The sequence below is a fragment of the Coffea eugenioides genome, chromosome 9 (assembly GCF_003713205.1).
Source record: "Coffea eugenioides isolate CCC68of chromosome 9, Ceug_1.0, whole genome shotgun sequence".
NCBI lineage: Eukaryota > Viridiplantae > Streptophyta > Magnoliopsida > Gentianales > Rubiaceae > Coffea > Coffea eugenioides.
Genome location: NC_040043.1, coordinates 5,993,121 through 6,109,518, shown reverse-complemented (window position 1 = coordinate 6,109,518; position 116,398 = coordinate 5,993,121). Strand labels below are relative to the sequence as shown.

Below are 116,398 nucleotides of genomic sequence, written 5' to 3'. Positions count from 1 at the left end.
GAAATCTTTCGGGTTCTAATCCTATGGGTCGACTGGAACTAATATGAGTAGTTAGACACGTCATAAGACTCGGCCCATTTAGAGAGCGAGCCACTAGTGACGAAGATACAAAACAACGTGGAAGTAAGGTGCAAACGAATCAAAGTTAACCAAGCACGTTACGAACTTGTATCGTCAAAACTCAAGTTCAATCACGTAAACTGAGTTTGAGCTCGAGGTCGAGCTTAATATTTGAAGTTTAAATGTTCGTTAAACTCAATCGAGGTTCACATATATATGTTTTTTAAATTTTTTTGTTCTTTAGTATAAAATGTCTATTTTGTCCTTTATTTAAAATTATATAAAATATAAATTTATATTTCTTCAATTCGATTAGACTCGATTAAGGTGATTGAACTCGAATTAAGTTCAATTGAATTCAATGAGTATGAGCTCGAGGTTGAACTTGAGTAATGCAAAACAAAATGTAACTCGAGTTCGGCAAGTTTGAATTTGAGATTTTTTTAAAATTCAAGTAGTGCACTATTCAACTCGATTGCACCCTTAGGTGAAACTATCCCCAACATTAGTCAAGTAACTTTGAGGCTCTTGATTTGACTTAGGCACTGTTTAATAATTCCATTCGACATTTAAATTTAATATATTCAAATTTTAATATGTTCAGATGCATTTGATAATTAAAAATTAAACATTTGGATTAATTAAATAGCATTGAATTTTCTACACGAAATTTGCTTTAAAAAATAAGTGATAAGTTATTCACTTATCACATAATGTGATATACAATCAAATAACTATTATTGAATACCAATGAGCCTAAATAAGTCGAACTAATAAACAGTTCGATTCATTTAACAGCTCTAAACTAAACAATATAAGGAATGGTAGGTAAGGTTAAATAAAAAAAGTTATATAAATGCAATGGGGATAATTATTATAGTATGTGTATATACATGATAAGTTAGATGAATTTTAAATATCGAGTGCCAGTGGGCACCAATTAGAAAAATCATATATATATATTAATGATTTTGTCTAACGAGTACTTAATATTTTGGAAATATAATTAAATAGAGAAACTTTATAAATGCAATATAAGATGATAGTTGTTAATGCATATATTTATACGGTGAGTTAAGAGTGATTTAGATACTTTGACAAGTGCTCGTTATGTACCATTAGAAGAATCCATTTTTTATTTTGAGATGGATCGAATACATTTTATTTTATAGAATCTCAGGCACTCCTTATAAATGTTTACTCTTATACTCACGTTTTCATTTTTGCTAATAATTTTAGATGGGTTGAATACATTTTCAATCGCTTCATTCCCTAACTTCTATTTTCCTAATAATTAAATGTTAATTTTCTTTTGATTAGGTTTGTTTGGTTAATGTATTACCAAAAATTTGTTTACTTACATTAGCAACATATTTTTCAACCATATTTTTACTTAATAGATATCACATTAAAAAAAGTGTTATAGTATTTTTTTCAAAAAAAACATCCCAAATAATCTACCATCCAAACACACATTTATGTTTTACATTAATGATAGATTCTTTGTTTACAAAATAGAGGAAAGGTAAAACCTTTACACCAAATTTAAAATTTTCCACTTGGAGAAAAGCCATTCTTGATAATTGTTTCAGAAACAAACAAGGGATAATTTCAGAAACCTCCTATAAGGCTTCTGATAATTTCACTAGCCTTTCCTAAGTTAGCAAAATTATACAAACCTCCAATGAGTTTAAGTTTTGATAACAAAATTAGTCCAATTAAAAAATAATATTAAAAAAAGTACTTTAATGAGAGAGATAAAACTGTTGTTCCATAAATACCTCTTATGCATGAATATAAGTTATATTAGTAGAAGAACGAAAATAATTAAAAATTATAAACAATTAATACACACATTTTACCATTTTAAAAGTTAACATTCAATAAATTAGACAACACAAATAAGCAACAAAACTACACTAATGATCACAGGATTCAGTAAAATAGAATTGTCATCTCATTTGACATGATATTTGCTACAATTTTTGTGATTTTGGGAAAAAATTTTCAAACTTTTGTCTTTCTTTTTCCTAATTTATCCTTTATTAATATCTAATGATTAAGTAATTAGAGTACTAATTAACTATCAATCACTAATTAATGGAAATAATAGTTGAAATTTTTTTTAATGATGAACGATGACTTGTAATTACAAAATACACCAATTGATAAATCTAATGACGTTATTTTGTGATTAATAGAATTTGACAATGACCAAAAATCAGTTGTACAGATTGTGAGAAAGAAGAACTTTGATAAAAGATAAAATACAGGCCAAAAAAAGATTGTTCATAAGGTGTTTATTTTAACTCTTAAAGTTGTGACAGTTATAAAGTAATTTCATAGAAGTAAAAGAGAAACGAGGGAAAAGAAAGGCAAAATTCAAAAGTTTTTCTATTTAAAATCACAAGAATCATACACAAACATCATGTTAAAAGAGATGACTAGTATGTTTTGCTGAATCTTATGATCATTATTGTAGTTTTGCTGTTTATTTGTGTTACCTAATTTATTAAATTTGAATTTTTTGAGCGGTGAAATGCATGTATTAATTATTTATATTTTTTTATATTTTTTATTCTTTTATTAATACAACACACACACACATATATATATATATATATATATATATATGCCTAAGGGGTATTTATCGAATAAAAATTTTATCTTTTTTTTTAAAAATACTTTTTCAATATTAGTTTTTCTATTTGGATTGATTTTGTTATCAAAACCTTAACTTTATGGGAGATTTGCACAATTTTGCAAACTTCAAGAAATACTAGTGAAATTGTCAAAAACTTACGTGAGGTTTCTGAAATTATCCCAACTGACAAATGTGTAACTCTCGTGCTTAGGTTCCGTTTGATAAAACTGAATATGAATTCTGAAGTCTGAATACTGAAACAATTAATTTACTGAATTTTAAACACTGAAAAGAAATATATGAATGTCTGAATTTTAATGCTGAACCTATTTATATTGTTTGATAAACATTTATACTGAATGCTTAATAAGTTAAATTTAACAATTTTGCCCTTATATCTTTTCATCCAAAAAAGAAATAGAACCTATGATTTAATTAGTTTAAAATTTTTAGGCATGAAAATGATAATATTTGTTTTTAAATCAAATTAATATAAAAGATGAAATATATTATATGATGAGTATGGAGAAGATGTGAAAGTCATTAGAAAGGCAGAAAAGATAAATAGAAAACCATTAGATAGAGAATATTAAGTTGTTTAATTAGATAAAAATTTTGAATATAATTAATAAACAAGGGTAGATTTGGTAGATAAGATAAGGTAGTTGAAGTAATTTTATTAATTCTTATCAGAATTAAGCATTCAGTTAGGATTCTTGTGCTAAAAAAAATACACACAAGTTCAGCACTACTTAACAAATTCAGCAAATGTATTTTCATTTATTAAACACTCAAAACATCTGAATGTCTGAAAAAGTTCAGATTCAGCACTTTTTTATGTTATCAAACAGACCCATAGTCTAATTAAGTGTGTGTGTGTGTTTATTTCAGTATCTGACAAAAGACAAATGTGTAACAAAAAAAAGGAAAGAAATAAATAAAAAATACGTGTCGTTTGGGCAGTCGTCAATAGTCAACACCCACAGTAACTGCAGTGTTTTGACGAGGACAGGCTGCAGTACACTTCAAAACAGTACCCAACCAGACGACGAGGATTTCGTCACTAGATCTCCACCGTTCAAATTCCCAACCACTAAATCTCATCACAGCTGCAATAAATCCGACGGTGACGTCCAATTTCGAACGCGCACGTGCCGCACACTGAACCTTTCCCCGGTTCGAAAATCCTCAAAATTCGAAAACGAAGGCGCTTCTGATTCGCACCAGCAATATAATCCCCAAAAAACTCAGATGGAAAAAGAAAAGAAAAAATAAAAATAAATCTAGGCGTATCGGAGGTACCAGCTTCTCATTTCAATCACTCGGATCGAATTGCACACACTACACGCACTACTTCCGCCTTCTTTCACGACTTTTCTCTCTACCTATATATACAGATCAGTTGTATGTATGTATTTGTACTATACTGTTCTTTTCTACTTAAGTATCGAAGTTCGATCTTAGTTTTCGAAGATAATTGTTCGAGTAGAAGCTTGTAGCTGCTTAATTTGAAGTCAAGTTTGGATCTTTACTCGTAATTTTTGTGAAAGCAGCTGAATTGGAGATTTTTACGACTTGAGAAGAAACCCTAGCTTAAGGGTTTTGCTTTCCTAGGTGTTCAAGCTATAGCTAATTTGGGTTCTTTTTTTTTTTGGTCGTCCTTAAATTCTAGGGTTTTGGTGGGAATATGGGCTTTGAGGTGTTTTTGGAAGTGATTTTAGATGTGGCCGGTCCTGATTGAAGTTTGTGTAATTAGGGTTTTTAAGTTAAGGGTTTTTGGGGATTTTTTCATTTCTCGGGTTTATGAGGTAACAGTGTTGTAAATTATGGTTGTTGTGGTGTGTTTGTAGATGTGTAGAGGGTAGTTGGAGAATTACTAGAAGCTGTTGTTGTTTTGTTGTAGAGAAGTGTGAATTTTAATTTTCTGAGGTGAAAAGTTTGGATTTTTGTGGAGTAATAAGGGAAGAGTGGGTCAGAAAAGATGTTTTATTCGCAGTTTATATTGGCAAAAAAGGGGCCTTTAGGAACTATATGGATTGCAGCACATTTGGAACGGAAGCTTCGAAAAAATCAGGTGGCTGATACCGATATTGGTGACTCTGTAGGTAAGTAAATTTCCTTACGGGTTTCTGATTTGTGTTAAGCTTCTATTATACATTTTTTTGAATGTAGCTTGAATTGATTCTATATGAATTAGCTGTCTGAATATCTCTTAGGAAAATGTTCTTTTGTAAGGCGGGGGGGGGGGGGGGGGGAATTGTTTAAAGATGTTGTATGTGAGTAAATGTGGAAGTTGAAATGGTTAATCACCAGGATGAAGAAAGGATAGCAATCGTTATGAAGTTTGGTAAATCTTGCAATGTTTGTGTGTTTACACATTATATTTTAAGTTTGGTAAATCTTGCAATGTTTGTGTGTTTACACATTATATTTTACTCACCTTTTGCCAAATAGTAGTTAGAGTTACATGTTTAATCTCGATGGAAATGATGCCAGAAACTTATCCTTGGATTGCGTATGTAATGGATAAATGAGGTCTTGGTGCTCCTAGTTGGATAAAGACTGCTTCCACGTAAGGACAAGACGTTTATTGCCTGGATTATTTCTGTTTTTATACGATCCACATCATTTTTTGCTTTCGTAAGCAATTTGGTAAAGGTAGAATAAGCTTCAGCAACATATCTATGTTCAATGACGTCATGTTCCTCATTCTCGATGTGCTTTGCCGTGTTGGCCCTAAAATAAAGGTAGAGAGTTTATTAAAAGAATGATTTGTCCGGTGGCTAGTACTTTCTGGACGGGTTCAAACAAAGTTGAACTTCTTTGAATCAGTTGTTTGGGGGGAGGTAGTTTGCCTGTATGGTGGGCCCTCCATGCATACATACTTACATACTAACATTCAGGTTCCGGGTCTATGCTCACTTGTTTGAAGTACAAGGCTGACTGAATTTCATGTCATTACCTTTTAGGAGGCAAAAAAAAATTTTCATTCGTTGGAAGTGTTGTGTTTGTGGCATAATAAATTCTTTTGGTCTTCCTTATTTTAAAATTTTTTTTTTATTGTGCTGCTCTATTTCCTGAGAATATTTTTATGTTTTCTTTTCCTCGACAATATTTGAAATCTCCCTGTTGAAAATGGTGCTCAAATATGCCGCATCTGTTTCCAATAGAAATTTGTCACCGTTATATGTGTCTTGATGTTATTAAGTGAGGAGTGTGAGCTTAGTTTTGAAAATATTCTATAGCTTCACCTTGTTGAAGCTTTCCGATTGGTTTCATTTTGTTTCTATTAGCTAGATCATGTCCTATTATGCCAATTTGTTGATTAGCTATATGGACGGTAACTAGCGTCGATTAAGTTTTTGGTGAATGAGATTGAAGCATAAGTACCAAACGTGTAATTCTAAATTAAAGATACCATTATGCGTTTGGCGAATGAGATTGAAGCATAAGTACCAAACGTGTAATTCTAAATTAAGGATACCATTTTGCGTTTGGCATGCGACAAAGTTGTGACGACGAGAACTTTTAGTTCCTTAAGTACCAATATTGAAATCTTAATTTGAGAGTGTTATTCTGTGTTTCATTCTGATGGAAAGCATTGGAATAATATATTTAATTTGTTAGTTTGTCACCTTTTTACATGTTATGGATTTGTACTTTTCAATCAATTGTTGGCGTCATTAGTTAGGAGGTAGAATGCTATTAGCAGATTGGTAAATGTTGAATATGTACCATTGGAGATGTACAAACAAGTTGGGAAACTATTTTCATTTGCAGAGCAAATTAAGTAAAAGTTTCTAGATTGATTTAAAAGTTTCCAGATTGATCAAGTAAAAGTTTCTAGATTGATTAAACCATACTATGGACCAGATTTGAGAATTTGGCTTTATTTGGTATGCTCAAGTCACATAAAAAGAAAAAGGAGGTTCTTTTGGAATGACCTGTCCTCCTCATTTTCTTGTTTATGCACACATGTTGAATGACCCGAGTGTGAATGACCAAATAGTAGAATCTAAAACTTGTTATCACGTCAATTGTAATTGGTTAATGGTGTCCTCTCTCTCACAATAATCAGATTAGAACAAGGCCTTCAGTATGGGTTACAGAAATTTCGCAATAATTGACTTTTGTGGAGTTCAAAATGGGTTTAAGTGTTTTGTAATGATTATGGGAAAGTAAATCGGAATTGAATAACATATGTAAAAGCAGTAAAGTCATTTTTATGTACAAATTAAAGTAGGTCTTCTGTTATAGCTAAGACATTTGAAATTTCATTAGTATTACATGTGTTCTGCACGCTTTGGATACAATTCTTTAACGTGCTATTTTGCTAAACCGAAGGCGTGCAATCTCTGCTTTTCTCTTGATGTTTGTTCATTTAAAACAAAGTATTTCCTACCTTTGTCTTGTAGCCAACATTTTGCTGACTGCTACATTTTAAAACCTCGATGAACTTTATCTTCAATTCAAGCTTAAAACTTTACTGCATTCAAGGCGTACAAAAGTAATGATTAATCAAAGTTTCACTGACAGCTACAATTTAAATCCTCCACAGCCCTATGTTTGGTTCAGATTGAAACTTCAGTGCATCCAATAGTCATTGAAATAATTATAGTATCACCCAATTCTAGTTGAATTCTATGAAGATGCAGTGATCAGTTTTAGAAGTTTTGCCAAATTGCTGCTTAGCTACTCAAAAACTGTTATCCAAACTATGATCGAAACAGAAAAAGCAAAAAGGTTCTTGATATTGTCCTTGATAATTTTATGTATACAATTGTAACTCTATCAAATTATGTTGTGCGGTTGTTTATATTATATTTGTCTATGGAGTAGTCCTGCAGCATGCAGCAATTACTACTCTTTGAGGTTCTGAATTCTATTTGACTGGTGGCCATCTAGAAATTCTGTACTGCATTCAATAGATTATGATGATTTTCTTGCATACCATTTCCAATTATATCTGCTGTTCTTGTATGTGCATTTTTTGTCTCTTTTGTTGTGCTTTCTAGGGCTATCCTGCTTTGTTAAAATGCAAAGTTTTCACCAGTGCCTTGGGTTTGAACTTAAGCTGAAACAAGTGTGAATCTAAGCACCTATTTAGCTTGACATAACTGCTGTAGATGTCTCATTTTTGGTGCAATTCTTCTCTAGTCATTGAGTATCAAAGTGTCTCCTGCATATGGAGTTGCAAGTTATTAAAGCTCATATTGTCCTTTTTTTTTCAAATGAATGTTGCTGGCTGCAAAATATTAGAAATTTTTGCCATGTATTTTAGTATGCAAGTGTGTTACATTTGCATTATTCTTCTCTGAAAAGTCAATTATTAATTGGCTTGCTCATATTTACCAATTTTAATTTCCTTTTTTCCTTTGTATACTTGTGATTTTCTGTGTAAGACTCGTTTATTCTTATGGAGCTTCTGATTCATATCTACAACAGATTCAATTCTTTGCCCTGATGTTCCCATTGCATTGCGGTTGTCAAGCCATCTTCTACTTGGCGTAGTGAGGATATACTCTAGGAAGGTCAATTACCTTTTTGATGATTGCAGTGAGGCTTTGCTTAAGATCAAGCAAGCTTTTCGCTCCACTGCTGTAGATTTACCTCCTGAAGAATCTAAGGCACCTTATAACTCAATCACTTTGCCAGAGACTTTCGATCTTGATGATTTTGAGCTGCCAGATAATGACATCTTTCAGGGGTTGGTTCTTACATGTTTTGTGTTCTTTCCATCATGAAGTTATGCCTCGACAAGTGTACCATTTTTCCATATAGAACATCACCTCATTTTTCAGGTCAAATGTGAACTGTAGACTTCTTTGAGGTTGAAGATTAACTGCATATGCATGATAAATGTCATATATTTTTTATGCTTGTGATTTATAATTATGGTGTATTTAGTTGGTTTTTTTTTTTTTGAAGCCAAAGTGTTTCATCAAGAGTACTGTATGTTACCAGTGAGATGCAATATTGATTCATTGATGACAATTTATGCAGTAATTTTGTGGATCATCACATTAGTTCGAGGGAACAGATCACCCTTCAAGATAACATGGAGGGTGTGGTTTATTCGACGTCTCAGTTTGGACTGGATGGTTAGTGTCATTACTTTGTACTAATTGGCTTGGTGGGCTGTGGCCAAAAAAAGATCTAGTTGTTCTTAGTTTGCTCGATATTCTTTCTTGTGATATCTTTTGCTATTGATTTTCATACATTAATAGCTGATTTTGGTGCTGCTTCATTTGTATATTTTCAGAGAGGTTTGGTGATGGGGATACTTCAGGCCTAGATCTCGACGAGGTAGCATTTCTTGTGCTATGTTGCTTTTGAATTATTGCTCTATCGAGGAAGATTAGTACAAATAAAAACTACTAATAAATCTTTTATAGTATTACATTTTAATTTTTTTTATCTAGAGGTCTGCGCATTTAGAACTAAACTACTATTTATCTAAACATATACAACACGATGTGTTGGACATTGTCCATCTACCATGGTTGGAGAGTTTTGTCATTTTTGGACTCCGAGTTAGATGCAGTTCTTTGTGATGTATTTTCATATTGGATCTGGGAAAGTGAGGACATTCTGTAAGCATGCAGCTTAGGCTAGAACACAGCTGAACACAACTTATACGTGCCCCAAAGTTAGAAGTTCATTCATAAAAGCAGAAGCAGACTGTAGTTCTAAGCCTGAAAAGGAATGGTTAGACATTTTCAGGAATTACATTTAATGGCAGCTGTGAAATCGGACTTGCAATTTTCCTTTCAATTTTTCTCTCATGAAGTTATCAGTAAGTCAAGATAAAAGCTAATTACAGTTGAAGTTTTTGTGTTGTATCATTAATTCTTATCTTTTTGTGGTGGAATTGTGGTAAATTGGACTTAAGTTTTTAATTATTATCTGAATTAATTGCTACTCTTGGTAATGGTCATGGTACCCTTGTGTTAAATGTGAGATTTTCTATTGCTTCTTAGAAACTGAGAACAGAGAAAGGTGTTAAAATTAATTGAAGAGTGAATGGCCAAAATGGTCACTCAACTGTTAACAATGGCATCGCTTAATCGCCTAACTTTTTTTGTGGCCAAAAAGGTTGCTAAACTGGAAAATACGCGCCGTCCAAGTCATTTTGTCAATTTTTACCGGTGAATCATCTGGTTACATGGGTATTTTAATTGAAGGAATATTTGTGCGGGGGCAAAAATGTCCAAAAAATATGGCCAACCTGCTTTCCCCTCGCAAGCCATGCCTTAGATCTAAAAGTAGATTGATTCCTTTTCTTCTTCTTCTTCTTCTTTCTGCTTCTTCACCACTCACCTCCACTATTGCCAAAAAAAAAAAAAATCACCAACAGCATCCTCCTCTTCTTCTTTCTACTTCTTCACAACCCCCCTCCACTATTGCACAATTCCATCACCTTTCTCTCTTCTTCCCTTCCCCTCCCCTCCCCTCCTTTCCGCCATTCCTCTTCCTTCCTTCCCACTCTACCAGATCTGGGGCTTTGTCATTGAATTTAGGCTGTAGCTGTTGCTAAGTCTGCAAAGGAAGCAACTTTAGGTTGTTGTTGAAAATTTAGGTTGTCATGGAATTCAGTGACCTTTTTAGCTACAAAAATTGAGTGACCAAATGATGCCATTTTGACTAGTTTAGTGACCGTTTTGGCCATTCACTCTTAATTGAATAACATATGAAATTATCTGTGAGAAAAAGAGATGGAAGCGGGTGTGGGTAATGGGAGTATTGTATGGATAGTCATTAGTGACTAGAAATATACAGAGTTGTTCTTTGTTTTTAGTACTCTTCAAATTCTGTATCTCCTGTACACCTGTAATTGTAAATTCCTCCATCCTTATGAAAGTCAGTCAGAGTTTTGAAGCTTAATTTTATATTTCAATACTTTCAAGTATACTGCCTGGTGAAGTTTATACTGCATTGCAGGCTAGAAATGCATGGCTCTAGGGGTGAGAAAAAAAATTGTTTTTCTACCTAATCAGTATACTACTTGTCTCCCTATGTGAATAGGTTCTGTTCCCAACAAAGGGTGAAAACTTGAGCACCAATGATGTTTTAATTTTGTAACTAAGTTTTATCTGAGATTTTCGATCAATTGGATTCCAAGATTCTATATACTTGGTTGATTATGATTTTACAGCCTTTAGTATCAATGGTGGGCCTACATCTATATAATTATATCTTAGACGCTTAAAATGATTTCATAGACAATACTGACTGGCAGAACATCTGTCCAGTATAATATGAACGATATTAATACTAAGTGTGTTTGGATAGTGGGTTATTTCCCCAAATATATTTGCTTACATCACCATTACAATTTTCAATACAGCTTTTTATCTTCCCAATTACCTTTTTATCTCACATACATCACATCACAAAAAGTGCTACAGTAAAAATATCTCAAATAACCCACTATCCAAACACACTAAGTTAATTGCAACTCTTATCCTCACTAAACTTCACTTTCCATGATCACAGGAATTATTAATGGGCAAGATTGATGTTGCAGGCCATTCTGGTTTGAGGTAGACTGTTATTCTCTGTGTGTGTGTGTGTTTGGATTACTATCTGAATCTGATACCCTATTATTTCTTGTTTGCCGTCCTTCCCTCTCTTTTGGTTAGGCTTGTTTAGGACTGTCTCTTTGGGACAACAAGAAGAAAAAAATGAGGGAAGTATGAAGTTTTTATCTTTCCTTGTTTCGCTTTAAGTGAGATGAGAAAAGATGATGTTGCCAATGAAACTGATTTTCTTTTGGAGCTACCACTAAGGGAATTTACTTGCTTCAGCTTTCCTAAAGTTGATTATAAGAGAGTTAATATTGAAGAAATGGCTAAAATGAAAGTTGTGCTTTTGATCTAAAAATTGATTTCAATAGCACTTCTAGGCTACTTTTTGCAATCAGATTTTTTCAGCCTAAAATCAGCTATAAGCAGAAGTGAAAAGCAGACAATAATTCCTCATATCTACATTTAGCAAAGGAAACCTATAATTTGCTGATTTAGAATGACTGAAACCATGCCCTATCTGATGGATTTGAGGAAGAGTTGAATTTTTTTAACCTGTATTCCGCTATGTTCCTTCATCAAATGATGGGGAAAATGTGAACTCTTTTAATTTTCTGGTTCTCTAATATTTTCACAGGATATAATAAAAAACACATGATTTGAGAAGTGAAGTGCGAGTATGGCTTTTTACATTTGAATAACAAAAGTATCAAATTCATAAGAATGCACGTTTTTGTGTTTGTTTTCTCTTTATTCTTAATGTGGTATAAAATACATTAATCTTATCTTGCACCTTACTTTGCTCAGTTATGATACTAGCAAGCGACATTCTTAGAGTAAGAAGGTTGATTTTTCTACAACCACCCACGGGGCTCTGGCCTATTTAAGTTTTTTTTCCCCTAATCATTTTCATCTTTTATACTCTCTGTTCTCCTTCCTGTTACTCGACCATTTTCCTTTACAAGTATGCTTTGTTTGATTTATATTTTGTCACTATTGGACTCCTCCATGCTAATATGCATAGCTTTGTGCTTATAGTTTCTCATGATATATGTAATTGCACATGATATAAGAGAGTAGAATTTTTGGGGCATGAAAACTTTAGACTATTACCTTTAATGAGCCTTCTTGCCATAAAAAGGGGTAGTCTCTTGTTGGATTATTTTCTCAAAATTTTTTAAAAATTTGGGAAAGATTTTGCCGTCTAATTATAGGTTTCATTTAATGAGGTGTAAGTTTCACTTTAGCATCATAAAGTCCTTAACTGCTATGTGTTTGCCCTTTCGCTGTCTTCACTCTGCACAATAGATCAGTATGAAGGTCATTTTTGTTTTTGGTAGAATATTTTACAAGTTTATTATGTGTGAACGCATTTTCTAGAATTTACTCATTGGAGCTATAGTCATATTTTGAGAAAGATACAATGTACACTCTGAAACCTTGGGGAAATGGAGCTTGGGTCTTTTTTCATTTTCCAATAATCTTCCTTTGTACTTGTATTGTACTTGGTGTTCTTTTGTTATCTGTGAGTTTTATGGTGTCATTTTCAAGCATAATGCATCTTATATTCAAGCAATTATATAATGTCTGCATGAAGCTCATAAATTTATGTTTAGTGGATTTTATATATTTTTTCAAGTGTTTCTTGGGAATCATATGACAAATGTCTTCACACTTCAGGATAGACACAGGTATAACTCCAGACTATTGCTGATCTGGTTACCTCTGTAAACATAAAATTACTGCTGATTTGGCGTTGGAGAAATTTGATATGAGGATGGTGGTAGTTGGTTGCTTCGTTTCTTATTCAAATATTGTCTTGATTTGTAATGTGCTTTTGGAAATTGATATATTTTATAGTTCAGTCAATCTTTTATGCTGTGTTCTGTAGTTGTAATGTCATGGTTACACAAGTATGCCGTCATCCTCTATTACATGTACATTCGTGTGTTTGCGTTTCTGATTTTAAAACCACAGAGTAGTGGCTTAGCTCAGTCTTGCTGATACGACTTAGTCTTCCTTTTTTTTACTGGTACATGTAGATTTAACTCCAGTTTAATGATCTGGTGAATAAGATCTTCAATCCTCTTATCATACTCTGTGAGGTTTATCTTTATATTTAAATGATACATCGTTTCTGATATATATATATTTTTCCTTCTGATTTCAGTGCTGATCCCCAGGCATCTGTCCATTCAATGACACCTCTGAAGCTAGATGAAGATCATCAAGGGATGCCTGCGAACCCTGAAACAGTGGTAAGTTTGAACATGAGGGCAATGTTGTGCTTTGAATTAGTTTTTATCTCCCTACCTTAAATGACCCTTTATGTTGAATGGAGTCCTTTGTACTAAGATGGATGGTAATTTTTTTTTTATGCATTCTCAATATTAATACTTGGCATAATTTGATCTTTAGTGGATTAGTTCCTTGGTCTTAGTGACTATGATTTTGTTCAAGCAGATTGAAGATGTTAATGAAGATGCAGATCTGATGGACTACGCTCAGGCTCCTCGTACTCCTGGACTTGTTGAAGAGCCTAACTTATCTAATGTACAAGAGACGTCGGCATGTGATGATCATATTGAATCTGAAGATAACCATTTGATGGAATCTGCAGTGAAGGAGAACTTGGAGAACACTTTCAGCAGATCAAATCTTCACCAAGGGAATGAGCATATGGTTGGTTGGTCAATGCCTATTGACACTAATACTGATGTGGCTCCTTTTGTGCCTTGTGAGGAGAATGGGTTTCATTCAAGTGATTTGGGGATTAAACCAGGCGTGTCTCCTAGTGAAGTTAACACTGAGGACATGTCATCAAATGATCATGCTGTAGCTGGAGTTGGAGTCGTCTGTCAGGGACCAAAATTGGCAGATGATGCAATTGCAATTTCTGATAGTTTGAACAGGGAAAAAGAATTACGTTGTGGAAATGTCAAAATTGTGGATGATGTTCCATCCTTTCGTCTGTCCCATGATGACCATGGAGAAATCACTGGAGTTATCTCTGAAGGGTTTGACGAGGGTGTTTTAGGTTCGGCTAGTTCATGCTTGCAAGTAACCGAAGGTGGAGAAAAATCTAATAATATGAATAATAATGCAATTTCGGAAAGACCATCCTCTCCTAGAGATGGATTGGAGTTTGGAGCTGAATTACTGGGTACATCTGGCCTTGAGAGGCCTGAAAGTATAGCATGTGTTGAGCCTAAAAATTCTCAAAATTCAAACCTGGTTCTTGAGAATGGAGTTCCCTGTGATCAAATTCATGTTCTTAGGTCGTGTAATGCGGAATTAGGTGAGCTTGATTCTTCGCATGCTGTAGCTGAACATAGTGTTGATCTTGAACCATCCGATAGAGCTGCTCTACCTCTGGAAACTTCTAAAACAGTGGAGATATTGCAGGCTTCTGGGGATTCTACTGTGGTGCAAGGTTGGTGTTATAATATAATCATGAATTTTGAATGATTTTTTTTTTAGTTTGATATTAAACATGTCTAGGATTTCCCAGGTGAAATATGTAACTCAGTTGATGATTCAGGACAAAGTTTAAAGGAAAACCATACGACAGTACCTGCTTCACTTGAAGACATTCATGCAGGTTCTGGTAATTTAAAAAGTTCCGGGGATATTGATTTGCCTGCACCTGAGAAATTGTTATCAGTACCTGAAGGGTTTGGTGATCGACCAAGGAGCATGTTGATGGAGGTTACACCAGGAGATGTGGGAGGCGTGGATGAAAGTGATGCTGGGAGCAGAATTGTTTCTGGAAAGAAGCGTAGTTACACTGAAAGTACGCTTACTGAGCAGAGTCTAAATTCAGTGGAGTCCTCTAGGGCAGTGCGCACCAAAAAAACGGTAGAGGCTGTTCCTGATGACGATGATTTGCTGTCTTCCATTTTAGGTAGAGTGGAAATCTTCCTTTTTTTCTTGCCTAAGTTGGCTTAAGAATAAGATTGGCTTCTTTTTCTGGTTTTGACCATGCTTCTAATTGCCTTTGAATCTAATCAAAATTTTGTTACTTCAGTTGGAAGGAAATCTTCTGTTTTGAAAATGAAGCCAACACCGCCTCCTTCTGAGATAACCTCTCTGAAGCGCCATCGATCAGCTCCACGGACCAGTACCTCAAAAAGGAAGGTTCTCATGGATGATACCATGGTTTTGCATGGCGAGTATGTTGTTTTTCTCTATTATATGCCTGTTGATTTTCCAGACATGATAGCTGTTTGATAGTCCAATTCTTTGGAATCAAATTCTGGGTGATGATTGTTTCAGCACATAGGAATTTAATTGAGGAGGAAAGAGAGATTTTAGGTCTTCTGCTTATTCAAAAGGAAAGGAAATTGCTTATTGTGTATATTGTTTACTTCATCTGGTGTTAGAAGCAAAATTGCGGACTTCTGGCTCTTACATTTGCTTGCTTTGTTGGTGACTTATTAGTTAAACAATTTAGTTTGTTACTTTTTGTTTCTCTTGCTGCCTCTACCAGTTTATATAAATGGTCTATTCTGTGCAATATGTAAATTTTGGTGTCTATATATGATTTTGAAAGCCATGTCCCTGATGGTCTATCCTCTGTATTTTCTTGGAAAAGTATCTAGTGACTTTCATGCCACTCATTGATTTCTAATGGCACAAGAAAACTTTTCCTATCTCAAATTATTATAACTGACAGAATTTCTTCTGCTTTGTGAAAGTACAATTCGCCAACAGTTGATGAATACTGAGGACATACGCCGCTTAAGAAAGAAAGCTCCCTGCACACGCCCTGAAATTGCAATGATCCAAAAGCAGTTCTTGGAAGATGAAATTTTTGGGGATTCAATATTTTCGGGTTAGTTAGATTGCTAATTGAACACTCACTGTTTCTTAATCTTGCAATGACATAGGGTTGGTCATCCATACCATGTAAGTGGTTGGCTTTTTTAGAACTTCTATAAGATATCTTGATCTTTACCAACTACTTCCCATCTGATTCATATTTGGAACATTGGTGCTTTTTGTACCTATATTATTGCTAAAGAAGTCTCATTTTAGCATGGGTACCACCTGGTAGCTTATGTGATGGTCAATGCAATCGCAAAATGGTCATTCCTGTATCACAAGTTTCTTTTCCCCATTTTGTGTTTGTATTTTTTGAGATTGAGCATATTTGAGATTCTTGGTGCCAATTTTTGCCTGTGGAGATGTACATCTGAATGATGTTTTTACAACTCAATGCTGAAAATATATTTATCAGCTGTCTGCTTCAACTGCATTGACCTTTTCTTTTTGTTGGCTCCAGGAGTGTCAATATGCTTGGCCTGTCTTCATAATCAAAGATATGATATAAGTGGAATCACAATCTGTAAGAATGAAGAAAATGATGCTACTCTGACATCAGCGACAGACCTGAAACTAACTTCAGTAAATGAAGAGAATGCTGAAAACCTTTGTATTGAAAATACTATGGACTCCAGTGGACAGCAAGCTGTGGCAAGTGAGATCGATGGTGGTGGTGTACTTGCAACAGCTAGAGATAATGGTGAAATGCAACCAGCTCAGACTTGTGAACTAAATGATAATAAGGTTGGTGAAGATTGTGACCCAAATATGGATGATAACAGCAAGGAAGTGCAAATGAAGACTGGTGAAGATTTAGTACTAGCTGAGCCTGAGTATTTTCAGAATTTAGCTGAAACTGAAATTGATGGTAGAAGTTCAATTGCTGGAGCAGTAAATCCTGCTTCTCTGCTTGAGTTTGAGAAAAATAATCTTGTCTCAGGTGATATTGGTGACATGGACAGAGTCCAGACTTCTTCACTTGATAAAAGGAGTGAGATGGATGATCTGTTGCGGATGGATGAACTGCTTCTTTCATCTGATGAGAAGCGACAATCAGAATGTGTTGGGGTGGACAATTCAGCAGCGGATGGAGTTATTGGAAAAGTAAATGATGATAATGATGACACATATAAAGCTGATGCTTTTGTTGTTTCACTCGAAACTGAAGCTAGTGTAGGAGATGGATTTTCACTGGACGCCATCCAAGGTGGTGCAACAGCAGAAACTGAAAGAGATACCAATTGTCTAGTGTTGGAAAATAATGCTTTTGGTTCTTCAATCGAAATGGCAAGAGATATGGATGGAAGAGTGGAAACTAATGACCAGATCTGTGATGGTATAGTCGGTGAACGACCAATTATCAGCACATCTAGTGCTCCAGAAAATGTTAGTTGGCAAGCTGCTACTTTTCATGAAGTGCAACATCCAATGCAGCATGGTTCTTATGGTGACAGCACGGTTGATCCAGAAATTTCTCTCATCGATGCACATGATCATGAGGTAAGTCTTCTATGACTGACCTTTTTAGTTCTGTACTTGTACGTTTGAGTTTATGAGGAAGCATGTCCTATGTTCTTGAATTATGTTTCTTGTGGTTTGTATGCTGCTGTACATTCTTCTTTACAACTTGGTTGCTGTTTCCACGGTAAGTGTTCTTGAGGGATAACTTTTAGCACGTTCATTGGTCTTGCATTTGACTTGATATTGAATAACACATAGAATAGTTTTCTTTTGAACTTGTTTTCTGATTTTTACAATTTCTTGGTGTTCTTTATACATTTAATAAGTGGCAATTAATTGCATCAGATTGAATTTATAGGGAGCATGTCCTAGTTTATTAGTGCTTGTTGCAGAATGTGTATCACCCTTTTAGAGTGATGTAAAGTTCCTGGCAAATAGCAGTTGTTTAGTGAAATTTTTATGTCGCGTAAAGGAAATGACTTTGGAGTTTGTACTGTCAGGAAAATAAAGAGAAGTACCTTTTAAGACGATGACCCTGAAAGAAGATGAATATCTCTAATCACAGGATTTACGCATACTTTGACAACATTTTTCATTTTCAAATGGACAATTTTTAAGGTTCTTTACTGTTTTTTTAGGTTAGGATAGAAGATCAGAAATTTTCCTGCTTATAATTGCTAAACCTGTTTTTTGGGAATGGTTTGGGACTTTTGATAATGCAGTGTGAAAGTTCACTCTGCTGTTGATTATGCAACTAAATTTCATTTTGAAAACTGGGGGAGAATGTGTCTTTCAGTACATGAGATGAAGTCAAAGGACATTCTTGTCACTCAATAACCATTTTCTCCTTGTCTTCTATGGCTTTCATTTTTGGGGGCAGTGGGACAATATAAAGGTTAGGCTGCTGGGTAAGCATGTATAAAAACGGGAAATTGTTGTAGGTAGCAAATAAGCATACATCAGTATTTCTACCTCTTTTCAGTTTTTATGACTCTTTTCTTTCTGGACTTGATCAATGCTGAAACATGTTAATTTGTGAAATTTTTCGTCCATTGCTTTGATCTCAGGTAGAGAGATAAAAGGGAAAGGAATTCATTTTAACCCCTTGTATAGATTGTATCTTCTTTAGATGCACCAAGTATATGTCACTTCATTGCATATTTACTTATTGCAGTTTACCTACCTCAATTTGTGGTTTCCTTACAATATTTTTTTGGGAGAAAAGGAATGCTTTGATTCTGATAGTTGTTTTATGTTCAGAGAAATTAAGCTGAAACCTTCCATCAATTTTGAAGGCGATTTTACGGTTTCTTTCTCTCCACTTTGAGCCTGTTTATAATACCTTTTATTGATGCAGGACTTAAATTATTCGGCTGCTGCTAATGACACAGGTTTCCTTCTTTCTTTTTGCTCTGCTGCTAATATTAGTATTTCTGCCCAAGCCACACTTATAAAGTAAGTGTATTGCAAAACAGCTTGAGGAGAAGGCTTAGGAGATGGAAAAAGCCTCACAAGGCTTGGCTTAGAAAACTTTGATGCATGTGATGTATGCTTAAAAGTTTAATAGGTCAAAAGGATTTTTCAAAATAGCAATTCTTATTCAAGTATACAACAAAAGTGCTTTACGTGTGTCAACAACCATCTGACAACTTGAATTGTCTAGGAACAGCTTGGCTCTTATTTGATAGGAAACCTGTGTGAACTTTTATCTATAATTGTATATATCCTTGGCTTGATGCATTGTTGCCGTTGTTGTTCAGAGTTTCTTAATTTTGATGATGACGAAGTAGCTGAAGTAACTGATGACTATACACCGAATGCTGAAGAAATTCGTTTTATCGAGAACAGTGGGTGGTCTACCCGTACGAGGTAGTTATTTTACTGTGTTAAAACTTCTCTCTGGATGCTGTGTTAAAATTTATCTATTTTTACCTTCTGGTGCAAATTTCTAGGTGTATGACTGAAAAGGAACTCTCTCTTTATTGCTTGAACAACTTGGCAAGAGGTTGCTGCTTTCTTGCAGGGCTTCATTACAATGGCGAATGGGTTCTCTTGTATGGGTCATGTGCATTGCATGATGATCATTGCTTGAGAGTTGATTTCTTTTTATATGTCTCTGTATCTTCATATCCTAGTTATCCCAAATGCTCACCTTTTGAAGGTGTTTTGTCGTTACTGTTGATTATGTGGAACTGCTTTTGTCATTGCACATTTGTTATATGTAGATAGCTGGGTGGTTAATGTGATAATTTCACCAGTTTTGAGCTTACTATTAAATTGGCATGTTGGATGTTGATTTCTATGTCAAATGAGGTGATTTTCGTTTAAAGACGTCATGCCATTTCATCTAGTTGGTCCATTTTGATGTTAGTTATGGAATTACCTAACTGTTATGCTTGAGAAGTGGATGGAATTACCTAACATTTTATGATGAACTTTCAATTTCTTAGGGACTATCTTGTCCATTTAATGTTCTTTTTTTATTCTTCTGTGTGTCTTTCATTTGTTTGCATTTGAGGGGAAAGGGGTTGGTGATGATGAAGCTGCCTGTTTGTTTGTACATTGGGATGCTTGGACAGGTGTTACATGCTAAGTCATGCATCTTTGGCTTGGCTGTGATAATGCCATGTTGTGAACTAGGATGTTGGTTTCTTCTTCATGATCTGTTCTGGATTTCGTTGCTATTTTAGGCTTTTAGCATCACAATCTTGACTATTAGAAACACCAAATAAGTGTGACCGTTCAGCTTAATAGTTTTTCTGATTTCTTGTTTATAGAGCTGTTGCCAAGTATCTCCAAACAGTGTTTGTAAAAGAGGCGGAATGCGGTAAGAAGGCTTTTCCCATGGACAATCTGTTGATTGGTAAAACCCGCAAGGAGGCGTCAAGGATGTTTTTTGAGACTTTGGTATGTTAGTTGTTTGTTTGATGCTTAGTTTAAAATATTTTATTGCATTCAAACATCACTACTTTATTATACCCTTTTTTTTTTCAATTTTGTTTTATTGACACAGAATTATGGGAACAATTGAATCGGCTTTAGTCTATTATTCAAGTATTCAGTTAGACATATGTTGTTCTTTGAGCTTTACTCAGCCTGACTCGATTCTCCTGCAAATGATGCATGTCATTTATCCAAATTCACAACATAAATAACCACAACTAAAACTAAATAAAAAAAATCTTTTGTTGTTGGCTGCATCTACAGAGGTTTATGTGTATACATGTATTTGCTATTTGATACATGGTGCTGTCTTTGTGCATGACGTTGTTTCTTCTATGCCAGCCTTCTTAGGACTTTCTTTCCAATCCACCGACCTTATAACTAAACAGCAATTTTCTTGCTTCTCTCGTACTGCATTTAAAGCTTAATAGCTTTTCTTTTGTTCTGATTTTGCTATGTTTTCTAACATGTTCATCGTCTGAACATTTATTCTTTTTTTTTTTTTTTGGGTTACTCTAAAATCCTTGCAGGTTCTTAAAACGAGAGATTACATCCATGTAGAACAGGAGCGACCCTTTGGTAACGTTACCTTAAAGCCTCGGACAAAGCTTTTTAAATCAGACTACTGAGATCCGAAATTCTAGATATCGGAGACTGGAATAATAGATGAAAAGGAGGATATATGTACTTTCGTAGGCAGGGGGCAGCTTAATTTGATTTGGTGGGGGTTTATTCTTACTTCATTCTTTTCATGTTTAAAAAGATGTAGTAGTTTATAGCTTAGGTAGTCCTAACAGTTGGGGCTTGTAGAACATCAGTGTAACAGGGACAACAGCAATTAGGTGTATATATCATCATGTAAAATTAGTCTTCCTGCTAATTATATATGTTATGCCAATGGAAATTCCGTTTTTGCTCTTCCTGTCTTCTGTGCCTGGAAATTGTGTTTAGCATTCAAATCACATCATATTCATGGCTTCTGCTATTTCGCTGTCTTCTGTTTTGATTGATCACTTGCTTGAGGCTGGGTTGTGGTAAGAGGGTTCCACAGTTGATTGCTAGATATGGCGGAATCAAGACCTTACGGTGAGGGGGTAAACATATCTCCTCTTTTCTAAGTTTAATAAGCTTTCGAGTACATATTATACTTGAATTTAGAAGTGAAAAATCATCTATTGTGGATGGTTTCCATCCCCTGGACTCTATAGAAGACATCGTTGTCTTCACTGTTGGTCTCTGCATCAACGATAAACCTTGTGGTATAATGGTTTAAACCAACAAAGTCCAGTGAATTTCTAAGCAGCTCTTTATCCTTCCGAGAAAAGTCTGGAAGCTTTTCTCCAAGTCTTTCTCGCATTGTTTCTGGATAATCTCCATAAAATATAGGATCCAACTACCTAACAAAGATGTTTAGAAATAATCGAAATTGACTATTAATCTCATCCAGTTTGCATTTTGCAAAGCAAGTTTGCTGGCAGGATCGTATACTTTGTTAGCTGTGAAAAGCTAATACAGACCGAAATACTGACCAACGTTCAACATCTGTTTAACTTTTTAGGAATATCTGAAGGGTAGAGACAGGTGATTGAGGTAAAACTCTTCATGTCCTAGCAAGCATTATCTTCAGTAGAGTTGATGAAGCATGGAAGAGGAACCAATCTAGAGTTTGGAAAGGACAATGGTGAAACCTAACATCTTCTCAAAAGGATACAAGTTGGAAGCAAAAGAGATAGATGGTCAGCATTCATGACCTTATAATCTACTATGCTTCAGTGTATCTTACATAATATGCCAAGAGTAAGTGAATGTGGAAGACTGATAGTGGTAGGTGATGTAGAATATTCCTTCAGTTATTTTTGTTTTTTGATGAATTGATCTTTTCATTGTCTAATTATCCTTTCCAACTAACACAGAAAATCACATATCCTTGGTGTTATATAGTATAAAGAAAGCATCAAGAAGAACATAGAGCAGCACCCTGGTCATTCCAGAATCAACAAGCATTTATGCATAATGAAACCTACTCTAGCCCCTGCAGTGGTTGAGATTTACCAGGAAAGATTCTTGTCCATGATATGGAAAAGCGATATGCCTTAAAACCCAGCTTGGCTATGAGTTCAATATCTTCCTGATATCAGACAAATTAATCAAATTTCATGACTAAAAGCTGTGCACTTTGGCATCCATGCTTCATTAGACACTAAAAAAAAAGTTCGAAAGCAATAAAAGGGAAATAAAAAAAAAAAAAAAACAGATGCCTTGTAACGGTGGTATTGGTCGGCAGCAACATCTCCATTGCTTCCATCACAAATATTGCCTAAGCAGCAGGATAAACTGAAGAGGTGAATTTCATTTTTCCTTCCAGTTACAATAATAACAATAACAAGGGATCATAGTAATAATTAAAAAACCTGGTGTATGGGAAAAATCATCCCAGATGCTAGGACCCCTACCTCCCTCATTGCTCCCTCCTTCCACCTATTCATCAATCAAAATAAAAATAATAATAAAAAAAAACTTTCTTTTCAGTAACCTTCTTTCTTGTAAGTCAATACTACTGCTTACAGAAAACCAACATGCATGAGAAAATGCCGGTGAAATTCTTTTCTCTGCTGGTCTGAGATGAACTCGAGACAATTTTTGTACAAGTTACTTAAAGCCCAGTTGCAGAAAACCTCAAGAATTCAGTGAATAGAACAAGAAATCTAATAAGAGTTGGGACAGGGCTACGTTAAGGAGGGTGACCTGGTAAGCGGAAGTTGCAATGCCGAAGACGAAGACTGGAGGGAAATCAGAAGAAGAGAGGAAAGGCTGTTTGGACTGGTAAATAGTCTTCCGTTCGTCTTCTATCGCTCTTTTCTTCTCTAATCCAACACCTCTGATTAAACTAGTAATTGCAATAGCAGCAGGAGTGATTTCTTTTGTTTGGTTTGCTGCTGCATGTGCATTTTCATTGTTCTCCATTTTCCACTTCCACAGTATGGTTAGTCATTTCGTCCGAGTCATAATCGGAACGGAGGGATTGGTAGATACTAATCTCCAAATCGTGGATAATTTCATATTCGTGGCGACTCGCTCTTATTCATTTTATTTGAATCCGTGATGCATGAAATTTGTTAAAATATCCGAGTCTACCTAAAGTAATATTATTTTAAATTGTGTCTTTTATAGTATTTTTTATTTTTAGTAATTTTTAATATTTTTAAAAAATTTTTGTGTACTTTAACGTCATCTAATATCTAATCAATGTGCCACGACGGATGTGAAATAATTGCAATTGCGATGTGATCTCGACTCACGATGACGAACCATGTTTCACACATAGTTACATAATAGACTCTCTACGTTGCAGAAGAGAGTAGAGAGACGGGAAGAAGGAGTGGAGGGCTGGGGTCAATCAATACTCCATAGTCCAAAATATATTCCTCACTCAGGTGCTATTTATCATTTGGGCGCACCTCCTATGTTAGACGACCCAATCCAATCTATATCGGACCTTCTCCTCCGTGCTTGAAAAGCAGAAAGGTGCTATTGATTTAAGATGGGCTGCATAAGAATCTTGAAAGCCCACTCAATTCACAGCTGACTTCTCTGTTGGACTAGGTTGATTAGATGCTCCAGTCCAAATTGAGGCTTTGTGCGGGGTAAGATGGGCTTTTAGTGAAGTTAGTGTGGGTTGTTGTATTTATTTCATTTAGTATATGTTCACAGACATAATTATACTTATATACTGAGTTAGTGTATATAAACAAAATTCACTCTTACAATAAGTAATATTAGTGTATGTCGTCCGAAATAGGTTGGTTGGCCTTGAAGCTTAATTGGGTCAAGGTTTGAGTAGTACATGGATCACAGGATCAGAGTGGTTTGAATCTAAATTTGATAAATTCCACACTCTCCGCACTCTTAATTATAGGTTTTGAATCTAAATTCGACAGTGACACTGCAGAAAGAATTCTAAAAAAATCATGAATCACAGTTTTTAGTTAAAAATACGGTTGACTTTTTAACTTAAACTTGTGTCATTTTATTTTAATGTGGGTACACTCCACTGCCACCAAAAAAATCAATAGGTTTCATGTTAGAACTCAAAAGTCCAATTAAGCGTGTAAAAAAAAAAATGCAGTGCTATCCATTTTTGCTTTCTTAGCCTTTTTTTTTTCTTGTGAAAATATTACTTTTGACAGGGTTTACCATATTCCTCAAGTCAGACCATTTTGTTTCATCTAAATTTGACCCTTGAGTTGTAACAATCTTATTGTTAAGCTTTATGATTAGCTCAACATTCTACTCATAATAGTTTCTTAAGATGATCAGTTCATATATTCTCAAAAATCCGTATTCATGTGTGGCATCCATCATCTGAAATTGTATCTCCTCAAAAGGAATCAAACCAGCTTTTGAAACTTGCATGCTTTAGATCCTTAAGTAATAAACCCTCTTCTCCTTAGAATGGTGAAGTGATGCATTCAAAATAGTAATTCTCCTGTTCTTGACAATATTATGCTGGATTGGTCCTCAGTGTCGGCTATATCCTAGTTTCTGTAAGTGTACAGAAGCATGTTTAAATGCCAATCAGTACCCTTACTTTCCTTTTTGCGATGGCTAAATCCAGGTTTCATGGTACAAAAATTGAGCAAGATGTTCAACTAACTGACTTTATGTTTCTTTTCGTGCATTGCTAAATCTAATTTGTCTCTAGCAAAGTCTTGGACCGATTGCTCAGACATCTCATGCTAAGAGTTGCAGGTTAGTTTCTGTGTTGATATAGTTACAGGTTGCTGGACAGCAACACCCCGCTGGAGAAAACATTTTCATTTACCCAACGGGACATAGCTTCTTTCTTGACTTCATCTCTTCTCAACTTTCCTGTTGTTGTCATTGGAAATGGAGTCCTCCACAAAATGAAATTTCTGGGAATTTTAAATCTGCGGAAGGAGATAACAAAAATGGTGTTAAAGGGCTGACGTTTTGCCTTAGTACATATGAACGATGCAATTAGAGGGGGAGAAAACGCATTAAGCAACAGCAATTACCCTGTCAAGTTCTTATCTTTACAAAACTGCTGTAGGATTTCTTTGGATAAGCAGTGATCTTTGTCATTGCAGGGATTGAATTCGTCCCATTGCCAGTTATCTTTTAGTCGAATACATGCAACTACCATCTCCGTCAAGCGAGAGTCCGGGAGCCCAACAACAATGACTGTGGAAATACCAGGATGTTGCAATATAACAGCTTCAACCTGTGTCCTTAAACTCATCAATAGTAAGCAACAAATGAAAATGTGATTCCTAAGTGTGCATATCATGTATATATCCTTCAATCTGTTTGTTTGATGCTCCATTGTTCATGTACCTACCTTATATTTGTAGAATTCAGGACATAAAAGAAGTAAATGTTTGTGTAAGTTGCTCCTTGCATTTGTTACTTAAACGACGAATACGCACGACAAAATCCGGGATTTCATTTTATGAAAATTGAATAGGAAAGAACAGAAGATAGAACTGGTTAGTGATGGTTACCTCTTCAGGATAGATATTCTCTCCCCCGCTCTTGATTCTACTGCCGTTGCGACCTATAAGCCAAAGGTTACCACAATCATCTGTCTGTCCTATATCACCGGTGTCAAACCAACCTTCATCAGCTGGGGAGGAAGACTTGCTTGGAATTTGACCCCAGTATCCAAGCATTACATGGGGGCCCCTAGTTAATATCTTCCCCACTTGAGAAGAACCATTGGAACTGATTCTTAGTTCTACATGTGGTGCAGGCTTTCCAACACAAACTCCAGCAAATTGCTGAACTGAATCGGAAGTTTTACTATCTATCATTTGACGGTGCTGATTATAGCTCCCAATGGTTGGATCATAAAGGGTCATGAAGGTTAAAGAAGAACATGCCTCTGTCATCCCTTTAGAAGCACAATTACCAGACAATCAGGGGTCATGACTAGTTCAAGAGAAAGTTGTTACATGGCAATTTAAAAGGTGACAGAAAGCAAAACTGATGCAACCGACCAAGGACAGATGGACCAAATATTATTTGAAGATAAATTAAGCTGAGTGGAAGCAAAGTCATACATTAATATACCTCAAACTTCAATAAATAGGATTATAGCAGACCTACAATGTTCAGTTTCAAATGCTTTTTCGTATTGGAGCTGTTTTCCAATTTGAGAATACATAACTAGGAAGGACATATTGTGATTGTGAGACTCACCATAAGCTGAAATTAGTTTAGCTCTTGGGAAAACTTTGACGGCACCTTCAAGAAGTCCTGGTAAAAGACCTCCAGCTCCATTTAATATTTTGTCGACTGTCTCAAAATTCTTGGTAGTTTGAGTTGTCCTGAAGAAAGCTTTAAAGTGAACTTAGTGAGAAATGAAATAGATGAGATTAGGCTGATTATGTAGGGAGAGAAAAACAGTTGTACATAAATAAGCAGCTATGTAAAGATCTAACAAACTTATGTAGCAAGACACATCCAGCATTTGACACAATCATTTTACTGAGGGGAAAATTGTGTGGTTCTACTAAGTGCAGCATACTCAACACCTAGAAAAGTTACAATACATCACTATCTATCTTTGTGTAAAAACAAACCAGAACAATTTTTTCTCCTCTACCCTCTATCAGCATTGAACAGGCAATTCCTAGGAATCCATGCATTTTCTGTTACTCTGACGGAAGATTCCAAACAGATGGGTGCTTAATAGCAACTTCACAATTTAGGGGAAGTAGTTCACCTAGCTGAAGAGATTAAATCAGCCATCATAGCTGGTACCGTGATAAATGAGGTAACGTGGTGTTGTTCTATGACTCTAATTGCCGACTTGACTTCGAATTTGGGTATAAAAACATGGCAACCTCCAACCATCAGCATTGCCAGAGCTGAAGATATCCCTCCGATGTGGCACAAAGGCGATGTATGCAGATAAATCTGTAAAATACAACGTAAAAAGAAGCCAATAATCAAGAAGTGAAATGATTAAAAGAGCCCTTTGTTTCTGCTCCTGTATCTCTTCTATTGCTTATGATTGTAGTTGTGTGCAAGAAATGAAGAAAACAAGAGCAAGAGATGATCAAAAGAAAGGCGTACATCATCCTCACTATAACCAACAAGTGCTAATTTAGCCAGGGATTGTACAATCAAAGCTGAATGGCTTAGCATAACGCCCTTTGGCCTTCCAGATGTCCCTATTTCAGTCCAAAAGGGAACGGGTGAAAGGGAAAGCGTGAAACACATTAGTAGATGAATCTGACCCAGAAAATAACTCCATACACGTACAGGTAATGCTCAAAATATAATTTTTATCATCCTTAGCAGCAAAATTCTTGCCTCTGTTTCTAGTTCAATATTTTCAAGATCAATATAAGAATGTGCAGACATTCACTATTTCACTCATCTGTTTAACGACCATAAGATTGTTGTTGAATTTCATTGTATACACACGAGTACAAGAACTCATGTATGCTTCCTGAAGGCCAAAACATACCTGAGGTAAAGCATAGCAGAGCTGCATTATTAGGTGCGCATAAAAGCCTGGCCGAGTTCAGAGAACTGGACTTCAACAATTCTGTTGTCAAAACTGCTGCAAAAATGTTTTCCAGGATAAGGTTTCAGATGCTGAGGATTAAAGAATAAACATGGGAGGCCTTGCATTTATTTGTAAGTATTTTTAGATACAAACAAGTGTCATACCATCACCGTGGCTGCTGAAGTTAGGAGCGGTCATAGAAACATGCCACCTTAAGTCAGTCTGCAATTTGAAGTGCCAGTAATCATGGGTTTTATCAGTCACCAACATGATAGGCTTCACTTCATTCATTGCCAATCTTGCCTCCTGTAAGCTCTGCTTGAAGCAAAAGGCATAACTTGTAGTAGTCCAGTAAAATCTACCAGAAAAGTTCAAAGTCTCGGAAGAGATCGAGACGAATCGGCCGAGTCGTCACCAGAACGAACCCTTCGATATGATACCAGGACGAGATGACTCCAAGATACTTGACTCTTCGAGAACTCAGCCGAGTCACTGAGAATTCGGCTGAGAAGTCTCCGATATGCATAGTCTCAGCCTAGTCGGCCCAAGTCATCCCGAGTTAACTCGCAAATTTACATTTTACAGATTTTCCTTTGTTAATTTTTTTATTATTATTGTTTAGCATATTTTTGAATATTATTCACAATATTTAGAATATTAAATGCTTCATAATTTGCGTTTCACTGAGACCGTGACCAATATGTCGAGATCGACGTGGAACGATCCAAATCGCGACCGCGACTTTGAACCATGGACTTACAGCTCACAACTTAAAAGAACCAATCAAGTTTGTACAACTTATAGTCATCTATGCTGGTGAGTGGAGAATGTAAACTTCAGAATGGTTCGATTATCCCCTTTCTAGATTAAGTGAATTCTTCTCTCAATAGTCAAATAGTTAAGAGCAACTAAATTATAATCATTGCCTTCTCCATTAAACTTTCTTGGATTCTTCTGTCAATCATTTTCAAAGTGAACGAGGTAATGGAGTTAGAAAGAAAGTAAACAGTGACTAAAGATCACCAGGAAACTGACCCAGCGGTAGTTGAAAGGAGCTGCTATCCCTCCTGCATATGTAACCGCCAGTAACCACTCCAAATATGAATCACTGAAAGGTAAAGATTGATTCATAAGTAGACATATGATGCATTTCATTCTGAGTCCTAGCTGATCATATGAGAAGTTAGCTAGCATTCATGATTTATGAACAACAATTTTCCCAAATTCTATGTGTGATTTTGTATGAGCCCTCTTGATTTTAGTCAGGTGTTCTTGTTAAATGCAAAATGCTGATTAAAAGAACAATAATTTCACATCAGGATCCTCCAACTGCTGACTAATGATACTTTTTACACGGTTTAATTCCTTTTCCAAGTCCAACGATACTTATAATTTGACACTTAATTTGGATAGCAAGAAACATGATTACAGACTTTATACAAATTTAACAAAAAAAAAAAAAGAATGTGAATCTTGTTTAACAATTTTTGTTCTGTAAGTTTCTTGGATTTGGGGCTATAACCTTTGGAATAAACCAGCATCTATTTGACAAAATAATAAAAGCTAATGTTGTCTTTACTCATTGCGCTTAAAAACATTCATATTCGACATTAGGAAAAAAAAAAATCAAAAGTATTAGGGAGCGAATTGATACAATCGAAAGTCGTAGAGGCAAATTAGGAATGGATAATGAGTGGAAGATGGAATGTACGAGACCAATCTGATCGTGGTACATGACTCTCCTAGGATTCACGGCAGCCGGGTGTGTTTGGATAGGAATTATTAGTCAAAATATTGCCTGCGTCACAAACACATTTTTTAATATAATTTTTTTTATTTCAATCACTTGCTTATTTCGCAAAATTATATATCAGATTAGCTTAGTAAATTTTTTTTCTAGAACTAATTAGTTGTTACTACGTCTATCATTTCTTTTACATAATTTAGAAGCAAATTATTTGGATAGCCACTAAATTTTTTGAATAGTAGAGGTTTGACCATTCAACTTCTAAGAGTACGTAATTACCAATGAATTGTCAAAAGTGTAAATTTTAGGCCATTTTACATATTTCCATGGTTAAATTTGCCAAATTTGGTTATATCTTGTGACTCGTGTATATAATTACCCACTAAATTGTTAAAAGTGTAAATTTTAGGTCATTTTTATCTATTTTCACTGTTAAATTTGCCAAATTTGGTTATATCTCGTAACTCGTACGATCCTTAAATCTAGTAAATTTAATGATGAAAATAGACGAAATGACCCAAAATTTATATTTCTGGTGGTTTAGTAGATAAATATATACTCTTAAAAATTGAGTAGTCAAAACTCTATAATTTAAAAAGTTCAGTGACTTTTCGGATAATTTGCTCTGAATATAGAGAAGAAGAAATTTGGTGTACCACTTTGTCGGGCTCCGAATCCAATGTCACCGGACACATATATCAAACTTCCAATTCGCAGTCAAGATTAACTACTCAATCTTGTTGACGTACATGGTATTGAATTTTTGATGTTTACATATAAGCACAAACTTATGAGAAGAAGATAAGTGGCATATATGGGTAGGAGCATCCAGACCACAAATTCAGATTCCTAAGATAAAACTTGTGTTACCAGCGTGGTACGGCTAAACCCACGTCCGATGAGAACTGATCATGCAACTATGCAAGAAACGAGCAGACGAAGAGCAGAGAAGAGGAGAAGAGAACCTGTTGAGAGCAGCAATGGCGACGACGTGGCCGGGCTTGAGGCCCAGTTGGAGAAGCCCGTCGGCCAATCTAAGCACTCCCTCCGCGAACTGCATGCCGGTTTTCCTGCAGTCACCTTCTTCTGCGGCGGCGACGTTAATCATGACTGTTGAGTTTCGCCTGAGAGTCATCAGACGGCTCAGGCACTGGCAAATGTGGGCATCTGAGTAATTACCCATCTTTTGGAAGATGGTACTAACTAATGTATATGGAACTAAAAAGGAAGTTTGAAGTTTGCTGGGAATTGGAATGGTTTCCTTTCCTCCGCTTCTGCTGAGCTTACATATTTATGGGAAGAACAGAAGAGATGTAGAATGTTTAAGATTCTATTCAAAATTTTACAATTTGGTCAACAAAAAAATAATGATAATGGTAGTAATAAACTGAAGATGAACTGATATATTGATTTGCAGCTTTCTTTCAATTGCATCATAGCTCATGCCATATGCCATGCCTATATTGACTAGCAAGAGATGCAACCTGTTTTGATGCTTGACTTTGAAAATCTTAATGCTCACTTATTAACAAAAGAAAATAGTTTAGAAGTTAACCAAGTACAGATTGCGTTGCTGTAGAGGCCTTTTTTTCTTGGATAGAAAATACCATGTTGATGACTTCAATGTATAGCCATAAAGATGTAATTTAGAAAAGGAAAACCAAGAGAAGGTGCTGCATGTGATATCTGTACTGTGCTGCTTGACATTGCCTTAAGCGGCGTGTTGTATTAACACCAATCACGGATTACCAAGTAATTGTGGTGAATTATACCTAATCTAGTAAATATTGAACGAGTAGTAGCCACAACTTAGAAGGTAACTTTGTTAAGTAGAAAAAGGTAAATCTCGTTACAGAGCTGAGAAGCAACTAATCAATTGGATGACAAGTGTTTCTAATCAATAGAAAATCAACAGGATTTATAGTTGGATCCTTTAGCAGAAACTATGTTTACAAAATCCCATAACATGCAGACAACGTAAACTCTTGAAAAGAATATATGCTCGAGTGGAAATGATTCCATAGATGGTTCGGATGAATCTTGAGAAACTCGTATGCTGTGCAACTTTAGATGTATGTCACCAGAGTAACAAGAATATGGTATGAATCTCAGTACGTGGTGCAAAAATCTCAAGATCCCAAAATGGAGAAAATTTAGCATAGTAAAGGTAGAAGATTGACATATCACATGCTACATCATGCTAAGATTAAATTGACCAAGTCTTTTATGATATACTAGTACAACCACATCCTAAAGATGACTAATTTACTTATTAAAAACTGATTTGTCCAAAGAGGCATCTACTTCTCTCATTTTCTTCCACTACTTCAATGCGTTGCTCTTTTCTTTTTGTTTTAAATCTCATTCTAATCCAGAGATTTGACCTTGAATTTGGTGCCAATATCATCTTAGAGGCTTTTCTTGTGTTTATTATTCGTGAAGGCTTTACTCAGCCCGCAAGTATTTGTTGAATTCAATGTTAAAAATCAGGAGCATAGGGGAATAGTAGTACAGCGCAGTCGCCACCATTGGCTGCTGAGCCTCAAGTCAACTGACACATTTGCAGCTTCATGTTCAAAAACATCACAATTCACCAGCTAGCCTTATTATATTCAATGCATATTCAAGATAAACTGCTTGAGGCAGGATTGGCATCCATAACTTTCTGGTTCATTGCATGAGTCATGATGCAGGCATCAATATATATACAAAATAGATGATGGCAACATTCTCAAATCTCTAGCATCACCATGCATGATCCATGCTACTCGCTGTCAACCCTCTGGAATTTTGGTAATTGCTGTAATAATTAACCAACCTGTTGCACAATCTGCTGCATTCTATGGAGCACAATGACTATGGTGCCATTGCAATCAAGCAAACATGCAGGGAGAATTCTTCCTTCTCTTCCCAGTTCCATTTTTTCCCATCAAATAATTCTGAGAACAGGCAACCTGAACAGCAGTTACATCACAGTTGTACGAATAATTGGGCTCATTGAGCTCTAATTTTCAGAAACAGCAGCCATGATGATTGACATCAACCTAATTGGCAATGTAAAGAAAATGGTTACAATGACACAATGAATGCGGCGTTCATGCTACTCTGACATTAGCATACTGAGAGTTGAAACATTTATGGCAGTATTTTGTACAATTTAGACCAAGACAGGAACAAAATATTCAAACAGTCAAACCTAATTTTAATAATGAAATGCAAATTCCTAACTCGTTTGTAGTATGCTACCAAAACTTCTGACTGGTGAATTTAGAGTAGCATCATTCTTTAATGGGTTTCTGCAATGCCGTCTTTATGCTCCAAGGTAGACTTGATCACACATAACAACAGATTGAGATGTCAGTTTGACTTTTGACCTTCCCAAAGAAACACTACACCGAAGATCTATAAGCCACATTAAATTGTAAAGTACACTGTTCATCCACATCTTGACACTATTGTTCCTCAAAAGCTGAAGGCAAACCACAAGTGGATTATAGCAAGTATGACTCCACAACGGTTCGACCAAACTTCTCTTGGACATCTTTTGGAGTTTCAATCTGGGAAAAAAGAATGGAGACAGAAAACAGAATGCAAGTCAAGGATATATGTCAACATATCGAACTGATAAGAATGAACAAGTATACATGAAAAGAAAAGTAACAGATTCTACTTACTGCATTAAGAGCCTTGAAAAGTGCTTTTACTGTGTTATGAGGATTTCTTGAGCCAACCACCTACAAGAGGATTGAAATCAAAATTCCAGCCTATTAAGTTAAAACAGCATCCCAATGAAGATACAAATAGCCTGGTGATACCTTTGACTTCACATTCTTGAAACCAGCCAAGTTCAAAATTGTCTGAACAGTTCTGCCAGCTTTCATTCCTGTTCTTGTGGAGGCAGGCCAAAGATACACCTGAGAAAAATCACTCTAATTAGTCAAGCAATACACATATGACTAAGGACAAATGAAGGAAAGAAGATGATATACATTCTTCACGTCAATTATGACACCTCAAAAAATAAAAGAAATCAACAGTCATTGGTACCTTGGTCTTTTTATATGATGTTTGAACAGCATGTGCAATTGTGTGCTCCTCATGTCGTTCTACATAGTGGAGATTCTGGAAGCACTTCTCATACGCCTGTTGGACAAAAGAATCAGAAAGAACAAGAGACCTGAAGTGTTTTATGCATCAAAATCATTCACTTCTGTAATTCATCAAGAACAGATTCATTCAATGACAGCATTAGATAACAAAGAAACAAGATCCGGGCAAAGGCAACATCTCCTGTTTTACAGTTTTAGTTGGGACTAAATATTTGAAATCGTATCCTTGTCTTTATCTCTTTTTCCAATCTTTTTTACCTTTTCGATACCAATTAAGGAACCCACATAAAGAAACCTCCTCCTTCTTACAACGCTAGCAAGAAGCAAAGGAGGTTAAACGAGGATAAGATAGCATTGTTAATAGGAGATCCAAACATGACAGCACTTAGCACATTAAATGGCCATTTATTAAACCTAAAATAAGAAAATGTCATTGGTAACATAATCCTTAACCAAGCATGCTTCCCTAAACTGAGATAATAATCAAACAGCTCCACAGTAAAATCCAAAGTTTTTTTTTTTTTTGGGAGTGTTTTTGAGCCAGGGGGGGGGGGGGGAATGGATTAAAATCCAACGGTGAAACTGCGATCTAGAAAATTCTACAAGTGATATGTTATCTGGGTGGTTATTAAATATCAATGACTTGCAAGAAACCAGAAAAAGGAAAGCCAACTGCAGTGTAAACCTCCTTGCAAGTTTAGATTGGATCATAAAAACAACTCAATTAAGTTCCTCCCAGTTCAACCTATAAGATTAGACCAATTCACATTTTACACTTGTCTTGCTTTCAGGACTAGCTGTGTCTTCCAATCTCATTAGCATTTTGGATCATCTTTTTCTAGACAATCACCTTTCAATCAGTGATGGAAGTTCAGAAAGAAACTACACTGTTCAATCTCCATTTTGTGTTATCTTGCAGACCCCCATCTGGTTTTTTTCTATACTCCATGTTAACTAAACTTTTTTCACATAAGAAGCATCAATTCCTGAAACGACAAATTAAGGTAGGTTAAGACGCTATCACATGTCAGTACCTTTTGAAGGGCAATGGGAATTGCTGGACCTTTTGCTTTGGCAAAACCAACAACCCCATGATAGTTCCCACAAGCTAGCATGGCAGTGTACTTGGCAACTTGTCCCCCCTGAATCATACAAAGTTGAGATCATTTCAAAGTCTTTTGCAAGAAAAAAAAATAGCAAAACAAAAAACAGTAGGCAGGCTCTCTTACCTTAGTAACTTTGCAGGTTCTGTTCACATCAATAAGTCTAACATCAAAACCCTGCAATTGTTATTTGTCAAGTTAAAACGAAAATTCAACAGAATAAACTTGTAGCGGCAACTAAACATCCAAATTTTTATTTTCAAACAGAGTTATATGAGTGAGTGTCAAACAAAAACAGAAACTTGCACAAGGATCAAAAATTAAGTTGAAATAAAAGAAAATTTAGCAAAGCATTGTTCATTAATGGAGGAAAAGTGAATGATGAAATTCAAACACCATGGCACAGGAAGTATCTACTCCAGTTTTAGCTGTGTGGCTTGAGCAGACCTTCGGTCAGTTAGGTAGAGAGGTTACAAAAAAATTTAGCCTTCTTATATATCATTTGCTGAGTAATGAATATATATATATATATATATATATATATATGTCAGAAACAGTTAAAGAAAACAGAACCGCCATTATCCAGGCCTAGATTCCTTGCTAAGGATTAAATCTAATCCGTGCAGCCACAACCAAATCAATCAGTATAGGTATGTGATATGGTACATAAAGCCCTGCTCAACAAGTTATACAAAAAAGCACGAAATTTCCTACATTAAGGGCTCAAGGCTAGGTAAAAGGGAGAAGACCATTCGGAATGATTACCTAAAATTTGATGTCACATATAAGATAATAGCAAGAAGTTTACTGATGCATAGCTACAGAGCAGGGGAAACTTCCAAAGCACAAGATATTATCTAATCATTCTCTAAATTTCAGATATAAGCTCTCAAAGTCTGTCCTGCTACAGTTAATCAATCATTTTTTACAAGAAACAGAGATTGTGAGGATGGCTAACACTTTTCAGTATCCAGACTAACATCACAACTAGGCATAATATGGGGAAAGGGACAAAAGTGCTCTGATGACAAAAACAAAAACAATATATGCAAGCAGCTTGAGATAGTCAATGTAGTTGCACAAAGTTTGAAAAGCAAAGTAGATCATCAACTGTTGACATCAAAAATCCAAGAATTACAAAGACCATGAAAATATAGAAGTGGATCAAGTTGGTGTCAAAAAACAATTCTAGCTACTGCAGTGAAATAGAAATGAAAAGACACAGTGAACAATACGGCTACTCCTTAGCCCTATTCAAGTATAACATCAAAGCTCAGCTGGATTAGAAAGAGAGTGAATTTACAAAGCAATAAACCCAAAAAAAGGAAAAAAAAAAAAAAGAAGAAGAAAACAGTGCACATGCATTAAACAGGATTACTCTCATAATAATCTAGAACAAGCAGCATAATACACCCTCTACCCTCTAACTGACCTTCCTGTAAAGAGGTATTCTCTTTTTCTCCGTCCATGAATTCCTCTCCTCAGCAAGATCTCTGATTTCTTCCTCCAAAAGCTTCCCTTTTCTCCCAAAAGTATGGTCCAACACTGCAAGCTTCTGTTCAAGCTTCTTGTCAATTGCCGTAAGCTTCTCCAACAACACATCATCCCTCTCTTTCATATCATCAAACTCTAAGTTGTCATCATCTTTCTCTCCTTCAATCGTCTCGTCTTCTCTCTCAAAAGCTGCCTGTTCTGAATGTTCGTCAGAGGGCCCTGTTTCCTCCCGTTCAATGACGCCATAATTTGCCGGATTATTAGGATCATAAGCTTCTTTCCACTGCATAAACCTCATGGCCCTATTTAGCTTCTGTTGTAGAAGGAATTTTTCCTTGCCTTCAGCAACTTTCAGCCGATTCATCAGCTCACCTATCACACGATACTCGGGCCTCAACATAAAGTGCTTATCCTCAAACTTGTCAATTCTCCTCATCCATTTAAAGGCATCATCAAGCGTCTCTGCTCAAAGGCATAAAAACCATAATATCAACCTTTCTATACTAGATAATTTCCATTCCACAATTTACAATATTAGCCTGTCAATCTAAAGTTTTATCCAACATGCTTCAGCATGGGATGATAAAAACTTTTTACATTTCACTCTAAAATGAACTACTAGAAGCACAGATCACCAGGTTTTACATGATTAATGCATGCATATAAAGGAATAAGTGCTTTAACAAAGATCAAATTTTTACGATATGCCTTCACCAAACCAAGTAAATTTGCACTCAAATTCATAATTCCATTCCAAAATATCCGAAATTTGAAATAAGCCAAAAATAATAAAAACCATAGTCAACAAAACTTTCGGAAAAAATGAAGAAAATCAAAATGTCGCAATAGAATAAGCAAATTACGGGCATCGGTGAAGCCCTTGAGAAGCTGTTCATGTCTCTCAAACTTCTCCTCAAAATCATAACACTGCTCCTCCACCTCTTCCATCGACCACCTGTCATCGTCGTCGTCGTCGGAGTCTGACTCAGTCATCTCCTCGTACATCTCCGCCTCTCCTCTCAGATTCTCCTTCTCAAGCTTCTCGATCAAGGGCCCGACGCCCATGAAATCCTCCTCGTCCTCCGCGTCAATGTCGGCCGTGTCCAGCCCCTTTCGCTTCCTCTCGTCCCTCTCCCTCTGCTTGTCCCTCTCCACCTCGAACAGTATCCCTTGGATCGCCTTCCGCGTCTCCTCCAGCTCCGACGCGGTCGAAAAGAGCCGGATGATGGTTGGAGAGGAAGGTCGGGCTGGGAGGAGACGAGGGCCCGGCCCGGTTATGTGCCGGAGATGGTTGAGGATAAGACGAGACCATTTGCTCATTTTTTTGCTTTCTTTTTTTCTGGGTTCATTTCTTAGAGGGGTTTAGGGTTCTAGAGAAGGATGGACAGGAGGGTATAAATTGCAGAAGGGCCCCTGAACTTTGGCTGTTTCCATCCATCCCCAACTAAATAAAGGAAGTATTTTTAGAATGAATTTTTATAGATTTTCCAATAAATAACTGTTCTCGTAAATTATTACTCAACTAAAGGCTGTTGTTAGAGAATTTGTAATAGGAAATGGATATGGTAATCTAGATAGTTTGTTCGATTTACACGTTAAAAATAGTTAATTTGACTTTTGAAAAATCAGAAACTCTCTCCGTAAAATAAAATACTTATTAAGAATTGTTGCCAATCAACATATAGGGACTCATGCGAAACCCTTGATAGAATATTTGAACTTCTTTCTTTCTTTTCTTGAAAAGAAACCAAAAAAAAAATCCATTTCCACTCAGAAATATTTAGATTCACTAGTTTTTCAAAAGCTAGTTTTTTAAATATTATTAAAATTTTTAAAAAGTACTCTAAAAAGTAGTTTAAAATTTTTTTAATATTTAAAAAAATTTCAAAATATATTCTAAAAACTCTTCTACTTTTAAATATCCAAAAATATACTATAAAAACTCTGCTACAGTAAAATTTTTCAAAAACATTCCCAAAAACAACTAATCCAAACGGACCTTGGTGTTGTTGCAACTGCAATAGTGATGGTGGCAATGATATACGTGCTGGCATGCAAAATTTGGTGTATGCATGTTATTGGAGCTAAGCCTAAGATGCACAACACTGAGACAAAAGAAAGTGGTGTAAAGAAAAGACTTGGACCATGGTCTGGTCTGAATAGAGAGTGGCGTATGCATGCTGTTAGGGAGTTGAACATGCTGGAATTCTTACCATTTTTGCATCTCTGAACATGGTTAAGCTTAGAATTTCAATTTACTGGTAACTTTACATCCAAAACTCAATGATTTAAAAGAGTGAAAACTTGGTCTACCGGTAACTTTCCTTTCAAAAATCCAAAAAAAAAAAAAAGTGAAAAACTTTTTTCCATTCATTAGCTTATAAGAACACTAGAATGATTTAGAAGAGAATCTCCATTAGATTTTGTTCTTCACACAATAGCAGATTTTGAGAAAGGATCTTGGCAATATCTTGAGGTGGGAAAAACGCAGAAGATATTCTCTGAGGATCTCAGAAATGAATTCAAAGAGGTGTGCTGGTTGTAAGTATTTAAGAAGAAGATGCCCTTCTAATTGTATACTCTCTCCTCATTTTCCTCCCAATGATCCTCAAAGATTCGCTTGTGTTCACAAAATTTATGGTGCTAGCAATGTTGCAAAGATGCTTCAGGTAACATGTCAATCACATCTTTAGGCAACCAATGTGAAGTTAATCTGACATTTGCTGTCTTGCAAGTTTCGACAACTGCATGCAAAATCATGTGTTAATGTCTGGTTTTAGCAGAACTTTCTTGTGTATGAGAAAAGACTAATCTTGATGTGTTTCCCTTGATGATTTTGATAATTAAACAGCAAGTTCCAGTGCAACAACGAGCTGAAGCAGCAAATGCCATGTACTATGAAGCATATTGCCGAATCAAAGATCCTGTGTACGGTTGTGTTGGGACGATTGCATTACTGCAGCAACAAATTTTCGATGCTGAATGCCAACTAGCAAAAATTCAAGCAGAGATTGCTGTCCTTAATGGTCATCATGAAGCAACACACCAAAATCAGCAAGTTAATGTTGCAACAAGCTCTGCAAACTTCACCTTGGAAAGTGGAGGAGAGGGCACTTTCTCATCAACATATGACCCTTCAATCTGTCAATTTTATTAGAACTTTGGGTTATCAAACAAAAGTAGATTTCATCTTCTTTTTTTTGGGATACTATTTTCTTGGTTGTGAATGTGATTAAAAGAGGAAAAAAGATTTTCTTTTATGATTAAGCTTGGAAAGAGTTACCCATTCCTAGTCTTGAATGGGATTTCCATGTTTATCCCAGCTTACAGCACTGCATATATTGCAGAATTAGCTTGAACAATTAGTTTTAGCAGCAATGGCCAAATTCTCTTAAAAAAACCTTTTCTTCCTTCAAGACATAAGGCAATTTAGAATTATAAGCTTTGTTATCATTCTTTTATTTTTTTAAATCTAGATTTTTAGCTTAAGCTTTTCATGTCCTGGCTGAAATGGGAAGCCATGGCAGTAATAGAATTTTAATGCTGAAGAAACAAAACAAAGTTAATCGTGCATTTGGTTAATTATGGAAGGGTAATAGATCGAGCCACAGCAACAAAGCTAATTATGGAAGAATTACCTTCTGCAAACCAAATATTTTGAGCCAGTTGATCAGAATTCCTCTCCTGCATTTGGTTCTTCATCGCACTTTGATTATGCATGAGAAAGTTCTCAAGATATGTCCAGGTCTATACGAGCAGTTTTATGTGTGTGCGTGTGCATTTTGGGTTAAGAACTTAGTTCTTTAACCTTCTTTTTATACCAAGATTAAACATCTTCTTCATTAATCTGCATTTTGGAGATAGTAAAATGCATCAAGACTAGTAGATCATGCATATGCTTGTTTGCACTTGTAGAAATAAAAATATGCTAGAATGAACATTCAAGACATGAATTGAACCCGAACCTGAATTTAACTATCACTGATACAAGAAAATTGCCAAGTTGGGATCCCAAATTAAATGGTTGTATACTATTACATCAATCAAGAACCTATAACTCTAGCAACCTAATGAGACTGATTAGCTCTGATTTTTGGAATTCTCAGCCAGGCATTTTGATTTTCATTCTTTCCAGGAAAGCTTCAACCTTGTTCATAATTTTGCCTCCTCAATCCCTTTATCTTCTTGTTCAAACAAAGGGAAGTGTGCTGATTGCACGGTTGTTCACTCAGGCCCTTCAGTTCCTCACCAAGGAAATAACAAACACTTACCCTGTTGCCAAATCTTTCAAAAACTGAGGACTCAAAGAGTCAATCAGAACTGCACCATAAATCAATGCAGTTAACTAATCCCTTTACCAGTTTTGGCACAAAGTCAAGACTGCATTGCCACTTCCGAACTATATCTGCTCCAGATCAATCAAGGCAGTCAGGTATCAGCCATTTCGGTGTGATATCCAACCCTGATGGACCTTGATGAGATTTCAAGTCTTGTCTCATAAAGCACGCATGACTATGCAGCAATTCGAATACCTGCAACCACTTTTCATGAAGCTGTTGCAGCCAATTTAGGGGAAAGCTGGACACATTTTCATGCTTTGGTACCTTGCTTTTACCATTTGTAGGAACTGTCAATTCAACATTTAATCCCAATCAGGCCTCTAGTTTCAGAACCTTCCAAGTCAATCTGCGATTTTTCCTTTATCTTCACAGGCTTCCCAAGCATCGACTTATCTTCCATTCTGGCAATTTCAAGTGCCTTTGCACAAACAGGGAAACCCTGATCGTCCCATGACTCCAAAATTACACCAGAACCAATGCAGAACCTTCCATCGTAGAAAGCGGAATACTGCCCTGCCGCCAGACCCTGATCATCTTCAGATAATCTGACCACTGCTACTATGTCACCACGTTCATCAGCTTCCATTTTCAGGCTGCAATCATAGATAGAAGGGCCATGTCGAACCTAAGAAAAGTTCAGAACCCATTACAAATGAGTATGTGAAGGATTTCTGCTTCCAAAAGCACCATAATGTACACTCATCCAATTTGAGCACTACATACGCAATTAAGGCACACAAATCACACTAATCACTACCACATTGCAGTATTGCAATCATTGGCATTATCTTCCAGGCAAAAGAAAAATAGTATTACATAGGTTTTAAATTCTTCAAGGCATGCTGTCAGAGGAGATCTCAACAAACCTCAAGTTGGATGTTGGGGAAGATGCTGAAAAAATGCAGTCAGGAAGAATTGACTACTTGGAGCATTCTTTTGAGGGTCAAAAACACCTCAGAAATGATAATTTATACCAAGATATTCAATAACAAACAATCATGAAGCTACTTTTAAAGGTCTATGGCTCCAAGGTCCTCTCAAAATAATTTTGAGTTTTGCAGTTATCTGGTCATACTTTTTTCCCTATCCAGGTAATTAGTCAGTCAATCAGGGATTAACAATCATCCAGAAATGCATTGGTCATTGTACCTTGCATTTGAGCTGGTTGACCTGGCTGGGTGGTGAGCCACTAAGCCATTTCAAAGACCCAACACGGAATAAGCGCCTTTTCTTATCGACTGAGAAGTAGTTTCTCGAGACAAAGACAACGTTATTTGTAACATCTTTCTCAACAACATACCTATGCAAGAACAAGATGCATTAGAAAGTTGCTAAGTAGAATATCACCACTCAGGTAAGGACACTAAGATTAACAAAGGCCAGGTGCAATATCAAAGTAATTATCTCCAGTAATCTGCACCTTTGTTATCTCCAGTAATCAGTAACAATTACTAATGCACAACTGTAGTGACCAGCATGAAGTGATGTTTAAAAAGCCATACCAGGGTCCTCCAGGAAGACGTAGACCTTGCCGTTGGCCAATTGTATAGAACCAAAATCCACGATGTTTTCCAAGGTAATCCCCTGTTTCAGCCTCCAATATTATACCTTCCTCCTCACCAATTTGTTTTGCAACGAATTCACTAAACTTTATCTGCACCATGTAGAGTAAAATTGACATAAAAGAAGGATTACATAGGTAACCGTACAAGAAAATAATATTAGCTGGCCTGATGAGAAATATTATTCAAAAATTTCAGCCTGAAAGTGTACACCATGCTCTGAACTTAGAAATAATCCAGATGAAGTGGCAAAGATTGCTATACATCAGAAAATGGTCACTGGAAAGGTACCTTGCCCAGAAAGCATATTCCTTGAGAATCTTTTCTATCCTGATTGGGTAAACAAAAAGCCTTGGCAAGTTTGCGAACTTCATCCTGCAAACTATTCAGAATAAGAATGAAAACTTTCATCGAAGTCTGCCAGACAAGTTAGAGTTGTTCAGAAAGTGACCAGAAGTATACAGCAATAACAAAGAGATGGTTGATGTCATACTAGGCTTAGCCTACCCACAAAAGAAATATCATACAAAACACATAAAATATCCATAGAAAAGGCACCAAACCTTTGGGATACATCCAAGAGGAAAAACTAGCCGTCTTAGCTGAGATTGTGAGAGATGTGATAGGAAGTAGGTTTGATCCTTAACCTGAAAGACAAAAAACCACAGATTCAAAAACATGTATACTTACAATATAAGTACATGAAATCTGTAGTGAAGTGTAGACCATCTTAAAATGATGTAGAAGAACGTTATGCCCAACTCTTCTGTCTAAATGGATGTAACTTTTTCGAATGTCACATGAAACACTAACTTTTTCATGGGGGGTGACCAAAAACCTGCGATGTTGTTCCACTAATCTACAATGTAGCATGTGTGGCAGTAGTTTCACTGTTAAATGTGCACAAACAAGTACTTTGAAAGACATAGCAAAAGAATTACAGGAGACACTTAAGCAGGCATATAATCATGTAATGGGAAAAAAATGATCACTTCACAACGGCAAAGACAGAATTCAATTTACGGAAAATCTGAGCATCAGTTCACCATTTTATTGTCTGCTTTTAGTAGGCAAAGCACATATTAGGAGGGAGTTAACTGAGACTAAAGCATAACTAAGATGCAGTACATGCCAAAGCAAAGTGCTTGTACAGCAGGTTGCCTATTTTGACAATTTTTTGATAACATTATCTTAATGCCACCAAAGAGAATACAGTTTGTATCACCCACATACCATATCTTTTGACAATTCCAAAACAGAAAACTCATCTGTTTGATCAGCAGATATGTGAACAACTTTTGCATAATGACCGGAAGCAACAAAGTCAAAATTCATGCCACTGATGGCATCAAGGAATGCACCTGATGATAAACGTACATCCTTTAGATAAACCATAACTACTTAGAAAATCAAACAATGAGTATAACTAGGAACTCGGTAAATCACTGACCAAATTTTATTCGAGTATTGCAAAGAATATCTGGATTTGGAGTGCGCCCACATCGGTACTCCTCAATAATATAAGAGACCTAAACATGAAACGAACACAGAAAAAGTCACAATAAAGGAGCAACCAACAGAAATCTATTGTTTAACTAGGTTAAAAATCCTATAGGAGTAAAAAATTCTAGTTTTGAGAAAAATTTAAATCATACAAGAATAAAATAAGTAGCCAATAAAAAATAAACACATAATGGCAAGCAATTCAATTAGCACACAAACTGCACATACCACATTATTCCAGTATTCATCTGTCAAATGGACAACTTCCAGAGGAACATCAACCTGTAGATCAAATTTAGGTGCAGTTTTTTCAGGAATGATAGGATATTAAGAACTAGATGCCTACAAAAAACTAATAAGTATAATGTGCCCATGAAAGATGGAACATAATGACACATATTTCAGTTAGGACTTGGTTATGCAATAGCAAAAGTACAAAACAAAGACGAAAACCTGCAGTAAACTATTTTTTGTTGATATTAAATTCTTAGGACATTTACTCATTTGTAAAATGTACTAAGAACTAAAATGATGGAAAAGAAGGAAGTATTACCTGAGCACAGACAGCTTTAGCATACTTCAAATCATCTTCCCAAGGACATTCAGACCAAAAGTTTTCGAATTCTTCCTAAAAGGAAATGGAATCAAGTCAGATGGCAGCTTAGTGTGCGCAAACCCAATTTGCTACATAAAGAGTAGGGAACTGCAATTGGGTAGTGAAAGTGTAAAATATTATGGTATGGTAGGGAACTTTTAACAGGAAATTTGTTCATAAGCATTACATGACTCTTATGTATGAATGACTATAGCAGATCTTCTTCACTTGAAGCATTGCAAGATAATGAATCTCTTAACTAAAGTTTAACCCGAAATGTCATACTAGTAGCTCACTCAAGAATTTGACGAAATGCATAACAACTTTCTTCTCCACAGAATTAATACATCCCAAATTCTACAGAGAATGTTCAAATGATAATCAGTTCTCTAGACTGTTGAGAATTTCACGCAAAACTCATTACACACAACACGGAAAAGCTTTTTTTAAAAAAAAAACCTGAATTCGCAGCAAAAGGGAATCATCAATATATTAGTAATAAATAAAAAAAAAACAGAGAGAGAGTAGTATAAAAAAGAAAAAAAATGCCTAACGTGAAACCAAATTTTGAGGTAGAAAGCAGTGCAAGAATGGCCAGCGAGATGGAGGAGGCGGAGGGCAACGCTGCTGTCGACTCCACCACTGAGGAGAACGGCGATTTTGAGAGGCTTTTTGTCCGGCATAGAGCAAGAAAGATAACATTTGGGGTCGATGAAGATGCTTTTGTAGGGGGTGTTAATCTCCTTCTGAACGATATTAACATCACTGCTATTAGCAACGGTGCAAAGGGGTGCTAGAAGGGAAGAAGGAGATGGTTTGGTGGTGGTTGATAGCAAATGACGAAAAGGGAATTTGGGCATGGGGTATGAGAAAGTGAAGAAGAGGCTTTTGGAGAGAGTTCTTTGGATTGAGGATTGGAGAGTGAAGAAGATTGCAGAACCCATTGAGGCTGCAGTAACTTTTAACATTATTGTTTATTGCATATAGTGAATACTGATCCTGGAGATGGATGGATGGAGCGTCGAACTAAGCACTAGCTTTTGCGGGGTGGAGCCGGGAAGAGAGTCAGGGAAGGATAATCGCCCGACCGAACACATACATATGTACAACTAGCTGTACGGCGGCACTCGCATCAAGACTGAATGCTGAACTAAACTAAAACTATTTCATACTTAAATTGATTTGATTTGATAAGAGTTTGTTCAAATTAATTTAATTCAAATTAATTAATCATATTTTTTTGATGTTTGATAATTTTTAAATTCAATAAAAAATTTCTTCAACTTCGATTCAACAAAAAAAAAGGTCAAACAAAATTTTAAATTGATTAAAATAATTAAATAAATTTGAGCACTAAAATATTCAATTCAATTAGCCTCATTCATACATCTACTCTCAACTATTATTACTTATTATAGACTAGTTGCTTATGCCCTTTCCATGAACCCGAAAAAAAAATAATGAAGCAAAAGAAATGTTTGCATTAAGGTTTTAGGTTAAATTTATTTTTTACATTTTCTATGAGCACATTTATCAGTCAAATTTTTAGCTCATATATATTAAATCATTGTGATACATTTTTCTATAAAAAAAATTCCAAAAAAATAACAATCTAATAAGGGAGTTTTGGCTTTTGGAAACAATTTTTGAAAAGACTATTGAAAAAAATAACATTTTTTTATTTTTCCAGAAAAGCGCAAATCAAAAGGGACCTCTCTTTGGACCAAAATGAAATTTATGAAGAATATATATATATATATATGAAAGTAATTATTTTAATCAGAATTATTTTTTACTCCTACGTGACATGCCTAATTAAAGAGAATTAATGAATTATGAGTCACTTAGATTTTACCTATATTGAATCCTATCTAGATTATATTATATCCATAAAAATTCTCTCTAATTTTAAAATAAGTTAAAAAAAATAACTAATCTTATCTTAATAATTTCTACTTTCTATCCTGTTATTATATAAAACTATAGTAAAACCATTTTCAAATCACAATTATTGAAATATTATATATCCCATAAATTACTTCTTTTAATTACCATATCCTTGATTAGTATTCAAATTGTTCATCATCTCTTCTATTAATTTTGAATCACCTTAGTGTAAAAAAGAGAATTAATTGTTACACAGACAGATTTACCAATATTGTTGAAAACTGAATATTTATTAATGAAGAAAAATGAATTGCAGATCTTTTCTACTTAATTAAATATATAGTTCTAGATTTATGGCCATTATAAAAATTTAAAATAATATTTATAAAAAAGAATATCTACTAAGTTTTTACTAAGTTTTTAATATGAGGTATATTATTTGGTGTATACTATCATATTATAGTGAGAGTATACAAACAAAATTTTAAAAATTAGTAAATAATTAAAGAGTAAATCTTTCCTACATGAATGAATATGTAGCATTGTTAAATAATTATTTAGAATATATTAAAATTTTAAAATTAATATGAATGAATATGTAGCATTGTTATTAATTTTTGTATTTAAATTATTCATATTTATGGGAAAAATTTCTTGTATATAATGATGACAAATGAACAGTTGGGCCCATAATGCCACGCTCTGACGGATATACATGCATACTTCTTGATGCTTCGTGCCGGGGCACTTAATTGACACCCGACCCGCATAAGACCCGTTTCAAGAACTGAGCTATCAGGCCACCGCCGTTTGTGTAGTCCTATGAATTGAGCAGGAAAGACTACGGTAGATTGCAGAAAGGAAAACATTTTCGCCCGTTGAGGTAAAAGGAAGAGAACCCACAGGCCCTATGGATTCATCGCGTCCAGGTTCCAAACTCTCTTCTGTCTTTTGCTTTTTAGAACTATGGCTCTGTATGGATTTGGAATTTTTTTTCAAAAACTGTTTCTGAGCGTTCAATTTCATTGATATCTAGCCCTGTTGTGGTTTCAACTCTTTAGTGTGTTCAAACTCTTAGGTCTTTAGGTTGTTTTCCTGGTTTTTGTGTCTGAAATACATAAGCATGCGTGCATTATTTAACATTTGATGATTTTGTATATTGTCTATAGATAGTATCTGATGAAGAAATGTGGTATTAGTATTCATCTTTTGTAGAATCCCTTTTATATGCTGGAAGTTTTGTTGCTGAGTAACGAGTTGGTTCAATTGGGTCAATTCCAGATGGAGAAAACAATGGCCTCACCAGCCTCGCAACCTCTGCTACTGATGTGGCTTGGTTTGTTCTTGGCCCCGACCAACAACCCATAGGCCCTTATAGTTCTTCTGAATTGCGAGGTGAGTCTTCTTTTTTAGGGATGCATTTTGTTTTTTTCTTTAATTGGGTATTCGTTCGTTCTCAGCTCAGCTGCCCTTTTGTTTCCATCTTATTTTATTGAATTTCAGTTGTACGTACAAGTAATCAATAGGCTTGGTATTGGAGCAAATTGGTTCATCTGTATGATATTGAACCAATTACTTAAGCTTGTTTAATGTCGCCTGGACAGAGCATTACTCCAGCGGGTATCTTTCAGACGCTACGCTTGTGTGGTTCCAAGGGGCAACAAACTGGCAGCCAGTGTCCTCCGTCCCTGGATTGTTGACTGATCTACCTGTGCAAAATGCTCAAATTCAGTTGGCTGGTAAATGAAACATTATAACAGGGTTTAGGGATTAGATGTCTCGTGTTTGATTTTAATTCGTGAGTTTGTATATTTGCAGTACCCAAGACATCCAATGAGGAGGATGAGTTTGAAAAATGGCAAAGGGAGGTGCGAGAGGCTGAAGCAGAAGCAGAGAAAGCAGTAACTATCGAGCCTGAAAAGCCTTCAACACCACCAGAGGGTGAGGAGGAATTTACTGATGATGATGGCACTTTGTACAAGTGGGATAGGACGCTTAGAGCTTGGGTCCCTCAGGTAGGTTGATCTTATTTGCAATCATATATTGCTTATTCCTCTTATTGCAAGTTGTTAATTTTTGGATGGCATTCTTCCCCCATATCACTATCTTATTAGGGTCATGAATCATTTTCTTGGTCAAGTCCCTGTTTTTTAGCTTCGCATTTGAGTCTGTTCATTGGTTATTAGCACAAATTGGCACTTTATCTTTGCATTTTTTTTATGCCATTTTATTTTAATTTTTTTTATCTTTGTTACAGGAAGACAATTCTGAAAATACTGCCAATTATGGTGTAGATGATATGATTTTTGTTAAAGAAGAGGAAGTTTTCCCAACTATTAAAGCTGATGATTTCCCTGTAGAGGAAGAAATCGAGGGTACCAGTGATACTGTGGAAGCAAACCCTAATGGCAAGAGAAAGTTGCCTGAGAAAACCGCTGAGAAAAAGGTTTTTCTCCTTTATCTGTCTCTCTCTCTCTCTAGGTTCCTTTAGATTTGGTATTGGCTTCTACCTGGCAACTTTAAAGTTAAACATTTAGGGGGTGGTTTATAATTTTCTACCATTTTGTTGACATAACTACTTCAGATGTTACTTGTTAGTGATGCTAGTGTGATATCTATAATGAATACGTCTCATTTGGCATTTTATTTGATTATTATGCTGTGATATTGAAGATGCACTTTTCTGTGGCAACATATTAAATTTAGTATATGCATTTGCAGGAAGCAAATAAGCCTCCTGACAGTTGGTTTGAGTTGAAAGTTAATACACATGTTTACGTAACTGGGTTGCCAGATGATGTTACTGTTGATGAGGTTAGTGAGTAATGTTGTTTCTTTTGGTTTCTCGCATTTCTAGTGAATTGATAAAAAGAACATTCAGCATTTCAATATGCCTTTTATTGGTTTGGAACCTTTCAATGTTTTAGCAGCTTATATTTCCTCTGTGGATGTGGCCAACATGAAATCTTGTGCAGGTTGTAGAAGTATTCTCGAAATGTGGAATCATAAAGGAGGTGAGACCTCTCTGCATTGTCTTAATCATCCTCAGATGCAGTAAAATACATCTTTTTACTTTCAACCTTGTGCCTTAACCTGCATCTGTGTGAGTTTTTAAAGCAATGGCTACTAAGCTATCCAGCTATTTATAGGATAATTATTAAATTTTGTTGCTTTGTATAGATATCTATTAAGTTGCTTATGATACTTTGTCATAGCTATCTTGTCTTGTGGTGCTTAGATACTTGAGATGCTTCATGTAACTTTTCTTTGACAAGTTCCTATGGTTCTGACGTATAGGATCCTGAAATGAAGAAGCCTCGTGTAAAGATCTATGTTGACAAAGAAAGTGGTAGGCAAAAGGGGGATGCACTCGTGACCTTTTTAAAGGTACTATTTGGAATTTGTATCACTGAATTCTGCATCCTTTTAGCTGTGGATCTTACGTTCTTTTTGCTGTGCATTCAGGAGCCTTCGGTAGATCTGGCAATCCAAATTTTGGATGGTACACCTTTCCGGGCTGGTGGCAAAATTCCTATGTCTGTTACAAAAGCTAAGTTCGAGCAGAAAGGTAATACATAATATATCTGGATGACAAGTTTCCTCCTGACAACAGTTCTTCATACATAGGATTTACATTCATCGTACTGTTCAATTAGCATATATACATCAAACAATAAACTTTATTGCTTAATGGTGGATGCTGGATTGTGCTAGATTTACGTGTCTTATCATGTTGATTTGACAACCCTTTGTTGATTTTACAGGGGAGACATTCTTACCGAAGAAAGCGGATAAGAGAAAGAAGAAAAAGCTACAGCACCTTGAACAGAAAATGCTTGGCTGGGGTAGAGTTTTTCTTTCACATTTTTACTTTCTTATGGACATATTTGGGAAACAGAAAATTATAACTTGGTGCTCTTTCTCCAAATAATTTTTCCTTTTAGTTTTGGGGGTTCTTTTTTTTTTCCCTTTTTCTTTTGCACCAGGGAGGGGGGAAGGGGGGGAGGATAAGTTTGCTATTGCATTCTTTAGGCTCTTTCACTTATCACTTGCTTTAAGCTCGCAATCAGAATTTGTAAAGACCCTGAATATAGGATTTGTAATCAAAGTGAATTGTGTTACCCAAGGAACTAACAAAAAGGAAAAGTAAAGAATATTGAATTTATATGTAGCACTTCGAGTCAATTCTAACATGACTGCGCCAAATATTATGGACATTGCTGTTACATTATTTCTGCACGTTAACTTTATGTAACATGCTTCTCTTTTTCGCCTGCTGCATCATTGATTATCTTGATGCCACTTTTATGTTCTTGGATTTGTTTTTTATTTGTTTTTGTTGCTAGGTGGTCTAGATGATGCCAAGTTGTTGATTCCAGCTACAGTAATTCTGCGGTATATGTTCACCCCCGATGAAATCAGGGTACTGCTAAAAGCATATCTTCTCCTCATCGTTTTATTATATACTATTGCTGAATACTTCAATTGGCAGTCATTATTTGATAATTGTTGGATATTACCTAATTTATATTTATAGGGAGAACTAAAATGTTTGCTCAGAATCATGGACATTTCCAATTAGGTTAATTATTATACCAAAAAAAGGAGACATTTTACTGTTTAAAGCTTTTCTGGGCTATTTATAACGTTTTAATATTTGGATGAGAATTTAACCTTGCCCTCGTTGTTGGGTCTAATCACATTTGAAGCTGCTTCATTTGTGCTTCTCTGATTGCATTTTTTATCAGTTGCTATGTTAAATTATCTTTTGGGTCTGTAATCTGCTTTAAGTTGCAAATTCCTGTTTTTGATAGGCTGATGAGAACTTACGTTCTGAATTGGAGGAAGATGTTAGAGATGAGTGTACAAAGCTTGGTCCGTTGGAGTCAGTAAAGGTATCTGTTATGGTTCCGGCCAAGTGTCAATGACCTGCTTGATTATGTTCTTGTCAGCCTACAAGTTGTGCATTTGTTTTCCTCGGTGTGTGTATTTTGATGATGCAGTATGTTATGTACTTTCTGCCTTGCTAAAGTTTTACTGAACTTGTAATCTTAACTTTTAGTAGATTAACATTATCACTCTAAACATCTTTAGTAATGGTACTTTTTCTTCTTTCTATGCTTTTTAAGGCTAGAAAAATATCTTTAGGGATTATTATATACGAGTTAAATTCACCTGTTGCTCCTATCTTGTATTAAACTCTTTAATACATTGCATGATGTTGTGGATTGTTGTACGCATGGATCTAAGGAAATGAGTTTTCGTTTGAGGCCTAGTGTTTACTCTTATATCCAGTCATGAATGGCTGATATTTGTTATCTTGATAAAACAAGTTGTTTGTAAGATGATAAATGTACTGTTTGGTTCTTTTGCCCATTGATGAGGTGCATGATTATGGGCTGAGTTCATTTTTCCATCACTTTAGAGACGCTAGTGAATAGTGATATGCAAACAGGGTCAGAAGTATCCTAGTGTTGAACGAGTTTCTCATTTGAGTTGCTTTAATTGAATGAATGAATGGTGTGACAAATTGGGTGATCATATTTCCATCTGTGAGAAATGTTGATTTTCAGGAGGTTTTGAAAGCAAAATGATACATTTTGAAGTCATTAAAGACTTATAATGGGGGTCCAATAAGACTATCTTTGCATATATTTGGCAAAAATATTCAACTTCCTGCTAGTGTCAACCATTGGTTTCAGCAGCAACATGCCAATAACATGGTACATGGATGTCATTCTAGAGGACGACTCCACTTCTGTAAGTAATGTCATTTTGGTGTTGGATGCTCCAACAGCATACTTCTCCCAAAATGAAGAGCACTTGGAGCACTTTTTGTGTGTTGGTATAAAGGAACCTTCACCTCTGTTTTATTGAGACAGGGAAAAACCAGGCTCAATCAGGATAAACAGACAATTTGAGGTTGTATGTGTTCAAAGTGAAATGTCATGGTCATGGACAGCTCCAAAGATTAGGGATTATATTTGTGATTTCCCTTTTTGTTTTCTCTTGGTTTGCTAATTGTATGTGGTCAGTAATCTTGTCTTTTCCTATCTCTTATTTTTGCCAGAAAAGTTTGTTTCTTTAGAACTTCTGCTTTGATTCTCTGAGACTGCTATTCGATGTGCGGATAGACATTGCTCATGTTTTTTCGTTTTCTGTTTGTAGGTGTGTGAGAATCACCCTCAGGGTGTTATTTTAGTCAAATTTAAGGACAGAAAGGATGCTCTGAAGTGCATTGAGTTGATGAATGGACGATGGTAATGTTTCTGTGCTTGAAAATTTTCAAGTTATTTTTTGATCATTAAGTTTGCTGTTATAATAAACCTAATTATAGTAGTAAAAGGTTATAACAGCCGAAGTAATGCATAGTAAGCATGTGTAATCTTTAGATCTGGGAGCTGATGCTACAGTATTCATTCAATCAAGAACATTAACCTCTAAGTTGCATGTTTTTGATTTTCTTGAAAAGAACAGAGCACATGTAAGATATTTTGTTCGTACGCAAGACCTGATAACTTATGATAGCATTTCTAAGTCATCTTCATTGCTTTTTTTTTTTCACCACCCTGTGAATCAAGTTTTTCCTTATTTCTACTTTCCTTTGTTCTGTGTCTTCTGGTCTCCTTCTGCTTAAGATTCTATGTTAAATACCTTATTCACATTTTTACACCAAAGAAAAGGAAAAGGAAAAGGAAGTCCACTATTGCTGCAGTATAGTTTTTGAGTTGTCGAAGGTTAATTTTAAGCAAAAAGTACCTGCATTTTTAGATATTCCTTTTTGTGATAAATGAAATGTCCGTATTGGTGATATTGAACATAAAGACTATGTGACCATGAGCCCTGAGGTTAACATTCCGTTGAGAATAGCTGCCATGTGGTGATGTGGGTAACAAAAGTTGTAGCAGCTTTCCCGAACAAGATTTAGGAAGGGGTGCAGGAAAAACCCTTTGTTTGGTGCAATAAGTTCCCTGCTTGAGCTAAGTACAGTTCTGTAGTCAAGACGGAAAATGGTGGTGAATTAAGCATTTAGGGGGTTTGCAAAAGATACAGGGGAAGGGACTTTGATTTTGTTTATTTACTGCTAATCTGATTTTTTTGTGAACCGTAATACGTTGCTTACACACAGTAGACGCTTTCTGTGCTTGGATTCTTGTATGGGTTTTTGGCTTGATTCACCTGGAAAATGGAGTGAACTTCTAGAGCACTTTTACTTGCATAGCTACTCTGTTTTGCAATGCAAGATCGAACAACTTGGAAATATGTTGGTTATGGTAGAATGTCCATTCTTGGGGAGAAGGAAATTTTTTTTTGTTTTCAGTCTGTTATTCTGATGGTGGGTTTCCTTTCAGGTTTGGTAAGAGACAGATACATGCTAGTGAGGATGATGGATCTGTTAACCATGCTTTGGTACGGGATTTGGAAGCAGAAGCTGATAGGTTGGAGCAGTTTGGAGCTGAACTAGAAACTGATTGAGGTGTCTTTTATTCTCGTGTACTGCCTCAACGCAACAGTGATTAACCTCTTTGTAGAATCCAGAAAAAGGAGCTTGTACATGATCATGACGAACTTCTTCTAGTGCAAACAAGTAGAAACTAATGCTGGTTTTTATCCTTGTATCAATGCTACAGAGTGGTTTTGCAGGCAGTGACTGTCTTGCACATTCATTACGGTTTCTTTGTATGTTGAGAAAAGGTTTTCTGATATTTGTCGAGAAACTGGGAATCTGATGTCCTGTTTTCCACTCGGACTACAAGGATAGTTACTGTTGATATTGAGAGATATATTTATGGCTTATTCTCTTGACTCTGCCCTAGCTGTCTAGTTTTGGACCCTTACAGTGATTTTTCTTCTAGTTTTTTCTACTTGCAGTTTTGAAATAATAATGAATTTTATGAGGGTAAATTACTAATAGCCTCCGTATGGTTTTGTCTATTATCACATAACCTTTCTAATGTTTTCAAATATCTACTTCACCCTCCTATAGCGGATAGGTTATGTAACGTCGTTAGTTGAAATATCAGTAGTGTCGTTAGTTAAATGTTAAATCAAACGATGATTTAATCACCTTGTACAAAATCATAAGGGGGTTGCATGGATAAATGAAAAAATTACGAGAGGATAAAGTGGATGTTTATGTAAATTATAAGGGGGTTAAGTGGACATTATAATTTCAGTACAAGCATTTTTAAAGTTTATTTGGTTTATGACATAGTTGATTATGTATTCAGTATATTTTTCACTTTACATAAAATCAAGAGTTATGTGATTATTTTGAAACGTTAAAAGGGTCATCAGATATCATGTAAAATTATGGAGGGTCATATGTAATTTATCACATGGAAGAAGTGTAATTGCAATAGATAGCAAAATAGACATGGAATCACCATATTTGAAACTAATTGTGAGCAATTAATCACTTTCTTTTGCTTAATAAGTAGGGAGATTCTACAGTCCTTTTGAATATCATATCTACAAGTGAAATTCATCGTTGAATAGTAAAAGAAGTGTTATTGACCCCTAGATTAAACATTGTTAAAGCATTTAAAATTTAAACTATTATCTTTAGTGAGAGATAAAAATTAATGAAATGGTATTCAAAAAAGACCATAGAATTTTCCCAATAAGTAAGTCTATAATGTAGAAAAAAAATGTATTTAGCACATATTGATAGGTCAAATTCTGAATGAAATTGTTGACGTAATATATCCCATATAATAATAAAACTCTTGCTCCCCAAAACTTTATACTTGGATATACATCATCTTTTAGATGTCTAAATGTATAATTTGCTTTTGATGAAGGGCAAATAACAAATATAACCAAACACTGAAAAGAGTATCAAAGGAAAAAGGGGAAAAGAAAGAAAAGAGAGAGAGTAAGAAACGAAACTAGGAAAGACGGAAGAGGACATAGTAACACGGCAACGGTAACAAATGAACCGTTCCATCTATTCTTTTTTATACTTCTCACAATTCGCAACGGTCATATTTGAAAACATAGCCGTTGCAGCCTTTTCTCTCACTATATCTACTTCATATTCTTCAGCTCCACCCTCTCCAGAACAGACTTCATTTGCATTGAATCCAACATCATTTGCCTAACTTCCAAAATCCCATATCCCTGAGTCTCGCGAATCTCATAAGAAGAAGACGACCAATTGCAGAAAAATATACAAATGGGCTTTTCAATCAGCAACAGTTCATCCAATGAGTCCCATTCCCAACACCATACTCTCAAAGTTTTCCTTTTCTGCAACTACATCTTAATAGGTGCAGCCTCCAGTTGCACTTTCCTAACTCTCTCTCTTAGACTAATCCCATCTCTCTGCGGATTCTTCTTGATTCTCCTCCACATCTTGACTATAGCAGGGGCGATTTCCGGCTGTGCAGCGGCTTCCTCTGGTGCAGGAAAATGGTATGGAACTCACATGGTTTCTACAGTTTTAACCGCAATCTTCCAAGGCTCTGTTTCAGTTCTTATCTTCACGAGAACCAGCGATTTTCTTGGAAATTTGAAGTCCTATGTGAGGGAAGATGATGCTGCCTTGATACTTAAACTGAGTGGGGGATTGTGCGTTGCAATTTTCTGCCTAGAGTGGGTGGTTCTAACGCTTGCATTTTTCTTGAAGTATTTCGTTTATGCAGATGGTGATAGTAGTAATGGTGGTGCTAGTGGAACAAATGGGATGAGGAGAAGTGCTAAGGTTCAAGATCAGGAGGATTTGAAGGATTGGCCATGGCCATTCCAGGTCTAACTAGTTGGAAAATCATATGTTGGAGATATGTTAAACTTTGTTGCTTGATGCAGTTAATGAATTGATTCTTTTATTGGTTTTTAGGGGATTGAATAATTTTATGAGATGTAGTTGCAAATGATTGCACTATGCTACTATAAGATATCTACTACATATGATTCTGCATTTCTACACTCTGTGCGTACCCCATTGTGAAGGGAATGTTGCAATTCTGCAACTTTTTGATTGGTTTTTTGTGAGTCTCATTATTGAGAAATATATGTGTGTTTGGATTTTCTCAAATCAATGTTGTCCTTCTGGGAAAACATTGTAGAAATTAGATGAGAAATTAGATGTTACTTTATTCTTTAACAAACATCAAACCAAACATCAACTCTAGTGCGAAGGGGACAATATGCTAGTTGTGTAGAAGGGCCCTGTAAAACGGCAACAAAACATCAAACCAGAAAAAGTACTAGAGGAAAAAGCGGACAATATCTAATTCTCCAAAATTACAATACTTGTTTGTTTTTATGGGTTTTGAGTAAAACCTTTCAGGAACAAGTTTTCTTTAGGGTCTCCGACCTTGTCAGCTCTAGTGCTCTAGGAAATTAAGAACCGAAAAATATACGCATTGATGACTGCTGAAGAATATTGATTAGCAGCAGCATATTGAACTTAAAAGATCAATTTTAAGTTCATGGCTGCATTTACCTATTAACTGCTGCTACAAGAGCAGGAGGGGGAACCATGGGTCTTCCAACAAGAAGCTCAGATTGATTCAGTCTAAAACGAGCCATGAGTAGTCTGCACTGCCCAAAGTTCCTGAATCACATTAAGTCTTCAAAGAGCCAAGGTAAAGACATATGCCCAATTAAATATTTTTGTAACACAGTTCCGATATAAAGCCAAGTGTATATACAAGGTTCCCACATACTCATTTTAGCTAACAAACCATCTTTTGACAGAAAACAGAAAAACTATTTAACTTAGTCACTACAAGCAATCCTGCAACTATTTCTAATACTCAATACTCCCAAACAGACACTGGTGGGGGGGAAAAAGAAAAGCAAATACTGGATGATGCCTGCTTCAGTGCTCCTCAGAAAATAGATCTTTTCATGCTGGGCTTTTAAAGCATGATTTCTTTACCAAAAACCCAGCTAAAGGGAACAGCTGATGCCTGCTTCGCCCTTGCTTGGGCTCTCTCCTCCAATTTTCTAAACCTTGGTGCCAGCCCACATACATAATCTTGAGCTTTACGCCCCTCACTGGAAAGGCCTGTCAATTTCTCCACTTTCCATCTTCCAACCAGAAACTCCAAAATATCTGCATAGTCCTTGGCAGTGTAGACTCCAAGGCGCTGTGCTACAGCAGAGAAGTGTTCAAAGAGGTTGTCATCCCTGCCATCATACATCAGGTGTGCGGGCATTGAGATTTTTTTCCTCATCATGTCTGATAGGGCCACCATAGTGTCATCTGGGTCAATCTCAAATAGCTTCTCAACGATCTTGGTATATGCAGTTTCATGGCGCTTCTCATCTGCAGCAATTGTCCCACATATTTGTGCCAGTTTCAGGTCGCCGAATTCCTTGGCAAGCCTGGCAGTGTTCCCATGGGAAATGAAAGTTGCCCGCTCCTGGAACGAGGTGTAAATGAAACCAAGATAGGGGTTGTTTTCTGTGCGAGGGTCCTAAATTCAAAGATGGGATACAACGGTCAAAAGAGTATTTAACTATAAAATAGGGGACTTTCAAGAATGCATACTATGCAAAATGAACCAAAAGGAACGGCAGCTTAAGTAAACCCTCAGCTGATGCCACTTTGTACATGTGCATTAACCCTGTGTAAATAGACAGGAGTTTTTCTTGGTACCCAACCAAACAAAAAGACAGAATGGCATTACTATGGTATTAAAAGAGCACCATACATAGAATACTAAGTACATGACAACATAACGAAAGCTATATACATCAATGCCATTCAAGAAGCAGCAGGGCCATCACATCATTCAGTATTAGCATATGCCTGTATTAAACTTGAACAAAATGCATGCCTCAAACCCTACAGAGGCTTGCATTGGAGCTCCAACAGGGAGTTAGTCTCCATACTCCATAGTTGTAATGAGTGTAGAAATGCAAAAGTAAAAGAAGCAAGATATTACCATCCCAGAACCGATCAGGTACTGGATAGTCTTTTCAATTTGCTTCATATCCACCCTTCCAGAAAGAAAGAGATATTTGTTGAGAAGGTCACCATGCCTATTCTCTTCAGCAGTCCATGCCCTAGTCCAAACTGCCCAAGAAGTAGGACTGGCACCAGTTTCATCTCGAACTCCATCAAGAGTGTTAAGCATAGTCTGGTAAGTTGGAAGTGCTTCCTCAGTAATCATATCTCCAACCAACACGATGAAGTAGTCATCAGGAATTTCCTTGGATCTTTCCCTCAGTTCCTTTACCTGTTCCTCAAATCCTTCAGAGGCAGGGTCTGGGAGAAAATCACTGGGCTGCCATGATTTCTCAACATCCTTTAGTAGCACCAAAATGTTCTTCTCAGCCCAACCATCCAGAGATTTGAAAATCTCGCGCTTTTCTGGTGGCATTGAATGAGTCACTTGAACATGCACCTCTCTTGGTGGGGTGAAAGGCTTCTTCACAGTCTTAACATCCCTATATCCAAATGGCATTTGAGTTTAAAGCATTCTTTTACAAAACTTAAACCATAGAAGCAACAAAACTTAAACAAAATCAAGAAAAAAAAATCTCCATTCTTTCCAGCCTTGAAAGATCAGATATAAACTGTACATAGAACTCAATAACTGGTTGAGAGTTCAGAAAGCGAAAATGAAGCAGAAAGTCCGAATCTTGGGATGGGGAGATGGGAAGATGATGCAGGGTAACAAGAAGCATCACTCAATTGGCAAGCTTTTACACAGGTATACACGATCTTTAGAAGGCCAATAATAGTGTACTCCAAACCAACATCACAGATACAGGTCAAATATACCGCTTGCAGAAAACTAGGAGCCAGTAACGACCAAGTTGCAAGTTTCAAGGATAACCCAAATATCTTTTGTCCGTATTATTCTTAATTTTATCTTCGTGGGACCAACAAGATGTTTAGCAAAAAAAAAAAAAAGTTGTAAGCAGAAAACCGACAAGAAAAATATTAAAAGTTTCGTTAGTTTCAGTCAGAGAAGAAACAGGACAATGTAGACCAACAACCATAACAGATACAAGCATAAACTAAAAGTCAGAGCTACATTTAGAAAAATCATCAAGTTAGGAACCCTGCAATGAAGAAACAACAAACAAGTGAAAATCATTGCTATAACCCTAAAATACAACAAAAAAAGTGACAGAAAGATAACATAAAGATTATATAATCGCAACAGCAAAGATTATATACCAAGCACAAATGGAGGGCCCAAACCAAAAGAGAGCAAGAAAAACAACCATTAATCAGAATAACACAAAATTGATAACTTAAATCTTATTTTCACTGCTTAACATATGAAAATAATACAAGTACAAGAATTACTTCACTTTGAATTTTCTCTCAGAAGCTAGTACCTTTACATGAGGACCACCACTGCAGAGACTGAGTTAAGAATTACTTCATTTTGCAACTCAAAGGAGCTAGTGGGGTTATATTTTCAGGACCACTGTTTCAAGTATTGACAAGGACTAACGATTTGTTGTGAATAACACGAAAACATATGTTTAGAAAAGAACAAAAACTTCAAAGACTGCATGGTCAAACCTAATTTTGATTCACTAATCGTACAACTAAGGTTGGATCAACATTCATAGCATTGAAATACATAATTTGTATTAGCACCTTCCTGAAGAAATCTATTGACATAGAGACCAGCACAGACAACATATGCAGATTTGAAAAATATAAATAGACATTGAATTAAACTAATACGGATAAATAAATTAATTGAAACAAGAGAAAGCGAAAAAAATTATAAAAAAAATCTGACAAAGATAGAGGGGCAACCATGCATGCATTGATACAAGTTGAATACATACACCAACGGAGACATGAAAATACATAAAATAAATTTAAAAAAAAAAAAAACAAATGGGAGAGAGAGGTCTTCGAGGTTTCAATCAGATTGTGAAGTAATTGGACAAAATCAAATACAAGACGTTTAAAACGGGTTGCTGTACAAGCCCAGATGGAAAAATATGATAAAGATTCATTTTTGAATCTTGATCATCAACCATTTCATGTTACTCAAAAAAAATGGTCGCACGCGTAATATTTATTTTGGTCAAAAAAGCTCCGATAAAATCAGTTGGGGGATGTTTGAAACTGATTTAAAGATAAACCCAAGTCAAAAAATTATCATAAAAAACCGTCCTTGAATCTTGATCATCACCCCTTTTAGCTTATTCAAACAAAAATGCTGGCTCAGACATACACACCGTTATAGAAATTTTAATTGAAATCATACATATCAGAGTAAATCCATTCAACAAACAAGGCTTAAAAACCATTTCTTAATTAAAAAGACAGCATTCACGTTTTGCAAGAAAGAAAAAAAAATGGAGAAGAGGTGAAAAAGAAAAACGGATGAGCGACTCACAGAGAAGAAGGGGAATGAAGAGTGGACGCCATGAAAACTCTGTTATGAGATCTGCTGGGGCGAGACCCATTTGGGAATGCAGACACCTTGCTGGTTGGGAAGCTCACAGCATTGAGTTTCAATGCCATATCAGACTAGTTTCGATAACTCCTATGTCGATGCTTTCTTTCTCTGACTGAAAAAGGAAACGGTTTGTGTTTGTAAGAACGAGTGCTTTATAGAAGGCGCTCTAGCAGTTGGAATTGGTGAAAGAGAGGCAGAATTGACAAAGAAAACAAAAGGCTGAGAGGAATAGAATGGAGGGGGCAAGAGAAAGGAAGTGATGAGTGATTAGTATTTAAGTGAGGAGGAGTAATTGTGATGGTTTAGATCGTTGGGAAGGAGAGACGGACGGACAGCACAGAAATGGAGAAAACAGTGGGCTGAAACAGGGCAAGTGTTCTATATATTAAGAGACATAAACAATGTGCTCTCGAGTTAATTGAGTCAATAACGTTGTTGGTTTGGGAATTACCTACAATTTTTTTAATCAAATTTCTAAATTGCCCTTTTTTTTCCCCATATTATATCTTTTCCCTTTTTTTTTTGTGCACAGCTTGTGCCTCTATACATGCTTGTCATCTAGCCCGAATAGCATCACACAGGTGCGTGAGGAGCTAAAAAGTTTGTCGAATGTCATTTCCCTTGGCTAATTGTGAAATTTCCCAAGTGTTTCCTGCAAAAATCAACTTTTGTCTCGTTCGATTTTCGGGTAAGGGTGAAACTCAACTCCCGGTTTTGGGGGTTAATTTCCAAAACACAGCACTATACAAAGGGCATTAGTGTGATTACACTCTTTATGCCAGAATTGTGTGTAACTGTCTACTCTTTTTATTGTACTCTCATTTACGATGGATTACACTCCACACGGTATAATAGTATAGATCCATAATCAAATCAAACATTTATTTTAATAATGCACAACTCATATCCCATAAATAAATAAAGTAATTTTTCAAAATATAATTTTGTTATTTTTAAAAAATAAATTATTGACTTTCATTAAATTTTTTACCTTTTGAATTTTTTATTTTTTAAAAAGTAATATTATTAATTTCTGAGTTTGAACAACATATCTTTTTCTATCTCTCAAAAATAATATATTATTATTTTCTAAAAAATAATTATGTAATTATTAAACAAATATGTAATACCTCAAAAAGGGCTCACCAATTCTCTTTTCAAGCAACATTACACGCATCATCAGAATGATGAGCATTACACAGCCAGTCGGCCACACGGTGGGTGGCATGTAATGAGTCTGTCCACCGGAGATGTTCCAAGTGTATGTATGAGGTTGAGATTTGAACCATGAATTCGGCCTTGGAGTAGCCTTTATGGTGTTCCTTAACCGGGTGGCTTGGGGTTCTAAATGCATCCAACCACCTCGTAATTGCTAGAGCTAACTGGATCTAAAGATCGACTTTAATTGGTGTTGATTAAGTCTCAGTTGATTTCAAATGATTTGATTAGGCTATTAGATAAGCCTGGTGCTCAATTTAATTCGAATTCGAGCTTTATTTAACGAATTCAAGTCAAGTTTGATTCCATTAAATTGTAAGTAACTCAATTAAACTTGTATGTAACTCTTATCTAACGGTTTGTATGAATTAGATATTTGTAAGAGTGTTTTTTATATATTATATTATGAATTTAATATTTTTTTAAGAACGTTTTTCATATATCACACTGCAAAATTGTATTATGAAAAACTTTCACTGTAAACGTATTTACATAATTCCCCGAAACCCGCCTTTGGTCATAACCATCCACACAATGCAAATTATGTTGAGTAAATTATAGATTCTTAAATCGCCTTATATTAATGTATATAATTCACAACATTCTCATTTGAATTTCGTACATCATGTGAAAAATGAAATACATCTAATTTTGTCACAACTAAATGCCCTTTTTTTTTATTTTGGGAACTATTGAAATATAGCAGCCAAGTTTGGCCCCTGCTTGTTTGAGGTGGCTGCAGCTGCACCGCTCCTTCGGCAGGTTATGACAAACTTGTGCATAGATCTTACTCCAACGTTGTTAACAGATGAAACATCATTATTGATCATTTTGCATCTTGCATGTGTAGAGTTAAAACTAAAAGAATCAATAATAGAAAAGCCATTTTCTACGCATGCAGCTATTTTGCCTTGCTTACCGGTTAGTACTTTCAGTTATTGATTGTGCAACCCTTTCTTTTGATGGTGAAATTTGTCAGTTGAAGTTATATTGGCTAAATATCTATCTCAATGCATTAAATTTGGGGATTAATCTTTCATACACTAACAGTGTATACACTGTCAACGTTGAATGAATGACAACTATGCAAAATTTAAATTTGAAATTCAACTTTTGCACGCATGTAATAAATCAAACGGTGATAGTGTATACACTATCAGTGTATATAAGATTTACTCTAAATTTAGACGAATTTTTTTTAAATACTTGAGCTAGTCGATGTATTGTAAGTCAGTACAAAATGATTTTTAATTACTTAAACAACAGTCCTAAAAAAACATAAAACCCAAATGATGTATACAAAACCCCACTCACATCTTGGCTTCCAATTCTCCCTACTCTTCCTAAACACTCTCTCACCAGCCACTTCACCTCTTTCATCAGTTCAGAGTTAGGCCTAACGCCAAGAGCCAAAGCAGCTCATCTTGGTAAACTATCCTATTTCTAGCCCCCCTAGAATCAAATTAAATTCAAGTTTTGACAAATCAAGAATCATGTGGGTGAATTTCATGATTCTCCCTGTAGCTTGAAGAGGCCATAGTTTATGCACCTATGCTTCATTTTCAACTCGCAAAATCTAGGCAAAACCACCATTTTCCCACCTATACTCCAGTGCACTAGCCGTTGATTCAACTTCGTAAAGAAAGTTAGTTGGTACTTATTTTTTTACTCTTTGTTGTTTGCACTTACCTCCCCTCATTTTTGTTAACATAATTTCATTTTACTAACACAACTTATACATATGTATGTATAAGGGGTATTTGTGAAATCAAAATTTCACCTTTTTCCTCAAAGTACTTTCTTAATGGTACTTTTTCAGACTCGAACTGATTTTATTATCAAAATCTTAACTTTAGAAGAGATAAATGTAATATTGCAAACTTTGGAAAAGGTAATTGAAATTGTTAGACCTTAAATTCGAATCTAGTCGAATTCGAGATTGAGCCTAATCGAACTTAAAAAATAAAAAATAATATAGATATATATATATATATATATCTGTGTGTATGTGTATAAGTTCGAGTTGGCTTGCAAACTAACGAGTTGAGTTTCTCTATAGTCAGCTTGAGTTCAATGGCTCGACTTAGTGGGTTCAATTTCGACTCGACCTTGAGTCGAACTTTTACCGAAGTGACTTGCAAGGGACTTAATTCGTTTGTAACCCTAGGTGCAACCCTAAAACTTTGAAAATTTTACATCCCAGCCCCACACTAATAAAGTTATAAGATATTAACCCCTACTTTCCATTCCTCACCGCAAGTATTTGCATCTCAATTTCAAACATGATAACGAGCACAGTACCACATATCATTGGATTAGAACCATTTCATTTTTGCCATCTATTTTCCTAGTTTCTTTTTACTTCTTGCATTAAAAAGGACACTCGGTTTTGGCCAAACTCTCAAAATTTTAGGAGCCCCATTCTCAAGTATCCTTTTCTTCACAACTGTAGCAGGATAGAGGAATTATGTCTGTCGGGTTCTGGAAGTGTCCCGGCCCCTCAAAGTTGAATTCTGGCATTAGCTATCGGTTTCAACTATTTAATCTTGTACTGATTGATGAGCGGTCACCAAGTACAACAATTGATAACATTTGCACTGATGGAACTAACCACTGGGCCAATGGCTCAGTGGCCATCAGGGAGGGCTTAAGTTCCTCCTTGAATTGTAGGTAGCGAAAAAAATTTAAGAATTGTGTCAGATCACTCTCTTGGTCTAGTTGGATCTGTATACCCACTGGTCCTCTATCACAGCTTCCTTAGGCTCCCCCTCTCTCCTAGATTAGGATAAAGTAGGTTATACAAATGTATCGTTGCTGATAAAAAAAAAAGAGTACAACAATTGATAAGCACCAAATTCTCCGAATTACAAATTTGTTAGATTTTTTTGAAAAGCTATCCAAAATTTTCTCTTTGCAAAGCCTTTAATATTGCATCACTAGTCCTAGGCAATTGAATCTGGCTTACACCGCACTGTTAATAGTCCCAAGCCAAACTGTAAATTTGTAATAATCAGCCATAACCAGGGTTAGGTTATGGTCAAGGATCAGATTATATGATATACATCGTTGAATATCTTTGGACTTCACAAAAAATGTTCTATGTTATTTTTATTGTTTTCGAAATGATTCACATGGTTGAACAAAAAGACTTGTGATTTTTCGTTGAAAAATTTTTACGTTTTCGTAAACACATTTTTTTTAATTATTTTTTTACTCTACGTACATCAAATCGCTATAATATATTTTTTTACAAAAATTTTTAAAAATAGCAATTCGAACGGGACCTTTGTTTAAATGAATAAAATTGTACTGATAATCGTCATTGCCTTTTAACCCATTATTAGTCACATTCATCCAAACAATGCAAATATGGTCGGCAAAATTGTAGATTTCAAGTTTGATCATCTTAAATTATCTTATGCAATGTGCACAATTTACAACACTCTCATGTGAAAAATGAAATACATCATCTCAACGGTTCACCTGCGGCGCCGATTCCACAGTTTTCAAACTTGTGCATCATAAAGCTAGGCGATAGCCGATCAAATCTTCATCATTGATGAAGATGTGTAATGTAATCGGTGTTTTTCAAAGCCTCATGTGTACCAAGCAACTTTTCTGTTCTCGATTTTTCAAGTATTCGGTTTGTCCTCATTTATTGATTGCGCAACCTTTTCTCATCAAAAATTTTGATGGCGAGATTTGTCTGTTGAAATTAAATTGGCTAAAGTAGTACATGTTTACTTTAGATTTGGATGAACTTTTCTTCTTATTTTACCTAAAGTAGTACATGTTTTATCGGTACAAAATCATTTTTCGCCAAAAAAACACAACAGGCTAGTGAACTGTGTTAGGAAATTGGCTTAATTTTTTTTAGTCAGATTTTTTATTTTGTGTGGAAATAACTAGTTTTCTAATTGATTTTAGTTACATGAAATAGTAACTAAAGAATTTCCCATTTGTATGAGTTTAAGAATTGGGAGTTATTTCCTGTTATTACTTAGATGTTGACCAAATAATTGAGCTTATAAATAAGTGGGGGTTGGCATACCATAAAGTAGCACACAAGGGCGACATGTAGCTTTACACATGGGGTAAGAAAGGGTCCTGAGATATAAGAGATGATATACAAAAGTTGGATTTGAATTCAGGTTGTATTAATGTTTCCCTCTCATAATAAATAATTGATTTCTCTCAATGGACATAGACTCAATAATAGAGTCAAACAGCGTTAAATTTTGTCAGTCATTTATCTTTCATGCTTGTGACTTGTTTGTGATTAAATTATTGTATGTTTGATGTCTCAATAGTCGTTTGTTTCGCGTCTTGGATCCGAACAAACTATACAAGAGCGATCATCTTCTGAACTAAGGGAGGTCTTGGAGTCATAAATCATCAAATTGGTTCATAATTTCTCAAATAAAAATCATAGCAGCAATAATTTGCAAAGGAATTTGTTTAAAATTAATATTGGGAGTGTTTGGGTATGTACCACTTCAAGGATAAACTTTTTATGTACCAACAATGTAATGGTTTTTTTTATACTAATAGTTACGGATGTATGACACATGCGCATAATTTGAATTTTATATTTAAATTCATATCATGTAGCATTATGATCTAAGCTTGCTATTATAAAAAAAAAAAATTGTATGACAGTGCAAAAAAAAAAAGAACATACTCCTAAAATAATAGTTATACTTATATCACAAACACATTTTCTAAATATTTTTTATTTTTAATTATTTTTTTATCTCACATATATATATATCATACTATAAAAAATAGTAGTACTATAATAATTCTAAATAATACTAGTTATTTCAAATATCACTCTGCCTGAAAACCAGCACTATTAGCATTAGTAGACAAACCAGCTGAAAAATAAGGGGCTTAGCAGTGAGAGGGACTTTGGGCGATGGGGCACGCAAGCTTTGCTTGTAGCCTCCAAAGTTGTACTACTTCATATGCCTACGTAACCCAAATTGAAAGCATTGGGCGTCAATTCCAAGGCCTCATTTCAGATCCAATAAATTGACACTTTCCAACATGCCAGTGGGAAAATTCTCTCTCAATCATCACGTTATAATCGATGATGTTTCAGACACCCCAAATGGTTCCTAACAGTTTGGTGAGCAATTTCGACCGTTTGGTGTCATGGATTCATGGTTAGGTGTAATGTATTCATGGTTAGGTTCCTAACAGTTTGGCGAGCCAAAATTATTTGGAAGTTCTCAAAAGCCAAAATTAACATTTGAAAATTTTGTAACATACAAAAAACGTGCTATTCCTTGATGTGATTCTAGATCCAGTTTAGAGGGTGAAACCAAACAAAACAGTAACTTTTCATTTCTTTGGTTATGGGACGTGTGTGGCCAAATACCACCAAAAAGGCATATATACATTGATCCAAAAGAACCCTGGATGCATTATCCTCCACCACAATAGTTTTAGCTAGCTGCTAATCCCGATCCCATGCTTTGATACATGAATCTTTTACAACAAGATGAACACAAAAAATGGTCAAGTAGATCTCAGAATTTGTCAAATCTTCAAAGATATTAGAATTCATGTTGTAGAGTCCAGGTATCATTCTTAACTACACCCATGCGATTTTTGTTGTAGAACACATTTCCCAGCAGCAATTAAGACAGACATTCTATGCATTGCAGCATTAATATAACATGTAGAAATAGTCACCTGAATTGCAGACAAACTAGTAAGTTTTGTTCTCATAAGATAAACCAAAAATTACAATCCTAATCCAAAAGCAAAACTTTAGATATATGACCAGTATCGAATATACGATCTGGATTTTAATGTACATATCAAAAATATTTCAGGCTGTGAAAAAGGGGTGGGCCGGAAGAAACAAATACAGTTGAACATCCATGAAAGGAACAGAGTGGAGCAGGGAAAAGCATCTTTTCAATGCTCTCGTGCAGTACCCTCCTGTTGCTGAGTAGAAGATGCAGGTTTCTGGGATATTTGAGGGGAGGTTTCGTAAGGATTAATAGATTTCGCAGAGGGAGGCAGGCACCTCTTGGAAAAAAATGTGGCAATGCTCTTTGTCCTCCCGCTGCCTTTTTCTGCAGAATATCAAGAATCTCACTCAACCAAACAATACAATGCTGACTACTGGTGCTCTCAAATGCAAAAGAATAATTGAGTTCACAAATGGAGGAATAAGTAACCATATAGTAACCAACTACCTGGTGATATTGTTAAACCGAGCTTCACCACTACCTCTTTCTTAACCTGCATCAGAAGAGTAAGCCAACATAAACAACTAAACTGCAGTCTGAGAAACAAGCTTCAGATTAATTAAGCATGTCCCTCCAGAGGTCCAAGAACTAAAAGTCCAGAACAAAGGCACAAAGTCTTCCTAAGGGAGGAGAGAATGAAGCTTAAAAGAACTGTAGAATTGTATTGCAGTTCAGATTAGACTTGGACGCATAATGCTATGGACAACCCCTTTTTTTTCAGTTCACAAACAGATGAAGGTTGATTATTATCAAAACTCTTATGTCATGCGAAAAACATTTTGGAAAACGAAAAAGCAAATATAACCCCATATCTTCTTATTGGCAGACAGCTGGAGGTGTGGGCAAGCAAAGCATAAGAACCTCCAGAGTGCATGAACTTGCCTTTGTAGTGCCCGATATTTCTTAAACTCCACATTACTTGTGCAAAGGGACTAAAATAGATAAATATCTAGGAAGTTAAAGAAGAACCTATTATTATTCAAGATGCCTGTTTATTATTCAGCAAATTTGAAAAGTCACGAGTTTAATGTAACCATAAGATTATGTTACATGCTAAGAGTGAAGCAGCTTTTCAATCTATTGTCATATAAAGCAACAGAAAATCATGGTTACCACCTCAGGTCAATAAACTTTGTGAGATTGAAAGGTCAGGTCTCAAACTAAACAGACAAAAATCATCAGAAAGGGAATTTTAACCTCCTAAGCTTGAAAGAATATATACATGAATAATTGAAAATAACCTGCCACCGATTGTCAACAAAATCTGATATTTCTCGCACTTTGTTTCTCAATTGAGACTTGGAAATGGTGGGAAACTTCTCATGTAAACATTCCACCACTTTGTTTATGCCATTGGAACATGATTGAATGACAGATACCTGAAAATTCAGTAGAAAATTAGTCTGGCATTGCAAGCTTTACCAACATATGGATTTTCCAAAAGAAAACTCCAATCCACATAATTAGGCCAATCTTTCTCCATTGTGAAAGAATGTTGACAAACTTATAAATATCATATAGCAAGAGCCATGGTAACTATATGCGAGCAAAGCATTAGAAGCTTTTGAATGAAAACATCAATACTAAAGGCATAAAAATAACTTACAATCTGAGCCAATTCAGAGTCCAATATGGTTGGTGGACTTGCGAAAGTTGTGGAGTTGGTTTTTGTACTTGAGGTGCAAGCCCCTTGATCTTCTGTGTCATCACTGATTGAAATCGGTACAAATGGGCCAACTGGGAATGCACATATACTCAAAGCTTGCAAACATATTTGCTCATGTTTTTCAGCGCCAGTGACATTATCAGCAGAAAGCAAAGGGGCTTTTTGATGCATTATATTCAGAACGACTAAAGGCTGGTTTTTCCGAAGAGCATGCTCAGTTAAATTGTATAGACACTTTTGCTGTCGAAACAGCTGATTTACCGCCTCCTTGGAACTGGGCGAACTTTTGGTCTCCTCAACCAAGTGATTCACCTCCAATTTGTCAACTTCTACTCCCTGCAAGGCGGAGTGTCAAAATGCAGACGGATGAGGAAAACTAAAACATTGCCTAAAAAGAAATAAAGAAAAAAAACACAGAACAAAATCCAACAACAGCTGATAATTCTTTCATCTTGTTCGACCATGCAAGTTTGGTTCACATCTTTCCTTTTTTATCACACTTAAAACCAGCATTTGGCAGCTCAATACAACAAGGATGATACATTAACACCATGTCACTGCTGGGCATTTCTGTACTGGACAGTTAACAATATGGGAACTAAGGGACGCAATAACATATAATACATACATTGTTTGAAAAAAAAAGCCTCATCTCAAAGCTTGAAAAACTCCATTATGAAGATCTACGAAAGGACAGGTAGGTGACTTCCTCATTGCTTATGAGAGAAGAAGGCTAAGTGGTCAATTTTAATAAGATAGACTTTGAAAGCATACACATGAAAGCACCAAAATTGATTAATGACAAAAAAGAAAAAACATGGCAAATAAAAAATAAAAGAACAATGAAACTGAAGAAACAAAAAAAATTAAAAAATAACTGGAGAATTTAGGGAACCTAAGCAAATTTTATGTCAAAAATTGCTTTGGACAATCATGGTGAAACTTCCTTCACTAAATGTAACAAACAACTTAGCATGATATTCTTGGTTCACAAGTCAGTTAAACATGACTTCTTAATTTGTCACACAAACATACTCCATTTCTTTGGTTGAATGCCCAATTAATGATCATCTTTATGTACTGATTATTATTCTGGCAATGAATACAATAAAGATACTAGAAACTTTTACACAAATGCTCTTGGAAATACCTCATCTTCTGAGAGATATCCATCAGGAACAAAGAAGCCATCTTCACTTTCATCATCACCATCATCCCTTGAGCATCCTTCATCCAAACTTTCCTCTTCTCCATCCTTTTCACAGTCTGATAAGCTCTCACCAGGTTCCTCCTGTGCAAACAATTTTGTAAAGATAGTTTTCAGGACAATCAAGCAACAATTAAGCTTATATATGCACCATACCTCTTCCCATTCTTCATCACTATCAATCTCATAATCCAATTCTGGATCCTTTACAAAAGGGTGACGTGCACTTACAACTTGACTGAAAAGAGAGCAATAGATGAAATTAGAGCCACTCTGAACCAATCTCCTGGATAACATTCAGCTATAGCCACAGAACCAAATAACGTAGTGGCTACCATTCCGCAATAGACTTACCTTTTCTTCAGCCTAAATCCATAAAAAGCAGGCCTATGACTCTTATCAAATTGCAATAACTGTTTACTTCGTACATGCGCTCGGCCGTTTGCAGTTATGCTGTCTGAATTGGTAGGAGACAGTCTACTGTCAGTACTAGAACCAACCCATCCATCAACAAGTTTCTCAATATTCATCTCTTCCTCACGAGCCAGTCCTTTATTAGCAGTTAGCTTAAGTTTCTTGACAAGATCAGTCTTAGGTTTCCAACGAATGCCCCAATGCATATGTCTGTTTGAACGAATTGAATTACCTAGGCAGTGCCAAGAATTTAGATGCAGGCTGCAAAATGTAACCAAAACTAGTTATTCTTTTGGAAAAACAATGGTTGCTTCATTGCATGAGCACAAATGAGGAAAACGGAAAAAGGGCCTCACTTCCATATATCTTCCACTTTAACTTCAGTGTCCATGGAGAGCACAGAGTCCATTGCCAGAGTAATTGAGTCAGTTTTCTCTTTGTCCATCTTAGGAGATGGATCAGTTGCACTTCTTGGAGGCTGATCATTTTTTGAAAATGGATTTGCACCTCGTTCAAGAAAACGCTCCATGAGTGATGCTTGCTTTTGCAGAGAAAGTTTCTTTTTGTTTTCAGCTTCTTCCTTCTCCTTGCGCCGTTGATCTTTTTCAGCTTCCTCTTGGTGCCTTTTTATCTGTTTCTTCATTTCAGATTCTTTTTTCTCACGACGCTTCTCCTCTTTTTTTGCCTCATCTTGAGACCGCTTTAGCTCTTTTTCCTTTGGAGGATGTAGACAGTAAGAGACTTGAGGATAACAAGTATCACATACAGAAGAAGATCTCAAGAATCTCAATTACAGAATGTTCCATCAAATTCAAAATGGAATATCAATTTTCCCCATGGAAACATTGCATAGATACAGTATCACAAATCTAACAAACCCATCAACTGGTATAAAAACTAAACCTGTAACAACAGTTATTGAAAGACAAATACTTTGAAAGAGGGGCTTACATTTTGCAACTTCTCCTTCTGAAGCTCCTGCTCCATCCTTCTCTTCTCTTTTGCCTCCTCCCGTTTGTTTTTCTCCAACTGCTTAATTAACAGCTTTTCTTCTTGTTTTGCTTCCTTTAATGACCTTCAACCATTACAAGATCACCCTAAGATAAGGGAAAACCATCTCTATAACAATCAATGGTACATAACATAACTATGGATGCCACATACCCTTCAGCCTCATTTTTCTGCAAAGAATTACCAACTAGAAGACGAATCTCTGCTTCATTCAATGTTTTACCTAGCTTTTCTGCAGCTTTCATCAGCTCTTGGTGGTTCTGATGGTTCTTTGATTTTTCTAGTGCTGCTATCATTGCTGAAACAAATCATAGGTATCAGTAATCCACTGGTTGAGAAAATCTAAGAGGAATGAACTAATTATGCTACTTTAAACAACATTGTGACATTTTTTATCATATCTTCCTACAAGATTAGAAATAAAGCTTAAGCATCCAGCAGGCATCTGAAATTGTTTTTCCACAAATATCGCAAATACTGAATTAGAAACGGATGAGAAACACACACACACTCTATTCCCACAAAAGCATTACTAAAAAGCTTCTAGATTCACCAACTTGAAGAAAAACTCTATAATGCCAATCAAAATTTTTAGCAAACATCTCATGAAAGATCACATTGGTTTGAAATTTATCCTTTGTACATGATAGATTAATGAACAGGGTATAAACTCTCAAGAGACCAAACAAAACCCTGGTTGATCCAACTTAACAGCGTTGCCTCAAAAAGATCATAATCTTTTGAAGATATGGGCCACACAACTGTAACAATTATATGATAAACCTCTTGTTTGGTTAAGCAAAAAGCCAAGCAGTAATTATGGACTGAATGAATGATCGGTTACAAACTTGAATTAATCCATGAAAGGAACCAACTGTAAGGCCTACTGGACCCACTTGCATCAATTAAACAAAAACGCGCTTCTCATCTTAGTGGTACAAAGTGAGTCAAGATTACCACCTGTAAACTACTCTTAGGTGACTTTCAAGTACTGAAAAACCCAATATGGGGCACCGCCCCATATTGGTTCTCCAATCTGTAAACTAGTGCTTGCATATGTACCAACAAGAAACTGCCCATTGTACACTAAAGGTTCCTACAATCTTATCGATTCAGAAATCAGAGGCAGTTGAACAATGGCAGCTCGGTAACTAATTCGTATCACTATATATATATGCAACAGGGGCCAGTCCAACAAAGCGAGGAAGGGGAGCTATTTCAAACCATACACCAGTCGAAATGTGAAATCATAAACTATTTTGACAGATGGGCAAAATTCTTAAATTCCCCTCTTAAGAACCACATAAAATTCAAAATTTTAATCAAAAGAAGTAGAATCCTTGATTCATTAAACAAAAGCAAGTTAACTTTTCCAAAAACAAGAGTTATTTAATGCAGGATACCTCCTCCATTTCTTTTTTATTTGGTGCACCAAACCAACTATTGAAGGAATAGGTTAGACTTTCATTATAGATTTGCTTTTGCCCCCTATTTTCAACTACCCCACCAAATAAAAAACAGCCTCATTTCTCAATTTGGCATAGTGCTGCTGCTCATAATAATCTTTCCCACGAACAAATTGACTGTAGAAGGTTTCCTTGCTTGCTTACCTGAAATAGCAATTATCCTCTCCTGGATCTTTTTCCGATAAGTTCGACGACTTTTCAGCACTGCTCGCATAGATTTTGGCACGAGTTTCATATCTCTTGTCTGCAAAATGAAATGTTCAGACAACAAATCAGCAAACAACTCTCTAAACACAAACAAGTAGATGACAGCCCAATAGTAATGTGATACTTTCTACTAAACATGGACCACAAAATGGAATGAACAACGAACGCGTGTGCTTTATAAGGTTGCTGTATGAAAAGACAATCAAGGGTCAATATTTAATAATAATATGAATGCATACACAGACGCTTACATGTCGATGAATGACAACTAATACGTGTCTCGCATTTAAATTGGACAGCAAAAGCAAGACACTATACTACACCAAACCAAAACAGTTTAGTAACTGCAATCACTTCGAATGTAAAACTGCACATTAATGCCACAAAATCCCACCTCACCAATGCAAAATCTTACGCACGGCACAACTACATTTAAATCATAGTTTCCATTTCTCACAAAAAAAGGAATATGCTAAGATGGGCTATCCCCAGCTAGTTCTGAGCTACTACTAGAACAGCAAGTTTACTAAATACAACTAATAATAGCAACGAACTTACCAACCATATAATGCTACATTTAAAGAACCCATTTCAACTAGCACATAATTAACCCCCAAAACTAAACTAAAAAACAATACGAATCACATAAAAATCCTATAAATAGATGGTGAAATAAGGAAATGTAATTTGACCTCCCAACACCAGAGAGCGGACTCAGAATCGTCCTCCAAGAGATCAGCATCCGCATCTGAAATCCCATAAAAAACCCTCTGCCCAATCAAAAGAAGTCTGCTTTTCACACTAGCCAAACTACTCAAACCCCCACCACCACTATTGTCACTTCCAAATTTTCCCTTGAGTTTCTCGAAAATCTCAACCGCCAACCTGCTCAACGGTAGCCAACTCTCCTCCATCAACACTGCAATTGCCGAATCCACATTATTATTATTCAAAGAACCATCCTCCACATTCTCATTTTCTTTATTCCCATTTAATTCCAGGTAACAATTGAACAAACTTTTCATCTCCTCCTTCAAAGCTTTGATTTTTGCCGATTTTTCTTCTGGCGTGAGGTCTGGTAACCCTCCAGCAAACCCCCGCTTCCGCTTGAGGGCTTTCCTCTTATCTGAACCGCTCATCTTCCCCGTCGGTGCCGCCTCGTCAACGTCGATTACCATGGGCTCCGCCATTTTACTATTCCTGATGATAGATATTGAAACCCTGATTCAAAATCACTACATGCAAGTGCTTAGATTGAAAGAAAAATAAAAGGAGGAGTGAAAAAATGAAATGGAGGAATATGGAAAAGAAAACGAAAGAAGATTTCTGAAGAAGATGAAGAAACCTTTTGCCTTGAATAACAACAGAGTATAAAGCATTAATTAATGGGTTTTACGCATTTCGATCTCCTTTTTTTTTTCCACATTTGCGAAAGTTTAGTAGATTTTACAAATTGGATTCCCGCCGAAAAATTGGTTTGGCGCCCAGCGCCACTGTAGTAAGGGATAACTTCAGAAACCTCCCCTGAAGTTTCTAACTATTTCATTAGCTGCCCTCCGGATTTCAAAAATTACACTAACATCGCTTGAGATTAATTATCTCGTAACATTTAAACCCAATCAATAATTAAAAAGTTATATTAGGACAGAGAAAATAATATAATTTCATCATTGCTTCTCATCTACTACATTATTTGCTCAATTTAATACTAACCCACACATTAAAAAAAATACTAAAATTTGTTATTTACCACTAGGGATCAAATCATATATAGTATCAAAAAATAGTACACCATTTTATATTTTTTACTTAATACAATATCCAATTTACTTTTATCAATTACATATACGTTGTCCAACATGATTAACAACAGATAATCTAAAATATTGCCACCAAAATATTACAGAGAACAAACTTGAACATCAAAATTATCCTTGCTAACATATTAAAGTTAGTTGTTGTGATTTTTATGGTATTAAAGTTCGTTCTTTGTAATATTTTGGTTACTGATTTTTTTATTATTTGTTGTTAATCATATTTAACAATAAGTTTGTAACTGAAAAGAGTAATTTGAATCGTATATTAAGTGAAATATACAAAATAATATACTATTTTTAATGCCATATGTGATTTAATCTCTACTAATAAACAGTAAATTCTAGTGTTTTCTTTAATATTTAGGCAAATATTAGTTTGAGTAAACAGTTTAGTATATGAGCAGTAATGGTGGAATCATATTATATTTTCTATCCTACTATTAATTTTTAATTATTAGTTAGATCTAAATGTTATAAGATACTAGAGATCAATGGATGTTAATGTAATTTTTTAAATTTAGAGAGAGACCAATGAAATAGTCAAAAACCTCAGGGGAGGTTTTTGATATTATTCCTACAGTAATTTAGAAACTGGCCGAGTTTATCCAATATTGACCCAACAAGCCTTAGCACTGTATAATTCAGCTCATACAGCCACACACACACATATGGAATGATCATATACTCTTCCGTCCCACTTTGATTGTTTTAGCATTTTTCCCCAATTAAAAAATATTAGTTAACTTGATTGGAAGTGTTAATTTAACCTACTATTTTTCTAAAATGCTGTTACATTAATATTAGTAGCATAATTGACCATTATATCTTTATATTAATTGCAACAAGTAATATTGATAAAAAGTTGTAACAATAATATTAATGAATAGGATAGATTATATTGACTGATAACAAAATACGTCAAATAAGTACATTTTAGAGAAGTTAAAAGTTAATTATATTTTTCAATTGAAGAGTTGACTATAATTTGGAACAGATGAAAATTGAAAACAATATTTTATCAAATTAGAATGAAGGGAGTATATGGTTTTAAAAATACATATTGTAGGGTGAATTACATTTACTCCCCTGAGGTTTGGCCAAAATTAGCATTCAAATCCTAAGATTTGGCCAGATGACAGATATCTCCCATCGGTGACTTTCATTAAGTATTTCAAATGGAACTGATGAAAAGACCAAATGGCACAACTCCAAAACAATTACTAGTTTAAATAAAGGGATAAATTCAGAAACCTCCATTCAGGTTTTTGACAATTTTACTATCCTCAGTTAAGATTGTAAATATTTCACTTACCTCCATTGTCAGTCATTTGGGATCCAATACTTACATCACTAATGGCTAAATAACTTTATTACCCTTATCATTTAGGATAATTACACATATATGTGAAGGAAAAGAGTTAAATTAAAATTTTGCTAACTACATTAACCATAATTTGGATTGTAAAAAGTTAATTAATTTGCCATCTAAACATAAGAGTCAATATTAGGTACATCTTTTTTAATTTTTATATACTCGACAAATAAAAGAAATCAGATGTAATACAGCTGATAAATTAAAGGATTTAGACATGAAAAGTAATTAAACAATTTACCAACTAAATTAACCGTAATTTGAAATTTAAAAAATATATATATAATTTGGCATCTAAAAGAGGATCCAATACTAGGCATCCTTTTTCCAATTTATGCACTTGATAAATAAAAGAAATAAAAAGTAAAGAGATTTTAATTGAGATAATTTTTCTTCTAATTGTGATGATAGCAAGAATCTAAAGGTACGAAAAAAAATGCTTTGTTAAATTTTGGAAGTTGTTATTTTTTGTTATGGATAATGGACATTTTTTGGTGACCATGTACGTACATTAATGGCCTCCTAAGTAAATTAACAAGTTAGATCAAATATTTAATCTAACTAATATAATAGTTGAGGGGCACTTTTGGCATAAAACAAATATTTTCACATCTGAAATTTTTTTTTTTGTTGTTTTTTTTTTAATTGGACTAAATTGTTACAATAAAATTGGTTTCAATGGAGGCTAGTGATATTTTTAGAACCTTAGGTGAGGTTTTAGAAATTATCCCTTAAATAAATTCTCGCAACTCTCAGGGGTGGTACTCAGTGGTGGTGACCGGTGACCTCGCTACCTCACGTCAACAGCAACATTTAATCCATTTGGTCACTTCCACTGACGGTATATATACTATCGTCGTTGGATCTATATTATGTGTATAAAAGTTAGATTTTAAATTCAAAATTTACATAATTGTCATTCATCTAATACTGATACTGTCAGTGTAGGAAAGATTAATCCATTATTTTAATCATACAAATTTACAACATAAAAGTTATAGAATCCACACGATGCTAGTAGGATGGCTAACTTGAAGAATGTCGATTGAACCATCTTAACACAGAATCAGTAGACTTTCTACAGCGTTAATTGAACCCATCAGAATTTTGTAATTTATGCCTATATTTCGTAAGGTAAGAGATTGTTTAACCATTCATAGCATGTTTTTGAATATCCAATAAAAATTAACATTAAGTGTATGACACCTAATATTAATAATATTAGTAGATGATGTCTAAATTTGTGTTAGAAACCTTGTGTACAGCATAAATTTGTGTTGTTTTTTATATTCCTAGTATAGTTGGCAAGTCGTAAGATCCCATTTTCATTGCTCTATTTGTATCTTACAAGTCTCCTTTGCCAATGAATTGTCTCCTACAGAGCATTTCAGTCATTTCGAAATCCAAGTCTCAAAGCTTTCTAAAAGAAAACCAATACTAATTAACATAAGGAAATAAAGATTATGAAAGGGCATCAAAATGTATGGGAGGTAAAAAGATTAATTGAATGAGATGTGAAATAATTTATGGCATTTTTGATATACTCAAAAAGGAAATTGAAATTTTCTATTTTCAAAGTAAAATCAAGTGACATCGCTCAGGTGCTTGTCATACTTGTTATATGTCATGGTTAATAATATGTGGAATGGGTATGATTTAAAATATTATGCATATGTATATTATATGAAAATTTTTAATAAGTATGATAAAAAAAAAATTTGGTATAAAAAATGAATTTGACAGAATCACACATATAAATCCCTACATAAATGTATGCATGCATTTAAAGTTACAAAACTAAATGTACAAGTAATAATTATGATTTAAAATATTATGCATATGTATATTATATGAAATTTTTAAATAAGCATGATAAAACATTTTGGTATAAAAAATGAATTTGACAAAATCACACATATAAATCACTACACAAATGTACGAATGTATTTAAAAGTTACAAAACTAAAAGTACAAGTAATAATTACTATAATGAGTTTAAAAAATGATGCTATATGAGTACAAATTTTGATTCTAATCCTTATGTGTGAGACATTAAACGTGTAAAATTTTGTCACTTTATTTGTGTATATATCGATAGATCTATAAAAATTATGATATACATTGTTTTTATTTTATATACAACTCAAAAGAGACGTTATATGATATACATTGTTTTTATTTTATATACAACTCAAAAGAGATGTTATTATCCTTGCACAAATATTAAAAAATCGAACCATAATTCATGTAATTTAACATTGAATGTCATACTGGCTTTTTTTAGCAAGAAAGAAAGTAATATGTACATTATACAATTAATGAATCCTGCAAGAAAGTGCCAAGAAATTAATTGTTAGTAATTGAAGTCTATATACCAAGAACAAACACTTTGATACAAACTAGCCATGATTACAGGTTGCTCTTTTACTTGATAGGGGAATTTTTTCAAAAGGGCATGCTACAACACAGAATTCATGAAGAGGGCATAATTTGACAATTCAAATAAAATTTAAGAGTACAAGAGAAATTTGTCCAAAAATTATATTAACGCATGAAACCATAATTATTGCTAGAAACAACAACTGTCGCAGTGAAGATGGAAAGATCTTGTATCTGCGAAGAAGCTAAGAAAACTTAGAGCTGGATAAGTTACCTTCCAAAGAAATACTAACAATAATGCAACTGAAAATGATCTAACAAAGAGCAACATTCAAGAATTCCTCAACCATAACGTAAGTATACACAGACACCAATTTGAATGTGTTGTGTTAAACTGAAATACAAGCAAGCCTGTCGAATGTCTGTAAGAAAATGCACGAGGCTGGTGGAGTCAAATGTAAGAAAGGGGATATAGTCAAATTTTCAATTGACTTGCTGACCAATTCCACTTCACTATTCACATTGAATATATCGATAATATCTCCATTTTGTACTAATGCTCCATGATATGCTTGTAAAACCTTCTAAGAAATGCAAAATGATCATGAAGAATCTGGGGGATTTTCCTCTCTAATGAAGATTTCTCTCAAGTACGTTTGGTCCATGAAAGAAGAAGCCGCTCAAGGTACAATGGTTGATTAAAATTTTATCCATGATTTTCTCTTGTAATCAGTTGAAGGTGGTTAAACTTCAAGACCTAATTTGTGCCACTTACATTTACCCCTCAGTTATTTTGAAGGCATCAAAACAAGTTTCTGAGCTTTTACTGGCTGATGTTGTGATGCCAATAACCACGTTAATCCAAGAATAAGATTGATTTTTATGGACAACTGGCAATCGATGCTCCTGGTCTCTCCTGCTATCCATATATAGTATAAGACATCACCAAGAAATTCCAACTCTTTAAACTAAAGAGACAAATACTAGATACCCTGTATAGTTTCAGAACAGATGTGCAGTTTATTGAAAGACTAAACAGGATAAACAGAAACAGGTTAACCTACACTGAATAAACAGAAACAGGTTAACTCCTATTCCTATATGCTACTCGTTGAATGTAATTACTGTGATACAGGCATATTAAAGGTGCTGCAGGTTCTCAGGAAGTATGAAACGGATTATTGAAAAACAATTCTGGCCCAATTTAACTTCAGATATCCCTAGAACTTGATCATAGATATTGTAAGAAAAGGGCATATTTATCATATTTGAAAACAAACGGAAATTGTTCATTCCAAAATGTAGACAAAGCTTGGATTAGTACAAGACATACAGATCATGTTCCAAGTAACTGAAGCCTATCCCAAGCTCCAGCAATCCTTTTGGAGTGGATCAAGTACTTTTTTCATGGATCCCTAGACGACCTTAAATTTTTGTCTTTGAGATCCCACCAAAAGATTATACATTCAGTTGCTTCGGCCTTGATCGGTAAGCCTTCTTCAATATATTGACGCCAAAATATTTCAAATAATTTAAAGAACCAATGAATTGATGACATACCAAACATAAAGCACACTCATACTATGCTACTATATTATCTTCATTATTATCATCTGATATATGTAATTAACAGTTCGTTAAAAGGCCTAACCAAGGCGAAGCTCCAAATCCACCTCATCTTCTTCCTCCCAAGTGTTGTTCCCGTAGCTTTTACTCATGTTTTCATGATGATAATGATCAATATGCATACTCAGGTTGAGACCCTCATGATGATCCCCATACAAGCTAAGACACTCCTGCCTTGGAGCAGCGAAACCACCCAAATGATCATACCCCTGTGAAACATTAGGGTTTGATCCCGGAAAGAAGTACTGGTAATTATTCATCTGGCTTTCCGTAGGAACAGCGTAATATTGAGGTTGCTCAGTTGAGAGCCTTTCATAATTTCTCGAACTCATAACTTCTTCACTGGATTTGCTCGTAACCGAAGACTTTCTCGCTTTCTGCTTCGCCTTTGCCTTGTCTTTCCTATGTATATTCATGTGACCTCCCAAGGCCTGAGCATTTGTGAACCCTCTTTTGCAGAAAATACACTCATAAAATCGACCAGCGCTGGTGTTTTCATCGGTGAATTTTTCAGCTGGCTGATCATTTTCTTCGCTTGAGGTCTCAGAATTGCTAGGCTTTCCTTCGTACTCCATGTCCATCTTGACAAATGATGATCAAGAAATGATCAGTACAGTGAACTTCTTGTCTTTCAAGAAAACTTCAAGAACAATATTTGCTAGGTACAAAAGGGTACAAGATCAAAAAGTATTGATGATATTATCTCATTAGCTAGAGAGGTATAAGATGATGTTGAAATTATTTAGGGTTGAGAAAAGGGAGAGAGAAAAAGAGAAGGGCACAAGTTCAGAAGACTTTGAAATTTCCTTCGTGTCTTGACTGTTATTTGTATTGATGCAGACATGTTAAAATTTTTCACCTCTTAGCCGGCTCGCAGATGCTCCTTTTTTTACAATCTTTGTCAAGACTTTCTTTTTGGGAGTTTGGAAAGAAAAGAACCGGTTTTTCCTCCCTCATTTCAACGACAAAGGAGAAAAATATGGCTTCTAGTGAATTAAAATAAAGAGACCAGAAAATCAACCCTTTCACATGGACAAAAGACTTGATGGTGATTACTTTTGGCTACAGCCCAAGAATTAAACCTCATCCATCTATAAATCTGAAGTGAGTATCCAAATAAGGTTTTAAAGTGTGATTAACATTTTACATGCTTTCAATTAGCCTGATTAATATGAGAGAAGTAACTTTTTTTCTTAACTAAATTGACAATAATATTAAGTTTAAAAAATTGCCTTCTGTCATTGTCAGCATTAGTGCTAATTCTATTTTTGTGCTTTGCACTCCAAAATCCAACTTTTAAATATCTGTGCAAGCTTTTAAGCTTATCTATGCATTTCTAGTCTACACATAATAGCTCATGCAATTTTGCATGAAAATTTGGCAATTGTATGCTTAAGATACGCTACGAAGAGGCTGATGATCATATCTTCTAACCAGATGATCGATCTTGTTCATTCTGATTTCTTGAAAATATTTTTATCTAATATTGTAAAAAATGGATTGATTGCTCATGCTACTTAGAACTGGAAACAAATTAATGTTCACAAACTAGATTTTCGCCTACAAAACGTCCCAAGTCAGTAATTTGAGGATACAAAGAGTAGCTTTGGATCAAGAGAGATAATATGCCAATTTTTGCTTAAACAAGAAAGAAGAGAAAAATGGGAAAACGTCAAGCTTCCTTCTACATGTGTCGGTAAGACTGTTTATACACGAGGAACGTAGTTCTTTGTTGTTAATACTAGACGTCGACAACCAGCTGGGAAAAGAAACGAGAAAGTGTATCTCTTAAGATCTTTTTTTCACAGGCTAAATAGTTCCTTAAAGCCAGCATTATGGAAAGAAAAATTAAATGGCATTAAGGGAGCTTAGAGGAATTACTCTGAAGCATTTATCTCACTATTTACTAGTAATCTATCTGAATTTGATGGGATTCGGTGCATTAATTAATGCGGGTATAATGGTTCCAAAAAAAAAAAAAATCTATCTGAATTTGTTATGAAATTAATTTACACTAGACTTTTAAAACACAATGAAAAGTTAAGTCTTTTTCTCTTTTTTTTTTTCCTTAGTTATTTCTTAAATTGGGAACTTCTTTGTTACATGTGATGCATGTAACCCTGAAGTCACAGGAGTCCTGTTGTTAAAGATGCAAACAATGCATAAAAATCGAACACATAATATTTTAAGCCCATTTTTGTTAATAACTAGGAATGCATTGGAAAAAGTCCTCCTAGCTTTGACATATTCCTCAACAGCTGTTTTAACTTGCTAGATCTTGTTCTTGGAGACCAATAAGACACCGACTTGGAAGGTTTCTTCCACCTCTTACTAGCTATACTCCCTAATGAGCTGCATGGAGTGTGCAAATGAGCATCACTGATCACGTTGGAGAAATACTGGCTAGCTAGCTAAGAACTTCCAAATGAGATAGCTGCATGGAAATCGTAAACTCCATAGAAAGAAAGGTTCAGAAGAAGAATTAGTAGTACTCATGACTCGTGAGAAGAACGAGGGCTGCACAAATGCATGCATACAAATGAATGTACGTTCCCTATTCGAATTTAGTAATTGTCCTACTGCTACATTCCTAGCTTTTGGTCCTTCTCGACGGCAAAGACGGCCAAATTACGCGTCTTAGTTTTTTTTTTTTTTTATTATGAGATGCTCAGCAGATTTGCCATATTTATATAGCTTTGACCATTCCATGTGATCGAGCGATGAAATCAGTACTACTTGGACTAATGCTGGAAGACGGCCTCTTCTTCACAAAAGTTTTTGAATCAACAATATATGCAATGAGGAGGTGCCATTGGAGGAGAGAATCCATGACAATTACATAAGTGCAGCAAATTAAATTTGGTGCAATTCAATCAATTTAGCACAAGATCGTCCTTTGTCTTTTGATAAATAGGGTATATTTATTAATGAGATTGTTGGAAATCGTTCAGCACGATTTGCTTAACAAAATTAGAATTGGCGTTCCATAAGAGTCACTACAGTTGTTTGCCTCTCTTGGAACACCGCCATTGATGGGTTTCACGCGACATTTTCTTTTCCTCATGGATTAATCAGCTTCTCAACCCAAATTAGTTGCACAAATCTGATTTGCACTAAAGTTTAAGTCTTTAGAAGACACATTAATGTCATTTTTTATATATTAAATTGTCAGCTACTGCACAAAAAAAAAATTTATTATTGTAAAGGTGAATCACAATATAATTTTGTTACTCTTGTAAATTTCATATAACCAATTTGTACACATATTATATTAGCTCAACTTATTTGGCCAATAATTGCTTTGCTCCTATTTCTTGGGTAAGATTTGTGTTTTTCTAATTTTGTTCTTTGCTAAGAACAAAAAAAAAATGCTTATTCTTTTGTTCTAAAAGAAAAATAGAATATAACGTGTTTGATTCATAATAGCATTTTGAAATCAAGACAATATGTCTATATTTGGTTGGGCATTATTATTGTGTGAGAAAAATGATTATTGGAGCTGAAGGGTAACACAATCTTAAAATTGATGCATAATTAAAAAGTGGTTGGGCTTGGACCAAATTAAGCTCAACGTAATATGTTTAATACTTATACATGTATAAAATAAATAAATTCAGAAGAAATAATTGTGTATATTTATCTTAAAACATTATTGTTTCTAATAAATAATACATAATTCAAAAATTAATAAATATGTATAGTAAGTATATGAATTTAGCACTTTTTTACTCGTATATTATATATAGGCATTTTAAAATCGTACAATATGTATGCTTTTTTTTTTTTTTATAAAGAAAATTCAACCTAACCCAATTTCCCTCGAAACTCATTTTGAAAAGATGGACCAAGACGAGGCTCACACGCGTGAGCTTTGGATGGGTCGAGTTCATGCTAATAAGTGATATTTTTTTCCTCTATATAGTTTGGGCTTGTCAAAGCCCAACTAAATAAGACCAAATTATAGGTTTCAATGACGACGTATGAGTCGAGCTTAGTTGAACTAGGTGATAAGTGGTTGAATAGGATGGAGTATGGTAAGATAGATTAATGGAGAGTAGTTAACTAAGAAGAAATAAAATAATTTACAAATTTAACTTATTGATTTTTTTTTTCACTTTAGGTGTTATTCAATAGTTAAAAATAATATTTTTGGTGTTTCAAAAACAGGGTTTATTTTGGTGAATGTTTCTCTTTTTTGTAAAACGCCAACAATTTTTAATGAATCCTTTTTTGGTTTTTGTTTGTTAAATTCTACAACAAAAATAGAAAAGCACGAATAAAGGTTACCAAACGCCCCGTACTTTTTTGTTTATTGATTAATTCGTTAAGATGATCTGAGGTTTTGGTTTGTTAATTAATTATTCGAGATTATTTTATCATAGCTGACATTTTGGGCTGCATTAGGTCGATCGCAGAGAGGCCTCCCTCTACACAAGCGGTCAATCTGCCCGACAAGAGTGTTAAAGTCAATCTTGGTCCAAAGAGAGAAGAACAGAGGTGAACAAAGGACTTCGTTTGGCACTGGGGTCGGACTGAGCCTGGTTAATGCAGCAGGCTAAATGTTGGGATAAACGTTGAGCTAGATTTGTCAAAAGTATTGAACTCGAGTCAAGATGGGCTGAACGTGGACTGGAAAAACTAGTTCGAATCAGGCCCAACACTTTTTGAGTCAATAAAATGTGTCGAAAAATAATTAAATAAAAGTATTATTTTTACGAGGCCACTTACAAAAGAACGACTCTTAAAACACTAGCTAACTTTTTTTTTTTTTGTCGCAACGATAGAATTCCTATAATCTAATCTAACCTAATCTAGAGAGAGGGGGAGAGAACTCGATGTGAGTAGAAATTCCATCGAAAATGATCACTGGAAACCGTCACATATTGTGACAAATTTTGTGGAAGGTCAAGGGTTCGCAGTGACCACTGGACCTTATAACCTAATCTAGCCTAATCTAGAGAGAGGGGGAGGGGACTCGATGTGAGTAAAAATTCCATCGAAAATAGCCACTGAAAACCGTCACATATTGTGACAAATTTTTTGGAAGGTCAACGGTTCGCAGTGACTACTGGACCAAAGGCCCAGTGGCAAAACACGAGCTAACTCAGTGATACAGAAGTGTGCGAGGACGGGCAGGAGAGTTAAAAAAAGATAACAACCCTAGATTTCTTATCAAGAGATGAGTCATCTTTTAACTTGTACGTGTCATATAAGTCGTGTTTTATCAATTATGTCGGTTAGGTTAGTAGAGATTTTTCAATTTTTACTAGTATTTAAACTAACACTAGAAATCAATTACTTGATAAGTCACTCAACTAGTGATCGACTGATAGTATATAAATAGTGTTAAATTTCTTTGAAAAGCTAAAATAGACCACGGGAATTTTGGTAAATAGCCTTTCAAGAAATTTGGAATATTCTTACACCTGAAAGTATTCAAATGTTAGTTTTTTTTTTTTTTTTTGACAACTTGATCCAAGCATATTAAAGAATATCATCCCCTTCAAAAAATTAAGAAGAAGAAGCAGAAGAAGAAGAAACAGTCTAAGGGATGTTCATGCTTCAATCTTCAAATTGAATGAATCTCGTTGTGTAAATCAATTACTCATTTCGAAAATAAACAAAAACCAATTTACTTCTTATCACCACGTACGCAATCCATCAAACTAATTGTAAATGTAACTTTTTGTCTTCATTTATGTAATATGTACTTGTAGTTGCAAATTGAAAAACTCAGAATGTCCATGAATTAGACAAAATGACATTCAATAATGTGGAGCTTAATCAAAATGACATTGAACAAGCTTTCAAGCCATTCGATTGAACTTGACTCGTTTATGCCCCTCTGTTTGGATCTAGGAGTTTTTCAAAAACTAGTTTTTTAAATACTATAAAAATTTTTAAAAAGTACTCTAAAAGGTACCCTAAAAAGTAGTCTAAATTTTTTTAATATTTAAAAAATATTTCAAAAAATATTTTAAAAACTCTACTACTCTTAAATATTCCAAAGTATTTTTTAAAAATATCCCAAAATATAATCTAAAAACTCTGCTACAGTAAAATTTTTCAAAAATACCCAAAAAAAATAGCTAATCTTAAGAGCAGTTCTAATTCATGCGATCTATTGCAAGTAAAGGAAACTGAATTACTGGACACCGAACCAGGAAACTCTTTCACGGATACATTATATCTTTTACCCTCTATGATTCAGTTCTGCAAAACTGAACCGCCAAATCTCATCCTTCCCTTATTCATCACAGTCCAAAACAACAAAGCAGTTGAAGAGCTCACATGCATCAGGATTCAGGACTCACATACAACAGTGATATTTACGAGCACCGTTTCATGATATTTCCATCTTTCAATCTTCACAAGAAAACTGAGATAACCACCCCATCAGCATCTTTTCTTTTCTTCTGGTCACGAATCCTTCTTCCATCTTCTGGAACGAAACAATCCCCATTGATCAACAATTAGCAACCATAAAATCATCCAAGAATCTTCATTTTTCCAAGAAAAGACCTGATTCAATCAAGACTCTTTTTGTCAAAGCCAATCAAGAATCAATCAGCATCATCAAGATTAGTCATGGTTTCTTCTGAAGGGGAGGAACAAAAAAGTATGTTTCAGTATCCACTGGACTCTAAAGGTTATCAGATTCTTGATGAAATTGGTCGAGGAGCCAGTGCAATTGTCTACAAGGCCATCTGTCTTCCCATGAACTCTTCAACTGTGGCTATCAAATCCATTGATCTTGATCAAGCTAAAGCAGATTTTGACAATGTCAGACGTGAAGCCAAAATCATGTCACTTCTTTCCCATCCTAATATCCTTAAAGCCCATTGCTTTTTCACCGTTGATCGTCGTCTTTGGGTGGTGATGCCATTCATGTCTGGCGGTTCTCTTCAGTCCATCATCACCTCTAATTTCCCTGATGGATTACCTGAGCCATGCATTGCTGCGGTTCTTAAAGAAACCCTTTCTGCTTTATCATATCTTCATGATCAGGGCCATATCCACAGAGATGTCAAGGCTGGAAATATTTTGATGGACTCAAATGGTTCGGTGAAGCTTGCTGATTTTGGTGTATCCGCTTCGATTTATGAATCAAGCTCATCTTATGGACCGTTACAAGGTTCTCCTTCATCAAATTTGATGCTGACCGATGTTGCTGGAACCCCTTATTGGATGGCACCAGAAGTAATTCACTCACATACGGGTTATAGTTTTAAGGCCGATATATGGTCTTTTGGGATTACTGCATTGGAATTAGCCCATGGAAGGCCTCCTCTGTCCAATCTTCCTCCTTCGAAGTCTTTGCTGATGAAGATTACCAAGCAATTCCGGTTCTCTGATTATGCTAAGTTTCATGAAAGTAAGAAAAAGAAGTTTTCAAAGTCTTTCAAGGACATGGTGGGATTATGTCTCGATCAAGATCCATCAAGAAGGCCTTCTGCTGATAAATTGTTGAAGCATTCATTTTTCAGGTACTGCAAAGGTCCCGATTTTTTGGTCAAGAATGTTCTTCATGGTCTGCCCACCGTGGAACAAAGGTTTCGGCAGTCGAAAATTCAGAGACTACTGTCCTTGAATAAAACTGAGGAGGAAGATGAGGAAGATTCATTGAGGGAAAATACCAAGCAAAGAAGAATCAGTGGTTGGAACTTTAATGTGGAGGATTTCGAATTGAACCCTGTTTTTCCAAATGAGAAAGAAGAAGACAGCATTGTAAAACAAGTCCGATTTGGAGGTGAAACTATTATACAAGAGAAGGGAGGGGACACAGATGGATCAATTTCAAATAATTCTCCAGGGCAGACTGTGAGTGTGGCTGGAACTCAGATTTTGTCTGATCAAGTCTCTGAGGTTTCTGATGATTTGGTGCAAAATGTTGGGAGCACTAGTGAGGCTGAATCTGTGATTAGCGCCAGTGATCAGGGTAGTGTGGATGGAGAAATGATATTGAGTAGCCTCTTGTTCCTGAAGAAGAGTTTGGAGGATCAAAGGAATGAGGTGATGACCATGATTGGCTTGATACAGGGGAAAAAGTTCACAGAAATGAGCAGGGAAGAGCAGCTGATGCAAGTGATTGAGAAGATGAAGGTGGAGTTGGAGAATGAGAAGAAGAAGAATGCTGCACTGGAATTAGAATTGGAGTTTCTGAAGTTGCAATACAGCAGTGGACAGTAATATGATTAAGCTGTATTTAGTTCTCTATGGGGATTTGAATCAATTTCTATGCAGTACATGGTTTATTCCACTCCAAATCCAGCTGCCATAGAGAACCATATAGAACCTTATTTTCATATTCTAGGCGATCTCCTTTTAAAACTCCTATATGATGTTACCAGTTAAAATTGATTTAGTCAATTTCATATTGGTTTGATTGTTAGTACAATTTAGTTCCAAAACGTCAGTGATCATTGTCGACCAAAATTTGTCAAATCACCTCAAGAATCAATGCAGATTACAAGATGTTTGGTCATTTCATCAGATTTCCCTTGTTTCCCTTTTCTTGCTGATAGCCTGCAGTTTAGTCTGCATGATCCTTGCTGTTCAAACATCACTTGACTCTTATACAACACGAACAAATTCCATTTTTGCCAGATTTTCAGTTCACCAAGAAAACGTCCACCTCGATGACAGAGAAGTTTTTTCCATCTTCATCTACTTTTTCCATTTTCATATATATATTTTTTATAATTTCTATTATCAGCTTCTGCTTCTTATTTTTTTTCCTTCCTTAATTGGTATATTGCCTAGCATATATAGGAATCAAGTCGAATTCAAACCCGTCTGGATTGTTATTTTCTGGAGTTTTTGTAGAGAAATGTACTATAGCGATTTGATGTATGTGAGATAAAAGAAGTGATTAAAAAATGTGTTCATGAAAAAAGTAAAGATTTTTGAAGGAAAATAGCAATCCATACAAAAGAAAAGAAGCAAATTTGCATTGAACAATTTTATATGTAGAGGAATTTGCAGTTTAACACCAGCCATAGCCAGGACTTCAGTTATTCCAATTGTGTCAATAGAATAGAATGTCAAGATATTGCATCTAATCTCATGAGATGAAGAAGTTATTATTGAATTAGGAAAAAAAATAAGTTTTTAGTTGAATCACACAAATGAAAATTGTAATTAAAGAAAATAAGAATGCAAAGAAAGCAGGTATTCTGGTTTTTTTTTTTTTTTTATTAAAAAAAACAACAATAAATGAAAATAAAAATTTCATAGGAAAGTCAAACTATTGACTGATCCAAGTCAATGTCAAGCAGCTCATTCCCACATCGACTACTCACCGCAAAAATTAGTGCTTTACTTGAAGAAATGAGCGAGCCACCGTGGTATACAGCGGAGGTGGTGGAGCGAGGGCCGGTGCGTGCAATTACTAACCCTAAACCACTCTGTCATCAGAGATGTTTAGTTCGTAAGGGGGTGGTTTACCCCGGTGTTTTCCCCCGCCGGAAAAACAAGAAACACCGATGTCCGGCATGCATCGGTCCTCAGTGGCTGAAAATTAGCTCCAGAGAGGCTTGCAGGGAATGACTGCCGGCGTGTAAGAAAACATGCCTCGTGGTTGTTGATTTGTCTCCTCGCCTCTCAGCCACCTCCATTTTCATTATCTCTATGTGCCAGAATTTTTGTTATTTTTCTTTTCTAACTTTGAAGAATATAATTCCATTAATTAAAATGGCAAACCAAACTTTGAATTATGTATGGATTAGTCGATTCAAGGTTTGTTATCAATATTACTTCAAAAAAAGAAAAGGTTTGTTATAAATACCATCGTTGCTTTACGCTTTCAAAGATGAACAACAAGACAAATTATTTCAAAATGTGTAAAAACTAGCCTGACAATACAAACAATATCATGAACAAATTGGAAGGGAAAAAAGGATAAATTTCTTATGTACTAATGATAAATATACTAGTAGATGTAAATACATGTCACATAAATTTTAGATTTTAACTCTAAAATAGAATAATTAATATGGGATATTTTAAGACCCATTAATGTATATATTATCAGTGTTTACGAGATTAATATATATATATATGTGTGTGTGTGTGTGTCTTAAAAAATTTTGGCAAATAAGACTATTTTTTTTGTCTTGTACAAGCCCTCCCTCCATCTACGCTCTAATCTCAAGTTACACCCTTCATGTTTTGATTGCTTCAATCTCCACCCTTTATCTTTTAGTTAGTTCAAGTGGATTGTAATACTCCCCCATCCCATTTGATATGTCATGATCAACTTTGCATACAGTTTAAGAAAAATACAATTTGACCAAAACATATAAGCTATTAAAGTAACTTTTTTCATTATTGCCCCTCTATTGACATTAAATATGTTGTTAGTTGAGCTAAATGTTTGAAAAAAAGAACAACAACCAAGATTCAGAAATGATTTGTAACACTATTTATTAGGAGAACATGACTTGAATGTGTTTTCTTGGAAATTGTATTAAGGGTACAATAGGAAAGTTGGGCATTATTCATTTTTATTTTTAAATCATGACCAACATTTTAGGACAAATTAAAATAGCAACCAAGACATATAAAATGAGACGCAAGGAGTACCATTAATTACTATTCTGACAGAACATATATTTGTACCCTTTATTGTGTATATATATATAGTACTAATATTTTTCTGGGTAAATTTTTGCCCTTCAATTCCTAAAAGTTATTTTTGGGAAAATGCATGCTAGTTGTTAAAGTTTCCTCAAATCCGACTTTAAAGCTAACAAATTTTTTGTTACGCTATAATTTATTCATGTCATGAAATTACAGAGAGTGCATAGGAAACAAAGGCCGTAGTCTTATTTCATTAAGTAGATTACTATTTAACGGAATGAAATGAGTTCATGAACGCATGCAATAATAACATTCAATAACTATTAACTGACTAAAAAAATAAAAACAACAGTCTCAAAAAAAATAATATGTAATAGAAAATTTAAAAAATACAGCAGAAAATTCATTAAAAAAAAATCTCATTTTTTATGCATGAACTAAAGGGTGCATGGCCATGAACTAGAATGCAAGAACTGCTTAAACCAGAACAGATGTAGTTTCAAAAAGCCCAGAAAAAGCTCACAGCCATTTGCATGGACTTCTCTAAATCTCTGATCAAGTCCATTTTTCAGCTCACAAGGCCCATCTATATGACTTTCTCACCCTTTTTTTTTTTTCGAAAAAAGACTTTCAACTTTTGTTGGTGCTCAGCTCTCTAAAACTATTTTACAAACAGTCTAGCAAGTTAGCAGCTGTAAATTCTGAAGGTGAATCTTGTTAAAAAAAAAAAAAGTGTGAAATTTTGCAAATGCCAACTGGGGTCGACTTTGCTTTCAGTTGTTACTATTGTTCTCCATCTTCTCAATCTAGTGTAAGGACACATTTCACAGTTCATACCATATCAGTAGTAATTAGCCTGACATTTGTAATCAGACAACTTACTCGGCCATTTTGCCATTCACATGACAAAATTTTGCACTCCACCCCACCAAGCATTCAATCCTCAAGCCAAAAAACCAAACAAACACAGCAAATTCGTCTATTTATTTGAATGCGAACAAAAGTAAAAGAAGAAACTGAAGACAATAGCCATACACGTACTACTAAAACCCATAACAATTATTTCTAATTCAAAGACATAATAATGAGTTTTACACACCAATTTTTCCAACCAAAGTTTAAAAATGGGCTAGCTCAAGGGTGTAGACTCCTATCTGGACCATCTTCAACTTTTGGTGTTTCTGCATACCAACAACACACAGGAGGGGGAGTACCAGCTGACTTAGATATAGCTGATCTTATCATCATTGTGATGGTATCTGCATCACTATTTATTCCCCATAGTTAATAATGATAATAAGAGATGACCACATTAACTGCATCAAGATGCAATGAAATGGGATGATTTCTTACTATTGATGAAGGAAATATGACCCTAATACATGCATCACCATGTGTTACGTAGAATGTAATTAGGGAAGAAGACATTATCAGCACACTTCTTGATACTACTATTACTTCTTTTTTTTTTTTTTTTTTAAGTTTTTAAGGCCTGGATACTATTATCATCATTATGTTACGAGTAACATAACATTAATTTTTGCATACTTGGGGGTTCTGTTATCGTCTTCTGCCTCCCGAACCACTCTCCCTCTGGCAGTTGTAGTAAACTGCTGCAACAGGCGAGCCTAGATTGTAAAGTTCAGCAAAGTCCCTGGTGTTGAAGTTCTGGCGCCACCCGGGTGGATAGACCGTCTGCCGCCCAAGCTGCCGGAAAAGCACGAATATGAAGCGGTGGATTCCCATTGATGGCCGTGGACTCTCATAGCACACAACTTCTTGGCCTACAGGAGGTTATCACGCAAAAGAATGCAAAGTTATTTCTTCAATGCATTCATGACTAGCAAATTTATGGCTTAATTACCTGCTGTTATTTTAGTTTCCCAACTTTCGATGACTGCCATTTTATCATTTCATATCATCTTCAAAGTTTTTTTTTTTTTTTTGTGCTAGTAGAGTAGAACTACTAAAAACTGAAACCAATTTGTCAGTCCACCACAAATGCAACTTAATTAATTATTATTGCCAACGAAGAAAACAAGCAAAAAGAAAAAAAAAAAAGGGCATAATTAATCTTCAAGATCCTCGTCTCTTGTGGGTTTGATCATATATTATAGCATTCCACGATTTTTGATTCAAATACTAATATATAGCATCTACATTTTTTTTTCTTTTTAGGAGTTAATTATAAGAGGAGGTTTTGAACACATTTAAGCTTTTCAGCTGTAATAATAAAATTTACTATTTACATTTTCCAGAATATCTGGCTGATTGAAACAATGGTCCTATCATCATGAGTTCCGTGTAATCTTATTTAAAAAGAAAAAGAAGTAACAATGATTCACATATCTCTTGACAGAGACATCCTTTGACTAAATACGGTTGAGAGAAAAGGTACAGGGAAGAATAGTGATCCTGGTAAAACAATAATTGATACAAATGCCATAATACCAGCAGCTGTCACAGTCTACCATTTTTTCAAAAGTTCCACAAGCATGTGGCTTATAATGGGAGCAATCCAATGTAGCTAGCTTCTTTTTTTTTTTGGGTTGGTTTTTCCAGGAAATAAATCTCTGGGCTGGCTGGCTGGCTAATCAAAGTCCTTTAGTTTCAGTACCCACGACTTTTGTTTTCCTCCTTTCTTTTTGATACTCAGTAAGTACCCACGTCTTAAAAGAAAGAAGGGTAGGATGATGTTGGTTCAAAAATGGAAACAGGAGAAAAGGAGAGTTCGAAGGCTCAGAAAAGTATAAGCAAAATTTGATCACATCTCTCGTCAACACTCTCACCAGCATGTGATTCTGATCACCTCTACTCATCCCCCTTCTTTTAGATTGGTGCGTACAAGTTATGATGTTCGAGTTGTCCAAGAAGTACTGCGTGACAACATCTAGTGGAAATTAAAGGGTAACTGTGTGTAACTCCTACTACTCGACTTTTTTTTTTTTTTTTTTGCTTTCTTGTTTTCGCTTGCTTGCTCATCGAAGAAATCCTCCATAATCATTCATTCATGAATGAATGAATGTTTCAACGATGCAGCATTTAATTTAATTGGTCCTTCTTCTACAAATAAATTAATCCGGCATTTTGATCCTCCTACCTCTAGTAATGACATGTGGAGATGGATAAATGTGAATCGCCATTTTATCCATCCACAAAAAGCATATCAAAATGCTGGAATATATAGGGGGGAATAGATTTGGTGAACTTTTGATATTTAGAGGCCAAAAGTTTAAGGACACCTGGCCAATAAGGTTACCAAACGTATCTTCTTTCAATATAAAATGAGGAAGATTAGTTCTTCAATCTTTGTCGGCAAGCGGGAGCTAGCCAAAAGAGAAAAGAAAAAAAAAACCAAGTAAAGACCAATTAATAATAATGTAAATTCTGAACCAGAAAGACCAGATATGATTCCTTAAAAAGGTTGAAGGACGTCAACTGTAATCTAATCTACCAGTGGGAAAGAAGAGCAAAAAAAAGAAGCTTTCTTGATCTCTTCTTTTTTTCCTTCTTCTTCTTTCTCATATATGCAACCCCCTTTTTTTTTCTTTTCTTTTCTTTTTTGGTTGTCATGATGAAACCAAACGTATCTTCTTCTTCTCATTATATATAAAAAAATCAAGGGAGGTTAGTCAGTCAGGTTATGTATAGCTTAGCTAGGTAGCCCACATCATATCTTGATTATAAAATGAAGGTTTTAGTCGATCGTGGAACCAAACGTATCAAAAAAGAAGAGAGCAAGGAAGGAAGGAAGGAAGCTTTTCTTTCTTTGATGATGCCCATGTGGTGTGGCCATGTTCGTGATTCCCTTTTTTTGTTCTCTTCTTTTGGTCCCTTTTTCCTGTTGTTTGATAAAGAATTTCCTGTGTTCATGTGCATATCTAGCCATACATACATATATATATATATATCCTAAGAATTATTGACATATATGTATATGTATATGTATATATATTTGAGTGAGCCGAGAGAGAGAGAGAGAGAGAGAGAGAGAGAACTGAGAAGAAGAAGAAGAAGAAGAAAGAAACATATATATGGAAAAGCCGAATCTTCATGTTGTAACAAAAAGAGATACTCACCAAACGATGCTCCCGTGGTGGCTGGAATGTCAGTGACCAACCTGTAAAAAAAAAAAGGTTTACAGCAGCAGCATATGTATGTCAATGAAATGAACCAAGAAGTCAATTAAGAATCATCACTATGCAACAAAGTAAGTAGTGCTTCTCGCATTATTGGATTGAAGGAGACAGATATATATATATATATATGCAAGAAATTAAGAAGAAGAAAAATTTAGATTAATGGAAGCTATAGGCTAGCATGGTCAATATATAATAGCTAGGAGTTTCTTCTCATCCAAAGTTTGCCCAGTTGGAAGAATGAATGAATGATTGATTGATAATGATCATGGGAACATATATATATATATATAAAAATTAGCAATTTTCGATTATTAATTTTCAGATATGAAGAAGCAAGAAGAAATTAGTAGTCTCTAAAATCTATGCCATATATCCTTGTCTTCTTTTCCAAAGGCGAAGAAAGGAGAAGAAATATATTCTACAGCAAAGCAAATTGATCAAAACTTTGTCTCCTCTCTTATTGTATGTATGTATGTGTTGTATATATGCCTATTGTAAGGCAAGGAGCTGATTGAGCAAGAAAAAGGAAGAAAAAAAATATTTAAAAAGAAGCTGGAGTTCGTACATTCCATATCCACCTTGAAAAACAGATTCCTAGTCCGGGCCCAAACATGGCCTTCTTCTACTACACCAGAGAACATACGAAAAAACAATGAAGCTACTACGATCAAGTACAAAATGATTTCTCTCATCATCAGATCGATCATCCATGTAAAGAAGTTAGTTAGTTGTATTGTATGCTGCGATCTTTTCTTGAAACGAAAACTATATATATAATTATGGTCCATTGCATGTCAAGCAGCTGTTATATATGGTAATACATACAATTCTCAACCAAAAAAGCCATCATGTTTTTGTTGTCTCAAATTCTTTCGAATCATTGATGAGTTGATTTTTCTCCTATATATCATCACGAGAAAGTTGAGAGTTCTTTTGGAAAGTTTACCTCAAAAAATTACAAGTCAAGAGATCCAAGAAAAGACTATTTATATATATGCAGTAGTGTTTATTGCTTCAAGAATAGCTCACCTCATCTGCTATTATATATTGAAGAAACGTACAGCACCCTAACTAAAACTAAAAATAAAATTGCATCACTTAATTCATCATCGATCCAATATAAAAACTTAAGTAAAAATTAAAACTAGCTTGCCTAGAAATTAATTCATCATGACATTGAACCAAAAAAAAAAATTTTTGAAATTACCACAGCCACTAGATCGACTTTGGGAGAACCCGTCAAGTAGACAAGTAGGGACCATAGAGCGGCTTTAGAAGTGTATGTAGGATAGAATTCGTTGGGGCTTTGAATATTGTCACAGTGGGGAGGTGAGTTGAGTGAAAGATATGTGCAAATCAATCAATGAAAAAAGAAGGCAAAGCAAAGAAGACAGACGGATTGGTCTCATTCCTGAATATTCACACGCTAATAACAACATCAACAAACAACAGCAACGTGGACTATTTTTCTTTCTTTCCTTCTGTTTTATTCTTCCTGCGATCCTGCTGCGACTAGTCCGATGGGATCCCATGATTGATAATATATACTATCCCTTCCCGACCACTCGATTTCGACAATACCTTCAAGATCCCTTTACTTCAGCACGCCAAACTCTCTTGTCAGTCTCTGCTTGCTTACTATTTTTACCGGATTTTTACAGAGATTTCGTAGGCTGTGTGTCATCACTGTCTCACGTCATTCATCCTGCATCTCCAGCACTAGCTAGTTGTGTCCTTCTCTCTCTCTCTCTTTTTTTTTAATTTTTACTTGTATTTTTTTTTCTTTCTGGAGTTTGCAGTGCAACAGTATGCTAGAATATTTTCTTGCAGAAAAGTTTCTGCAATGAAAAGTAATGGTTGATTTCTTCCATTAACCATCATGATTGGCCAAATGTTAAAATTTTGAAAACTGTACGATTCAAACAAGTTTTCATATATACTTCATTTTTTGAACCATGTGCGAAAATTGTATCACAAATTTACGTTGTGTTCAAAATAATAGTTAGTAGCTTATAACTTTGAGTATTAAACGTTTCTATAACCTTGTCTTGGATTCAATTCCTCCTCCTCCTCCTTCCCCGCTTCTTATATCCCAACCCTCACCTGCTTTGAAAAGAGAGAGAAAAAAAGAAGCTTTTATTTTACAACCCATTGACAAGGTTGTAAAGTGAAGGTTAGCAACGAAACTTTGCCTTTCCCAGTAGCCCAGTATCATATTTTGATGTTTCTAATCAACATCCAAGACGACCAATCCTAAGACCCCAACCTGAGCTGCATGAACCAGTGATTGCATGCACGAAACATGTAGAGAAAGAGAGACAGAGAGCCATTTTGAGAGTCCGTACGTACCAGTGCAAGTATTCCCTAAGGTTTGGATCGCTGGGACTTGGAGCATCAGGGTCCACCATCACCTTCATAAACAACAATCAAAGGTTGGTGAAACATGTTCTCATGACGAAAGAATGAAACCCTAAAGAAGAAAAAACCGTCCATCTGAACTCCTCTTCCTGCCCTAGCTAGGCTGGAATACTCAATATTCAAGAAAAGAAGTATGTTCAAAACAAAATTAAAAGGGAAAACAAAAAACTACTCCTGGGATTTTTCTTGAAGTTTGCTATACTTACCAGAGTATAGAAGGTGCGAAGATCGTCACCTCCAATCTCAACCCTAGGCTGATTCACAACCTGAGAGGGTCGAAACTCACAACCATTGCTCACTTCTCTGCTACCATAGGTCGCGCTAAGGCTTAGGGACCTGGTGAACTGGTCCAAAACATCCCCTATTACTCGTCCAACCACCAGTGGGTCTCCTCCCCCTCTAGGCATCGTCTTAGTTTGTTTCAATCTCGAAAATGGATCCTATTAGACTACCCCAGGAAGGGGAACAAAGCCTGGTTCTACAAGCGGCTAACACAAATGGGGAGGGAAGAGGAGAGGTGTTATGTACGTGCTCATGAAAGCCTTTCGCTATTTATAGGTTTTTTTTCTAAGTTGCCTCCAGGTATCTATGACTGGGCAATTTTTTCTTTTTCTTGTTAGGAATCTTACTTTTTCTTTTTCCAAGAATTTTCTTTTGTTATCAGTCGTTTTGGTTTTGGTTAATTGATAAGGTTTAAGAAATCGACAGCCTAAAGAGTGTTTTAGTTTGTGCCAAAACATTAACTACAGCACAAGAATTGGAAAAACGATACATATCCTAATGGTATTAACCTGTAACCGCTCTTTTAATCCAACTTTCAAGACTGTAAAGCAAGCTACCCCAATATAGCAAAGTGGACCTGCGGGTAAAACATATTCTCAATGATGGTGCTGAGGTTGGGATTGGTCCAGAGCATCACAATTCACAACAAGCATCCCATCATTCAATTTCAATCTCAATTTGCGGTAAGAAAAGTCATAAGTCACTTTTTACTTCACCACCGTCAAATCGTTAAAGTGCACTTTTTTTCACTAGAAAATAACATCCAAAAGATCTCTAAAGCACTATGATTATGTGACCATAGTATTGGTTGATAAAGATAAAACGAGGGTCTTACACCTTATTCTTCTGCTCTTCTTTTTCTCTGTACGCTCTATTTTCTAGTTTGTTGTAAAAATATATTGCAATATACTTTCACGTTATTTAGCAATACTGTCCAATGACTATTAATCTTTGATGGAATTTTAGCACCAAAGATGATTATATTGGACTTAGTACCGAGCACTATGTATCAGATCATATAAGAGGGCTGAGCAATTGTTCCAAACAATCAAGGGCCAGATTTTTCCTAAAATTTGAATTCTAAAATATGTACGGTGTGGACAACTGATCAATCGATGTTTGATGCTGGCAAAATGATGTTCATTTTTCACATTTTGTCTAAAATCATATATAATTGTGGACACGAGATACGCAGTCTATTGAAGGCATTGCCTGACTGCTAGTCCTGCTCCAATGTCATGTCTCACATGGATTGATACAGGCGTGTTTAATAGTTAATGGCAAAGAATTTTCTATTCCACTTTTTATCCCACTCCTATTTCACCTTTCATTATGTTACCATTTGTCCTTCATAAATATATAACTTTAATTCTTCTTTTTTTTTAAGCTCTAATAACAAATAACAGGGTGAAAAACAAAATACAACATACTAAAAAAATATCAAAGAAAATGGAATTTTTTGATGAACTTTTTGCTATATATATTTTTGTTTTTACTGTATAGTGTTGTTTTAACTTCTTGTAGTTTTTTTTGTTTTTGTTTTTACCCTGTTTTGTTATTGAAACTTATAGAAACCAAAAAAGAAATTAAAACATGATATATATGAGGGACAAATGACAAATGATAATAGGATAGAGAGTGGGATAAAATATAAAATGTAGGACAGAAGATCGATTGTGTTAATTACTCTCTTCTTGAAACTAGTTGCTTCATGTGTCCGTCCAGCATTGGATCATAACCATCAACTTTGGCCCATGTTTTTTGCAGGATGTAGCCCCCGTCGACCAAATTTTTCCCAATTGGCCTTTGACCTCATGATCAGTAGAATTTTTCCAAACGTTAGGGTTTGCTACTCGGGGGGAAGAGGAGAAAGGAAGGAGGAAAGAAAAAAGTAAAACAACTTTGAAGACGACAAAAAGATGGAAAAGCATGAAAAAGAAAGGAAACACATTAAGATGATATGTTTACCAATTACGGGGGGCTAATGGGGCGGGGGCAATCCCCCCGCGCTTAGAAACAGGGAGGCGGCCGGGGCAGTGTACCCCCGCCCCATCCCCACCCCGCCACCCACATTAAAAATATAAATATATAAAAAATATATATGTATGTATATAATTATATATAATATATAATTTAATTAGTTACAAATTTATGATAATGATATTATTAGTTATATGTATTATATAATGTATATTAGTATATGTAATATAATTGATATTTTCAATTATACTAATAATTATATATATGTACTAATACAAATTATTAATTAGTTATATTAAATTTGTTAATACATTTATACTAAATACCTAATTACACTTAATACAATAACGTTTTTTTCTAAAAAAAAAGCACAAGCACAATAATGAATTAGTGATTGTATTTATGTCAAAAGTGAAAACTTGACTACTTTAGTTGTATTTATTTCATCATGTTGGATTGTATTCAAATAACTTTTGTTTGATTGTTTTTATAAGTTTCAATTGTGAAATTACAATGAATAATAATTTGGTGATGTGTTGATATTTTAGTACTTGATTATTTGCTAAAATTTAATTATGATAAAATTATATAATAAATTTTTATTAACCCCACGGGAGCACCCGCCGGGAAAGCAGGGCAGGGCGGGGATGGGACGGGGGGACAGGGGAGGGTTGGGGCGGGGCCCTCTCCCGCGCTGTTGCCATCCTTAGACGAACCCAGTATTGGTTATCCTTGGAATTAGTTCCTTAAAAGCTGAACTTTTTCTACTTCAACTTCTCATTGGTATTGGTGGATCAATTGGAAGGCATGAACCGGAAATTATATTCTGTACTTGGCCTTCAAAAAACAAAGAAATGTCCACCGAAATATAGTTAATAAACAAAAGAATAAAACATCGATCAACAACTTTCGGCTAAGAACCAAACTAAGGGGATGGGGAAGGGCCGCTACTCCGAAGTCCCTCCGAAGTCCATGATATTTGGGTTTTCCCCCCTGAAAAATTTCTATATTGCCAAAAATGTCCTTGACAATTTATTTTTGTTACCCTTCAAAAATCTTAGAAACCTTTTATATTCAGTCCAAATTTTGTATGTATGTGAAATTTGCCTCCGCAATGTAAATGTTCTGATTCCATCTCTGCAGTTTCACTAGGCTTAGTTAATTTCCAGTATAAGGGATGAATTTTGTGTGAACAATTTATAAACGTGCGTCTCATCACTTGTTTTGAATTTCATTTTCTTCTTGAACAAAACTTGGGATCAATATGTGATTAAATAATATAATTTACAAAAAGGTATTTAGAAAATTTTACAGTATCAATGTTCAAAAGATTAATCGATTCTAGAGTCCACGGACCGTGTATTCCAAAAACATTCTTGTTTTGTTTCATTATTTGGATTTTACATGCGATGTCTCATTTATCACGCATTAGCTTCTTCTAGTGTTCATATCCATTCAACTTTTAATTCTTTTTTTTAGGGTAAATAACATTCCTTTTATGGTTTGCAAAACAACTTTTATCAGTAAATTATCCTCCAATAGTTTACTATTGTTTTCACATTTTTTTTTATGGTTTCAAAAACTATATATGATTCTTTTCAATTTTGAATTAAAGTGTTAAAATGATGGAATTTGCCCTCTACAATGAAACTGTTAAAATATCAAGAATACCCAAATGTCAAAATAGATACTGTTTGTTAACTATAATAGGTTTATATATAGATTTTAAAAATCAAAAGAGAACTATATGAAAAAGCACTAAATCATATGGAGTTAACGTGTAATATATATATATGCTATATTTGTGAATTTTGGTCACTGTAGTCATTATCGTATCTAAATGAGGGTAATTATGATATTTTAATTGCTTATGTTACGAAAGACAATTTCCATTGAGGAGGTTGTGTATAAATTTTGAGAATACAGGATGATTGTATGAAAAATTGCTAAATCATAGAAGGCTAAAGTGTAATTTACGCCATTGTTTATTTATTTTTTTGTGAGCAACTAAGCTATCCATCTCAGAAAAGGCTACCCTTAGTTTATCTCGCATGTTCTGCATGTACCTACCTAATTAATCCTCTATTTTTTTAATTTTACTGTGCCATTTGATCCATAAAGGGATGACATGACTATGTAGCAGACTTAACTATCATGTACAAATAGCTTGAATCACTTCCATTCCTCAATTTTAACGAAGAATACATGAGATGAAAGACACTATATATGGTAACCAGGTTCCTCAATTCTCCCGCTGCATTTGTGTTTCTTTTTCTCGACAAATTGCCATACTAAGTTACCACTGGCTTCACTAGCGGATGGAGCTGACAAATATTCCAAACTACCGCCGCCTGAAGCAAGTTTTGGGCACATGAATAACCACTGAGCTAGGGAGGGACTTAAGTCCCTCCTTGGGCTGTAGGTGGGGAGTTCAAACCTCACTTGCAGCAAAAAAAATCCAAGGAAGGTGCCATAGCATCCCCTTGATCTAGTCAGATTTGCATACCTACTAGTTTCTGATACACAAGTCTCCTTAGGTTCCCCTTCCTTGTAGATTAGGATAGAATAAATTATATAACTGTTATCATTGCCGAAAAAAAAGCTAGTGTACATGAATAACCCTTTCTACCCTGTCTTTTCATTTACCCAGTAACACAAATTTTCTACCTTTACATTAGAGCAATAGCTGGAATTTGACAAGGCAGCAACTTATTTCCTATAAATAGGAAAGGAAATAATTTTTCTAATATTTGTTCCTATGCACTTTATTGTAGACGTTAATTTTGTCAAGAATGCTCATCGTCTGAAGAAATGTCACGACAAAAAAGAAAAGGAGAAAAAAAAAAGGGGAGAAAAGCATTTAACAGTAATCTTATTACGATACAAAACACCCACTGTATTGAAGCAGAAAGAATGTGGCTGAAATTTTTTTCATTTTTTTTGGATAACTATATATATGTGGCTGTAAATAGGCCAAGAGGGAGGGTGAGATATCTGGAAAAAGAAGAGCAAGGTCACAATGAGAGTGGCCCTTCGGGGTTCGGTTCACTGGTTGTAGTCCCAGTTGAGGGAGAGCCAGGTCACGGGATCGAATCCCCGGTTTACCGTGGCTGGTGATGCTTAGGGCGAGCCGCTTCCAGTCCGCAGTGGGATTAGTTGGGCCGTACAGTAACCAGTCCATGGGCCCAGATACCCACTGTGAAGAAAAAAAAAAAAAAAGGTCACAATGAGAGTGACCTTGATCACGCATCGTATATACCTCCAGTCAATGTGCAATGCAGCCTAGCTTTTTTTTTTTTTTGCTTTTGTTGGTTTATGGGTTCTCCAATTTTCATATAGTTTCAGAAGTATCTTTATCACTTTCTGTCATCAAGAAAGTTTTCCTTTACAATGATTCGGTTTTCCATATCCAGGACTACGAGGAAAAGAAAACGGAGGGAAGTATACGTTGGAAATAAAAACAATCCATTAATTTCCAGCCACATATTAAGTGAACAAAGGTAAGAAGCTGGAGGACTAGGTGTATATTTTCTATTTTATGTGCTTGTATTTTACTGGCCATGTTGTATATAGACGTACTATTAGTATTATTATACCTTGAAACGTTGAACCAACGAATCTATTTGTCCAGTGTCTCCAATGGACATGGAACTTCTGCGGAACCAAATTCAAGTGCAGGTAGGCTATATTTTCAACAGCCATGACGAAATGGAATTCTACTACATGGTGCCTTATTTGGTTTTCCGTTCACCTTGCTTCTTGTTCAGTTTGGCAAGTTTACATGCAGGCCAGATTAATTCCAACTCATTCTTATTCTCTCTATCTAAGGGGTAAAAATTCTCTTTTTCTTTTAATTGCACAGGAAGCCCTGAAACGTCTTGTGAAAATTTATTTCTGCCCCTAAACTTTTTCAAGTTCGTGATCTAGTTCGTTTTATACCGCGGATGGAATACATGCTCTCCTATACATGTATATTGTTGCACAATACTGTAGATCAAAAGTTCACGTATCCTAATCGAATAAAGATTACTTTAAGAATTGCGTTCAAAACGACAAACATGTCCAAGTCGTTCAAAACGATGAAAAATTGCATTCTACCAATTGTAGTGAGTTAGAATATGTTGACCTACATGTCATAGTGTTGATACAAGGTCTATTTCCAATATGTTTGTGTCATTGATGTAATATGACTTCTCTTTTTACTAAAGAAATCATATTTTTTCCCCTTATGTTATAGAAGGAATTTGTTGTGGTTAGTTCATTTGGAAATAGACGCGCGCGCCTTAGCGTCGCGGATATTTGGGGAAGTTCCTTCCCCATTGGATACGTAAGCTAGGGCTTCAAGCACACAAAAAGGTTGATTGAAGATGGATTGAATATTGAAAGTGAAGTATTGTAATTTAGCATGTGATTATTGATTTGACCATACATATCTCAAGCAAAGCCAAGTATACCATTGAATATTTTATATGAGCCATATTCCTTTCAGATACTGGAGGAATCCTTGAGTAATTGTTAGAATTGAGTTTATATCTAATTGTATGATCGTATTTGATTCTGGAAAGTAACAATTCTAATGCTGTTATTTAACTCATTTACATTCTGTAGTCTGAATTTTTTAGCTACTGAAAGAAGGAACTCGGGAAGATGCATAGCAATAATAGAAAATTAATAGCATTCATCGTGTCCTTACTTGTTTGGCAGTTGATGTCCATTTTGGCTTTTGAAACAGTAATCCTTCTTACATTTTGCTTTGCTAAACCAATCGCTATATTCATTTCTCTGTTTGCTTCTAATGAGCTTTTTATTACTGAGAGATTTGGATCACATTTATCTTCCGAGATTTCGATTTATCTTATTTGCATTCTCTAATTCACAAGGGGTGCAACATGTAGTCTTACCAAACTGTGGGAGTCTAGAAGAGGTATGCACAATTTCCAGGGGTCCAAATGCAATAAAGCCTACTAGTGCCTGATAATCATATCATTTCCAAGGGCTTCTTGTTGCTACAATTATACTTTACTTCTTCTTTTCTTGTCTGAAGCATTGCGGAATACTCCACGCAGACGCTGTGGTGCAATGGCATCTTCTTGCATGCATATATTCCAGATAAATAGGTAGACAGCGGCAGATCACTACTTGCCCAGAGTCTAAAGCGAAAAAGTTTCACAATGAGAGAAAGAAGGCTAATCCACTTGTGGAGTAGAACGAGCCAAAAACTATACATGGCTGAGGAGAAAACCACTCAAAAGTGCAAAAAGCCAACGTTCCCACAAAAGTATAAGATAAAACCCAACTTCCTACTTTGTATGTATCTTGAGATATTTGATATGGTAACTTAAAATTTTTCCTTTATTAAATAAAAAAATATTATTGATTTTTTGCTTATTGGGTTTCTTTGCTCAAAAAATTTCTCAAAGAATGAGTCAAGTTTTAAAGTGTGAAAGTTAGTATGTCACGTTGCAGTATTGAGTTCTCAATTTTATTCTCTAAGTTGCGATGTTTTTCCTGCTTTTATAGCCATTGGAAAGTATCTGAACCAACTCACTAAGAGAAAAATGAGAAAGTTTGAATTCCATTGACCATCCTGAAGCATCAAAGCATGATCACAGAAAGACCAAAGATTCTTAGTCATCTGCATTCGTCGATCCTTTTAAATTTCCATTCCGAAGTTCTTCAAATTCATGACTCTTTATGATGAAAAATTCCTTCTGGTCTGTACTCCACAACATTACACTAAGTTGCTAATATAAACTTTAGGACTAATATATTCACATAAACCTGGCGTATCACAGCACTAATATTTTTCTTCTTGTCGTAAGATGTTAAGACTTCCTTGCCAATGGTGATAGATTGTACTCTTTTCTCTATTTTCCTGTTTAGTTGGATATCACAACTCCGCCAAAACCCTATCTACGCTTTCTCCTCATAGATTTTAGGTCAATCAGTAAAAAACCCCTCTAGTTTTGCATATTACCACATGATTCTCTAATTTTTTTTCAAATTATATACATAATCCCCCATGGTTTTAGGTAAAATAAAAATAGAAGAAAAACACCTTTCTTTTACAGCGTTTGAACTAGATGCCTTCCAAAAGCATGTGCGATGGAATCATAATATCCACTTAACCTTATAGTTTTGCTTAAATGTCTATTTATTTCTTATAATTTTACATATATCTGACATAAGGGAGAATTGCTGTTTTAGTCTCCAATGTTTGACTTGTGTGTCAAAATGGTCTTCAATGTTTTGATTAGAGCTGTTAATCGAACCGGGTAGCTCGTGAGCCGAGCTCGACCTGGCTTGATAAGGGCTCGACTCGGCTTGTTTATTGAGAAAAACGAGCCGAGCTCGAGTTCTAGATATACTCGTCTATTAAACGAGTCGAGCTATGCTCGACTCGTTACAGCTCGACAGGCTCGAATAATAGGGACATTAGCATCATTTTATTGTGTATCTGATAGTTTTACCTAATTCATTCTCGTTTCTAGCCCTAATTTTTTCTTTCCTCTTTCCTTTTCCCATTCGGCCGTTCCACACCTGTAGTCGCACCCTCCAGTCGTCACCACCGTCGCCAATCCATCCATCATCTCACCTCCATCACCAATCCGTCCACTATCTCACCACTATCATTGGTGGTGAGATATGCATCTTGTCCTTTGCTCGGTCCATTTAATAAAAGCAAAGCTTATTAATTTTATGTAATTTTTCATTTTGTAATCTGATTTAGTCTAATGCCATAGATGAATGAGCAATTGTTTAATGGTTACACCTTTTTTGTTCCTCCATTTGATAGTTGTCGTTGCAGTTTTAAGTTCTTTTTCTATTTCTTCGTCGTGTCTGCTTTGCATTGTCCATCATTTGCATGGCTTGTCGAATTGAAGATGATATATCAATGAATGTGTATCTTCTTTTGTCAGGCTAAATATGAGTGTACAAGAAGCTGATATGCTATCTTCCCTACCGAGTTTAAAAGCTCAAATAAATGTTTAATTCCCAAACGAGTTCGAGCTCGAGTTTCGAGCTTGATAAGCTCGGCTCGATCTTGAACTCGAGTTCGAGCTCGAGTTTCGAGTTTGATAAGCTCGATTCGATTTTTAACTCAAGTTCGAGTTTTCGACCGAGAATGACGAGCCGATCTCGAACAGCTTTTGAAACTCGAACTACTAATCGAGCGAGCTCGAGCTAGCTCGATTGGAGGTTCGAGTCGAGCTCGATTATCATGTGCTCGAGTTTGACTCGACTCGATTAACAGCTCTGGTTTTGATCAAGCTAAATCCAATCCCAAAAGTTGGTGATTATGGGCAAATTTAAGATAGCTAACGGAAATAGAACAATGCCTAATGGTGAATATCAAAATTGCCATTAGTCAAAAACTTTGACGTTGCATTTTTAATCTTCAATGTTTTGATTTTGAATCATTATATTTTTCTAATTTTTAAATAGTGATATTAAGAATTTAAGCATAAATTGAGATGTATATTAAAATGAAATAGTATTAAATGGGAATAAGAATTCTAATTAAACTTCTTTTTCTTCTTTTTAAATTTTATTTAATTTAATTATGCTAATAATTTATCATATGTTTCTTTTCTTTGGCATAATTAGTCTCAAATTTGGTATAATATATGTATATTATTGTTTCTCACTATTCATTAAAATGCTTTATATTGGTACAATCTTAGTGTAGTCAAAATAGCATATCTTTGTTAAATAAATTATAATTGGATGATAATATATCAATAATAACTAAAACATAAAGTCATTGAAGAAAAGGAGAATTATACTTCTATAATCTAAGTTTATTATCGTTACTACTACAAAAATTGTTGTATGTCTTGCGTATATAGGTTTCAAATTCTTGTAGTTAGCCATTGTACTTATGAAAACTAGTAAAGGTAAGTATCAACGTGAAATAATTTTAAGAATTCTTAAAAAAATTATCTTTTATTTGTTTGTTGTCTTTCCTGCCAATTAAAAGCTAACATTTCAATATTATAATTTAAAGCATTTATTTAATACCATATACCTTGATAATCATTTAGTGGTTCATATAATGTGTATAAAATATTAACTTCATTTTAAACTCAATTGATAACCTATTAGATACTAAAAAAAGAGATCAACTTAATATAAAAAGTATATATTCCCTATATTTTAAAGGGAAATTTAATTAATTTTTTAAATTATCATTAGAAATAAAATATCATAAAACTCATTATCAATTAATTATTAATAGTGAGAAATAATATTATATATATTACCAAATTTGAGACTAACTATGCAAAGAAAAGAAACATATGATATATTATTAGCATGAATAAATGAAATAAAAACAAAAAAGAAAAACACTAAGTTTAATTAGAATTATTATTGCCTATTTAATATATTTCATTCTAATTTACATCTCAATTCATGTTAAAACCCTTAATATCATTATTTAAAAATTAGGAAAATACAATGATTCAAAATCAAAACATTAGGGGACCAAAAATGTAAAGTCAAAGTTGTTGACTAATGACATTTTGATGTTCACTATTAGTCATTATTCCATTTTCGTTGGGTGTTCTAAATCTGCTTAAAATCACAAATTTTGATGGTCGAAATATTGGGGAATAATTTGGCACACAAGCCAAATATTATGGACCAAAACTGCAATTCTTCCATAGACATAATTCTCCTACGGTTTTAGTTAAACCCTCATTTTGTTTAGTGTTCAAGTAAAATATTATATTGGCATTCCGACTAATGACGTTATGAATGCTGCTGTTCGAATCCCTAGTATATATAAAACCATAAGGAGGTCATATGAATATTTTGAAACGTCAAAAAGGGTCATGTGATAATATGCAAAACTACAAGGGAGTTGCTAGTAATTTACCCTATATGCTGAGTAAGAAGACAAATTCTGTCTACTGTATGAGTTATGACCTTACTTTAGTTGGATAATCTCATCGGTTTTTCTAAAGCACCTTCAATACTTCCAGCTGTGTGGCACTAACATCGTAAATTCATTTCCTCACCTTCCTGGTAATAACCATGCACGTTAAGCGGACAAGGATTTCAATAACGTAGAATTACCTGACAACTTGGTAAAATTAACACTTGATGAACTTGAGTCTGCGACAATCTGGGAAGAAAGTAAACTCGAGATTACAAACTCTTTCGAGTCTCATGATCACGTAAATGAGCTTTTTCTGCTACCACTACGTGTTGTTGCTATGATCATAGAATCCTGTAACGTTTTGTTCCATCTCTTAGAACAATTGAGGTACAGCTGAGAACCCCATCAATAGTCGAACGCAGAAAAAGAACTGAAACTTGAGAGACAGAAAGAGAGAGAGAGAGAGAGAGAGAGAGAGAGATAAACCCATTTGAAAGCTGTGATTGTGGACCATTGATGATTAAATAATACGACGAAACCAACTCATGAAACAGAACCTTCCCCAACCGAGGGGAAGCTGAAAGAACCTTCCCAAGTGAGAAAGCTGAACGAATATTTGACCCCTTCGACTCGCTTTTGCTCCAGCAAAAGATTCAAACCCTTTTGAGAATATCACAAACCCAATCACATTTTCCATCTATCCATCACTCTTTTTCTAGTACGAGCATCAATCAAAGAAAACAGTTTTTGTTATAAAATTGAGAAAAATAAGAAGTAATGTTATAGGACTAAAGACAATAAATGGAAGGAATGGAGAATTTTTTAGAATATTACGGAGGGAGAATGAATTCAAGATTTCAGGGATTCGAGTCATCATCCTTATGATATAATGCCCATCTATATATAGGAGAAATGAACGCGTTTTTCTTTTCTGGATGGTTCAAGCAAATAGGAGTGAAAGAAAGTTGCTTATTTGCATGGTCAAGTATAGCTGCTGCCGTGAAACTTTGAATAAAACTTGGACATCCATGATGTCATCCCTGAAGTCATTTGTTGCAAGGCATCAGCGATGACATTTGTTGCATGACACTCCCCCTTGGATGTCAAGTGTACACGAAGAATATGCCTCGTTAAAACCTTACTAAGGAAAAACCCAGTGGGATAAAAACCTCAGTGAAGGAAAAAGAGTACATTATTCTTGTGTATTAATTTCTCCCCCTGATTTGGACATTTACTTGAGGTCAGCCAATCGACGCATTCCAATCTTTCTTGTCAACTTCTCAAATGTTGAAGTAGGTAATGCCTTGGTAAATAAATCTGCTAGATTATCATCTGATCGGATCTGTTGCACATCAATTTCACCATTCTTCTGTAACTCGTGAGTAAAGAAGAATTTTGGTGAAATATGTTTCGTCCTATCTCCTTTGATATATCCGCCTTTTATTTGTGCTATACATGCAGCATTGTCTTCATATAATATTGTCGGAGGGTTTTTGTTCTCAGGTAATAACTCACAATTCTTTCGAATATAATGGGTCATTGATCTTAGCCATACGCATTCTCGACTTGCCTCATGAATTGCCAGTACTTCAGCATGATTTGAAGAAGTAGCAGTTATTGATTGCTTTGTAGATCTCCATGAGATGGCTGTGTCACCGCATGTGAATAGATAACCTGTCTGTGATCTTGCTTTATGTGGATCAGATAAATACCCAGCATCAGCATAACCAAGCAATTCAGATCGAGATGTCTTTGAATAAAATAGACCAAGATCAACTGTTCCTTGGAGATAGCGAAGAATATGTTTAATCCCATTCCAATGTCGTCTTGTAGGAGATGAGCTGAATCTTGCTAATAGATTGACAGCAAATGAAATATCTGGCCTTGTACAATTAGCAAGATACATTAGTGCACCAATAGCACTAAGATATGGTACTTCAGAACCAAGTATTTCTTCATCTTCATCTTTTGGTCTAAAGGGATCCTTGACAGGATCAAGTGACCGAACGACCATTGGAGTACTTAATGGATGTGCTTTATCCATATAAAATCGCTTCAATACCTTTTGGGTATAAGTAGTTTGATGAATAAAAATTCCATCTTCCAGATGTTCAATTTGTAGACCAAGGCAGAATTTGGTTTTTCCAAAATCTTTGACCTCAAATTCTTTCTTCAGATATTCTACTGCCTTTTGGAGCTCTTTAGGAGTTCCAATAAGATTAAGGTCATCAACATAGACAGCAATAATTACAAAATTGGACCCATCTTTCTTTATAAAAACACATGGACATATTGGGTCATTGATATAACCTTCCTTGTGTAAACATTCACTAAGGCGGTTATACCACATACGTCCAGATTGTTTGAGTCCATATAAAGATCTTTGTAATTTGATGGAATAAGTTTCTCTGGACTTGAATTTACATGCTTCAGGCATGTTAAATCCTTCAGGAATTTTCATATAGATATCATTTTCCAATGTTCCATATAGATAAGCTGTGACTACGTCCATTAGACGCATATCAAGTTTTTCATGTACTGCCAGACTTACAAGATATCTAAAAGTAATTCCGTCCATTACTGGAGAGTATGTTTCATCATAATCAAGTCCAGGTCTTTGTAAAAATCCTTGGGCTACAAGTCGCGCTTTATATCGCACGATTTCATTCTTTTCATCCCTTTTTCTGACAAATACCCATTTATATCCCACTGGCTTAACACCTTCAGGTGTTTGGACTACAGATCCAAAAACTTTTCTTTTAGCCAGTGAATCCAATTCACATTGGATCGCATCTTTCCATTTCGGCCAATCATGTCTACGCTGACATTCATCAATCGATCTAGGTTCATGATCCTCATTTTCGTTCATAACATCAAGTGCTACATTATATGCGAAAGCATTATTTATAATTACCTCTTTCCGGTTCCAATTCTTATTTGTAATGACAAAATTTACTGAATTTTCAATAATTTCAGTTTGTTCTTTTGGAATCGGCTCTTTCGGAGCGATTTTTTCAACTTCTTCAGGAGGTTGAATTTTGTCACTAACAATATTTTGACTTTCATTATTTAATTCTTTTTTCTTTCGAGGATTTTTATCTTTGGAACCAAGAGGTCTCCCACGCTTCAGGCGTGCTTTAGATTCATTAGCACTTGCAATTTGCCCGTCTGGGATATCAATTTTCACCGGAACATTTTCTGCAGGAATATGCGATTTAATAACTCTTTTGGAGTCATTAAATGCATCTGGTAATTGATTTGCAATTTGTTGCAAATGTATAATTCTTTGAACTTCTAATTCACAATCTTTTGTACGAGGATCAAGAAAATCTAAGGAAATTTTCCAAGTGATTTCTTTTCTTGGTTGATCATTTCCTCTCCCTAATGCAGGGAAATTTGATTCATCAAAATGACAATCTGCGAATCTCGCAGTAAATAAATCACCTGTCAAGGGTTCGATATATTTAATAATGGAAGGTGATTCATACCCGACATATATCCCCAATCTTCTTTGGGGGCCCATTTTAGTACGTTGGGGCGGTGCAATTGGAACATAGACCGCACACCCAAAAATTCTCAAATGAGAGATATTGGGCTCATAACCAAATGTTAATTGTAGGGGAGAATAGTTATGATAACTAGTCGGTCTGATTCTCACAAGTGTTGCTGCATGTAATATAGCATGTCCCCAAGCAGATGTTGGGAGTTTAGACCTCATTAATAATGGTCTGGCAATCCATTGTAGCCTTTTAATAAATGATTCAGCTAGACCATTTTGTGTGTGAACATGAGCTACAGGATGTTCCACAGTTATTCCAATAGATATGCAATAATCATTAAAAGCATGTGATGAATATTCACCAGCATTATCTAGACGAATTCTTTTGATTGGATAATCAGGGAATTGTGCTCGCAATTTAATTATTTGAGCAAGTAATCTCGCAAACGCCAGGTTGCGAGAAGATAATAAACATACATGTGACCATCTAGTTGATGCATCAATTAGCACCATAAAATATTTAAATGGTCCACATGTTGGATCTATTGGTCCACATATATCACCCTGAATCCGTTCTAAAAATGTAGGGGATTCAGTTCCAACTTTAGTTGGTGATGGTCTAATAATTAATTTCCCTTGAGAGCAAGCAGCACATGAGAATTCATTTGACTTTAAGATCTTTTGATTTTTCAGTGAATGACCATGTGAATTTGTAATGATTCGTCTCATCATTATAGATCCAGGATGCCCAAGACGATCATGCCAAATCATAAAATCATTTGGATTAGAAGACTTCTGGTCTTCTAGATGATTGACTTCAGTTGCACTTATTTTGGCATAATATAAACCAGAAAAGAGAGAAGGCAACTTTTCTAATACACATTTCTTCCCAAAAATGGTATTTGTAATCAATAGATATTCATTATTTGTCTCATTTATTGTTTCAATATGATATCCATTTCGGCGAATATCTTTAAAACTTATCAAGTTTCTTCGAGATTTGGGAGAGAGTAGTGCATTATTTATAATAATTTTAGTCCCTTTAGGAAGAAAAATAGTGGCTCTTCCAGAGCCTACTATCAATTTTGCACTGCCACTAATTGTATTAACATTTGTCTCTCCCATTTCTAAATAAGAAAAATATTTCTCATTTTTAAGTACAGTGTGCGTAGTAGCACTATCAATGAGACAAATATCATCATTATTTAATCCCAAATATTTTGTATTCATCATTTTTTTTTCTTCAGGAAAAATATCACAAATAAAAGTAGATATTAATAAAATGCACAAATATCATAATACAAAAGTAACTTTCATTCAAAGATGCAAAAATAATAAAAGTACATATTGGGCATTTGACACCTTCATCCTTTTGTATCTTCAGGATACACAATAAAATCAGCCATATCAAGAGATGTCATATCCATATCATCATTACATTCATTACCTTGATCAATGGCAGATGTTCCTTGATCAATAAAATTTGTCTCAATACTTTTATTCTTCCCTTTCAATGATGCTTGATAAAGTTCAACAAGATGATCCGCCGTACGACAGGTACGGGACCAATGTCCTCCCATGCCACATCGATAGCACTTTTCTTCATAATTTTTCCTTTCTTTATATTTTTTATTGTTGTTGTTGTCCCGCTTCTGGGAGATATTCTGTCTCATGTCATGGTTATTATTATTGTGGTAAGGTATATATCTACCATGACCACGTCCACGACCTCTATCACGGCCACGTCCACGACCTCTATCATAGCCACGTCCACGACCTCTGCCACGGCTATGTCTGGAATTTGAAGATTGAGTCACATTCACTTCAGGGAATGGACTAGCACCAGTTGGCCGGGACTCATGATTTTTCAATAATAATTCATTATTTTGTTCAGCCAGTAAAAGACATGTAATCAGTTCAGAATATTTTTTGAAACCTTGTGCTCGATACTGCTGTTGCAGAACCACATTCGAGACATGAAATGTGGAAAATGTCTTCTCCAACATATCCTCATCAGTTACATTTTCTCCACATAATTTTAATTGAGAGGTTATTCTGAACATGGCTGAATTATATTCAGGAACAGATTTAAAATCTTGCAGCCGTAAGTGTAACCAATCATACCTGGCTTTTGGAAGTACGACCAACTTCAGGTGGTCGAATCTTTCTTTTAAACTTATCCACAGATCTAGTGGATCTTTGACTGTCAGATATTCCGTTTTCAAGCTTTCATCAAGATGATGGCGGAGGAATATCATGGCTTTGGCACGGTCTTGACTTGTAGCATCATTATTCTGGACAATAGTTTTTCCAAGCCCTTTGGACTCAAGATGGATCTCAACATCCATTGCCCATGATAAATAATGTTTTCCAGAAATATCAAGTTGTACAAATTCTTGTTTTGTGAGATTTGCCATGATAAAATTCAATAAGTTATAATTAAATAATGGTACCTTAAGATTCACGAACAGACTGCAGGTCCAGTTCTTTGAGCAGATCTGGATAACCTTCAGAATCTAGCCTTGTCACTAATTGCTCAGTGGTGTAATCCAAATTCTTATGAGAATTGTGGTACAGGTTTGGACAAACCGATAAGAATATATATTCCGATTTAATATGAAAGAAGGTGATAAATTTTGATTCTAATATGGTAGAGAATATGGCAGAGTTTCGTGCTGATAACGTGTTATAAAATTGAGAAAAATAAGAAGTAATGTTATAGGACTAAAGACAATAAATGGAAGGAATGGAGAATTTTTTAGAATATTACGGAGGGAGAATGAATTCAAGATTTCAGGGATTCGAGTCATCATCCTTATGATATAATGCCCATCTATATATAGGAGAAATGAACGCGTTTTTCTTTTCTGGATGGTTCAAGCAAATAGGAGTGAAAGAAAGTTGCTTATTTGCATGGTCAAGTATAGCTGCTGCCGTGAAACTTTGAATAAAACTTGGACATCCATGATGTCATCCCTGAAGTCATTTGTTGCAAGGCATCAGCGATGACATTTGTTGCATGACAGTTTTTATAAATATTGCTTTTGTACTGCAACTATTTTTGCTAATCTTTTTAGTAGCACAAGACTCGATGACTAAGGGGCTTCTTTTAGATAAAAATTGAGGGTCTTCTAATTAACTTTTACCAAAGAGATTCCGTCCTTTTTCTCTCGCAGAAGAAATATGGTCTAAAGACGAATCACACTAAAGACTAAATGCCATGAAAAACATATATGCTCATGCCCGCCAAACCACTAGCTACATTCACAGAAAGGGACGCATGACATGGATTTATAAAATAGTTCATACAATAATTCTCGCTTTTATGCATTACTCGGATTTATGTCCAATCTATGTTTAAAAAAAAGAACAGTTTGAAGGGCATGAGATGACAATTGAAGAACTTTGTCCCCTATGATATTTGGTCCTGTGCAATGTTAACATTTGAACTCCAAAAAAAAAAAAAAAAACTTAGTTTTTTTTTGGATTGCATTTTCCGTCATTTTTCATGGAAAAATTACTGTAGCGATTTGATATATGTGAGGGAAAAAGGTGATGATAGGAAAATGTGATTACGGAAAACGACAATATTTTCCGACGGAAACAAGCAATCCAAGCATGGCATTAGTTTTTGTTCTGACTGAATCTCGTGCTTTGATTAGTTTGTGATTCAAAATCGCATTCCTCCTCGGATTCCATAAAATTCTCTAGCACTTGAGACAACATCATGTCGT

At 35.2% G+C, this 116,398-nt stretch overlaps 13 protein-coding genes across 20 annotated transcripts; 5 read left to right on the top strand and 8 right to left on the bottom strand.

Moving 5' to 3' along the window:
• The first annotated feature begins 3,952 nt into the window (after positions 1–3,952).
• Positions 3,953–21,379, top strand: LOC113782765 (sister chromatid cohesion 1 protein 4). Of its 3 annotated transcripts, XM_027328683.1 has the most exons (16): positions 3,953–4,809; positions 8,150–8,411; positions 8,708–8,805; positions 8,967–9,010; positions 11,201–11,247; positions 13,400–13,487; positions 13,693–14,662; positions 14,741–15,133; positions 15,257–15,401; positions 15,927–16,063; positions 16,514–16,921; positions 16,994–17,553; positions 18,872–18,905; positions 19,275–19,383; positions 20,292–20,421; positions 20,988–21,379. In XM_027328683.1, exons 1-16 carry the CDS (start codon positions 4,686–4,688, stop codon positions 21,084–21,086), a joined length of 3,648 nt encoding a protein of 1,215 aa, XP_027184484.1. In that variant the 5' UTR covers positions 3,953–4,685; the 3' UTR covers positions 21,087–21,379. The 3 variants fall into 3 exon arrangements, with proteins under 3 accessions (XP_027184484.1, XP_027184483.1, XP_027184482.1); XM_027328682.1 differs by having other exon boundaries at positions 14,771–15,133; positions 16,514–17,553; XM_027328681.1 differs by having other exon boundaries at positions 16,514–17,553.
• Positions 21,380–24,901: 3,522 nt separating this feature from the next.
• On the bottom strand, positions 24,902–31,307 carry LOC113783806 (2-succinylbenzoate--CoA ligase, chloroplastic/peroxisomal). Of its 3 annotated transcripts, none has more exons than XM_027330028.1 (10): positions 30,707–31,307; positions 29,030–29,102; positions 28,159–28,309; positions 27,953–28,048; positions 27,556–27,653; positions 27,203–27,396; positions 26,677–26,804; positions 25,980–26,368; positions 25,494–25,699; positions 24,902–25,385 (listed from the first exon to the last, which is right to left on the bottom strand). In XM_027330028.1, the coding sequence occupies exons 1-10, from the start codon at positions 30,922–30,924 to the stop codon at positions 25,229–25,231; spliced, it is 1,710 nt and encodes a 569-aa protein (XP_027185829.1). In that variant the 5' UTR covers positions 30,925–31,307; the 3' UTR covers positions 24,902–25,228. The 3 variants fall into 3 exon arrangements, with proteins under 3 accessions (XP_027185829.1, XP_027185832.1, XP_027185830.1); XM_027330031.1 differs by having other exon boundaries at positions 25,980–26,032; XM_027330029.1 differs by having other exon boundaries at positions 27,953–28,045.
• A 1,509-nt stretch (positions 31,308–32,816) lies between these two features.
• Positions 32,817–37,791, bottom strand: LOC113783789. Its single transcript, XM_027330008.1, has 8 exons — positions 37,311–37,791; positions 36,386–36,909; positions 35,080–35,130; positions 34,885–34,992; positions 33,789–33,884; positions 33,557–33,655; positions 33,416–33,475; positions 32,817–33,298 (listed from the first exon to the last, which is right to left on the bottom strand). Exons 1-8 carry the CDS (start codon positions 37,765–37,767, stop codon positions 33,233–33,235), a joined length of 1,461 nt encoding a protein of 486 aa, XP_027185809.1. The 5' UTR covers positions 37,768–37,791; the 3' UTR covers positions 32,817–33,232.
• A 1,172-nt stretch (positions 37,792–38,963) lies between these two features.
• On the top strand, positions 38,964–39,604 carry LOC113782063 (LOB domain-containing protein 23-like). The gene is made up of 2 exons (XM_027327976.1): positions 38,964–39,116; positions 39,299–39,604. The coding sequence occupies exons 1-2, from the start codon at positions 38,964–38,966 to the stop codon at positions 39,602–39,604; spliced, it is 459 nt and encodes a 152-aa protein (XP_027183777.1).
• A 796-nt stretch (positions 39,605–40,400) lies between these two features.
• Positions 40,401–45,487, bottom strand: LOC113782676 (tRNA-specific 2-thiouridylase MnmA). The gene is made up of 10 exons (XM_027328555.1): positions 45,002–45,487; positions 44,406–44,480; positions 44,081–44,134; positions 43,800–43,878; positions 43,583–43,710; positions 42,913–42,996; positions 42,641–42,724; positions 42,290–42,441; positions 41,937–42,087; positions 40,401–41,412 (listed from the first exon to the last, which is right to left on the bottom strand). The coding sequence occupies exons 1-10, from the start codon at positions 45,413–45,415 to the stop codon at positions 41,083–41,085; spliced, it is 1,551 nt and encodes a 516-aa protein (XP_027184356.1). The 5' UTR covers positions 45,416–45,487; the 3' UTR covers positions 40,401–41,082.
• Positions 45,488–47,046: 1,559 nt separating this feature from the next.
• LOC113748443 (splicing factor U2AF-associated protein 2) lies at positions 47,047–54,143 on the top strand. Its single transcript, XM_027291999.1, has 14 exons — positions 47,047–47,263; positions 47,616–47,729; positions 47,939–48,073; positions 48,153–48,349; positions 48,592–48,780; positions 49,056–49,148; positions 49,310–49,348; positions 49,632–49,721; positions 49,800–49,902; positions 50,099–50,179; positions 50,681–50,757; positions 51,149–51,229; positions 52,503–52,594; positions 53,687–54,143. The coding sequence occupies exons 1-14, from the start codon at positions 47,245–47,247 to the stop codon at positions 53,808–53,810; spliced, it is 1,434 nt and encodes a 477-aa protein (XP_027147800.1). The 5' UTR covers positions 47,047–47,244; the 3' UTR covers positions 53,811–54,143.
• Positions 54,144–55,401: 1,258 nt separating this feature from the next.
• On the top strand, positions 55,402–56,316 carry LOC113782937. The gene has a single exon (XM_027328918.1). It carries the CDS (start codon positions 55,513–55,515, stop codon positions 56,089–56,091), a length of 579 nt encoding a protein of 192 aa, XP_027184719.1. The 5' UTR covers positions 55,402–55,512; the 3' UTR covers positions 56,092–56,316.
• Positions 56,317–56,912: 596 nt separating this feature from the next.
• On the bottom strand, positions 56,913–61,079 carry LOC113783089 (stearoyl-[acyl-carrier-protein] 9-desaturase, chloroplastic-like). The gene is made up of 3 exons (XM_027329121.1): positions 60,668–61,079; positions 58,235–58,739; positions 56,913–57,763 (listed from the first exon to the last, which is right to left on the bottom strand). Exons 1-3 carry the CDS (start codon positions 60,793–60,795, stop codon positions 57,203–57,205), a joined length of 1,194 nt encoding a protein of 397 aa, XP_027184922.1. The 5' UTR covers positions 60,796–61,079; the 3' UTR covers positions 56,913–57,202.
• Positions 61,080–67,579: 6,500 nt separating this feature from the next.
• LOC113783549 (chromatin assembly factor 1 subunit FAS1) lies at positions 67,580–74,943 on the bottom strand. 2 transcript variants are annotated; one of them, XM_027329714.1, is made up of 12 exons: positions 74,377–74,943; positions 73,622–73,721; positions 72,165–72,309; positions 71,952–72,075; positions 71,357–71,715; positions 70,941–71,261; positions 70,743–70,824; positions 70,530–70,670; positions 69,320–69,715; positions 68,955–69,092; positions 68,161–68,206; positions 67,580–68,037 (listed from the first exon to the last, which is right to left on the bottom strand). In XM_027329714.1, exons 1-12 carry the CDS (start codon positions 74,872–74,874, stop codon positions 67,877–67,879), a joined length of 2,511 nt encoding a protein of 836 aa, XP_027185515.1. In that variant the 5' UTR covers positions 74,875–74,943; the 3' UTR covers positions 67,580–67,876. The 2 variants fall into 2 exon arrangements, with proteins under 2 accessions (XP_027185515.1, XP_027185516.1); XM_027329715.1 differs by having other exon boundaries at positions 68,006–68,037; positions 68,936–69,092.
• A 5,955-nt stretch (positions 74,944–80,898) lies between these two features.
• On the bottom strand, positions 80,899–81,459 carry LOC113782062 (zinc finger protein KNUCKLES-like). Its single transcript, XM_027327975.1, has one exon. The coding sequence runs from the start codon at positions 81,457–81,459 to the stop codon at positions 80,899–80,901; it is 561 nt and encodes a 186-aa protein (XP_027183776.1).
• Positions 81,460–87,490: 6,031 nt separating this feature from the next.
• LOC113783721 (serine/threonine-protein kinase BLUS1) lies at positions 87,491–89,368 on the top strand. Its single transcript, XM_027329937.1, has one exon. It carries the CDS (start codon positions 87,500–87,502, stop codon positions 89,066–89,068), a length of 1,569 nt encoding a protein of 522 aa, XP_027185738.1. The 5' UTR covers positions 87,491–87,499; the 3' UTR covers positions 89,069–89,368.
• A 3,096-nt stretch (positions 89,369–92,464) lies between these two features.
• On the bottom strand, positions 92,465–98,525 carry LOC113783506 (protein HEADING DATE 3A-like). Of its 3 annotated transcripts, XM_027329656.1 has the most exons (5): positions 98,226–98,525; positions 97,951–98,012; positions 95,539–95,579; positions 93,008–93,243; positions 92,465–92,726 (listed from the first exon to the last, which is right to left on the bottom strand). In XM_027329656.1, exons 1-4 carry the CDS (start codon positions 98,424–98,426, stop codon positions 93,020–93,022), a joined length of 528 nt encoding a protein of 175 aa, XP_027185457.1. In that variant the 5' UTR covers positions 98,427–98,525; the 3' UTR covers positions 92,465–92,726; positions 93,008–93,019. The 3 variants fall into 3 exon arrangements, with proteins under 3 accessions (XP_027185457.1, XP_027185456.1, XP_027185458.1); XM_027329655.1 differs by lacking the exon at positions 92,465–92,726 and having other exon boundaries at positions 92,940–93,243; XM_027329657.1 differs by lacking the exons at positions 92,465–92,726; positions 93,008–93,243 and adding an exon at positions 95,092–95,300.
• A 15,473-nt stretch (positions 98,526–113,998) lies between these two features.
• On the bottom strand, positions 113,999–115,277 carry LOC113783752. The gene is made up of 2 exons (XM_027329967.1): positions 114,789–115,277; positions 113,999–114,458 (listed from the first exon to the last, which is right to left on the bottom strand). Exons 1-2 carry the CDS (start codon positions 115,079–115,081, stop codon positions 114,029–114,031), a joined length of 723 nt encoding a protein of 240 aa, XP_027185768.1. The 5' UTR covers positions 115,082–115,277; the 3' UTR covers positions 113,999–114,028.
• Between the last annotated feature and the right edge of the window lie 1,121 nt (positions 115,278–116,398).

What these genes read in the sequence shown, in the direction of transcription:
- LOC113782765 (XM_027328681.1), top strand. Translation starts at nt 4,686, where the DNA reads ATGTTTTATTCGCAGTTTATATTGGCAAAAAAGGGGCCTTTAGGAACT. An exon ending in GATAATGACATCTTTCAGGG is followed by an intron (nt 8,412 to 8,707) that starts GTTGGTTCTTAC and finishes CAATTTATGCAG; the next exon opens with TAATTTTGTGGATCATCACA. An exon ending in GCAGGCCATTCTGGTTTGAG is followed by an intron (nt 11,248 to 13,399) that starts GTAGACTGTTAT and finishes TTCTGATTTCAG; the next exon opens with TGCTGATCCCCAGGCATCTG.
- LOC113783806 (XM_027330028.1), bottom strand. Translation starts at nt 30,924, where the DNA reads ATGGGTAATTACTCAGATGCCCACATTTGCCAGTGCCTGAGCCGTCTG. An exon ending in TAAACTAATTTCAGCTTATG is followed by an intron (nt 26,369 to 26,676) that starts GTGAGTCTCACA and finishes GTGCTTCTAAAG; the next exon opens with GGATGACAGAGGCATGTTCT. An exon ending in AGAATATCTATCCTGAAGAG is followed by an intron (nt 25,700 to 25,979) that starts GTAACCATCACT and finishes TTAAGGACACAG; the next exon opens with GTTGAAGCTGTTATATTGCA.
- LOC113783789 (XM_027330008.1), bottom strand. Translation starts at nt 37,767, where the DNA reads ATGAGCAAATGGTCTCGTCTTATCCTCAACCATCTCCGGCACATAACC. An exon ending in CATCATATAAAAAGACCAAG is followed by an intron (nt 33,656 to 33,788) that starts GTACCAATGACT and finishes GATTTTTCTCAG; the next exon opens with GTGTATCTTTGGCCTGCCTC. An exon ending in TTTTCAAGGCTCTTAATGCA is followed by an intron (nt 33,299 to 33,415) that starts GTAAGTAGAATC and finishes CTTTTTTCCCAG; the next exon opens with ATTGAAACTCCAAAAGATGT.
- LOC113782063 (XM_027327976.1), top strand. Translation starts at nt 38,964, where the DNA reads ATGAATTCAAAGAGGTGTGCTGGTTGTAAGTATTTAAGAAGAAGATGC. An exon ending in ATGTTGCAAAGATGCTTCAG is followed by an intron (nt 39,117 to 39,298) that starts GTAACATGTCAA and finishes ATAATTAAACAG; the next exon opens with CAAGTTCCAGTGCAACAACG.
- LOC113782676 (XM_027328555.1), bottom strand. Translation starts at nt 45,415, where the DNA reads ATGTTAAAAGTTACTGCAGCCTCAATGGGTTCTGCAATCTTCTTCACT. An exon ending in GAATATGCTTTCTGGGCAAG is followed by an intron (nt 42,442 to 42,640) that starts GTACCTTTCCAG and finishes TACATGGTGCAG; the next exon opens with ATAAAGTTTAGTGAATTCGT. An exon ending in CGTCTTCCTGGAGGACCCTG is followed by an intron (nt 42,088 to 42,289) that starts GTATGGCTTTTT and finishes GTTCTTGCATAG; the next exon opens with GTATGTTGTTGAGAAAGATG.
- LOC113748443 (XM_027291999.1), top strand. An exon ending in TGCTCAAATTCAGTTGGCTG is followed by an intron (nt 48,074 to 48,152) that starts GTAAATGAAACA and finishes GTATATTTGCAG; the next exon opens with TACCCAAGACATCCAATGAG. An exon ending in GAGTTGATGAATGGACGATG is followed by an intron (nt 52,595 to 53,686) that starts GTAATGTTTCTG and finishes GTTTCCTTTCAG; the next exon opens with GTTTGGTAAGAGACAGATAC.
- LOC113782937 (XM_027328918.1), top strand. Translation starts at nt 55,513, where the DNA reads ATGGGCTTTTCAATCAGCAACAGTTCATCCAATGAGTCCCATTCCCAA.
- LOC113783089 (XM_027329121.1), bottom strand. Translation starts at nt 60,795, where the DNA reads ATGGCATTGAAACTCAATGCTGTGAGCTTCCCAACCAGCAAGGTGTCT. An exon ending in CTTCATTCCCCTTCTTCTCT is followed by an intron (nt 58,740 to 60,667) that starts GTGAGTCGCTCA and finishes ATTTGGATATAG; the next exon opens with GGATGTTAAGACTGTGAAGA. An exon ending in ACCTGATCGGTTCTGGGATG is followed by an intron (nt 57,764 to 58,234) that starts GTAATATCTTGC and finishes CTTTGAATTTAG; the next exon opens with GACCCTCGCACAGAAAACAA.
- LOC113783549 (XM_027329714.1), bottom strand. Translation starts at nt 74,874, where the DNA reads ATGGCGGAGCCCATGGTAATCGACGTTGACGAGGCGGCACCGACGGGG. An exon ending in AAAGTGGAAGATATATGGAA is followed by an intron (nt 71,262 to 71,356) that starts GTGAGGCCCTTT and finishes TACATTTTGCAG; the next exon opens with CCTGCATCTAAATTCTTGGC. An exon ending in ACTCTGAATTGGCTCAGATT is followed by an intron (nt 69,093 to 69,319) that starts GTAAGTTATTTT and finishes CTGAATTTTCAG; the next exon opens with GTATCTGTCATTCAATCATG.
- LOC113782062 (XM_027327975.1), bottom strand. Translation starts at nt 81,459, where the DNA reads ATGGACATGGAGTACGAAGGAAAGCCTAGCAATTCTGAGACCTCAAGC.
- LOC113783721 (XM_027329937.1), top strand. Translation starts at nt 87,500, where the DNA reads ATGTTTCAGTATCCACTGGACTCTAAAGGTTATCAGATTCTTGATGAA.
- LOC113783506 (XM_027329656.1), bottom strand. Translation starts at nt 98,426, where the DNA reads ATGCCTAGAGGGGGAGGAGACCCACTGGTGGTTGGACGAGTAATAGGG. An exon ending in TTCGCACCTTCTATACTCTG is followed by an intron (nt 98,013 to 98,225) that starts GTAAGTATAGCA and finishes TTGTTTATGAAG; the next exon opens with GTGATGGTGGACCCTGATGC. An exon ending in CTTAGGGAATACTTGCACTG is followed by an intron (nt 95,580 to 97,950) that starts GTACGTACGGAC and finishes TTTTTTTTACAG; the next exon opens with GTTGGTCACTGACATTCCAG.
- LOC113783752 (XM_027329967.1), bottom strand. Translation starts at nt 115,081, where the DNA reads ATGGCAAATCTCACAAAACAAGAATTTGTACAACTTGATATTTCTGGA. An exon ending in GTCGTACTTCCAAAAGCCAG is followed by an intron (nt 114,459 to 114,788) that starts GTATGATTGGTT and finishes TTCAAATTCCAG; the next exon opens with ACATAGCCGTGGCAGAGGTC.